This window comes from Gallinula chloropus, assembly GCF_964237585.1.
Source record: "Gallinula chloropus genome assembly, chromosome: 15".
Taxonomy (NCBI): domain Eukaryota; kingdom Metazoa; phylum Chordata; class Aves; order Gruiformes; family Rallidae; genus Gallinula; species Gallinula chloropus.
The window spans coordinates 2,581,453-2,723,996 of record NC_140100.1 but is presented as its reverse complement, the minus strand read 5'-3'; the positions used below and the strand labels follow the sequence as shown (position 1 = coordinate 2,723,996).

The 142,544-nt window shown below is 52.3% G+C and overlaps 1 protein-coding gene across 1 annotated transcript; it reads left to right on the top strand.

The window, feature by feature from the left end:
- Positions 1–37,560: 37,560 nt before the first annotated feature.
- HS3ST4 (heparan sulfate-glucosamine 3-sulfotransferase 4) lies at positions 37,561–97,575 on the top strand (the record flags this gene model as incomplete). Its single annotated transcript, XM_084271305.1, has 2 exons — positions 37,561–38,246; positions 96,939–97,575. The coding sequence occupies 2 exons, from the start codon at positions 37,561–37,563 to the stop codon at positions 97,573–97,575; spliced, it is 1,323 nt and encodes a 440-aa protein (XP_084127431.1).
- Positions 97,576–142,544: the final 44,969 nt, after the last annotated feature.

Genomic DNA, 142,544 nt, shown 5'->3' with positions numbered 1-142,544 from the left:
TCAAGCTAATCTAACTCCCAGCAGAGCCCCCTGTGCATTAAAACACGATGGAATCAAAATGATGATGTTTTAATTGCCAGTCAGGATGGGCACGCCTATTTTTAGCCATTATCTTCGTAGCTGCCGAGATAAAAGCTTCAGAAAATTGTTAGGTTTTGCTCAGGTATTTGCTTAATTACACCAAGGTTATTGTGCTGGTCGATGGTGTGTAGGTGAGGGAGGGAGTGGAGGGGGTGGGAAGGGCAGCAGGGGGTCCCCTCCTGCAGCAGGGCTCCTGAAGGCAGAGCATGCCCCATGTCCGCATCCCGGGTTGGCCCAGCTCCTCTCAGGTCCTGCAATATCCAGTCTCCTCTAGTGTCATCCAGCTGCCGTTCCCCAGGGTCTGGCAGAGATGGAAACTGCAACACTCTGGAAACCAGGGCAGCTCGGGTCCACTGGCTCACACTTGGTGAGCCCAGGCTTGGGGACATCACACTGCAGAGCTGCTCTGCCACCCTCCAACCTGCCCCGCTCCAGCCTGAGGAGGAATCAAGACTCTCTGCAGTCCCACCAACCTCACTGGAGACTCTGCTGTCACCCTGTCAGCTGGCCTTGTGGGCACCCAGGGTGCTCCCAGTGCCAGGGAGTACAGAGGGCATCGCTCCTGCAGCCCCAGAGCAGGAGCTCGACTGCCCTGCTTGTGCAGAGCCTCTGCAGACAATTGTCTTCTGGTGCGGGCCCAGGACATGGGACGGTGGCTGGTGGCAGGCTGATCTCAGAGATGAGGACACATCACTGAACACCACCCCCAGAGCTGTCCCTAGTCTCTGGAAAGGACTTTAAATATCATTAATGTTTGTATTCAGATACGCTCTCGCTGCCCCTTCTCCCATACAGCAGGAGAGGTGATTTAAAATTTATCAGCAAGTGTCAAGATAACCTATGCAATTCAGAATCAAAGTGCAAAAACCAGCACAGAATGACAGCTGCAGCATCCATGGAGTCACATGTTTTATCCCAGTACGTACATGAAAATTGCAATGTGCTTTTCTGCTATTCAGGCTGAAGGGCGCCTTTAACACAGACCATCTCCTGATATCAAAGTGAATGATTTCTTTCATTATTCCTGGTTATGAAGCCTATTTTCATGTTATTTGTCATTTGTGAGGCAATTTGGTTTAAAGATGGCTCAAAGCTTTTGTACTGAGCAATCAGGGAGAAAGTTAGGGAAGGAATAACTAACGGGAGGATTGGGATTCTTCATCTGCTCCTGCATAACCAAATGCAGAAGCTGCCCCCTTGCAGGGCAGGGGTCCATTCCCTGGCAATTGGATTATGTGAGCGCTCCGAGGTGCAGATGATTTCCAGGCAGGTGGGTGTGCAGGAGAGGGGTCTGGCTCTGTGGTTTCAGCTTCCCGAGAACTAACAGCACCTCTGGGACGCGTGGGAATTTAAGTGACTTTAGAGCCAAGCGACTTTCTGCTACTCACAAATTTGGACTTAAGAGCCAATCAATTGTGCAGTTGGTTTTGCACTCTAGAAATGGAGTATGGATCTGCTGGAGGAATTTTAGAGGGACTTTTTATCCTCCCATCTGCAGCTGGGCTGCTATTCCTCATGCTGAAAAGCCTGCCATAAGAGCATCCTGAAACCCAAACCTGGCGCTGCTGCAGGGCTGATATATTGCTCACCAAGGAGTAATACTGTGGCACCAGCTAGGAGGGAAACAAGGGGCAGAATCAATTCTCCAGCAAGTGTTGTTTGATTTTGTCATAAAACCCTAATATTCTATATTTAAAAACGTAGCTGCTCAGCCTTGAGATGAAAAGCTGTGGCATTAAAATGCCACGGAGGGCAGCTGCAGCCAGCGAGCACCAGTTGATTTCCACCCCAGGAGATGGGCACGTGTCCCTGCTGGGCTGATCCAGCCCCAAGCCCTGCTCACGCCGTGACCCACACCCTGGCTGTGGGGCTGCTTCATATCTCCATCCCCACAGTGTCCTCGTCCCCCCACTGCTCCTGCAGCTAGAGCTGGCCCCGTGCTGCACCATGAGTCAGAGTGGCCCCCCCATGCAACATGTCCCTGGTCACCCATGAGGGTCTGGGGACACCAGAAACCCCAAGGGGAGCAGGATCCACAGGCCGTGGGGCTGAGCAGCCTTTATGGAGGTGCCACAGCCCCCCCCTCCCCAGTCTCAGGGGCTGGTTCTGCGGCTGCAGAAGATGCTGCTGGCCCTGAGAAGCTGAAGGCACTTTGTGCTCAAGACAAGCAGCTTTGATCTAAGTACAGAGGTAAGAATCCTTGCACTTCCAGGAGGATATTTTTATTGGCTGCTCGCACAGAAGTGTCATCACAAGTCTGAAATAGCTACTGATGTAAAAGCGAATATAGGGAATGTGCCTGCAGAGGCCCCTCCTGATGGAAACAGATTCCATCTGCTCCAGCACCAAGCGCATTTCCAAAGGGGTTTAGTCCAGTTTCAGGGACTTTGTTCTCTCTCTCTGTACTCTGTATTTTAAGACTGAAGTGAGATAGGGTGATGTGAGTGGGGGTTTATCACGCCCACAGCAAAGCCCCTCTCATGAGTAGAGCCTGGCACAGGGGAGCCCAGGGCAGCCACAGTCAGGGCATCCATAGCAAGTCCCTCTGAAGACAGAGACCTTCTGGGGCTTTCTGCCCTTGGGGGCTCTTACTGGAGATAGAAGTTGCAAGGGCTATAACAGAACAGACCCAGAATGGAAGAATCCTGTCCTGCTGTGGGAGCTCCCACTGTGGGGCAGAGGCAGGGTGGCAGGGCTGCAGGCAGGGTGACAGGAGTGCTGCTGCACCCATGTGCCCTGGATCCAGTAATGCAGGGAGCAGCTTCCTCACCCAGCAGACTCACCCCTGCCCGTAAAGCACCAGGCAGATGATTCTCTCTGACCCAGCAGCAGAAGCAGCGTCAGCAGGGTGTTCACCCCGGGGCGAGAGGCAGCAGTGTGGGCAGCTGATCCCCACCTTTCCAAAGCCATCCCACAGACAAAACAGGCAGGATCTGTTCTGAGCCGAGGATTCACTGTGAAGCTGGGAACAGTAATCCTGGCTGGCAGGAGGTGGATGGCTTCAGCTGAGCCGGTTCCCACAGTGGGGACCAGCAGTTGCCATGGTGTTCATGAGGAAAGGGCTGGCTGGCGATGGCAGGATGGGACTTTGGTGCCTGCTGGCTTTGGGCAGCCGATGTGGCCGTGCTGCTGGCTCCAGCGCTGCTGGCACAGGGGTGCACGTAGTGCCAGGCATCAGGCAACAGCTCTGAGGGTGGTTTGGGTAGTGTGGGCAAATGTCTTTTAACAGAAATTTCACCAATTTGGTAAAGATGCCTGTTTTATTTAGTGAAAGGTTAATCTGCTTTCAAAAGAACTATAAGAAGTAGTTGCTCTTAAGCAAGACCCACATGTTTTTACTTTAACTAAGTATTGCACTTTTCAAGGATATTTTTTTAAATGCACAACTTGTTTCCCCCACTGAACACCCCCTGCCCCCAGAATGCCATCCCCAGTCAGAGCAGCTCTGTGGTTTCCCTCACAGCAGAGTCAGGGTACTGAGATGGTGCCCAGGCTGGCACACCTTGGTGCTGGCCCTGTGGGGACAGGGGTGCAGAGGAGCCGGGGGGAGCCTGGAGAGGTAGACCCAGCTCCTCTCCCCTTCCCTGCCTGCACCCCCAGGCAGAAGGAGGCAGGTACAACCCAGGGGATCCCTTTGCTCCCCATCCTTTATCTCCCTTGAACATCCTTGTCCCTTTGCATCTCTCCTGGTCCCCACATGAAATGTTTGCTGAGAGAAACATAAATACTACAGTCCCCTTAAAAATGTGCTTTATCAAACTCCTGTTTCTCCCACCAAACCTGCAATTAATTCTGTACTGATTAGAAGTCGCCACTAATGAAGGAAGCTGGTGGAGGTGGGCTGGGATGCAGCATGTAATAACTGCACTGGAGCACTTCAGAATTAATTGTAAAGGCAGCAGAAAGGTAGAAAAGCTGCAGTAAGCCTAACAAGTCAGCAAAGCAAAGTGCCAGCTCCCTTATGCTGCCCTTCTTGCTGCATTACAGTTCTCTGAGCTTGCTGGGACTCACCAGTGGGTGCTGAGGACCCCAGACAAGGGGGATTCATGTTATGCCCAGTCCAGCAAAGAGCATCTCTGCCATCCCAGGGCTGCAGCCGGACTGGGATCTGAGAGGTGGTCTGCATGCAGGGGGACCCTGGGAGCCTTCTCCTGTCTGAGGCTGTGAGGGAACACTCAGACCTTACAGCTTCTCCTGCAAGACACACAAGTGTGGTGGCTCTTAAAATTACAACAGCTTAGAGACGAAAAGCAAGCCACTTCTGTGACTGAAAATTAAAGATACTGCTTCCTAATCATCATAAAATTTACTTCTAAAATAAGATACTTAATTAAATGTATCCATTCTTCTGATACTACTCAAAAGACTTAAGTCCAGAAATGATGCAGAGATACTGTGGGATAATGTATTCATGTGGATGGTTATCTTCCTCATAAAGGCATTATGAAAGTAGCAAAAGTAATTGCATTATATTTATGTCAATTCTCTTATTTAACTTGGCTGCAAATGAAGTATTCTGTATTGAACTGCAACCCATTTTAATTTACAAAACCAGCTCTGCTTTGCTCAGTAGTATTGCAACTAATGAAAAATGACTCAAAGGAACAGATCTTTTCCATATGAATGCTTGTATAGACCCTGAACAGACAGACTCGATAGATGGAGCAGCTGCCAGGGCTGAGGCAAGCTGTGGGCTGAAGGAAAAAATAAACCAAGTTTTAGCTTGCTCTGGAACTTGCAGGCACAGAGGGCTTTTCTCCCTGCCAGGCCCCTCTCCTGGGGGATGAGGCCAGAGGAGCCCTTCACCTCTCCTCAGGGCACCGCTGTCCCCTTGGGATCTGTTGCAAAGCTTCCTCCAACCTCATCCCACAGGGAGTGAGTCTCAGCTGTGGCTGGCTCTGCTCTCCTGGGCTGGGAAGTGCTGCCTCTCTCTCCCAGAATGCCAGCACTGCTCCCCACCACTCTCCCCTCTGCCAGCAGCTCCCTACAAACGAAGCCCATCAAGGCTGCCAGCACCGTCCCAGCACTGGCTGATGGGGTCTGGTCCTGGCTGGCCCAAAATGCACGTCCCTGCTGACAGCCAGCTGGGTGCTCAGCACAACCTGAGCAGATCAGAGGATCTTGGTGCAGCAGTCGGATGCAGAGCCCATCATGGGGCCAAAGGACCACCCCAGGGACAGGGGCTGTGGAGCCGCATTGCTCAGACAGGAGTTGTGCAGCCCTGTGCAGCGCCTTTCCACGCCTGCTGGCCTCAGTTTGTGTCTCAGACACGTTTAGGAGGAGCAGGGCCATCCCACGCTGGCCCATCGCGTGACAGTGACATCTCAGCCACGGCAGAGCTGCCCCAGCACCAGGACGTGCCCTTGGCTGCAGGCGGAGAGGAGGCGGTGCGCACCCCTCCTGTCCCCGTGTCAGGGCTGTGCGCTAATCCAGCCTGATGTTTCTGCACACAGAGGCATTCTTGAGTGTGTTCAAACATGGTAATTTATTATTATTTATTTACAAGCGACAGAATGTCTTCTGACCTTTCCGTCCTGCCGGGCCAGCTCTGCAGACGTGGCTTTACTAGTGTCTTACACATCCAAAGAACGCCAAAAGCGATGCCGTCCCGGGCTGCATCTGGATGGCAAGAGGGGCTGCTGTGACTGGGGGGCTGCTTTGCTCCAGCTGGAAAGAGCACTCAGAGCCGGCAGTGTCAGCGTGGGGGGCTTGGGCAGGTGGCTGACCACTGTGGTGGGCAGGGGGTCTCCCCGGGCCAGGCAGCCTCTGCTCTCTGCCATCCTCCTGAGTGTTTTATCTCATCTCTGCGTCCTCCAGGCCTGTGCTTGGTCACATCCATCAGCAGGTCCCTGCAAGCCCCGATCAACCTCCCAGCCAGGCACTTTGCATTATGTCTGTGCCTGCAGTGCCAGGTCCTCCCATACTAGCCCCACGAAAGGATTCCCTCCCACCCAGGGAGTGCCTCAGCACTGCATCCATCAGACCAGCCCTCTCCTTCCCTGGAGGCTGGAGACACGTGTGCTCATCCCCATTGGCTTTCGGCAGGCATCGCACCACATCCTCCTCCTCCTGCCTTCACCTGCTCCTCTGATCCCTGATATTCCTGGGATGCTCTGCCCTGCTCTGGTCCCTGACATCCCTGGGATGCTCTGCCCTGCTCCATGCTTTAGCCCAGCAAAAGCCTACAGGTGCTGTGGGTTGGGCTGGGAGCACCAGGCAGCACACAGAGCTGGGGCACCACGCAACAGGGCAGAAGGCTCTCTGCTTTCTCAAATATGTCAGTAAAGGTTTTGCTCACCCTCCCAGCCCCTGGGAGCACTGGATGAGCACTGCCTGGTGCACTTCCTAAACCCAGCCATAGCCCCAAGGTGGGGGCTTTCCCCCCTGCCAAACCCTAGCCCTGGCATGCTGGCACACTGCTGCCTGGCAAACGGCACCGTGGCCCCAGCCAGCCAGCTCCATGTCTCCCTCACCGCCCTCTGCTGTGGGTGCTTATTAAGCACATCTGAAGGCCACCGCTCACAGGCAGACGTGGAGATACAGAGATGCTCCCTGTCAGTGACAATATTAATGGTGCATGATTTACAATCTCCTGCACGCCTGCTCTTCTGGCAGCAAAGCATCTGCTTCAGGCCCGTTTGGGTGGTTTAGGTCCGTCCTTGAGGATGTAGCAGAGTTATTGAGAGGGCACAAACATTGATTGATTCATATTGACTTGCTTGGCAGACAGTTTCACATGGTTTTATGGGAGGGAAGGTTTGGGACAGGGACCCGATGGGTGATTGCCATGCACCCTGCAGCCAGCCCTTGTTTCCCTGGATGTCCCTGATGCTGGTGTTTGGTTCCTGTCTCTGAGCAGCAGCAAAGCCCAGCCTGGCACTGCCCCATGGGATGCTCTGGCCCCACACACTGTGGGGAAGGGCTGGAGCTTATGTCACTGAGCCCTCCACCTTGGGGAGCTGACCTCCTTTGCTTCTCCTTACAGGCAGCTGGTCCCACAGGCTAGTCCTGTCCCAGCAGCACTGATGGCCACTCAGTGCTGGGTCCCCACGTGGGACCTGCTTGGTGCCATCAGAGCTCACCGAGCCCCATGGCAGCCACATGTGCCAGCTCCAGCCAACCCGTCACTGTGCCTGGGTGACTGCAGGGAGAATCTCCTCAAACTGCTCCTAAAACAAGGTGACAAATCCTATTTGCGCCATTCCTGGTGCAAAATGCTCCCTGTGGAGGGGCTGCCTGGAAACAGCTCTGGAAATGACATGCTGGGGTGAGCACACTTAAACCCTGTGGAAAGGACGAACAACTCTTCACTTCCCTCATGCCAGCCCTGGCTTGATGTCCCCTGGTTTTGTGCTCTTGCAGCTTGTGTGCTCTGGAGACACTTGGATGAATAGAGATGAGGAGAGGAAAGAGATGTCCATAAAAATTCACCCTGTTCAATAAGCTGGAGCAGAGAGACACTGAAATCCATCATCCTGCAAAGCCATCTCTATTTTAAAGCTTGCAGTGTTTTCAAGTAGCCAGAGCCCCTGGGTCTGTGGAAGCTGGGAAGCAAGGGTGATGGTTTACAAGAAGGAAAAATTTATGCAGATCCAGGTAGCTGGAAGGCAATGGGCAGTGGTCATCCTGCAGCCCAGGGCTGGGTTCCAGGGTGGCTGGGCAGCACAGGCAGCCCAGGAGAACCTGTTTGGGGGGCACCACAGCCCCCAGAGCATGCCAGGACAGGATGGCATCCCCACCACCCTGCAGCACGGCCAGCGAGGACCTAGGGACCTTGCTTTAAAAAGTGCTCCTGCAATATCAGTGGGGAAGCACCCTCAGGACAGAGGTGGATTTTGCCTGATCCCAAGCACACAGACCACGTGCCTGCACAGCACCCATGTGAGCGTTTGGGGGGAACCCCCACCAAGCTGGCAGCAGGTGTGGGTGCAGAGGGCAGACCTCCTCTGGCATGCCAAAAAGGGATGGCAGGTGACAACCTCAGGGCTCACTGTGACCAAAGGGGATATAGCTCTGCAGCCTGGGGCTATATGGGCTGCTGGCCAGCACTGTCCCCTACCACAGAGCCCCCTCCTGCCCCTGCAGCCCCCCAGCACTTCCTTGGGGCTGCTCCAGCTCATCCACTCTCCCTCCACAAATGCTCTGTCACATAAACTGCTCCCTGATTTCTGAGAGGTTTGAGTCAGGATTCTGACATCCTGGAGGCTGCCTCTAGCCAGGGCATCTGAGGGGAGATGAACGTGGATGCCGGCAGTCGATCCATCCCCGTTTGGGTGACATGTATCCCTCGTCCCAGCCAGCCAGCCAAGGCAATTACGGAGACGCTGCTGGTGTGCGGGCTGGAAGGGGCAGTGCTGGAGGAGAGGGGAAGTTGTGAACATATTTTCTGCCAGCACAACTGACTGAATGACTAATGCCCTGCACATCCCTGGCTCCCACCGCACAGCTAATAACCAGACGGATGCAAAGATGTGGCCGCTACCGGCAGTGCTGGGGTGGTGTGATGGGGGCCAGAGGGTGGGAGCTGGGGGACCAGCTGGCCCAGAGTGGCAGGAGGACACAGCAAGACAAATGTCTCCCTGGTATTTATAGGTACAGGGTACCGGTATAGGCTGGGTCCCAGCAGACCATCACCTGTTCCTGCCCCCAGCAGAGAGGGCGAGGGGCAGGCTGAGTTTGGGGCATCCTGCCCACTGCTGCCCAGGGCCCCAGGCCCTGTGCCTCTGCATTGCCCTGGCTGTGGCACGAGGGGACTGGGAGCACTGCCAGCATCTGAGGGACCAGCCTGCTCAGGAGACAGACCCCCGACCACAGAGGGAAGCCCCCCAGGCTGGCAGGTCGGCTGCGCCACGCACCGCTGGCACTCCGGGCGAGCAGCACGCACTGCGGCAGCTCCTGCTGAGCGGCACCCCCAGACATAATTGAATTCACACTCTTGGATTTAACTCGTTATCCTGTCAAGATTTTGGCATTTCAAATGATTCGCAATTGCTTCAATTATAAAAATGGGGGTGTTTAGACAATTCTACCCACCCTGCCTTCCGCCCTCCCCGTGCCTGGCATTCCAGGCTGTCAGGCACATAACCCATCCCTGTTCCACACCCCCACTCAGAGGAGGGTCTCCTCTGGGGGCTCAGCTCTTCCCACCGCTCCCCTCTCCTTCCTGGGCACACTTAGACTGTTGGCAAGGTCCCTCATGGATGCGGTGGGGTGCAGAGCAGCGCTGAGGACCCCATCCCCGTGCAGTGCATCTCCCCTTCCCTCCTGAAAAGGGTAACGTTTACTTAAGGCAGCATCAGTCCTGGAAGCACCCTGCAGACTCACAAGGAAATTAATAGCTCTGTTTCCTGCTTTTGTGGTGCAGAATTGTAATTCTTCACGGCGCTGTAAAGAGCTGCGCACAGCGGTGCAGGGAGGGACAAACAGGAGCAAGCTCCGCAGAGGGACAATTAGACCTGACCTGGGGACAACATTTGTTTATCACGGTGGGACTGGCTGGAATAAAGAGCAGCTATCTGGAGGCAGGTGCACAGGAGGGGACAGGCAGGAGATGAAACTGCGCAGACAGTCCTGTGTGGTGCTGGGAGGTGCCCCCAGAGCCGTTCCTTCTTTTCCACATTGGTCCTGTGCTGCAAAAATATCAACCAGCGTTGCAACACTTAAACCCTACTCTGAAAGTCATCAGTCAAAATCACGTGAACTATGTATTTGTAACAGGAACACAAAATTCATCATCTTGCACACATTAAATATTTCCTATTTGGAGTTCCATGACAAAGTGCATCTCAAGGCACATTATGTAAAATGGACAAGTTAAATCCAATTGGCTCGGAGTTAACATCAGGATTAGAAACTTAACTTTTGCATTTCCAAGCTTTTTTGAAATTTCTGGTCCGTAATTTCACCATTGAGGTAGGGTTGAAGAGATTGTTTTTGATAGCTGTGGTCCCCACGCTTCACACGGGTACTTTTAATGCATTGCCTAAAACACGTGGCAGGTGAGTACCCAGTGCCCTCAAACAGCTGTTGGGCAGCACTCGCCAGTATTCAGCATGGAATATATTCATTAGACACCTGCAGAAGTTAGCTGGAGCTTCAGACAGCCCAAGCCCTTCATAAGGAACACAAAACAAGTAATACAAATGATGGTGTTTACTTACAGCCGTGTGACACCAGCAAGGGGCTGTCTGTGGGTCTGCTCAACAGCCGGGGTGCTGCCTGGCTCCAGCGATGGGATGGAGGGGACAGACCCACCTGGGGCTGGGGGGAGCCTGTCCCAGCCCTGCTCAGCCCCTTTTCAGCAGAGGCACTGTGTCTTTGCTTCCCACTAACTTCATTCCTCTACCAGGCAAAGTCCTGGGAGGCTGTGCTAGGGTGCTGGGGGAGCCGGGCTGCGGGACGGTGCCACTGCTCCAGCTGCCACCCCGGACATGGAACAGTCCTCGCAGGGAGCTGACCCTGCAGCGTGCCAGCCAGCCCACAGCAGCACTGGGGACTGGTGTTGAGATCCACCAGCCAGGTAACCCCAGAAAGTGCCTGAGCCTTGGGCACTGGGGACAGGCGTGCCCAGCACAGGGGCAGCGCGTGGCACTGCTGGCGAGGATCTGCTTGGAGCCTGCGTGGCCTGGTGGCTTTTGTGTAATAGGAGAATCTCTGACATCCTTATCAATATTTCACTTGCTCCCTCGTTCCCAGCCCCTTCCCCACAGCAAGCCAGCATTAACTCTGCTCGCTGCCTGGCCTGCTCCAGCCCAGAGGGGCTCATCTCTGACACAGTGGGAGGGTGCCCTGGCTGGGCACTGGGGCACAGGGCAACCTCCGCCATGCACACAGCCTCCTACCCCCAGCCTCTCCACGGCCTCCCAGGGCTTTGCCTGTGCTGCATTCAGAGGATCCCTGTCCCTGTCCCTGTCCCTCCCTGCTCAGCTCACCCCATCCTGGCTTCCCATAAACCCAGCATCCTGCCAGCCTCCTCTCAGAGTGGTTTCAAAGAATGTTTATCAATATGGTGATAGGTACTTTATATATATATATAAAATAAAAATATAAGGAATACATATATTCCATATATATTTATATAGAATATATTTTAAATATATATTCTATGCTTTATATATATAAATAAAAAGTATAAATAAATGTAACTTATAATAACATATATAACAACATATAATAATAGATAATATGTACATAAAACATTTATAATAAAAATATAAATTAAAAAAGCTGGTCTGGGGCACGACTCAGGCCCCTGTCCCCAGGATCTCCTCCTGCAGCCCTGCACCCATGGGCACAGCTACTCCTGTCTGTAGCCCTTGTTGGTACCCAGCAGAAATTAATTTATACCCATGTCTATTCCTCCCTGTTCTGGTGACCAGGCTGCTGTTATCCCAGTGGGTTTCTGAATGCCAGTCTGCTGAGGACACTTACACACATACGCTCAACTGAAGGTTAATAATTTGCAGATCTTTTTAAACAGTACCTAATTTTTTCCCCCAGCCCCAATCAGGAGTGAGGTGCCTGCAACACGCTCAATGCAGAAGCACTGAAGCCCACAGCCTGTCGTGGATGGGAGGGTTGAGGGGCACGACTTACCATTCCCAGTGCCAGTGCCAGGTAGGGCTGGGGCAGCGAGAGGGCAGCGCTGCAACAGCATCAGCATCGCTGCGCTGGGCTGAACCACAGCAGCTGGGATTTCTCACATGTGAAGCACCTTGCCTGCGGCTTTGGACTTTGCTCTGTGTCTGATTTCTCCATTAACCTGATGTGCTGGATGCACTCTGAATCTAGTCTGCGGGATTCGGATGTGGTGGCTGCTTAGCTAATCAGAAATCACACATCTCCCTTATGCTGGCACGCCTGGGGGGTGTGCTGTCTGGATGAGGTCCTGGCAACTGGCAGCACCAGGCAGGCCCTGGGAGAAGCCCTGCCAGGAGGGAGCAGGGGATGGAGGAGGGACTGTCGCAGATGCTGGAGAGCTTTGGGTGAGTGTTCGTGCAGATCACCCCCTGACCTTCCCCAGCCGTCAGCACAGGCACATTGCACTGGAGGAAGGGGAAGGTCGATGGCGACGATTTGTGGTTCCTGTGCCTGGCTTTCCTGATCACAGGCTATTCCTGCAGCCCCATCGTATCCAAGGAGAGGGCTGACCTTCCATCCTCACTCCCAGGAGCAGCAGGCTGCACCCTGAAACCTGCTGCACAAATCCTCACCGTGAGCTTAGGCAGCCGCCCCTGGCCTGCGGCCGCACTGCTGCAGCCCCACGACGCCTGCCCAGGGCCTTTTGTGTTCTTCAACTGCCCCAGCATCGCTGATGGGCTTGGCCTTGGCCAGCGTTGGGTCTATGATGGAGCTGGCTGGCTTTGGCTCTGTCAGACACGGGGCAAGTTTCTAGAACCCTCTCACAGAAGCACCCCCCCCCCCCCCCCCATAGCCCTCTCCCAATCCTTGCCACACAAACCCAATACAACCGATTTCACTGGAAACACCAAGGAACAACTAATCCCCTGGGAAGAAGAGCAGAAGGTGGCCAAGGAAGAGCCCCTTGGCGTGCCAGGCAGCAGCCTTCCCAGGGCAGGGGCTGGGGTGGTCCCCTGCCCCCTTGGAGGGGCAGCAGCTCCAGACTGGCTCTGTCCCTGGCCAGAAGACCCCAGCACAGTGGTGTTCAGCCCCTCCAGGAGCCCAGGGCAGAGGGCTGGGGCTCTGCTTTTTGTCCCTGGCTGTTTCAGGCCCTGTTTGTGCTGGTGAGAGCCCTGGCAGGGGGGATGCTCTCTCACCTCACGCTAGCGGTGGAGCGGAGGTGGGTGCAGCGTGTCCTGCTTTGCGAGGGAATAACAGCGTTTCAGAAACCACTTTCTCCAGTCACAAAGGAAAGCCTTCACCTGGAGAATATTAGCTCAGACCCCCTGATGTAAGTGTGGTTGTTGAAATCCATCTCAACTCTTTAATAGAAAAGGCAGAAATTCCTCTGCTATTCATCTCTGATATTTATATAACTAACCACAGAGCTAAGGCGCACTCTGAGCACCGATCTCAAACAAATACTTATTCAAGACTAGAGATTTAATCATTACTTTTGAAAACATAGTTGTTATTTTTCTTATTATATTTTAGAGAGATGAGGGAGAGGCAGAGCAGCTTTTTCAGACCACACTTGGGCTTGCTGCAGGTATACTCCAGTGCTGCGCAGTCTATGTCTGGCCATGGCCCAAGGGGTGCACTGGCATACCCCTCCTCGGTCTTTGCAGCACCCAGGTCAGGCCTCAGTGTGCAGAGTCATTTCTCACTGCACAGGTCAGTCCTTGCCCAAGCTTGGGAAAAGCTCCAAGAAAAACATCCCCTGATGGGAACCTTTGCTCCTGCTGCTGATTTCAGAGCAGAGGTTGGGATGAGGCATGGGCTGGGACTTGCTCTAAACTAGAGAGGCTTCAGTGTGAATCACAGACTGGTCTGGGTTGGAAGGGACCCCAAGGATCACAAAACTCCAACCCCCCTGCCACAGGCAGTGCCACCAACCTCCAGGCCTGGATCTGCACAAGGTTGCCCAGGGCCCCATCCAACCTGGCCTTGAACACCCCCAGGGATGGGGCATCCACCACCTCTCTGGGCAGCCTGTTCCAGCCCCTGACAGTTCTCTCTGTAAAAAACTTCCCCCTAATATCTAATCTAAATGTTCCCTCCTTTAGCTTTAATCCATTCCCCCTTGTCCTGCCATTATCTACCCTTTTAAGAAATTGATTCCCCTCCTGTGTCTCTGCTCCCTTCAGGCACTGGAAGGCTGCAGTGAGGTCCCCCCACAGCCTTCTCTTCTCCAGGCTGAACAACCCCAGCTCCCTCAGCCTCTCTTTGCAGGGGAGCTGCTCCAGCCCTCTGATCATCTCCGTGGCCTCCTCTGAACCCTCTCCAACAGTCCTACATCTTTCTTGTATTTGGCCCCCCAGATCTGGACACAGGACTCCAGATGGGGCCTCACGAGGGCAGAGCAGAGAGGGACAATCCCCTCCCTGTCCATGCTGCCACCCCTCTGCTGATGGAGCCCAGGATACTATTGGCCTTCTGAGCTGCAAGAGCCACTGCTGGCTCATGTTAAGGATGCTCACACTCCTGATGGAAAGGAAATTTTGGAAGAATCTTCTGAACTGGAGCTGGTCTCAGATCTCCCAGCTGCTGGCAGATGCAGAGTGGCAAATGAGGGATGCTCCTGCTGATGTCCCGGGCTCAGCTTCAAAATAACCACATGAAGAAGCACTTGTGGAGATCAGTGTGGCTCATTGGGAGTGCTCACAGCCCTGCAATGCTGGTAATGGGGCAACAACAGGTTCCCTACAAGCATCCCTGTGTGCTTGCCCAGCCCAGCTTGCGGTGCTGTCCCCACCATGCAGCTGGGCCAGTGGGCTCTGATGCAGCTGCCTGGCACTGACACCAGCACCCTCCCTCCACACACCCTCTCAAAGCAACAGGGCAGTGTAGCAGCTTATATTAATTAAGCCTTAAATTGTACCACAGCACAGACAGGAGTGCAGTTTGTTTGTTTTTAAACAGGGCACATGTCACAGTAAATGCCAGCAGTCCCAGTGCTTGGAATAATAAATGTGCAAATAGCAATTAACAGTTGCATCTTCTGCTCACATGCAAAGGACATAATTAGCTAGTTCCATCTGTTAATTATACCTGCCACGGTTCAGATATTCATATTCCAGCCAGAACTTTAAGGGGAAAGGTGGGCTTATGCAAGGAGAACTCTTGTCATCCAAGCATTAGACCCAGCCAGCTTCTCTCCCCTCTTGCTTGGCTGCTCCTTAAAGGCAGCAAGTGCCTGCAGGGTGCAAGGGTGCAGCGGCTGCCCTTCCTCCCACTGCTCCAGTCCCCTCCCCAGCTCTCTTCCCAGTACCCTCCTGCTGGCATTTCACTGGTTTGGGAAGCCGCAGCAATAACTACTCACTGGAAACCCCTGCAGCTGCAGAGCTTGTGGTAGGTGGTTTCCAGAGGTGACTTCCCCCAGAGCCCTTTGAGGATGGGTTTGGGCTGACCTGTGTGGGAGTCAGAGCACGAGTCCAGCATGGTGGGAGGTTCAGGCCAGGCCTGGGGCTGGGACGTGGTGACTGGGGAAGCTGAACCTGGCACAGACTGAGCAGGGACTTTAACACAGCACTCTGGCAGCAGGCTTGGTGCTTGCACACACCCCCCTGCCATGTGGATTTTTACCTCTGAGGAGATAAAGGCTGAACGTGCCTGTCTCACCACACACCAGCCATGGGGAAGGGTGGAGATGACACATGATGCTGGGGATGGAGTTCAGGACGGTGCTGAGGAGCACCAGAGATGCTGCCAGGTCAGGTGCATCAGTCCGACTCCTGCCCCTGCTAGCTCTGCTGCCATTCACCCAGAGCACTCACCCCTAACCCTGAGCAGCCCCCCAGCACCCAGTCCTGCCCCTGCCCAGCCCTGCAGTGGGATACAGCCCTGCAGCCCCTGATCCTGCCGTGTCCAGCCTCTCGCTTTCCCCTCCTGGCTCACTGCTGCCCCTTTCACTCACCCTGTGCAAACAAGGGTGTTCCCTCCACCCCTGCCTGAACCCAAACACAGCCCTGGCACGGGACCAGGAGGGAGAAGGGCAGCTCATGGTGCCGGAGCCAGGAGCAGCTGCTTGACCATTAAGAAGTAACTCCAAATTCCAGAGCAGAGAGCAAGGACCGAGTCCTGGCTTGCCAGGTGCGTTCCTGTATGCTAATTTCAAACAGACTTTCAGGATGTGCTCTCCTGGATCTAAGCAAGCAACAGAATCTTAACTATCAGAGCTCCTCACTGGCTGATAAAATATGGATAAAGGAGCCATCACTTTAGAACAGCAGGAAGAAAAATAATTGCCAAGGTTGGCTCTCATTTGAATATTGTTTCAAACCCTTGTAGCAGGGAGATGCCTGTTGCAGTTTCATTCTGCTCCAGTGAAAAATTTTGCTAGACAAGATTTCTACTCGGCACAGCCAGAGCAGAGGTAACGAAGGGCAGCTGCTAATTGCCCCATCAGACCCAAGTGATTTGCCTGTTCCAGCTGCATCCCCCCTGGATCCTCCCCACCCAGCACAGGGGAGACCCCGGGTCTCACGACTGCACGTGCCTGTGGGGTTGCAGCCACCTTTGCAGGGCCCAGGGAGGAGCAGCAGCAGCAAATAGCATGAGCCACAAAGGAACCAGCCCTGGAGAGAGGAGCCGAGTCCTGGCTGGATTTGCTTTGGTTTGAACAGGCTTTTTCTTGGGGTGTTTTTTGTTGGGTTTTTTTGTTGTTGCTGGTGCAGAGGCTGACAAGGACGGTAAAGTGACACTGACTAATTGAATTCTGAACTAGCAGGAGCAATGCAAATATCTGACAAATTGATTTAATTGCGTTCACGTACAATAAAGCTGAGATCTAAAAGGTCAGCTAGAAAATGGAAAGGGTCCCTGGAGTGCTAACAGGAGGAAGCTGACTTTAATACACATTCATCACATTTTATCATCTAATTAGTTCACACAATGCCAGACTGATAGACAGAGGCCTAAACAAAAGTATTGATTGATTATTAGCCACATATCTATCATATTGCCTCCAGCCAGCTGTCAGAGCTTGCCGGCAACTCCTGTCCAGTGTATCAGCAGAGGGGGGGGAGGACTTGATAAATAGTTTTTCTATAGCAGAATTTAGACTCTGGAAAGTGTTTTACACAGACACTGAATGATAAAGATCCTCACAAAAGCTCTCTAGCAAAACCACGATCAAACCCCAGCCAGCCTTGCCTGCATGGAGAATATTTATGAGCATACAGGCAGCCAGCTCTGCTCCAGCACCGGCTGCCCCAGCCCTGGCATCGCCTGGCACCCACTCTGCAGCCATGCTCACCAACCCCAGGGGATACTGCCCATGCACGGCATCCTGCTCTGCTCCCTGGCACATGTACTGTCCCTTCTGAGCCATTCATCAGGCAGTTTTGCTTGATTTTCCCTAAGCATGATGATTTTAAGCAGGCAGGAGGACTCTGCGACTCCACAGTGTGTCCTGTGTATTGCACAGCTGAGCTGGGGCTCCTCTGAGGAATAAAATGGGGCCCTCCTGCCTCTGTGCATGGGACGTTCCAACCCCAGGCTGAGCAGCCATGTGAAGCCTGGCAGAAGCTTCCTCCTGCTCGCAGCACCTGGAGCCAGGGCCTGGCAAGTTGCTAGCGTGATGCACTGGGCTCTGTCAGGGCGACGATGACTTCGGTTGCTGAGAGGCTGGGTGCTCCCACTGCTTCCCTCACCAGCCCTCCTCCAGTTCCCAGCACACTGGGGAAGGCTGCTCAGCCCTGACAGCTCTGCACTGCCTGCTGAGAGCACTTGGGAGCACCCCCAGAAATGGAGGTCAAAACCAGCAGCCTTCCCAGAACACGGTGGCTGCTTTGCACGACATCCAGCTCCTGCTTTCAGACTCGTCTCTGCCATGAAGGAAGCTTGTTGATGCTCCTCCCTGCGTGCAGGGCTGGCACAGGGGTGTAGGACCTGCGAGATGCACAGCAGTGCCAAGGAGGGACTGGAGAAGTATCTGTCGTAGGCACAGAGAACCACCAGTCTGTGGGAGACAATGGCTGCCAGGCCCATGCAGTTTGTACGTCCCCTTTGCAAGCAGGGATTGTCCAGCCTCCCCTGGGCTACCTGTAGCAGCCACACACATCAACTCTTCTGCACACATGGATGTAGCCAGCACGCTGGGCTGGCAGCTCCTGTCCCCCCTCATTCCCCACAGTGCCAATGAGCTCCTGAGGGCCTTGAGCTCCTCAGCTAGTTCAGAGCAAGTGCTTCACCTGCCCTGGGCTGGAAGCCTCCCTGAAGAGCCCCACATGAGGAAAGGTCCGGACACAGCTCAGCATCCCCAGGTGCTGTGCGGCTGAGCCTGGCTCACTTCAGCCATGCCCGTGGCAGAGAGCCCGCTCCGCTACCCCAGCCCCAGCAAGCACATTAGCCGCGCTCCTTGGGAAGGCTCAGCATGTATTTACTATTGATTTGTAAGACAGCACATTTTATGAGCTGTAATTTCATTAAGCAGGAAGCGGCCGTGGCTCCCCACGACCCAGCTGCAGGGTGTGGGGCAGCCAGGATTGATCCCATCATCAGCCGGGCAGGGAGCGATGGCAGCGCCAGCAGCCACCAGCCCTATTAATAACTGCAGCAGGGGCTCCTAGCAGAGTGGAGAGACTAATTAACGACAACCAGCTCCATGAAACTTCACTCAATTCGCCACTTTGCGGCTTGTACTGGAACCAGCCCAGAGCAGGCACCACCGGAAGGGATCTCTGTTAGAGGGGGCAAGGGGAGCGCTCCCAAAAGCAGTGCTCTGAGCACAGGCAAAGCAGCGATTTGAGCCCAGTGCCGTAAGGTTACACACTGGCCTTCTGCATCATCTACATCTGCATCTTTTTTGCATGATTTTGTGTCAGAACATATGGGATGGGACCTCACTGAAGTGGCTTGTTTTTCCTTTTCCTTAGGCTTGATTCATTTGTATTCTGGATTATCTCATCATTCGGGCTTTAAGTATCCATAGAGTTAGAAAACAGAGATTTGACGATGGCCTAATTCAGAAGAATTAGCTTCTGCTAAGACTGACACATTCGACAGCTGCCAAAATACCATCAGCCTTAAAGAGAAAATATCTTCACTTCTTTAATGGTTAAAGAGTGCGTAGCGTTGATAACTGGAATGGAAGCTTTTAATTGGCGTGCTGAGTGCTGAGTCTGTTAATTAGGCTGCAAATCAGGCCTTAGAAGCAGCGCGGTTCTCAGCCTAAATATTCAGCTCAGGGACCCGCTGGGAGCCTTGGCTCGCCCCAGCTCACCTGCAGCCCACAGCTCTCCCCCACACCAGTCCTCTCACAGGGAAAATCTTCCTGCAGAGACCTCCTCTGCCTTCTTGAACCGGGCGGTGATGGAGGGCTGGGCAGGGGCATCCTGCCATGGTTTCAGCTCTGCACAGCCCTCCTGCCCCCCCCCCTTGCCTGCACACCCCCACAACACTCCCCTGCCCACCTGCAGCTGCGGGCAAGGACTGTCCTTTTCTTGTACCACGCTTGGCAAGATGAGCCCACGCCTGGCAAGCCCTGCCAGGCTTCGGAGGCAGCGGTGCACACCAGCCTGCGGCAGCTCCATCTCCCACCGGCATTTCTTCATTATCCTCAAATGCTGGAGGAGGGGAGGAGGAAGGAAGGTCCTGAATGCGGTGGGATGTGCAGACTCAACGCACAGGGCTGGGGCTTCAGCCTGGCTTGGCCTCAGTTAAGTCTCTGACCTAGAGGAAGGCTTCTCACGTTGTGGTGTTTAGCCTGGCTCTGATTATCTCTCCGAGCAGACTAGCACAGCTAATTTATTTTGAACAAAGCTAGAAATAAAAGGATAATCAGGTTATCCCACATGACAGCTGCAACATCTGTATTTTCTGGTACACTGGGCACATTTGATGTACAGAATATTGTAATGAGGCTGAAAAACTTGTCAATGATATTTCTTTTGTCCCTTTCTCAAAGGAGCAATGGTTAGATCTCCAAAAGAATATTAATTGATGCAAAATATGGGAAACAGCATTTTTCTGCAACAGTATTTGTTGTTTGCTCCTGACTTTCTGCAGAGAAACCTCTCCCTGCAGCAGTGAGCGCACACGTCCCCATGCTGTCCTGCCTTTGGGAACCCTCACAGCCTCCTGATGAGTTTTGTTTCCAGCTCAGACCCCTTTCTGAGCAGCTCCCAGCCCCCAGGGCAGGAGCTCTGCACATCCCCCCCCCCCCCCCAATGATGCCTCTTGGGTCTCATGTCAAGGCCCAGGCAGAGCAGCTGGTGTCCATGTGCAGCCAACCCAGGGTCCCTCTGGCTCTAGCATGAGGCAGACCACAAATCATCAAGCTTGTTCATTTGATTGCAAAATTATTAAGGCTGTTCATTTGATTGCAGGGACACTGGGGTTCTGTGTAACCCAGGGCAAGGCACTGGGATGTTTCCAGCAGCAGCCCATTGTGAGGGGGAACCCAGCAGCTCCAGGTAAAGGCAGACATGGTCCAGCCCAGCCTGGAGAGCAGCAGACAGCTGCTGTACAGGACTCACACTGCTGGCTCTGCCAGCCCTGTGTCTCATCACAAGTGGGGACCCACTTCCAGGCATCCCCTGTCCCAGTCTGCCAGACTCATCCCCCCGCCCCAGAACCTGGGGGTCTGTGCACGGGAGGGGACTCGCTCCCAGTCAGGATGTCCTCTGCAGGCACTTCTCACCAGGGTCTCAGCACAGCTTCAAGACAGCAAAGCTTGGTGAACAATTACAGATTTTCTGTGTACTCAGTTTTGCTCTCAGCTTTTTAGCTCTGCTTATTCTGCAGGGGGATTATATGCTACTCCCCACCAGGCTATTGCCTCAGTATTTTAATTTCTTTTTTAGCTATAAACCCATTTTCCACTCTCTTTCAAGGAAAGCAGCAGCCACCCCAGATTGCTGCTGGCAGGCTCAGACTGTGGGCACGGCAGTTCCCCCACATGTCCGGCAGCAGAAGGTGCTGGGTGCCCCTCACACCAGGAGGTGCTGGCTTTTTGCAGTCTGCCAAGGTGGAGACTGTTCTTTAAACCCTGATAAAACTCAGGACAGCGCTCCCTGTGAAGTTACAGCTTTTCTGATTCCCAGAATTGTTGTTCACATCAAGAATTTTAGCACAGTCTTAACTGAACTTCCTATTAAGGCTGAAACTACCACAAGAGGAAATCTATACATAGGGTTAGTTAGAACAACAAAAAGCAGAAGCTGTTTTCTTAATAGACCCCCCCATATGCAATAAAACCACTAATTCAAGCAATACAAGATGCTCAAGGGAAGATCCTGGCACAGTGCAACCTTTCTCCCTTCTCTCATCCCACACATGAGAGCAGGCAGCTATGGCTCTCTTTCTTTTACCCTAATAGTTATTGGTATCCCTGTGTGCCCAGCTGCTGCTTCTTACCCTTAGCCTAGTCTAAAAGCTGCTGGGGAGCAGGGACTCCCTCCCTGTGCAGTGTGCCCTACTTGGGGTACAGCTTTTCCCATGAGGAAGGCTGCTGCACAGCGTTACGTTTTCTAGCTACTAAAAAGACTGTGTGTGCTCCTCTCAGCCTGCTGCAGTCAGGCAACTGGCAGGGATCTGAGCTAGGGAGGCTCTCATCCTTCCTGCCTTCACCTCACTCCTTGCAACCACCCTCCCCTCCCACCACCCCGTTATCCCTGAGGGGCTGCACGGATGCAGGCACAGCTGCCCCATCGCCCATCGCGTCCCACTCTGGGTACGGGGACTCCTGCATCTGGGTTGGCAGGGGGGAGTCAGGGTCACCATGCCTGGGCAGATGTGTAGTGCTGCAGGTGGGGGTCCCCCTGCATGGGAGGGCTGTGGGACCCCCCTGGGTGGCTGTGGAGAGGTCGGAGGGGACACAAGGCTCACTGAGGGATGTGCCAGAGGGACACACCATGGGTAGTGGCTGGCCATCTTCTGCACTTGGATGAATTCTATTTGGCTGCCAGCTTGCCACTCATCTCCTGCTTTCTATCACCTGCACCCCCAACAAAAGCAACTGGAGCCACCCTGGGATGGTGCCACTGGTGTGGGTCGCTCGCTGTGCCACTGGCAATACTACCAGTTCATGGGCACTGGCTCGGGTGGTGTCTGTAATTGGCTGGTTTTCATTTAAATGGAGCTTTGTGCTGCTTTGATGAGGGAACATATTAAAGCCAGCGTGGCTGGTGTTTTTTAAATAAATTCCAAGATGAATTCCAGGCATATCCTGCATTAATGTGGAAGGTGGAGATAGAGGCCGGGGTGAGCTGAAGCAGAAAGTATACTGTAAATTGAAGCTTGGCATTGAATATAAATGGCAAAGGTTGCTGACTGCCAATAACAGTAAATCAGGCTCAAACAGCACAAGGCGATAAGGCTGCGAGATGGATTGTCTTTTGGCTGGAGCTGCCTGGTTGGGGGGGATGACTTGGGTCCTGTCTGGCAAGGGGGACAGCTGCTCACCTCAACCAGTGACATCTGTTGGGTGAGAAGCCTGTGATGGCAGAGCAGTGGGCACACAGGCTCTGCCAGCCCCGTGCAGGGGACATGGTGGTGCCCAATCTGCAGTCGCTGCCTGCCAGAGGGACTGGCAGGGAGCAGCTCCTCCTGCCCTGCAGCACATGGGGAGGTGAGACCCAGCCCTGCTTGCACAGCCCCAGCTGCCCTGGTTGGAGCTCGGGGGCTCGAGGTTATTTATGTTATGCAGTGGTTAATTTGCTTGGGAGGTAATAGAGATGATGAATATTTCCTTTATGCCTGAGCCATAAGTTTGCTGTCGTGGGGATTCCTGCAAAGCTGCAGGGGAAGGACCAGGGAATTTTCTCCCAGAGGAGGTAGTGGACACCTGCAGGGAGTGGGGGCTTTGCAGAATTCTGCCCTAGGGCATCACCCCTCCTGTTCCCCTGGAGCAAACAAAAATTACATCCAAAGTGCCTGCTTGCCCACCCTCAGGGTGAGCCAGCACAGCCTCGTCAGGCTCCAGCCTCCTTAGGGCAGAGACTTCCCTTTACCGAAGGCAGTTCCAGCCCCCTCCACTGGACAGAGTGACGGTACTGGAGTTACAAACCGCACTGTCCATCCTGCAGGCATACGACACCAGGGTGTCCATCTGTCTGTCCCATGTCCCCAGCTTCTTTCCCCTGTCCCTGCTCGGGTGGCACGAGGCTTCCATTGGGGAGCCAGGAGGGTTCATCTCAGTGTGTGAGTGTGGGGACAAGTTCCTCTGCTGCAGGGGGAGAGAAATCACTCTGATGAGCTAGTTCTGCCTCCTTGGACTCTGCAGAGCGGTGGGAATCACTTGGTAATAACAGCTGATTGCCATGTGTGCCACACAGCTCCGGTGGTTCCGGCACCTTCCTCAGCCCGGCGTGTGCCGCAGTTCCCTTGGGACCAGCGACTTGGTTGGCAGCTCAAGTAATTGCAGCTGGGGGGCCCGGAGGAAACTCGATGAGTGTGGGACTCCCAGGCTGGCCAGAGCACTGAAGTGGGGTTGCACAGACACTCTCCTTCCTGGGAGCACATCAAAAGCGCGAGGAGACTTCAAAGCCCCGCAGCTGGCCTTTGTGAGGGCAGAAACCCGGCACTGTGAGGAGGAGAAGGCTCAGAGCCTGCTGGGTACAGGAGAACACAGCCGAAAGGCTCTGCGGGCACCTTGCCTGCCCGGAGGTTGGTTGTGCAGGAAGCCAAGGGGCAGAACTGGTGCCGGGAGAGGCCAGCCGGCGCGGCCGGGAAGCTGGGAGCTGGCTCTCCTGTGCCACACAGACACAGCCCAGGGGTGTTCCGGCTGCTGCCGGCTCTGGGCCGGCTACAGGCACTTGGGGCATGCAGGGGGGATGCTGCTTTGCAGCACATGCAGCCTCTTGCCGTGGCAGGAATTTGAAGGATCCCTCCTGAGGACACGTGTGCAGGGAGGAGCAGAGAGTCCCTCTGCCAAGGGAAGATCGGGGAGTTAAGGAGTTTGAGGCTATTGCTCTCCTGACCAGCCTGTGTAGGGATGGGTGATTTGTATCAAGCAGCATGAGGGGAGAGGGGAGAGAAGGGGAATGACCACGGAGAGAGTGTGAGGAATGAGAAGACAGAGCAGAATGTTTTTATAATGAAGAAGGAACCTGTGCAAAATTGTTTTCGATTCATCTGCAGCTAACTGAGCTCATTACATTGAAATTATTTCATACAGGCTCACGAGCCTGTGTAAATCTGTGTTAGAGGACAGCTTCAGGGTTCAAATTTGGCCTCAAGCCCATGTGAGCAGGGGACACGGGTGGGACATCAGCTGCCTGGCCCTTGCTCAGCCCACTGTCCTCAGCAGGGCTGCAGGGGGAGGACCGGCACCCCTGGAGCAGGGTGAAAGCTTTGGAGCAAAGGGAGAGACTTGGAGCTCTGGGAGAGCCTTGTGATAAGTGACCTGGGGTGGGGTCACTTATCAAAACCTCCTGCCCACCTGTCCTCACAGCCACTGCCGTGCTGCTGGGGGCCCTGCGCTACCAACCCCCTGGCACTGGGCTCCTCTGGGTTTTGGTAGGAGAGAGCACTCTGTAAGCAAAGCCCACTGCTCTGGCAGGCAGCACAGTTCCCAGTCAGCCAGTGCTCGGAAAGCACTGGGGCCAGCTGGGCTGGCTGGTGTGTGAGGGAAGCAGGGTGACCTGGTAACTGCCCAGTGCCACAGGGTGACTCCGAAAGCAGAGGGAGAATATGGGCCTTAGTTTAGCCCCTCTTTTGGCTTCTTGTTTCCACCCCCACCTCAGCTGGATGCAGCCTTTTTTGTAGGTTTTCCCAAGGCAGCTTGGGAAGAGGAGCAGCAGGAAAACCTTGGAGCTCCCCACACCTGCAGGAGAGCAGGCAGGAGGACTGCCCAGCTCAATGTCCCTGCTCCGTACCTGGCACAGTCACCACGGTTCTGGGCAGCTGCTGCTCAGCCCAGTCCCACAGGGACTCAGTCCTGGCTCAGCTCCACAGCCCTGGGTGCCCTCCGCCCGACGCCCAGGGGATGGCAGGTGTTAGCAGCAGGGTGGGGGTGTCTCTGTGCAAAGGAACAGAAGAAGCTGCAGATAATCTCTGCTCAGGAATCGCCCAGAGGGTTCTGCATCCCCAGGAAAGGGCTGTGATTGATGGGAGCTGAGGCAGGCTGACAGCTCTCGCTAACCCAACCTGCGGATCTGAACGGGCTCCAAGTTCCTGGTGGAAAACCAGCCAGATTGGGGTGCTGCATGCAACACTTGGCTGCAGAGCTCTCATCAAAGGCAAAGCAGCTTCAAGGTTACACAGACAGAGAGCTGCAAGGCTGAGCGTCAGGACAAATCCCACGTCAGCTGCTCAGGAGCAAGTCCCTCTTTTGTGGAAGTATCCCCCAGATCATCTCTCTCTGCACTCTCTTCCCAGCCTGGGTTTTGCCTCGATGGCAGCCTGATTCCTCTGACCTGGGGGATTATTCCAGATTTATGCTGGGATGTGAGAAAGCCGGGGACTGATCAGGCCTGGTGGGAACAACAGAAGGCAAATCCCAGCTGTCTTCCCAACGTGTCCTTAATAATTAAAACCTTTTAACATGATAATTTTGCAAATGGATTTATCTCAAATGGGTCTGACAGCCAGTCTGCTGGTGGAAATTAATCCTCCCAACCCCAGCCTGGAGGAATACACGATATGGGGGTCTTTTTATGATGGAGACTCCCAGCCCCCTTGGCTTGCCAGTGCCTCTCCCAACAAAGTGGTCAGAGGGATGCGCAGGGCAGCGATGGCCCCAGCCTCTCCTGGGTTTTGGGTAGGCAGCTCTCAGCCTGCAGAAGGTGTTTTTCTCTTCCAGGAAATAACAAGAATTAGCTGAAACTCCATGGAAGTGCCGTTGCCTCTGCTCCTTGAGGATCAATTTCCACTCTTATCACCACAGTAATGCTCTCTGCGAGGCAATATGATTTTCTTCTATGTAAACAGCAATAACTTCAGAATTACTCTGGAAAGACAGAGACCTCAAGAGATGTTTAAATTACTGGCTATCTCATTAATCAAACACAAATGCAAGACTAGCAAAGGCTCTAGTTGCTGAGCTGGAAAATGCTTAAATTCATTTATTGAGGCAGCAGGGAAAAGCAGATCCCTGCCAAGGTCTGGGAGGTCTGAGAGCCAGGAGGCGACCACGCTGATGTGCAGCTTTTGCTGTGGTTGTTTCCGGAGGCTCTGGAACCTCTACTGGCCCCAGCGCTGGGTTCCTGCACCAGGGTTTGCTCCTGCCTTGCCTGGGCTGGGCTGAGTCCTTCAGCCAGAGGGAAGTTGAGCCGGGTTCTGGGCACTGATCCCAGGAGCCAGGCCCAGCATTGCCCAGAGAGACACTCTATTTGGGATTTTTGCACCATCTGCCTAGACCAGCGGGAGCACCAGCACGCCGGCGCCGGGATGTGTCTCACAGCCATGAGAGCTGTAGCAGGGCTGTGCCATCTATCCTCCCGGGTTGCCATGCCAACAAAGAGGAGACAAGAACTGATTTAATTTGCAGAATCACCCTCTTGACACAAAATCCAAGAAGCTTGTGAGGAGTAAGGTGAGAGATGTCAAGGGAGCAGGGAGAGATTCTCCGTGCCTCTCTGCACCCAGTGTGTGGCTGTGTTTCATTTCCCAGAAAGGTCTTGGACATCTCTGCTGCAAAGCTGGAAATACAAGGTCACCTGGATAGGCTTTGGAAAGCAGCTGGGAACCCACTGGTACCTCAGCATCAAATACATCAGCATGCTGCTTTGATACAGCATGGCTGGGTCACAGGTAGGAAGTGCTGTCCCAAGACATGGGAATGCCTTTGCCTCAGATGCTCCCTCCCCACTGTAATGAGAAAGGGCAGAGAAATGGGCGAACCACAAAGCCATTTCTGCTCTTTACCCACGTACTTTTGTGCTTGAAACCTTCTGGGGCTGTGGATGATGAAGACAGCAGCATTCCTCTCTGACCAGCTTCTGCCTGCACTATCGACTGAAAGAGGCTCTTTCCCTGGAGACATGTCCAAAAATAAGGGCCAGAAACAACTGCTTCTGCTGTGTGTCTGTCTTCATAGCTGATAGTGTGCATGTAGCACAATACACCATGCCTGTCCATGCCTGGAGCCCTCCAGGTCTGCCTTCCTGACCGTGTATCATATTTGCATCATGCAAAATGACACTGGAGACAGCAAGAGCTCCTGCCAGCAGCAGGGCATGCCCCACGTTGCTCCAGTGTCAGAAGGACCTGTGTGGTGGGGACCAGAGCACGGGGCTTCCCGTGCCACGTTTCCTTCTGCCCAGCTGTGTGTGACCACACAGAGCGAGGTCATAGTTGTAAAAAAGAAGAGTTATTATTTCCTCAACTGTCCCGTGGTGATGCTCCATCTTCCTCTGCAGCAGCCTCTGCCCCAACTTTCCTCTCCATCTCTGTGCATTGGCCCTCCTGTGCACCCTGCTGCAACCCCAGTTAAAAGCCCATTAGTGACCCCATCACCATATGTGTTCCCAGTGTGCCCAGCAAGGGGCTGGGCTCCTGCCTGTGGTCCTTCCACAGCAGTGGGATGGATGTGCTAAAGAAGGGTAACGGTGGGCTCAGCATCCTTAACAGCAGAACAACATTTAATTCTGTGTTCCTGCTTCATCCTCTGGTGTGAAACCTGGAGAAATACAGATTCCTCCTGGAAGGGGTTCTGGAATTTTCATGGTTGTCTGGAGCACCCGGGATCACAGGATCTGGCCAGGTTATCTCAGCATTGGACTGCCATCATCACCAATCAATATCCCAAATTACCTCTTCATACTGAAGGTGCTTTGCTAATTTTCATGGATCCCCTGTGTTTCATGCCCTTGGTGTCCTGTCATGCACTGATAGTTTTAGTCCACAAGCTAGAGTGCAATATGCTTATGAGTAATAGCATCTTATTGGAGTGTAAAGATCTTCCTATTTCACTGATTTATCCTGCACTTAAACTAATTCAAAATTCACTTACTTCAAAAGTACTGGAAGCAAAATGCTCTCTGTAAATAGCCTAGCTTTTTCTAAACTGATATCTCTGAAAGGGGAGATGGAATAACTTGCACTATCTATTTTCTCTGGGAGGGAGCGTCACTGTATTATTTTGACTGTTTTCCATAACGAGGGCCATAGTTGATTCTTCTCTGTAAAGAGGTTCATGGGCTGGCAAGGACTGTTTGACCTTTATCTCTGAGTCTTTAGAAACTCTGCTCAGATGAACCTGGAGTTTATTTCAGCAGCTAGTTAGGCAGCAGCTTTGTTTTCAGTGCAGTGAGCGGTGGATTTCTGAACCACAAACCCCAGATATCCCCAACCTGTCCCCTTGCTTTGCGGGGTCTTTTTGCTTTTCCTTTCCTCAGACATTTCAGATAGACTTTCAAGTTTATGAGCTGTCACTTCTCACACTGCAGAAGAAAAACTGGACCCAGCCAGGACTGGTTGCGTGGCTCAGCTGCGACAGAAAGCTGCACAGCGGGGAATGGGGAATGAGGCAGGGGGTGTGACAGCAGGCACGGGTCACCAGCACAGCTCCTGCCATCCGTGGGATGGGGAATGAGGCAGGGGGTGTGACAGCAGGCACGGGTCACCAGCACAGCTCCTGACATCCGTGGGATGGGGATGAGGAGAGTGAGGGTGGGAAAAGGCCAGAGGGGGGTGATGAGGGCTGCTCCTGATGCTGTGCTCCTGGAGGTACCCAGGGATCGCTGGCTTCTGGTGGGGTCAAGCCCTGGTGTTCCAAGCTGGTGGGTGCCAAGGGAGAAGAAGGCACAGGGAAGTGTGTGGCCAAAGTTCAGCAGCCCAGGATGTGTGAGCACAGCCCTGCCAGGGTTCCCAACAGCATCGGGGAGAGGCAGTCTGGGAGGTATGAGCTGTTTCCCTGTGGACCTGAGCTACAGATGATGCCCTGACCTGACATGCAGTGACACAGCCCTGTGGAAGTCAGTCACTCAGCACACTGCAGGGGTTTTCTGCTCCCAAATGAAGCCAAATGTTTTACATGAGTAAGTTCTACCTAGAAATCGCACTTACAGATGGACTGAATTACAGGCTGACTATATTTCCTGACTCTAGCACTGCAGAGGACAAGCTCAGGTTGCAAAATTTATCAGAGAGGGTTACATACAAGCTGGTGAATGGCTAGCAAACACACAGTTTGTTTCCTGGTCTTTTTCTTAATCCCTTCATGTTCTGTACTCCAGAGCAGGGCTGATCCATCACTTGCAGCCATGGGATGGGAATTGTCATCTCCAGGGTATGCTTTCAGAGGCAGAAGCCTCTGAGCAGTAAGGTTTTCATTCGAAGTAAACCACCCCAAAACCTTTGGCTTCCTCTCTCCTCTGTTGCCTCTACCAAAGGCTCAGGGGCAGACACCCCCCATGAGGAGGCACAGCGATTGCCTCTCCCTTCCACCTCTGGGGGATGTTTATGTAGGGGTGAGGATTGCGTCCCACCACCAGTTTTGGCAAGCACTGGCAGAGTCACCTTGCTCTTCCATGCAGGCAGCAGCCTGCCCTGGCTTGCAGGTGGTGCAGGGGGGGTAGGAACTGGCTCTGCATTGCAGCAGGCTCACGGGAGGGCTGGGGCTGGGGCTGTGTTGCTGCTGACCAGACGAGACTGATCCCACCCCAGCAGCTAGCTGGGAGCCACATGAGGATGAAACAACAGGCAGGTTTGTAAAATTTAACATCTCAACAGTATTTCTAACATGAGAGAACAAGAACTTCTCCTTTTTGATAGAGAAGAAATGACTTCAGACTTCGCTAAATGTCATCCCAGGCTACATTAACTGCTGTCTTGTTCAGAGCCTGCTGTCTAGTTGGTCGTATAAGGCATGGAGCATAGTTCATTTCACCACTTGAAATTCAGGTATTATTTGCATCACAGCAGTTAGGGATACATCAGCAGAGGTTTCTTCTGCCAGGCTGCAGAAGATACCAGAACCAAGGAAGGCAGTCGTGGCATGAAAATCGAGTAAATGAACAGTCACGATGACTTATTAATCCTATTTCAATCCCAAGTAAAATAATTCAAAATCCTAAAAGAAAGAGTCCCTCAGCAGCCAAGAGAGCAGAGCCCCGCAGAGTAGGTGGCATGGGTGTTTCTGAAGAATAAATCTTAGTGGGAACACGCTGGGTACCTTGTTACCAGGCAGAGAGTGATAAATTAGGCAGCTCACAGAAGAGCTACAGAAATGATGAGGGAGGTGGAGGATCCATCTAATGAGTGGAGATTAAATTACTGAAATTGGCAGGGCTTGGCTGAGTGGCAACTGAGTAGGGGAGGAGGAACTGCACAGGGAGACGAAAGGATGAGTAAGAATGGGATGATTTAGAGACACTCACCCTGGGCTTTGCTCCTGCCCGTGAAGGGTAGGAGATCATGGGCAGGTCCTGGGAAGCCTCATTGCTGGGTCTCTGTAAAGCCTGATGCTGGTTTGGGCCGGGGGGGGAGGGCAGCTATGTACCATGGGTGGAAGGTCTCCTGGCTGAGCACCCACTGCCCACAGTGCTGGAGCATGTGGCAGTGCACAGCAGGTGAGCAGCTGGTCTCTGTGGCTGTCCCACACGGGATCAGAGGTGTCAGGTGGCCAGGAGAACGCTGGGGAATTGCAGCTTATGATGTGGAATTAGATTCTGGTGCTGGGACAGGTTTGTCAGCTCTCATTTAGCAGTTTGAACTGGCAGCATGGCTGGCTACTGGAAGGTCTTCTGTAGAAAAGGAATGAAGTGAGCAAGATGACAGTGTGTTTACTCCATGGCCCAAGCATCAGTGTGTGGTGGAGAGGGACAGCATCTCTGCTAGTAGGGCTCTGCGATGGGGCTCAGGGGAAGATGCACCCTCTTGGACACATGTCTGAGGAGGGTAGGATGGCAGTTCCCTCTCCAGGCAGCCTATCCGATTGCTATGGTAACACATGAGGAGCACCCCAGAGCACAGCATGAGCCAGCTACCCGAGGTAGAGCAGGGAGGCTGGCACAACTGTGCTGATTCAATGGCATCTTGCCATAGACAGCCATCCCTGGCCCCAGGCGAGCACAGGAGATGTCCTGCATCAGGGGGGTGATGCTGTGCAAGGCTGCAGCCCAGCACGCTCCTCGGGCATCACTGCATTCTGCTCCTGGAGTGGACCATGCAGCTGGTGAAGGGCATTTTAGAAGCACAGTGTACATTGGCACAACACTTCTAATCTGGCCTCCTGGTGCAAAGCTGGCAGCAGGCTGTGCTGTGCATGACCTGTATCCAAGGCCCTGGTACGTCCTGCTCCTTCCCAGTTCAGGATTTGCACCAGGGCTGTAGAGACTCTTCCAGCACCAAGTGGGCAGGGCACCAGCAACGTCAGTGAGAGGACTCAGGTGGTGAGGTGGAAGTGGCCTCCTGGCTGTTCTGCTAATCTCTCATCTTTGTCTGGCTGTTTGCATGACATCCTGATGGCTCAGAATGAGCTCACTGCAGCCAGCAGTGTGGCAGTCCACGTCAGCAGCAGGACATGTCTGCTCTGTGGTCGCAGCTGCCCTGTCTGTGGAGCCTCAGCACTGGCAGCCAGGACCAGGTCTCTGCATGATGTCCTGCCAGCCTCTGGCCCTGAGCACCCAGAAAGCAGGGCTGTGCTGGGATGCAAACAGTGTCCCTTCCGAGCCTGGGACCAAAGCCACTCTGTCACCACAGGCAAATCTCTTCCTCCCTCCCTGCCTTGGTTTATCCTCCTGTAGCCAAGGGATGATGTACTCCAGCACCTTGCAAAGATGAGACTGCTTCCGTGTGACTGCTGCCTTCCCCTTTCCTACCATCCTCACTCCTTTAGCAGGGGATGGAGACAGCTGGCTGACGTTTTGCCATGTCATCCTGTCGTGTGATCAGCCAAGGGATTCCTTTGCAAGCCCTGGTCCTCATCCTGCAAGAGCCAAGATTAAAATAGGAGATTATCTCCTGATAATGTGCAGATAGAGCCACTCACCCACTTACACTGAGTAAGTACCTGACAGACGGGATAGGTCCTGCAATACCCTTTCTATAGGAAGCTCTGTGCTTATTGGAGAGACTGATGGCAACAGAGAGGGGAACTGGAGGCTTTGGTCCTGAGCAGTGACTGGGCTTGCAGAGTGGGAGCCAGTTGCTCAGGAGTGGCAGGGCTCTGAGCCTCAGGCCGTGGCAGGGCATGACCAAGATGTGTAGCCCCTGGAGTGGGACACTTGTAGGTCTCTCTAGGAGCATCAGCAGCCCCAGGCTGGGCTTGCTGTGAGTGTGGTGGCCTCCCATGTTGCTCCATCTACACGTCCCATGGACAGGCTCCTCCCTGAGGAGAGCAGGGCTGGCTCTCCCCACAGTGCCCTGGTCCAGGTTGGCAGCAGGCTGTTTGCAGGAAAAGCTGGGGTGAGGAGGGAGAGTCCCAGCACTGCAAGCAGGGGGAGGACTGGAGGGAGCAGATACATAATTCAGGTGTTCAGTGATGGAAGGAAGATGCCTGGCTTCAGCCTTTTCACAGCTTATCAAAACAGTGACAGCAGAAACTAAAAGAGCCCAGAAGTCCCTGTTTGCCCCAGCATTTGCCACAACTCCTCCAGTTGCTTATAGGGGCCTTTACAATCTCTGGCCATGCTGAGTGTAGAAAAACAGACTTTAAGGGCCTGTGGGACCTTGAGGGACCATCTTGTCTGCTCGTATGCCTGTGTCACCTGTCACTGCCCCTTGTCTAACCTCCTCTATTGCCTCTGCCAACACGCACCTGGCAGACTGAATGGCTTTCCCTCTGGCTATGTTTGCAGGATTATTCACTGTATAAATCATGTGCCACAACATATTTGTTCCACACACACTTTTCCAAGTCTAAGAGCTGTTCCCTTTTTAATAGCAACTGCGAACAATGCATCAGTGAAACAGGGTGTTTGGTTTCTGAGCAGCTTGCCCAGAGATGCTCGTCTTCCACCTTTTGTTAATTTTAGGCAAGGGAGATGGATGGAGGTTCCTAGGCTGTACAGTTTAGATCACAGGAGCTGCTGCTAAAAGCCATCAGAACACTTATTCTAAACCTGAAGCTTTTCCCATGAATGGGAAAATGCTTTGACAGTGTGGAATGCCACTGCAAAACATCTTGAGTGCTTTCTTGGACTAGAGTTTAAATGTCATTGCATTTTTACTGTTTGTTTTCTATTCAGTATATGTTTACAAACTTCATTCATTCCCTGGGGGAGGTAGAGCACCATGTGAATCAATCTACCTCTTTTCAAGGTGTTCCAGTGCTTCTGATGACAAGTAAAAAATGAGGAGGAATTATGGGAGGTTAACTTCTGAAGTTTTCAGAATAAATATACTTCTAGTGCTATGTGAGACTCAGGAAATAAATGTGATAATCTCTGGAAGCTTACTTCTGAGCAGAAGCAATAATTGGGATAGCAAGTCACAGGCCAGAGACTTCCCTGCAGGGACTGCAGCCCCAGCTTACAGCTTCGCCTGGTAGGACCATCTCTTTCCAAAGTCTTCCAACCTCAGTGTAAAGCCTCCCAAGAGAACCTGCCTCTTCCTTCACAAATTATTACAAGAGGAAATTACTGTCCTTGTTAAAACACACACTTTTGATTTCGCTCAAATGTGCCTTATTCTGGTTTCCCATCAATGGGTCTTGTTAAGCCTTTGATAGATTAACGAGCCCTTTCCTGTCAGAGGGGTTTTTTCTCAGATTGGTGCTTGTGAATCACAACAGGACCGTGGAACTGGAAGGGACAGCTTGGGCCATCAAATCCCATTTCCCTGCAATTGCTGGCAACCATGTTATAAAGTCCATTTCAAACTCAATCTCAAAACTAATTGCGTGCCTTGCCCCCAATACTCCTCTCAGGAATCTGTTCCAGAAAAACATTTCTCCCACAGTTAGAAACCATCTGATTTCCAGCCAAAAGGTATTTGTGCCAATTCATACCTCTTTGTTTTTGTGCCAGCACTGCCTGTTATCTGAGGCCATTTTCCTCCTTCCTTGGTGCTCGCCTGCTGGTGTGTTTAGAGAGAAGGAGTACACTCCCCAGGTAATATGGACTAAATATGCCCAGGTCCCCTCAGGCAGGCTCTTCAGTCCAGAGGCTGTCCTTGGAGTCTGGCTCTGCCCCTACCACCGGCCTTTGCACAGCACAACAGGGGGTGAGAGACCCTTCTGCTGCTGGGAGGTGCAGGAATGTCTCAGAAGGGGCTTTACAGTCTCCCATGTGGGAAAAATGGCTCTGAGTCTTGCCTTTAGGATGTGCAGAGCCAAGCCCTACCAGCTCATGCAGGGAAGGGCTCCCTGCTGCCTGCTGTGACTTACTGCCACACCTCCCCATAACCAGGAGTCTGGTGTGAATCTCAGTGCTGCTGTGCTTTTGGAGATGAGACCCTCACAGCAGCATGTCCCCCAGGCTGGGACAGCCACCAGTCACACTAGATGATGGGGACTTAGAAGAAACTGCACCTGAAGGGAGTTCATGCTCCATGGCTTCCCACTACCGAGTTCCTCCACCTTTCTCCAAAGCAACTGGTCTTGATCCCTGCAAGGATGTGGGTCATGACCTAGATGATCCACCAGACTGACCTACCCTGGCAGTTCCCACTCGGGGCTACCAGCACCAGTTGCCCTCGCTCACCTGGACACTTACTGGCTGCTTGGGAAGCACCCTTGTTGCTAATTAATGTGACTGGAACTGTGCAGGTATGTGGTGTAAATACACGGGGTTTTAAAAGCAGAACTGTCAAATAAAGTGTTACACTCCATCAGCTCCGATTGCATCCACTGGCTGAACACCACCAGATGCTTGGATAACGCTCAGATCTGCTCATGGATGCGTTTGACATCCATGCAGGAGAAATACACATTCTATGATTAATAAAAAGAGCCAGAGCCCAGGCAGCAGGCATTTAAGGCTAAACCATTTGTTTTAGAGGGCTTTACATTCTGGTTGTAAAATTTCCTCTGGGCTGGAAGCTGGTGCCCAAGAAGAAATAGTCTTTCCGTTCTGTATGATTTGCTTGCAAATCCTATTAGTCTTCTGTGCAGCACATCACAGGAGAGGAGACACAAGGATGTCAAAGCAGGGCATTTTGCTAAGCACTGTGGTTTAGTTGTGTGCTCAGAGTAGGGAAGACCAAAGGACTGCGACTCTTCATTAAATGGTGTCTATTTTGAGGTTTATCTTATATTTTTGGAACTTAAAAAAAAAAACATTTCTTTTTTTATGTGTGATATTGGGAAACTGGAGAGCGGGCTTGTTGATGCCAGCAGACTCTCTGTGGGTTCTCCAGTTGGGAATAAATATATCTCCATATATAAGGAGGATTAATCTCTCTCAAGACCAATCTATATGTATTATAACAGTTATGTGAAAGGACATATATATGAGCTAAGCAGAGCAGCAGAGTGAACCCACTCTGCGCAGGGCTGCCTGAGAATGTCTGTGTGTCCCCAGTCCTGCAGCGTGTGCTCCCCCCCCAACATGACCCATCCTGCACCTACTCAGGATTTTCATTTTGGGTTCAAGCCTGATTGCTAAATTTACAACCACTTTTCTGTGGGCTCAGCCTGTCCAGGCAGGAACCTTGTGCCTTCCCTGTGGGCTCTACAGAGCTCAGGGGACACCCCCAGGCTGAGCACCCTGCCTGGGTATGGGCTGTACACCTTCTCTTGGGCCCTGGGGCAGGAAGCTGCGGGTGAGGGATGTGAGCCTTTGCTTCTGTCAGTTCAAGTTAGTCCCTTAACATTCACATTACTGTAATGCAGTTGAAAAAGAATCCACGAGTTACAGGAAATGATTTACAGGACACAAGACACTGCATTTCAGAGGTCTCATGTGTACCATAAAAAATATATTATGAAGGAATAATCTCTATCAGAACTGGGGCTGCACAGAGAGAACACATGTCCAGCTGAGAGCAGCATTGAGCTTTTGTTCATTATGGGAAAAGTCTGTGCTCTTCCTCTTTTCTGATTAATATTTTCCTCAGCTCTGGGTATCTAGTTAATATTTGCACTTAATTTTATTTTTTTTCCCCCACATGTTGCTCTGGCCATGAGACCAAGCACAGCTGAGACTCCCATGGCACGTTGCTCTGAGATGTTCCCTGCTCAGCTTCATGCAGTAACAAGATTTGGAGCAATCCCCCGACTTTCCCTGGAAAACCTAGGCCATGGGTCATCAGCTGGGGGAGCATGAGGGAGCTCCCCCAGCTCTCTCCCACCCAGCCCATGCCCAGTGGAATGCGCATCTCTGCAGTTTCCCAGAGTGGAGGCTGGTGGAGAAGGGTCACTGCCTCCAAACACTCCTTCTCCTGCTTATAAGCAGAATGAGGTATCCAGTGTATGAGGCTGGAAACATACTTACTGTGGCCCCATTAGGTGCTAACATGCAGCTTCTCTGTGGCTTTTGTCACCTCGATCAGGTGCTGGCTTTTGGGGTGATCCCAGTGTTCAGCAGGTCAGGTACAAGAGGTTAGATTGCTGCTCATTCACCTGTGAGGTGAATGACTGCGTTCCTCAGTTCCTCTCTGTACCTTGGTGATGCCAGCACTGTTCTGCTGAGGGGGGCTATGGTGGCCAGCATGCCAGTAGCTGTGATATGCCCCAATGTCACAAGACAGCACCTATGAGAGAGAGACTCTTGGGAGACCTCAGAGTGAGGGATAGGGGGAAGCTGAGAGACATTAAAGCATTTCTTCCCCTCACAAAATCCTCGCTGAAGCCAAAGCTGAGAACTGGAGGTGGGAAGTGCCAAAATGTGGAGCTGGGAAGAGGTGGTGGCGGCTGCTCCAGAAAAACTGTGAGGAGAGAGGCTCTCAGCCCCACCAAGGCTGGCGACAGAGTTCCCGAAAGAGCAACGTGTGAGGGTGTAATTGGCCTCACCTACTATCGCAGCTCCTGGCACCTAAACTATGAACCCTGTGTGCTCCAAATTGCCCTTAGCTCCACTGTACTAGCATGTAAGCCACCGCCTGCCCCTGCCCACAGTCTGCCACCTCTCCTCAACCTCCCAGCAGGCAGCAGGTTGCCCTGTGAAACCTACCTACCCACTCTGCTCTGGAGCCAGGGGACATCAGCCCTGCTGCATGGGGCTGACCCAGAGGACCTATCTAGGCATTCCTTTTTAGGGAGCTGGACAGTTTGGGCAGGAGCCATGGGCTGGGGGCAGGAGGGTGGGAGATTGACCATATAGAATGTGCTTTGGGGGCATGGAGGGGGCAGGTCAAGACGAGGGGTCAGGGGACTGTGGCATGGCGATTTCTGCCGAGGGAAGGGAGAGAGCTTTTGGAGGATAGCTGGCACTGCCTCCTGCCCTTGGGCGCCCGCGCCTCCCCTGCGGCCGCGAGCGCTGGCAAAGGGTGGATGTGGCACAGCAGGTGGATCTGGGGGGCGGAGTGTGGGGTCGCTGGGCGCTGTCCCCATTGCACCGAGGGGGCAGCAGAGCCGCAACCACCCGGGACCTGCCCTGGCCGGCACCGTGACCGGGGGGAGCTCCGAGTTCTCCCCGGCGCCGCCCGAAGGCAGCTCCGGGGCCGCCCGCCGCTGTCCGCGGTGCTGATCGCCCGCGGTGCTGCCCCGCTCCGCCCGGCGCTGCCCTCGGCGCTGCCCCCGCCCGGCCCGGCGGTGCCGGCGCGCTCCCCGCACTGGCGGCGGCGGCGGCGGGGGCGGGCCCTCCCCGCACCGGGAGCGCGCTCCCGCCTCCCACCCGGCACAAAGTTTAGCAGCAGGAACTCGGGCGGCAACAGTGCGGAGCCGGCGGCACCGGGGCGGTAGCGGAGTGGAGCCGCGCTGAGCCCAGGCGCCCCGGTGCCCGGCGGGGGCCGGCGGCGACCGTGCCATGCGGGGCTCCCCCCCGGCGGCGGCGGGGCGGGAGGGCAGCGGCGCCCCATGCGGCTGGGGCGGCCGGGCGGCGGCTGACACCATGTGCGCCCGGTGCCCGGGGCGAGGAGCGGGGAGCAGCCATGCCCCCCCCCGCCCAGCCGGGGGTGCCGGGCGGGCGCGGCTCTAAGGTGTCCCCGGCGCGGAAGCTCCTCTGCATGTGCAGCCTCTCCCTCTGCCTCACCTACCTGTGCTACAGCCTCATGGGGGGCACCGGCCCGGGCGCTCTGCGCTCACCGGCCGCCCTACCAGGCACGGCGGCCCCGCGGTCTCTCGCCGCGCTCCCCGGCACGGCGGTCCCGGGAGCCCCGCGGTCTCTCGCCGCGTTCCCCGGCACGGCGGCTCCGGCGGCCCCGCGCTCCCCCGTCACCCCGCCGAACGGCTCCGGCGCCCCGGCTCCCTCCGCGGCTCCGACGCGGGCCTCCAACAGCAGCCGGGAAGGGGCGGCGGGCGCCTGGCTGCGGACGCCGCTGGCCCCCGGGGAGGTGATCACGGCGCAGAGCGGAGCCTTCGAGAGGGACCCTCAGGAGTCGAGCACCACGGACGAGGAGCTGAGCCGGGCCGGCAGCCCGGGGAGCCGCGGCGGCGGCGGCAGCACCACGCCGGACTACGGGGAAAAGCGGCTGCCGCAAGCCCTCATCATCGGGGTGAAGAAGGGGGGGACGCGGGCGCTGCTGGAGGCCATCCGCGCTCACCCCGACGTGCGAGCCGTGGGCACCGAGCCCCACTTCTTCGACAGGAACTACGAGAAAGGGCTGGAGTGGTACAGGTGAGAGGGTGCGGGGACGCCGGACGCGACCCACGGGGCCGCCCCGACCGCGAGGAGGGGGGGGTGAGGGTGGTGGGGATGTGTATCCGTGCGTGTCGGGGCAGGGGGTCCCGGAGAGCCGCGGGACGGAGGGTCCCCGCCCCCGGGGTGGCCCCGGTGGGTGGCTGGGCGGTGGGTTCCGGGGAGCCGGGAGCCCCGCGGAGGACCTGGGACGATGCCGGTGCGGGGGCCGCGGTGGGTCCCGGACCGCTGCGCGGGGCCGCGGCGGGTGCGGAGCGCAACAGGGAACGGCGCGGTCAGGGCAGGCCGGGCCATCGCGGGGGTGCCTCGCCTGACAGCTTCGCTGGTTTAAAATGCGGTGTTGTGATGGGAGAAGGCAGCGAAACGCGTAAAAGCATCCCTCTCCTGTAACTCCCGTGCACGGGGCGCTTGGGCAGGCTGTGGCAGTTCGGCTGCACTTGGCATAAAACCCGACTAAATAGGTCAGCAGTTAATAATTACTGAAATATTGCAAGTTGTTCCAGGTGATGCTACAGGCTTTGAAGTGAAAAAGGGTGCCTTCTTTCACACAAGCTGCAGGGGCCACGTCACAAATGAGATTTACTCTTTATTCAACAAGTTCCACGTCAGAAAGTTCTTTTCCAATTGACAATATCTGGTTTTATTCGTGAAGAAATCGCAAAATGCTGTTGCCCGGCTCGGCACAACATTTCAAGGGAATATTATGCTAAAAGCCCTGATTATTAGAAAATCCCGAATTGCAGTAATGAAGTGTTGTGTGCCTTGGTGGGTTTAGCAAATCAATGTGTTGCGATGGCTTAGGGTTTCTCTCAAAGCTGAAAGGAATGCAGCACATCGGTGGAATGTGCAAATTCCTAGTAGTGCTTTAGTTCACAGCTAAGAGCAGCCCAAGCTAGTTTCTTTATAAGAAATAGGCTGTGGCTAAACTGATAAATTTCTGTCTTGTTTTGGGTTGTACTTAGTATGGTAGGTGTTTAGCTGCTCTGAAAATGAAGTGAAAAATTAGATAGAGGCAGCAAGTTAGTTACTGTTTGGATTCTCTGCTCACTGTTTATTAAAACAGAGCATACAGTCTTCATGTCAATGGCATTTACATGTGAGGAACTCCAGGCAATTTTCTGTGGAAATCGTGGAAGCCAAATCTTCATAATACTCATTTGGTGTAGCATCCACTTGGCTTTGTTAAAATGCTGAGGGATTTTCTTGCGGGACTTCAATAAAGTGGAGATCAGCACCGGGAAGTGCATTTGTCTCTGAGAGTGTTTTCAGTATGCTGTACCAACATGGGGAAGGAATAAAGGCTTGATCACGGTTATTGTGTTTATATATATAATCTCAGGCATGGTATCTTATTTTACTGAATTTTCCTGCAGGAAAGACTTGCTTTGAAAAAGAAGTTTAGGAACTTGCTGGGGAAAAAAAAAAGACTAGAAAGTGGTATATAAAAAGGTTTGGTTTTTATTCAAAACAGGCAGAAGAAGATCAAGCACTGAGTATGGCAAGCAGATGCTTTTTTATCTTTAAAGTCATGCTACAAGAAAAGGGCTAGAGAGAGTGTAACTCCTCTCGTGGAGTAAAAGGCACACACAGGGTTTCATGGGCAGAATGCGTTTCGGGATTTCTCATCCCCACAGCAGCTGGATTGTGTAGCTGGCTCCTAGGACTGGTGCTACCCTGCAGGCTGGGAGCGAGGTGGCAGAAGAAAAGGTTGGGTCAGAGCTGATTTGTGAGGGTCCTCCCTGAACCCAGTAGCCTGAGGGATGAATTCTCAGGTCATGGGATTAATAAATTGCTGCTTAATTGCCATTGTGGCCTTGGGGATTTGCTCTGATTGTTTACCCTAAAGCCACTTCCACACCTGCTGAACCCACACAGCATCCCTCTCCTTTCTCCTTGCAAAAGTTTTTCAGCCTTACTGGGAGAGGGCACCAGGTCATGCAGCCTTGGTGATCTGTGCCCCACTGGGAGCCACAGGTTTCCCTGGTGCTGTACTGGTACTGACTGGGCTGTTGTCACAGGCTCAGAGGCTGGTGTGCATGGTGCTGTACAAATACTAAACAGAAATGGAACAGGGGGGAAGATTGCCATCCACACTAGCAGCTATTTCTTCCTGACCTTCTGTGAGATTACCTGATGGAGTGCACCAAAGGCTGGCTGCTTGCAGCTGCGTCCCAGGTAGAGTAACCAGGGATTTTTCCTATCCACAGAAACGTCAATTTACTCTTAAGTAAAGAAGCCACTGTTGAAGCGTTTATACCAGCATCTCCTTACGGTGACTTCTATCACTTGTTTATATTTTGCATGTAACACTTCTTTTTATGTATTATAAACTGTCAGGTTTTTAATACTGTCAAGTTTTTTCTTACATAGTGAAATAAGGAAACAGCAGACCTTGAGGATTCCTTGTTCTGCCACCCGGTGCTGAGGAAAGCTATATTTGCATGTACCTGCTAGTCCAACAGAGCTGTAGGGAAGAAAAGCCCAGGGTCTGGTCCAGAACCTGCCAGCACAGCTAAGGGCTTCTCTCCCAGCACTTCCCCCACCTTGGTTTCTCTGCCTGTAAAATGGAGACAGTGCCTAAACACTACCATCTCTTCCATGCGTGTGCCATGCTGCGTTACTCATGTCTTTGCTGCCTTGAGGTTAGTCAGCCATAAACACTGTGTCCAGGATCTATATTGGGACAGTCAGAGGCTGAAGTTAGTGCAAATATAGCTTTCTGCCTGCTGGCTGGCGCAGCGTGGCAAGCCTGTTACACCAGCTCCCGCAGCCTGTTCTGTTTTCCTGGTAACCTTTAGGGAAAGCTGTGCTGTCTGCCATTGCTTTAGCTCTGCAGTCAAAGTTTAGGTAGGAATTTCCAAACGGGGGGGGTGTCTTCCTACACATGTAGGGATGTGAAATGGGTCGGAGGCTCGTTGTGGTTGGTTAGTGTCGTGCTGTTGGAGTTGTTTGGGGGTTTGGAAGGCGTGATGCTGTACATCCTGACACTGGGCTGGCTGAAGGACGAGTTCAATGATACAGCTTTCCTTAAACTCAGTTACTACCCTCGTGTACATTAGCTGCTGATGATAAATTTCCTAGCTTGATATTTTATTTTTTTCTTAACCCAGAGTGTAACTTGACTGTTACTAACAGTGTGATGAAGCCTGAGCAGGAAGTGACTTCTGACCTTTCCTTTTGTTAACCCTGTGGCAGTACGACTCTCTGGCGTGTGTGTTACTCACCTATCTTCACCTCTTGCTCAAGTCTGGTCCCTGGCAGTAAATGTTACCTGTGGTGATGAACTTTGCTGAATTAATCCCTTACAATATGCCAGCACCCGGTCCCATGGTGGATGTAGCCTGTGTCAAGGAGCCAGTACCTGCTGCCCCTTCGGAAGTCACTGGCGGCAGGTTTTTTACCCCCTCCCACCTTCCAAACCACAGGATACACAGTAGGAACTGCCGCAGGGTTTCAGTCAGTGCTGAGTGTCCTTTTGCTCCCTCACACGCCTGGGGCAGCTCTTGCTGCCCACGTAGCCCAGGCACCCTGTGACATACCCCTGCACGACCCCATGACCAGGCTAGACCAGAGATGTTTGTACAGGCGCGATGCTCACGCCTCGGTCAGCATGGCCCATGCCATGAGCTCTGCCCCAAGCTATCCTGTGGTTGGAAATGAATTGTGAGAGCCTTTCTGAGGGTGCAGCAAAGACAGCAAAGTTATGGGGAGACTCTGGAGCCCCTGAACATTGAAGGAATGTAGCTTACATCTACAAATGCTCACTACCAGCACAAAGAGAGGCAGGATCTGGGATATGCCTGAGTTCTTTGCCTGGGTATGAAACCAGGGTGCATGAACATGAGAGGATTTTGTGGACAATGGGAATGCAAACTGCTTGCAGTGTCTGCCCCTTGGGCACATTTGGTGCTGGAGACCTCGGTTTGGTGTCTGCTGCACCAGCACTTCGAGAGGCTGTGTACTGGAGGGCTGGACGTGGGATCTGCAGTGGACCCCCCACTTCAGTGTGGTCCCAGGTGGCTTTATGTGACTGGTGGGGAAGGAGAGGTGATCCTGTTGGCATCGCACAGGATTGAGATGATTTCACTTGTGTGGATGCTGACACCTCCGGATGCTCAGATGCTGCTGGCGGTGTCTGGAGGTGTTGGAGGAGAATCGTTTTTGGGTGGTTGTGTGAAGAGAGCAGGGGCTTTTAGCACCAGGACAGATAGTGCTTTAGTTGGGCTGTTCTGCTTGTGTGAATGACCAGCCCAGTAGACCTCAGCACTTGAGCATCTCGGTAGCTCTCTGAGCTGAGTGGAGCAGCCCAGTGCTCTGAGCCACCGTTCCCAGCTGCCCACAGGCTCAGCATGGTGAGGTGCCCCAGTCTCGTCCGTGCACACTTTCAAGGTTGTCTCTTTAGCAGAGGAGTGAGGATTCAGAACAGTATTTTGAAAGCGAAATTGAAGTTTAAACAAAAATATGATCTCCACAATGCAAAGAGGGTATCTGGTGCTGGTGAACTTAAATTGTGGAGTTTTAAAGTTCACTGGTTTGAAGTTTATTCCAAATATGCAGGAGTTAAATTCTACGTCTACGTTGCTTCTCCTCTTTGCCTCCCTCTCAGTGGAGCATGCACAAAGCTGCAGCAGTGTCTCTGTAATTAGACCACGTTCCTCTCGCTCTGCCCTAGGCCTCCACGCGTTAAGCACTTACACAGGGGCGTAGCTTTATGCGTGGAGCGGCCCCACTGCAGCCACTGCAGGGAGCAGTCACCATGGCAGGCAGTGAGATGCCTTGCATGTCTAATGCTATTTTCACCGCCTGCCTGGGTCTGTTTGGTTTATTTTTTTTTCAGAGCGTTCTCCCCAACCATCAGACCCGTGTGTTATTCTGTGAGCTGCTACCCTCATACAAATAACGAGTAACACCATGACAGGGAGCTCTTCTCCCAGTAATAAACACGTGCTCTTCAGCCAGGGGTTCCCAAGGAGCAGCTGGCTGTGGCTGCGGAGCCAGCGCTCTCAGTTGTGTCCCTGTGGACATTAAACTCGCCTGTACTGGGGAAGCGGCTGTCATGCACTGTTATGGCTGTAGCAGGCTCTGGCCTGTGTGCCATCTCCCCTGCCCTCCTGCTGAGCTAATCTGGGGGTTGGTGCTGCGAGGGGCCGTCTCTGCATGCATCGGGCTTGATCCCACCTTGGAGCGCCCAGCTCTTGCCACCGTGATTGCTGGCAGAATCGGTGTTGGTTGTGTCTGAGGATGAGGGATGAGACCCCCCTGCAGCATCCCTTAACAGCTGTCGGACAGCAGTAGCTCAGGGCCATTTCAACTGCGGTCCCACACAGCGTGACCCTCACTGTGAGCTGTAATTGCGTTGCTGGGTAATGCCTGTGCCTCTCCAATCAGCTCGGGATATTCAGAAAATCAAACCACTTCCATCAGCGCTCTGAGCCTGTGCTGATGGGCACTACAGGAACACCTACAGTGGGTAGATAGATTGGGGTTTGCTGCTAATGACGGGCACTGCTGCAGATGGCTGGTAGCTGTTGTGTTTCTTGGTGAAAGGCCTTCCCTGCGTACGGTGCCCTCTGTACTTCTGTAACTTAGGAAAAGTGTATTGATTTTTTTGCCTTTTTTTCCCCTTTTTTTCATTCTGAGCCCTGCTGTGAGTTGGCTTTTGCTGAAATGTAGTGACTCAGCTGCCCTCTGTGATCCAATGCATCGGGATTAATCTGGGTTGAAGGCTGTATGAGTATTTCCATGTAACATGGCTCTTTCAGTACCTTGTCCCCTTCACCTTTCCTAAACCTTTAGGTATGGGTTAGATCCTACAAGTGTGCAGTTTTTTTCCTAGGCCAAGCCTTCCGTGCAGGGCCAGCACGCATGTGCAGCACTGACCTCCCACCGATGCTGGGGTCTGTCTCTCAGTAAAACTGGTGGAGGGTCTGGGCTGAGCTGGGTCGCAGGTTGGTGGCTGGGAGCAGGGGACCAGGCTCTCCACCATTCGGTCCCCATGTTTCCCACATCTGTGGGCTGGAGAAAGGCCACTGCAGCATCAGGAAAGGATTTTCTTCTGCACCCAGAGCTCCTGGAGTGAGCCCACCCCATGCTGGGAGTCTCCTGACCTCTGCCCCACGTGCAGGGCCAGGGGAGCCCACCCAGCATCCTTCTCCCTCCCTTTCCGCTCAGTTTCAGCTGGAGGGTTGGGATGCAGGAATGAACAGGGGCCTCTTCGCAGTATTTTATCACCTGATGATGGTTATCCACAGGCTATTCGATTGTAGCCATGGGAATGGCAGCTGCTTTCAGCACCCGCAGCCCTTCCACGCTGTGCTTGCTCTTCTCGCAAAGCGGGCGGGAGAAGTGTGAGGGAAAACATGCTGGCAGGGCAGTGCTCGGCAGCACCCGCTCCTGCAGAGACAGCACTGCCTCTGCTTCCAGGTAAAATGGGTTTGTTTGCAGGCGGCAGTGGGCACATAGTGCAGAGAGGAAATCAGGAACCAACCAAGCAAGGCGGAGATGCCTCTCCCGATAACTTTCGGAGCATCCCTTGGAGCACGCAGGGATCCGTCCCTCCTACCTCACCGGGCCTGAGATTATCTAACTGTTGCACTGCATTCTCAAGAGCACTCCTTCTCTGGGATTTTGCTCAGTAATCCGCTAAGTAAACACCACAGTGCTTTGCTGCTAAGGGTTTAAGTGTTACTTGTAGTGTCAAAGTGTTCGCCCTGGGCATGAATGTGGTGTGGCTCAAGCGTGTAGATGCTATAAAACCCCCCAAAATAGGCCTGGGGAAAAACAGCCCCCTTGGAAAAGAGAAAGGCGAAGAGTCAGTTGGCTGTGTTCATGGGTTTAAATGATGAGCCTGACCCCTGCTCAGTTTCTGATTTAGCGAGGCTTGTCCCTGCTCTGTTCGAAGCCCAGAGCAGTGAAGAAGGAACAACAGGTTCTCAAAGGAAGTTAGGGACAAAGGCTTTTGGTTTTCAAAGTGAAAATTCCAGCACAAATTGGTGACACCTTGTGTCGAGAGAGGTCGAAGTCTTTTGCTTTTCATGGATTTCTCTTACCTCTTGTTGTCATGGGGACTTCTTTTCCCTGAGTCATTATATCATCCACTTCAGGAGAAATTTTATTGCTTTGGGGGCTGGAGAGGCTCATGTGGGACATTTCTCACCGCTCACGGTGTAATACACGGAGGTAATTTCTTTCAAATGATTTTTGCTTGAAGTGGTTTCAATGAATAGAGAAGGGCAGGAGTATGAATGAAGGGCTGAAATGTTCGCACTGAGTTGGGGTGAGGAACGTGCACTATCAAACTTTCCAGAGCATTAAGTGTGGATATTATAATTTCACTGTGGTATATATGCGGGCAGCAGTCCATTTTATCCCTTTTAATTCACTTTTTTCAAAGTATTATTTGGGATTTGAAGTGGTTCAAATTGGTGTCCCCTCCCTTTTTTAAAAAAGGTTTAAGAGAAAAACTCTTAAGTCATGAGAGTCTTTTCAGCCACAGTGAGAAATTCTTGTTTGGATCAAAGGCTGGGGCAGCCCCAGCAAAGTACGGGCTGTGGGAGGTAGAGAGGCCTGGGCAGGATCAGTCCCTGTGACCCAGCTGAGCCACCCCAAAGCGGGGTGCAGCTCAGCCCTGTGCCAGCCTCACTGCTGACGGCGAGCGATGCGGCTGCAGGAGCTGTGCTTAGACCTCAGCCATACGCCAGCTGGGTGATGCTTTCTGCTTCCACTCTTTTGGGGATGTGGGGGGACGTGGGTGTACGGGAATGCATGGCCAGGGCACCCCTCCCCTGCCAGGGTCCTGGCTCCCCCGGGGAGCCCGGCGTGCCAGGTAGCTCCATCCCACGCAGGTCCCTGCCCAGCCGTCTGTTTGTTTATTTAGGTAGCTGCTGTTTCCAAGCTGCAGGAGAGTATTTAAAAGCCAACTGTTTGAAGGCTGCGGGAAGGATTCATATTTATGGGGAGAAAAAAAAAAAAAAGAGAAAGAAAGAAAGAAAAAACCCAACCTCAAACCCCTCCAACCTGTTTTTTCAAATCTCCCATTTCCATCCCCAGAGTCAACATACCAATTTAGTAAATGTTGCAAGGCGCACAATTTTCCCCCTTGTCATATTATACATCCGAGCATCAAGGATGGATCATAAACTTGCTCTTTATGGCTTTAACATTTCAATTGCTAGTCACATTTTATGTAAATGAAGGTATTTACCTTGACAAGCTCTCCTGTGAAGTACAGTGCTTCTTTAAAGAATTTATTTGGCAGTATAAACAGGCCAAATGCTGAGGGTGGATGCAAAATTCCCAATTGATTTTTATGGCTAAGTTATGTAGGATCCTCCCAAAATATACCCACAGTTGTCTGCCCCAATCTTGTCAGTGCCTTGGAGAAACTGAGGCAGGGGGAAGAGGAAATAGCGAAGAGTCATCAGTTATAGCCACGGACCTACTAAACAGAACTGGCTTTGGATAAAAATAACTCCATCTGCCAGACTTTATTTGGTATTACAGAGATTGCTGTAACACATTTCAAGCCAAAATCTGATTTCCATTCCCTCCAGAGCCAGGACGGAGTGGACTTGGCCCTCTCCTTGATTAGCAGGTAATCATTTTGGATCCGAACGGTGCAACGTTGCTCTGGTAGCCCAGATTTGCAGCTCCCCTTTGTTTTAGAGTGTCTTCCCTTTCATCTTGCACTGAGATGGGTCCAGTAATACAATATACTTTCTATTAGCGCTCATTCAGATCTGCAAATAACTTTATTTCAGCCTCAGCTCTGCCCTTTCTGTATTTGCTCTTGACGGACATTCATATAATTAAGGCGAGCGGCGAGCACGCTAACGTCAGCGCCAGGAGTGTGCGTTAAGTGCCCATTTGGATTCAGTGGCTGACAGCACGAGCTCCCATCACCTCAGCAAGGAAAAGACAAAACCACCCGACCCATGTAACGCCCGGCTGCAAGAGGCACCAGCTCCAGAAACCCTGGGGCTCTTCTGGATGTCCCCCCCAGGGGTGCTCAGCTGCCACCCCCACATTCAGGGCCCCCCTCCGAGCTCCCAAACGTGGAGGGGGGAGGAATCACCTCCTGGCTCACCTGTGGGTGGAAGGGGCTGCAGCACTTGGGCAGGTTATTAATTGTGAATTAACGCTGCTCCGACCACACTTGTGGAAGAACAAACTGACCCTTTTGCATCCAAAGCGCTGACTCATGAAATGCTGATGACAGACCATGGATCCTGAAGTTCGTTGCTGCTGGAGGTCTTTAATTGGCCTGTGGTTCATCCTCACTTGGTCTGTCCCCTGGGGAGCACCAGCATCGATCCCACTGCCGTTCGCCTGCACCGTCAGCAGTCGCCCCTCTGAGCTAATTTCTGGGCTGCTCATTTGAATCGTGTTAATCCCAAATCACCAACCGCTGCCTCTGCTCCGCAGCGCTGGGGACCCGCAGCCCCAGGGGATACACAGAGGGGACAGAGGTACCCCAGCACAAGACTCTGCCTTCTTTTACCTAAGCCATATAAAATAACCCCATGCAGAAAGAAAAACAGCTGCAATTGACAGTGAGGCATCACCTCGGGAGCTAGGCAGCATGGTGGGGAAGGTGGTGTAGCTGGTGTGATCGCAGATGTAAGCCTGGTGCTGGGTGCTGACCTGTTCCGTGGGCAGGAGGGGACTGAGCCTAGCCAGAGCCCAACAGTGAAAGGGAGATGCTTGGCACCATCCTGGCTCACCCATCTGCCTCAATGGCTGCCCAAGGGAAATTAAACGTCTGGCCAAACCAGAGCTAGCCAGGCACTGTATGTAACCGCTGTTCTAAGTGTGTGTGCATTCCCCTGGGAGCTGGGACCCAGGGTCACTCCAGCTCATCAGGTGCACAGGACAGAGACCCTGTGGGGGCTTTGCAGCCCCAACCCCAGATTGGGGGGTCTGAGCCTTTCCTGCAGCCGCTCCTCGGGATGCTCTTCCACCTGCTGCCACCCGGCCAGCGCTGCCTGCACATTGGTGAGGGAGGAGGGGCTGCTGGGGCTGCTGCACACGCCTGGATCAGGAACGATAAAGGTTCCTTACTCAGCTCAAAATCCTCTAGAAACCCCGAAAAAAAATCAAAGCACTGTGGAAAAAATGCCCGAGGCAATAACTTCACTGGTAAACTGACGCATCTCGCTGCGAATTTCTAAGATCCAGCAAATTGTAATGCAATTTCCTATGCAAAAAGGGTTTATCTCTATCTAAATATTATTCTGCATCGTTACTCATCGTAGGGAAGCTATTGCTCTCCTAGGTTAACTGATTGAACTTTGGAAATAAAGCTGCAAGCTTATCACACAGACGGGAGCTTGACTTTTATTGCTCCTAAATTGTAGTGATATTGTTAGATGTGAGTAACTGTATACTCCATTAGAAAATATTAAAGTTTTATAGTACTTTAGAATTAAAAAGATTAAAAGAGGCATTTCTTCGGTCTAGCCCACCATGAAATTACAGTCTATTTGGTATGTAAAACGTGTAATACAAATAGCCTAACAATTAAAGACAAAGGAAGAGCCGAGATGGATTTAAGGCTCAAACTACCCTGGATTTCTCCAGGCTGGAGTGGCGGCAGGGGAAATGTGTTATTAGATCACCACAGGCTTTTCTGCTGGAACCACTGCTGGTAAAGTTACATCAAGGTGTTTTATTATTACCCTGTTCCCACATAATATTCTGAAACACTTTTGTCTTGGGATGCGGTCGCCTCTGTGGGAGACCATCCAAGTCTCTGCCACAACTGCTTCATTTGGAAAGCCTGAGCAGAAATTCTTCAGCCATTTTTTGCGGTCGGCGATGGTGAGAAAGTGCTTTCCCACTGCCAGAGTTTGTAAGGAGCTCGTTTGTTAATGTTTAAGTTCAAAACTGCTGACTGAGGCTGGGGTAATGTATTCAGGAGTGGGGATTCCTGCTGGCCAAGGTCCCCGCAGGGCACCATAGTGGATGTGAGTCTTCTGCTGCCTGGTTCGAGGTCCTTCCCTGGGGTAACCCGGAGAGACGCTTCCCAGCGTGGCTCTGCCAGTGCCCCCTATTAACTTTTGCTAATGCTTAGAGCGTATCGCAGGTGGAGGAGAGTGCAAAGTTCTCTGCTGTGCCCAGGGGTGAGGGTTTGGGATGCTGGCGTAGGGAGGGACTGCCTGAGCTTCACAGAGAGGTGGATGTTGTTCTGTAGCTCTGTCCTCTGAGAAACCTGGGGATGCTCAGCACTCGGTTACCACCGGTGCTGGGTGCACGGTGTTCTGCAGCAGCTTGGGTAGGGGGAAAGCCCCCTCCTCCTGCAGCGTCTGTGCTGCAGACCTTCCCCTCCTGCCTGGGGGTGTTGGGTCCAGGAGGACCCCACTGGCAAACCCATGCAGCCTGGTTGTTTTTTCTAGAGAGGGGAAAATAGATTGAGGTACAACAGGCCGTTTGCCTTTGGGATGCAGATCCGGGGCCCGCAATTACAGTGGTGCTGAAGAAAAGTTGTGTGGCCCTTCAGAGGGTTAATTACATTTATAATCCATTTTTTTCTCCCAGAGCACCCCCTTGCACTTCATGCAACAGTTGTTTCGTACGTAGGGGCCCCTGTGCTTAACCGTACAGTGCTGAACATGTAGCTCCTTCATTAATGGGATTTATATCCTTGGTGTTTCTTGCTGGATGACTTCATATTGTAATGAAGAACATGAATGCTGCCTTAATTAAAATGCAACCCCCTACATTAATATATACGTTGCCAATGGAAATTAAGGTTGACTGAAAACAGTGCATTTAAAAGCTCGTGGCAGGTTTAACTGGTAGCATGGGGATGGGGAGGTGATTTGGGATGCAGTGCCCAGCCGAGTGGGACTGCGCTCAGCCCTGGGCAGGGATGGTGGATCCCAGCTGCCTTCACAGCCCCAAAACCTGGCAGGCAGCTGCCTGCTCACCTGCCTGTCCCTGACAGGCAGCAAATCCATCCCGAGGGTGCCTGCTGCCTGGGAATGTGGCACTGTGAGCATTGGTGGAGCTTCTCCGTGCGATGGTGTCTGCCTGCGGGTAGGACGCAGGGATCATGGGCCCAGCGGGTCGCTGCCACTGGGAATCTGTGCTGGCTGTGGTGCTTGCTCCCAGGCTGTTTTGTTTTACCAGGGAGGTGCAAAGCAGCTTAATGAACCAGAGAATTTGTTCCATAATATTACTTTAAAAAAATATATTGTAAATGCAAACATCCCCGACTGCCTCTCTCCGAGCACTGTGCGTACATGGCCATTGGCAGTATTATCAGTTATGAAGATATTTTGCATTCAAGGATTTGCAGTTGCCAGGCCCATGAATATTCAGGCTCCAGTTCGCCCTCTCTGGCTGTGCACCACACCCTTCCTTCCCTTCCTTCCTTTTTCTTTTTTCTTTTTTCTATTTTTTTCCATCGGATTCAATTAGTTCTATTTGCTGCTTTAGCAATAAAACAATTCCCTCTGTGGCATTAAAATGACTTTCTTTCATTATTTCATTTGGCTTCTTGTTAGACAGCGAAGGAAAGGGGGGGGGGGGGCTCTGCTTATTGTCTGTCCCGCTTCGCAGGGGCAGGCTGCCAAGCCGGGGAGGACACTGGATGTACTTGGGGCAGCATTAAGAATTAATGAAGGGCACTTACTAGCGCAGAGGCACAGGATCCTCCCTGACGGAGCTGCGCTCGGAGTCACGGGTAAAATTTGACCGATCCCAGAGACTTTCAATCGGACTTCAGCACCTGAGTCACTGAGCTAGGTTGGACCGTGCTGGGCTTCTGAACACATCCACACTGTTGTGTCCTATCGGTACCCAGGCACGCGGAGCCTTTGCGTGTGCTGCTGGTGATGAAATGCAGAGACTGAGCCTGTAGTTGTTTTAGCCAAGTTAATCTGAGCTGAAACGTCAATTTAAACCCGGCAGATGAGTTCATGGGAGTGGTGAGGGCAGGGGTTGGTGCGTGGCATTGGTGGGGGCTGGATTGGGTCAAGGGTCCAGGTCCTATTTTCTCCAATAGCAAAGCCCGGTGGGGTGTAAGGAAAGCCCAGTGGCATGGGGAGAGCCAGAATAACAGTGATTACGTGGGCAGGGGACACAAATAATTACATGTAATGCCAGAACTCTCTCGTCAATCTGCTCTTGGAGTGCCCTTTCGGGGCACTGAGATGGCGTTAGGTAGCTGTGCAGTGCTAGCAGACCCATAAATCATTCTTGTTTCACACTGTGCTAAACACAAATCATATTAGTTACAACACTGAAGAGCATCTAAGTAGAGAAAAGAGAAAGGCAAGGTAGAAAGAGGAAACTAGATTTAAATCTAATTGCTTTTCTGCGTGTGTTTCGCCTCTGCTTGGCTGGGACACGGTGGCACAGTGCGGAGAGGGAGCTCCTCCTGCGCTCCCCCCGGACAGGGAGCAGCTGACAGAGGTGTTAGAGGAGACCTGCCTTCCTGTATTCAATTGAAGAAATAAAAATAAAAAATTACTTTTCCTCCTCTTTCTGTGACCAGGGAAGGTTAAAACAGTCGCACTGGTTCCAATTCCTTTTTCATTACAAGATTATATCTAGAACCAAATGAGAATTTCCAGGCTGGCAGAGTGGTTGTGACCCCCCTGGATCTGAAAAGCACCCAGCTTCTTGGAGAAAGAGGTTTGTGCTTTTCCTCTCCTTGCAGAAAGGCCTGAGCCCCTCTGCAGAGGGAAGCGGGGGGCACCCGTGGTGCCTGCTGCCTCCAGAAACAGCTGGAGCATCTGGGATGGGATGGGTGGCTACTGGGCAGGACTGGGGGAAGCCTCAGATGGAGGATTTGCCGGTAGGATTGGTTATTAACAGCGAGCTTCAGTGGGACAAAGTAAAGGAGCTTAAAAAGGAAATATGTCTGTTTGGGATGGAAAAGTGTTTTAAATGGAAGAAAAATTAGAGCATACAGCAGGGCAAGCAGGACTGCAAAGTTAAGTAATTAATCACACTGGTTGTAAGTTGGAAAGGAATAAATGTGATAAAAGGATTTGTCGGAACAGATTACAGGCAAATTAGAAAAAAAAAAGGAGGGGTCATCACGGACTTGGGAATTGTGCTCTTCAGAAACCTTCAATCATCCTCACAATCAATTCTGCATTTCCTTAATAGCAGTGTGAAACATGGCTCGCCCTGTGTTGTCTTAGATTAACCGCTAACTGCAAACCATACATTAAATGAAGTATTGAATATTTGTCTCTCAACAATACGCTTGGAAATTGTTTATTTCCCTACTAGGCCTTCTGCAATGCATTTAGATACTGTAACCTAAATTGTAAAATACAGACTTGCAATTCCTGTGCTCCATCCCTGCCAGCGCCCGCCCCGATGGCGGCTGCGCCCAGGACCCACAATTACAAGGAGTGGGTTGGTTGTTTTTTTTCCCCCTCATAAACTGATTGTTTGTTTCTGGAGACAATTACACTGACTTTATTACACAACGTATGTTTCTCTGCAACAAACAATCTGCTTTATGGGTTTTCTTAGTAAAATACCAAGTCGCTGTGCTCACTAATATGATTCAATTGCATTGTGTTATCTGACCTTTAAGGAACTTGCAATCTATAACAACATGGTTCTACAGCAGCTCCGCTGGTAAAAAGCCTCTGCTTCTGGGAAATTCAGCCTGCAAATAAGTGGAGCCCAGGTATGAAAGGAATAACAAGGCGCTTTAACCCCTTGGCTGCTGGGCTGCTTTGGGACGGGGGGTGTGGGTTTGACCCCTGCGCTGCACGAGGAGGCTGGATGTGGGAGCACAGCTTGGTTGTGTCCCGTCCCAGGGCAGTGGGAGCTGGCACCTCTTGTCTGTCTCTCCCCAGAGGTGTGGGGGTGCAGAGGGGCTGTGCAGGCTGGCTGTGCAGGCTGGCTGTGCCGAGCAAGAAGCTTTTTGCAGAGCTGGCTGCCCGTGCCTTCGTCCAGGGTGCAAAGCGCTTGGCAGGCTGTGCGCTGCTGCTGCGTTTTGTGAACGGTGGCACGGAAATGATTAACGCTGGTATCATCCCCGCCTGCCCACCCACTCCCGTCTGTTCACTTCGTTTCGGGCACCCTGCCATGTGCGGAGGCACCAGCGAGCTCTGCTGGGGACAGGGGAGCCCATGCGCACCCCCTCACCCTGCCGGCAGCACGGGGGTCCTGTTGTCACTGTTGGTGCCCTCTTGATCTGGCACAGTCCAATGTCCAGCCCTCCCTGCTCCCCTTCTCATCTGTGGAGGGGCACGGTCCTGCAGCCAGGTGACCCCACAGCACGGTGGAAGCTCTGGAGTCACGCCACCAGGTGCCCACATTGTCCTTTAGCCTATGCTGTTCTTCCCCTGCCTGGAATGTTCCCACAAGGTGCTTAGAAGAGGTGGGTCTTGGTCTCCACCAAGGCTGGAGTGACCCTGGGCCCCATAGCTCAGATGCCCAATCTCCTCGGGAAGGGATCTGCCATCCACCAGCTCATGCCGCTGGGCCCTCTCTGCGTCTCTCCTGGTGTGACCAGGAGGACTGGAGGAGGAGGCATTGGCGTGCCCCAGCGTGACAGGCTGTCCACTCCCTCAGGGCTGGAGGAGTCCCCGGGTAGTGCCGCCGCATCGTCTCGGCCCGGCAGACAGCCATGGGGTCTCCATCCCTGCTCTGTTTCCAGCCCACTAATCACTCTCTAATCATTCTGATTGCTTCTGTCTGACCTCTCCCGCGGCTGTAATGCTTCTCCTAAGAGGCATTTAAGTGATTTTATTTGGCTAAGTGAATGATGGGGGATAGTTGGGAATCTGTTAGACCCAGGGAATTGGCAAGAGCCTGGGAACTTGAGCAGAGAAAGAAACGCTTCAGAAGTTTTTAATGATTGCTTTCTCAGAAGCTGGAGGACAACCTGTGCCTAGCTCTAGGTGTTGCGTTTTTAAGAAAGTTTTCTCAGCCCACTGGGTGAACTTTTGGCAGAGATCTTTGTGAAACAACTTTTCCACCGAGGAGCAGGAGATCAGAGAGCTGTTCCCTTTAACGCTGGAGTGTGCATGAACTTGCAGGGATATCGTTTGAGGCTCTGCTAACCTTGTTAAAGGTCACCTTTTGATCCCCTCAAATACCCTCTTTACCTGGAGATAAGATTTAAAAATGAAAGACGAAAGAGAAAGAGCTTAAGAAAGAAGGAGAACCTGGAAGCTCACTGAGCACACCCACGCCTGGCTTGCGGCAGGGGGAAAGATTAAAGCGAGAGCTGGCACAGCTGGGAATGGCCACGTGGGGTGGGAACAGAGGGGGAATGGTGTGGCTGGGGCATCCCCAGGGCCATCGGGCATCTGGGCATGGCCGGTGCCCCCCTGCCTGCCGCCCTGCTAGAGCTCCTGCCCGTTGTCACCATCACCTCAGTGAGAAGGCGCTGGGGAAGGAAACTGCGCCGGGCCAAGGTCGCGGCTGAGGTCAATAAATAATACATGACAATTAATCTTAGAAACCTGCGACTCGGGGGAGAAAGGCGAGGACACTGCGGATCCTGGGCTGGGCTGTCAGGCGGATGCTTTGGCTCCATGTCAGCCCAGGCAAGTCAATGAAAAATAAGCCTCTGCTGGGATGCCGTGAGTCGATGGTGAGTCACTCGGTACGGCTGCCATACTCCCTGTGCCGGCGGGAGCCGGGTGCTGCCGGTGCCCTCCTTGGTGTTCAGTGGCATGGGCTGGGGTGGGGAGGTCTTACACCCCCACGGGTGCCCAACCATGGGAGCCACGCAGCCTTCACACACACGAGCTAGCGGTGAGCCTGCTGTGCTGGGGGATTTCAGTGACTGTTTGCCTTTTACAATCAATTCCCATTTGAGATGTTTTAAAATGTGTAACTGTCTCCTTGAGACTACGGCATTCAGCAGGTGGTAACACTCAAAGCTTTTTTTTAATCTGTAGTAAGGATTTACAAAGGAAACCGTGACTTTTAGATTGATTTTTAAATAAGCATATATTTAGCTGTTAGTGCTTGAAGTACATATTGGATTATATTCTTCTGCAAACAGAATATTCTAATTGATCTTGCTAATAAATAATGAAAGCCAGCCCTGCTACATATAATTCAAGGTTACGCTGCATTTGTACCAGCAGCGCTGGGGAGTTTTTTAATGCTTAAAAGATTATTTCTTTAAAAAAGAAAAAAAAAAACCCCTCTGTGTGTGTGGAGGAAGACTAAATGCTGAGCTCTTTCTCTGGAATTTCCTTTTGTTATTTCCTAAAATGTAATTAACAAGTGTCACCCTACGAGACCCTCATATACATACAGAACTGAACTTGAAAGCTTTTCATCGTCCCCCGTGGCTGCCCTCTCAGGGGTGGCTGCAGGCAGGGGGGCACGGCTCAGCCTGGCGTCCTGCGTATCGGCTGCCAGGGCTGCTGGGGGAGGGTGATGGGGCCAGACCCCTCCTGTTCACGTGCCATGTCATTGGGTGCAAGTAATGACGGCGAGTCTGCAGACGCCATCGGGAGGAGGGCAACGCTCGCTGCCGGAACGTGAGGCCGGCTGGAGAATCAATTTTAATGTTCAGCCTCGTATCGATCGGTGCCACGATGGGTCGCTTGGCTGTGGCATGAGCAGCTTCAAGGAGCCTCTGCTCTGGGACAGGCGTGAGTGCCTGTATACCCAGGGTGTGAAGCTGCGGGGTGAGGTTTGGCACTGCAACGGGGAGGAGGGTCTGTGCAGAGCTCTCTGCTCTAGCCCATGGGACAAGCCAGGGCTCTGGGGGGCATGGGGAGTGGGGCTGTCCCCCCACACTCCTACATCTTGCTGCAGACCCTGGGCAGGCTGATGGTGCTGTGCAAAGCATATGGCTGGTGTGGCTCAGCTAGGCTGCTCCAGAACACAGCGGCCAGGGGTAACTTTTTGGGCGACTCAAACATGGCCACGAGTGTTGATGCTGGTGCGGAGCAGCCTTTCTCTGTCAGCTTGTGTCCTGCTGCAGACACTTTCTGGCAAGCCCAGAGACCACCCTTTGTATCGGCTCACCAGCGCCCAGCAAATGACCAGTGACAGAAAGGCTGTGTGGAGCTGGGTGACTCCGGGGAGCTGGGTTATTACAGTTTGCAAATGTTGTGCAGATTCTCTGCTTGTAGAGCAGGCATTAATCACTCAGTGACATTGCAATTACCATACAGGATAGGGCATTTATTTGGCATTTAACATGTAATTAGGGGAAATAACTATTTCTTCCCCGTGCTAGGAAAGCGCACATTGTAAATGGCCGGATTCGACCTGGAGAGGTTATGCAGCTCAGCCGCATTGGCTTTGCCACAGGGCAAAGAGGGTTTTTTGTCCTACTAAGGTGAAGTCCGCTATTAAAGCTGACATTCGTAGCAGTCATCCCTGCTCTGCACAAAAGCCTCTCACCTCCTGGAGTGGCAGCATTGACCGGGGCAGTGGGGAGGGCATGACGCCTTGTCTGTGGTCGTTGTGGGGCAGGTCCCCGTACACAGTGTCCTGCCTTTCGGCGTGGACCACAGGTGGATGCCCAGGGATGCAGACAGGGCATCCCTGTATGTATGTAAGGTATTTGTATGTGTTTTTTATATATATATATGTAGGGTATTCTCCTGAATAACTGTGATGTCCTCAGCTCCCAGACTAGGACAGAGGCCAGCTAGGCAGCCAGTGTAGGGCTCTGTGCAGTTGTGCGGCTTTATCCTTTGCTTCCTGCTGGCTGCTGGAGGAAGGGAGAGATCTCCAGGGACGGGGCAGCCATCCCAGCCTGCCAGCTGGGCAGGGCTGGAGGGATGGTGTGACTCAGAAGGCTACACCCAGTTCTGCCCCTCTGAGACCAGCAAAGCTCTCCATTTCTGAGCAAAATCCTCTGTACGCTGCGGCTGGGACCTGCCGCTCGCTCCACTCGCTGTTGGGGATGGGGCAGCAATCTGTGGCTGCACCCGCATGCTGCTGGTGCTCCAGGACGAGCCAGCATGGGGCTTCCAGACAAGCGGAGACGTTGCTGTCTTCCTGTTCCCGGAGGCAGCTGGCAGCCACTCTCCCCACCAGCTGGAGCGATGACACGACCAGCCAGCAAAGGCAGCATAATATTCAAGAGCTACTGACACCTCATGGGAAACTCACTTAAAGATACTTTATTTACATGTGTGTCCATGAAATTTTTCTGCTTCTCTCCCCCTTGCTCCATACCGCAGAGAACACCCCCCAGGACTGCAGGCACCTTGCTGGGCAGAGTCCTGTGGCTCTTGGTAGGGAGAGGAGAGGGATGGAGAGGCAAGTGCACAGAGTATCCAGAGCCCTTGTGCTCCCTCCTACCTTTGGACGGCTGCCTGCACACACTGGGTGCTGGGAGCAGTCTGGTGTGGAGCAGCAAGGGCCCATGGGCTGCTCTGGGTGGGTGTGCTGGGCAGGAGCCGAGGAATGGGCACAGTGGGAGAGTCAGGTGAAAAGAACAGATGGACTCTGCTGGACCTGGGCAGGACAGAGGGCTGCAGCTGGTGGATGTTTATTAGCAAAACTACTCCTCATGGTTTTGTCTCATATTTGTTCTAAGAAGTCATGCTGAATATGGATAGGAGTGTGCAGGGAGCTGGGATAGATAATGAGAGTGGAGTCCTGGGAGTGGGAACTCCCTGGAGAGGGAGCTAGTCCTGGGGGTGCTGTGAGATCTCCTGGGTTGTGCGTGCTGCCTCTGTGCTGCCATGCCGTGGGACACAGGGCTACTGACTTCCCCTCTCCATGGATCTAATTGTAGCTGCTTCACAGGCGTGTTGTATGAGTCTGAGTTAATTAACGCTCATAAAGCCACTCTGCATCCTTGGAGAAGAGCAAAGTATCATAGCTGCTGTTATGATTTTCTAGGCAATGCAATTAGTTTCATTTCAGAAAGTCCTCAGCCAGCCAGCCCTTTCCCCAGCCACCGCACTGTCCCCGTCTGCGTGCTGCCATGTCCACAGAGAGCCAGATCTCGCTGTCTGCCAGGGAGGAGACAGCAGCACCCTGTGTCTGCACCCTGTGACCACCTCTTCCCCCCACCAGCCCCTTCCCTGGTTCTTGAATCATCCCTAGTTGTCACCCTTTTGTCCCATTAACAGCCTGATGTCATCGTGACCTGTGCCTCTGGTCACGGCATCCACCAGTGATGTCATGAGCAAGCGGAGAAGAAAACTCATCCCATTTATCTTCATCTGTTTACCTTGATGTGAGCTCTGGGGATGCCAGTGTCTCTTCTCCAGCTGCAGAGAGGTCTGGATTACACCCTGGTACTACAGCCTGAACTAGTGCAAGCCCTGAGGAAGGGTGTGAATCCAAACTAGCCTCTGCCCTGGTGACATCTCCTTTTTCCATGCTGCCTCTGTGCAGCCGATGTGTGGGACAAACTACCTCAGGCTACCTCTGTATGGCTGAAATACTCCTGTGTCCCAAAGGTGGACGAAAATCAGGGTGTACTGCGTGACAGAGGGAGATGTCCCTCCTTGCAGCCACTCCGGCATCACCCAGAGCTGCAGGAGATGGGTCACTATTTTTGGCAGGAGACCTAAACTGGGTAAGGGCTGCGAACCAGAGCGTTGTGGGCTGCACGCCTGCTGTAAGGGCAGGGAGTGTTTCAACCTCTCTGGCACAGAGAAGGAATGAGGGGTGCACATGGCCGGGGAGCGATGCAGCTCCCAGAGCCGGTTTGCAGCCGTTCAGCCCAGCCACACGTGTTTGCAGGATGAGGGGGGTGCCCCTCACTGTGTGCAGCCCCTCAGCCCCCTCAGGCCCTTCCAGCTAGACCTGAAATAATTAGATTTCTTGCTTCTCTCCAGGCTGCCCAGGGAAGAATGATGCCTTTCCTGTTGCGCCCATCTCTGCACAAACCCATCCTTTGTTACCAGCTCTTTTTTTCCTCCCAAGACATGAAAACTGAGGCCTGTCGTCTTTCCCTCTACCTTTGCAACAGATGAAGATGTCAGGGAGCTTGACTAGCTGTTTAAGAGATCTGCCATTACCTTTTTCCTCCTCCAATTCTTGAAATCATTTCACAGGGATCCAATTTTCTCTTTCATATTCACTCCTGCAAACAGATTTGAAAAACTCTTTGTTAGTTGAAATAGTCTCTGACATGTGCTGCTGTATTTCTTTTTGCTATTCTAATTAGCCTTTTAACTCAGTGCTGCTTGTATTTATAGATGGCTAATCCTCCCTCTTCAGTCCTCCTCCTCCTCCATAGCAGAACGTTTCCACTGTTTAAAAGCCGTTTGCTCTTTCCTGTTTTCTGTTTCCCGGTTCCTTTGCTATTGCTGTTTAAACACTCCAGCTCTTGACTGAGCTTCCTGATCAGACGCAGGGTCTCCTTTGCTGCGGCACCTTTCCCTGAGTGAGATTCAGCTCCAGGCTGGCACAAGCCTTTGAGCAGCTGCCTCACTTCTCTCCTTCAAGATTATTTCAAGACCGCCTATTTTAGGTCTTCGGCTCCTACCATCCGCTCCTGAAAAAATGGGCAACCCAGGGTGGGCATGGGCATGGACCTGGTTCCCCCACGCCTTTCTGGCTGTGCTAATGAGGGCAGGAGCCTCTCGTGTGGTTTTGGTAGCCAAGGTCTCACATCCTGCTGTGCTCTGTGGCTGTGCAAGCCACGACCATCCAGAGCAACATCTTGTTCTGAACATCTCGGATTCCTCCGCTCAGAACAGCTCCTGCATCTGTGCAAAGGAAGAAACATAACCAGATTCGTGTCCCCATCCATCATCCTAATTAATCACTGTAGTTTAAAATACATTTTTACTTTTGGATGCTTTTATGTACTTAGAAGCTTGGGCGGATGGGTTTGCTGTTTTTCACTAAGCCCTTCAGCTTATCATGGTGAGCGCGTTGCGGTTTCCCCAGGATGGGGGGGTGTAAGCATGCACTTATCCCCCCAAAGCCAACAGGAGAGTACCCCATAAGAACCCTTTTTGCTGTGCGCCTCTAACCCTTGACTTAGGAACAATTCCCCCACTAAAGCTTTATCTCTGCATTTGTGAAGCTTAAGATAACTCGCAGCTCTTCTGGAGCAGCGCCAAATGGTAGCATAAAATATCAAAACGTCTTGTATGGTGCAAAGCTTTATCTGTAGGCTGGAGATGTAGGGCTTTCCCTTTATGTGGCCCTCCTGCCGGAGCTTTTCATAGCATGGCTTCAAAGAGCAAATATGCAGGAGATCTGCTGGCTTAGCGCAATTCCTAAATGCAGATAAGGCTTAGGGCCCTCGCGCCAGGTAGGAAGATTCCAGTGACAGTTAAATGTGCTCGATTGTGCAAATCTCTGGCTGTGGCAAGGAGAGATGGGGAGCACAGACAGATGGTCTGGCACAGAAAGCACGCTGGGAGCCTGCTAACACACGCTTTCTAAAAGGCGCTCTGATTGCCTGGTGGCAGAGTCCTTTAAAGACATGAAGGTGAGCATCACAGGGGCCCTAACTCCCCAGTCACGCTGTGTGCTGGGCCCTTCCATCACAGGTCACTTTTCACAAGTCCCTCAGCACATCTTCTTTCTCTGGGGCAGACTCAACGAGTCTTAATGTAGGGGAACCACAGGAGCATAAATAACTAACACTGCTGAGCTGAAGAGCATCCCCCGTGTGTAAGGAAATGCCTCAGTGGCAGGGAGTGGTGGGCACAGCACGGTATCAGGTGTGATGGGGCGACCTGGGCACTCCTGCACCTGAAGTCTGCCTGCAGGGTTGTGTCTGTGGTTGGGAGAAGGCGTTCCTCTGCACCGGAGAGCTGGAGCATCCATCCCGGCTCTGGCTCCAGTGGGGAGGGGAGAGCTGCTGGGGAAGGAGAAAGGCAGGGAAGAGGAGAATGTTTGAATACAAGGCAATGCTGAGTGTGAGGTGAGGAGTGTGTATTTGTCAGGGGCTGATGAGGAGGGGAAACCAGGACTTTCTTCCTAATACCACATTTTTAAATGTGCTTATCTGTTACTACTGAGTTATTTGCTCCACATAAAATATTAGTCCTTGTCAAGATATATCTCTCCTGTGCATAAACTGCATATTTTGATGCCTTGTTTCTTTATTCAATCTCTCTGCTCCCAAAAATCCATCTCCATTTTATCATTTTCTCAATTCTCTGTGTGTTTGTATGGCATTTGTGAGATAGCTACAGCATTAATCCTCTGCTTTGGGAATCTCACAAAGCCCCAGCTGAGGAGAGGGGCTTGCAGTGTTGCCAGTCACTAGTCTCCTCACCAGCATAAGGGTCCCCACAGCAGGATCTAGTACCAGTAGATACGGCACAGAGAAGCAGATGTGGGTGGGCGGCAGCTTCCCAGGGACTCTGGGGTTTGGTCCAGGAGTGGTGCTGAGAGGCTCAAACATGGTCCTGGCTGGAGGCACAGAGACCAGCTCGCTCCATCTCACCGGTGCACTGGGGCATGGTGATGTACCATCACCGTCCTCCTCTCTCCAAGGACGAAGCACCAGAAGAGTGAGCCTGAAGGAGCACACAAAGCACAGACTCTGCTGGCATCTCTCTTACTGCTGCTTCAAGGAAACCTTGGCAGACACTGATGACAGCCCTGAGTTTCACAGATGTTTGCTAAGCAGCCAAGTGCTTTCCAAAGGACAGCACTGCAGGATTCACCGTGCAAGAGGTCTGGGGAGCCCACCCTGCTCAGAGCCCATGCTTCCTGCAGACACAGCCCCTGCCCTAGGGATCTCTGCAGCTCATGCTGTGAAGGCCCTCTCCCCTGACTTTGCTGAATGCAACCTCTCTAGTAATTCTCCACTCCCAGAGGGAAAGAGTGTCCAGAGATCTCAGAGGTTTCAGGATGAAAAATAACTTTGTTCCGTTCAAAACTGGGTCATAGCACAGGAAAAAGTTTAAAAAGATAAAGCAAGGAAGCCCACTAAGATCCTATTTAACTACCAGGATTAGCCTTGGCTGCTTCAGTGTCTCAGCTATCACAGGACTCTCCAACTTCACCGCCTCAGCATGGATGTGATACCCTGACCCCTCCTCACCCAGCCCCTATCAGAACTGCCATCTCAGCACCTTGTGTCTGGCTTTGGGGTATCACACGGATGTGGAGGAGGCAGGATAAACCTTCCCTGACTCTCTTCTCTGGGCTCATGCTGCTCCCAGCCCTTCCCCAACCTCCCCAGATCTGCCTTTCAATCCTTCCCCCAGATTGCCATTCCTTCAGCGGTGTTCCCTGCTCACAGCCTCCTTAAAACCTCGCAGTAAAACTTTACACATCATTTATCATGAGATGTATTAACGGTACAAACAATCTCTTAGCTTCCTTTTATCTCAGCATGCCCACCATGTGGTCTACTCATGACTATTAGCAGCACAGATGACAGACTAGGCAGCAAGAGGATGTTTTCTAATTCGCTTTCCTCACCCCATTATATTGGGGGGGGGGATGGTGTGTGCTGCTACCACCAGTCTAATCTGAGAACAGACTGGGAAGAAGTTATAGCACGCAAGGGGTTAAAGTTTTGTGTGTCCTTATGCACAGACCAAGAAGATTTCTGTCCGTTTCCCAGTCCAGTCTGTATTTTTTAAGCATCATAAATCTGTCTCCTTGCAGCTAAAGCCAGCAAGAAATCACGCCTCACCCTGTCAGTCTCCAGTCAGTCTCTTGTCCTGATTTAAGCAAAACCATGCAACTGGTTGCTACTGTACACGAATGCAAAAGCAAATGCCTCATCTGCTATGCTGCTGGTGGTTCTGCAATCATTAATCTAATGAAACTGATAATAACTCTTGGGGATGTGGTTCTGGGTGAAATCTCGACTCAACCAGAGACATGCTGTGCAGCCCGTACATTCAGGGAGTGATTTGTCATCTGCAGGATGGAGGTACCTGTAATGAGCAAGGAGACTCCTGGAGAAAACTCGATGCTGTTTCTTGGTGGGGAGCAAACTGGGAAATGTTTGCTGAAGGAGCTGTGCACATAGCTCTGAACCTGCAGATCCCGGGTGATCCCTGGGATGGGGACTGTCAAGCATAAGTCTATAATTATCTTAAGCAGGGGATGCAGGGGGAATCAGTCAGCCCCTTTTCAGTGGTCTGTGGGGACAGGACAAAGGGCAATGGCTGCAAGTTGGAGCACAGGGAGTTCCACACCAACATGCAGAAGAACTTTTACACAGTGAGGGTGACAGAGCCCTGGGACAGGCTGCCCAGGGAGGTGGTGGAGTCTCCTTCTCTGGAGATATTCAAGACTCGTCTTGATGCCTATCTGAGTGATATGTCCTAGGGAGCTGCTTTGGCAGGGGGGTTGGAGCCGATGATCTCTTGAGGTCCCTTCCAACCCCTACAATTCTATGATTCTATGATTCTATGACATCTGCAGAAGAACCTGAAGAGCCTGGAGTCTCACTGTCAAAACTGACCAGGCACCTTGGAGCCCAGGTCAGGCTGAGTCCAGGCACCCAGTGTGCCAGCACCCTGTCCCAGCAGTGAGAGATGCCTGTTTTTTGGGGGTTTCACCATCAGAGGCCAAGGGAAAATCACAGAATCACAGAATTGTAGGGGTTGGAAGGGACCTCGAGAGATCATCGGGTCCAACCCCCCGCCACTGCTCATCTTCATTCTTGCTCTCAATGAAGAATCGAGAGCAGCCAGCAGAGACATGAGGTTTCTGTGCTCAGGGAAAGGGTTTTCATTATTTTGCTCAGATGGAAAGATCTACCTGCTGTGTGGGGACAGTGCACCCAGATTTCCATGGTGGCATCTTCCTACTGATCAGCCAGAGATGTACTTCCACACAGGGGGTGCTCGAGGATGATGGGGCCAGCAATGGCCCAAGATGCCAGTGTGCAACCCCAAGGACACAGAACCATAGCCAAGGGACCGTGCTCTGTTAAACATTACACCATTTTGTCTTCTTTACGGCTGGAGGCTTTTACAAGAACATGCAGTTTTTGTCTGCACTCCAGCAAGAGGAAGAAGGATGCTTATGATCCAGTGCTGGAGAAATTGGCTGACGATCAGAGATCTGTGCCAGCCCCCTTTGCTCTCCCAGAATCTGCAGCAGAGATGCCTGGGAGCATTTCTTAACCGTTCTTTTTGCCACGAAAAAAAGAAGCTGCTAAGTCAAAACCTAAACAGTTTGCAAACTAAAGTTGATTTTGATGAACCTTCAGATTTTAAAGTGTTTGGGGGAAAAGTTCCGTTGTTGACAGAACACCTTCTTTCAGCTGCTCTAGTGAACAGGTTTGAAAATGAGTCAGAATTTGGCGGCTTAATTAAATCAGCCCTAGGATGGGGAAAAAAAAAAGGACAAAGCTAATAGGGCTGAAATCTGGGAAGGCTGCATTTCTGTAGTCCCCAAATAATTCACTGAAAGATCATGACATTTTCCAAGATGTGGATCTTTCATCCATATGGAAAGAGGTTTGGATGGTTCAGAGTCTCTTCAGGAGAAAAGAACCGCTCTTGACTGGTCTGTAAACCAGGACTTCCTTCCAGACAGCCCCAAGAGGTGTCTGTACGAGCCAGGCAGGCACTGAGATAGAGCAGGAGCTCATTTCAAGCCATCCAGCCCTTTGTGTCCAGAAGACCCACGCTTCCCAGCACATGCCCACCCATGAGCCTTGCAGACCTTCCCAGGAGGCTGTTGCCACTGTGGATAGGGCCCTTAATGTATGGAAATTCAGGCTCACTTGCTTCGTGCTTGACCTCCCTTCTCTGCTCAGGGGGTGAGTGATGTGTGCCAGTTTCTGGGAGCTCCCCCCAAGAACTACCTAGTTGCTGCTGCCCCACTTTAGCTGCTGCCTCTGCAGAGAGACCTCCTGGGATGATGCTGGTTATCCTGCAGGTTTTATGCACTTCCAAGGGGGCAGAGGGAGGGAAGTTTATGGCTGCATTTATGAGGAGCATGAGATTATCTGCATACGCTGGAAAAAATCACAGAGGCTATATAAAGAAGGGAAAGTACCATCCATCGGCAAATGGAGTGAATTGGTATTAGCCTGCAGTCAAAGAGGATCTTAAATTATTGTTGTCTTTTTTTTTTGTATTGCTGTACAGTAGTTTAAAGATAAAAGCCATCTGTGAAGAGTTCAGATACGTTGTGGGGGGAGCCAGGCAAGCTTAGATACACTGCTTGCAAGGTGCTGGAATGAACCCGCTCCCTGCAAGCGTTTCTGCTTTGCCTCCCTGGGTTCGGGCTGGTAAAGCTGAGATACCCCAGGGTGGGGTAAGTCCTGCCCAGGTGCTGCAGCCTTTTTCCCCCTGGTCTGTCTCCTGTCCCAGCATCTGCCTTTGCAAAGCAGCACTGCCTCTGCAAATCTGCTGACTGCAGCTGCCTGTTGGAAACACCTGCTCATTAAGCAGCACTGGCTATAAATTCACTTTCTTTCCTTAGAGTGTATTATCATTGCACTTTCCCCAAAATAGGAGCTGCAAGTCCTGATCAGAGGGCTGCAGGCTCATCTCTGTCTCCCTGTTGACTGGGATGCCTTCTCCACCGCAGGCACAGACTAGATGAGGTGTGTGCTCATGGTCTCCCAGCGCTGGGACACACCATTGGGCATGGAGTCAGCCCCTTCAGGCTGTCCCCAGGCCCAGAGAGGTGGCCGAGATGCTCAGGTGTGAAAGCCCACCTGGTAGAGGAAGGAGGGCTGCGGAACCCCCTCCCACCCGATCACAGGGGTGCAGTTAAGGAGCTTTGCCCAGCCCAGAGCTGACTGCAGTAAGGCTAATGGAGTGAAAAGCCCTCAAATCAGCTGTCCCCTGCCTGGTTCTGTAACTTAAACGTGGGTTTATTAGAAGTAATGAATCTAGCCTGCAGCAGCACGGCTGTTTGTGCAGGAGCTGGTGTGTGATGGCAGGGGAGCTGGCAGCGCTGCCTGCCAAGGAGCCCAGGGGAGCAGGACCTCCGGCTGCTGCCCAGCCCCGTGGAGCCCAGGGCTCAGCCCTGCAGGGATGGTCCGGGAGCATCCCTCCCTCCAGCATCCCTCCCTCCAGCTATGGCACTGACTCCTCTCAGGCGGTGCTGGGTGTGTGTCCAGTGTTGAGCCCTGAGGAGCAGTGAGCTCTGCAGGGCAGGTATGATGGGCAGCACTCTGCCCAGCACAGTCCTGTCTCCATGGGCATGTGTGGGGAGGGGGTCAGGCAGCATTGCTGGTCTTGGTGCCCCCAGCCATGGTCGTTGCCCGAAGGTGTAAGTGTCATATTTGGACCTTTCCTGGGAGAAGGTTTCTGGCAGCTGCTTCCCCGGCAGTTTTACACCAGTCCAGTGGGCATTAGCAGACAGGTTTGGCCCCATGAGGACCACAGCAGTTTTACTCTGCAGCACCAGGCACGATCTCTGCCTGCAGCGAGGGGCAAGCAGGCACCAAAGGCTCCTCTGCTGGGGCACAAATCCCAAATGAAAGCAGTGACGGCTGCAGAGCCCTGGCAGTGCTTTGTGGCCAGGGCCATGAGGGCACTAGTAGCACTGATACTGTGGAGTGCTCATTAAAGCCAGCAGCCCGCAGCACTCCTCCTTCAAGACCTTTCCAAAAGGGAGAATCCCCCAGGACCAGCCCTGCGGTGAGGCACTGGGGTCACAGCTCCACACAGGGCTGCTGCAGTGCCCTGTGGGGCTGGGGGCTGGCAATCGGTCCTCCCAGCAAGGCTTCAAGCTGCAAGGCATTACTGTAATCTAGTCTGCAGGAGATAAAAGCCAGAACAAGCTTTGCCGAGTCAGACACGGATAAGCACTGACAAAGCCTGGAATGTTTTTTCAAATGATAATGGCTCTCCTTAATAAAACGCTAAATGCAACACCCTGGCAGGGCTGAAAGCGGTGGAGAGCAGAGGCTGCGCACCCATCCCAGCCTGGGAGTGCTGCCCAGGCAGGCCAGCCACAGCCCGCCTGACTGCAGGGGCTTGTGGGTGGTCATGGCATTGACCCGGCAATGCAGAGGCTCACCCCAGCTTTGGCTCAGCTGGCACGCACCCTGGAGCCCACTGCCTCCAGCAAGGAGCCAGCTCTTGCCGCACAGTGCCTGTGGCAGGTATCCCCTTCTCCAAGAAGCACACGGGCTTCTCCTGGCCCTGCGTGGGAAATTCTGCCACAGACCTGCGCTGGCCTTGCTGGGACTAAATCCACCGCCTGGGGACTGGCAGTGCTGGAACACAGGCTTAAATCAGGCAGGACAGGCACGGGGCGAGCGAGTCTTTGAGAAGCTGTATTACTGATTCCCTGATGGCTTCAAAATCTGTCTTTGTGTAGCGCTGCGTTTTGCGTTGCTTGCGTTCACACAGCAGCTTGAGGGGAGTGATAAGGCTCATGAATATGTAAATTCTTCTCAGAGGGTGGGAAGGGGTTTGCTGGGACCTGGGGAGTTTTCCTGAAACGCTCCTGTCCTGGCTTTCTTTGAGCACCACATACAGAAGTGATGGGTGATTTGGGTCTGAAACCATCCCCAGTGTAAGCACCTGCACTGGACGTGCCCAGCCCTCTCTGGGTCTGGGGAGCCAGTGCAGTGCTGGAGCAGGGACTGAGAAGGACTAGGCTGGTTCCTTCTCAAGAGAAGAGCAGGGACCCAAGGAAAGACCTGAGGGTGATGGGACATTGCCTGTGCAAAGGCACCCAGTGTTCTACCAGTCACTGTGGGGCCAGGATGCACCACACAGTCTTCAGGAACAGGCGCCTTTTGCTCAGCGTGCATCATCCCCACCAGCAGCACTGACCAGCATCACACTGTTTGCCCAACACAAATGAAGTGGTTTTCCAGTATCTTAGCGTTGAACACTCCTCTTCCTGCTTATCTGCCTGCCAGATTGAAGCTGAACTTCCCCTTGCTCCTCCAGATGTCTGCATGCCCACAGCCTGCCCAGGAAGCGGGCAGAGTCTGCAGCTCACCATGGCTCTGTAGGAACCCTAGTGCAGCTGGGGCTCGGTGTCCCCCCATTCCAGCTGGACTTGGTGTGCCCTGGGAACCCCCACCGCTGCTGGCCCAGCTTAATGCTGCCCAGGTTTCCTGATGGCCCCCGAGCTCAGTGCCAGTCCCAATCCCCAAGCCCTGCAGTGCTGTGGAGCCCCCAGTCCCCAGCCACTGGGGACTATCACCACCATCACCAGGCACTGTGCTCAGCACGGGTGTTTGTGGCGCTGGGAGGTGCTGCTGATTTCCACTCCAGACTGCTCTGCATACATCCACTGGTTATTGATCGCTGTAAAAATCTTTAAAGATTAACTTCTGGGAACAAATATAACATCTTTATGGAGCGCTGGGAACAAACTGCTTTAGCATTCGGGTGGCTGCTCTGTTGCACGGAGACATCTGTTTGCAACAGGACGCAGGGAGCAAATGATCTGTCAGCCTGCAAGGGGACGCGTCCTACAAGCGGCTGCCTCCCCTGTGATGGCAGGTAAAGGTAACCTTGCCATCCACTGCAGCTGCACGAGTCGCTCTCCAAGACTGTGTTAGTGACACTTGTTACTACACTGAGTTCCTGGCATGTGCTGTAAAATCAGCTGGTGTCTTCTCTGTTTTCGACCTCCAGCATCATGACAGGTAGGGCACAGCCTTCTGGAGGTGTTGAGGGGGCAGCTAAGTATGTCCCAACCTTTGGATGAATTTCTTTGCCACAGCTAGGGAGAACTTTTTGGTTTCCATGATTGCAGAGCACATCTGGAAATGGGGCGTCTGGCTCTCCCACGTACAGGCACCGCAGTGCAGGACAGCAGAGTCTCTGTGGTTAAAGGAGGGGTGGGAGGAACACTGAGCACATTTTGTCACCTTGAGAAATGCACAGAGCACATGGTGGTGTGTAGCAAGCGGCTTTGCACAGCCCGGTCAGAGCTGTGCGGGTGATGTGAGCAGAGAAGAGGTGGGGTACCATGAACAGTGGATTTCAACCTCAGCTGAGGTCTGTGAGTTCAGCTGTGGGGTTCACTGTGTCTCCAGGGATCTCCTAGGGGAACATCAGTGCAGGTACAGGGAGGACGTCACCGTGGGTGCAGGGAGGATGTCACTGTGGGTACAGAAGTGCTCTTGCACTCGCCACAATGTGCCCAAATTTCTGGAAAAGTTGCTGTAAAAATAGAATTTATCACTTGGGGTTATTTTATTCCTTCAGCTTGGAGTTTTTGCTCTTTCAAAGGTTGGCTAGAGCCCAGTGTTCCTGCTCCCAGCTGCCATGCAGGAGCGGGTCTCTGATGCAGAGCTGCGGGATGCTCTGGGTAGCTGTCAGGCAGACACGCAGTCTGCCAGGAACCAGTGCTGTCCTGATGCACTTTCTGAGCAAGCATCCACTCCCAGGCCAGGCTGCAGGTCTAACTCCTCCACAGACTGCAGTTACCCCTGATTCTGCCCCAAAATATTAACATATGTGCAAAGAGCATTCCAAACTATTCAGCTGCTTTTATTCAGTGGGACTGGCAATTCCTAGGAGTCAGTACAGAGTGGCAGTGCTGTCCCAGGCAGCTCCCTGTGCTGCACCCCACAGTGTCTGTGTGCCCAGGCAGGGGCTGCAGCGGGTGCAAGCCCAGCCTGGGAGCAGCCAGCCCACCAGAAACCAGAGCTGGCAGCTCCTTACTCCTCTTGGGTTCAGCAAACAGCAGCCAACATGCTCCAGGCTGCTCCTGTGCACTGGGAAGTCCACAGGTTGACAGTATGCGTGCACGGGCTGTGTCCTGCAAAGGGATAACCAGCTGCTGCAAAGGGATAACCAGCTGCAAAGGGATAACCTGCTGCAAAGGGATAACCTGCTGCAAAGGGATAACCTGCTGCAAAGCCCAACCTGTGGCAGGGCAGCAGAATGAGCAGGGATACCTGTGTAGTAAATGCTCTCACCTGGGGTGAAGCCCTCAGCGAGCATGTTGCTGCCTTGCCAGGCAAGCAGTGAATGAGCCTTTACCCAGAGTAGCGAATCATCATTAGAAATCACTCGGTGATTGATATTAGGAAAAGCAAGTCAGTCATTGAGTTATCCTGTCCATCTCATGAGCCAGCATTCGTGCTTTCCCTCTGGGGTATTTGCCAGGTTCTCTGACCTGTATCATGCCGTGGAGTTTCCCCTTTTCCCTGGGATGACAATTCTCTGATTAACATGGTTTGCTGCCAGAAAACTTTCTCCAATATTCAGCCTGTGTTTTCTTTATGTTAATTTCTTGCCATTACAGCACCCTGATTAATTACTCTGTTTATGCCTCTAGAATATTTGCAGGCTGTTGCCATTGATGCAGGAACGCTTTATAGAAGACAAATGTCTGTAGATCTGTAATTGCTTAATGAAGTGCTGATAGACAGGAATCAAGAACATTTACTGTTATCTTGGGTTTCGTAGGACCAATGAATGTCTTTGTGGTCTGCAAAAGATCTGGCAGTGCCTCAATTTATGATCACCCCATAGCCAGACTGGGCTGGCTCAAGCCTTCTGCTCCCTTCTGCAGGCTCTTCCATAGCCAGTTGACTTTCCTGCCATTGCTTGGGCAGAGGGATATCCGTATGGGCTCGGGGCATGGACTCCTTGTCCTGGGGGACACTCTTTGAAAAATGCAACCCCAAAATGGAACAGGGCTTCTGTGTGACTTCATTGACTTGCAAATGAGGGTAAAAAAGTGACTGGGGAGATATCTAGAGGTGACTGCACGTGGGTCCAGATTCCTTGATGCATGCACTTTGCACTTCCTACCTGCCAGATGAACCTGTCAGTTCTGTGTCTGTTCCCCCAGCTCTGGCTGTGGGTTTTGCTCCCTGGCACTCGTCAGTACCTCCTCCACAGACACGTAACACTGTGCATCCCCAAGCAGGGCCTGAAATCCATCCTGCTCCTCATTTCCCAGATTGCCCTGTTTTTCCTTGTGGCATCACTGAGCCCCAGGTCCCTGCACACCCCCGGTCAGCAGGTGTGTGATGCTGGCACCTGGTTGCTGTGAGATCAGTGGCATTTTGTGCATCCGTCTGGGCATCTGCTGGTCAGAGGGAGCTCTTGGGGGCAGACACCAGCTCAGCTGAGACTTCTGCAGCCTCAAAGTAAAAAGATGCTCAGAAAGGTCTTCTGACTCCCCCTGCAAGGCTCCCCTAGCTTCTCAAGAGAGAAGAAAAGGATCTATTAATGTTTCGCTTAATTTCTGTTTATCAAAGAAAAGAAAGCTTTTGTCAAGCATCAAAGCCAGGATTTAGGACACAAAGAAAACTGCTTTGCTGTGGACTTCTGAGAAACCAGAGGAAGAAAAACAGTTGTTTGAAATTCCCAACTAAACTGGTGGATCCAAAACCCGCAGTTTGTGTTTAGCCAAGCAGAAGAGGCTTAAGAAATTACCTGCCTGCTGCAAGCCTCTCTCAAGCCTGGAGCTCCATCCAGCTCTGAAATCCAGCAGCACCGAGGGGACAGAGTCTGCACCGAGTGCACAGTGTGGGCTGGGAGCAGGCTGTCAGGGCCATGGCTGGTGTGGGTCTGCAGCTGGAGCCAGGCCCTGCTCTCTGCTGTGGCTGGCAGCCTCTGGAAGCCTCAGAAAGCCTGGAACAGGGTGAAGCAACTGCGAGGGGAATGTAAAATAAACATGTGGCCTGAAGTCCGGATGTGCAGTTTGTTTTAAAACCTAATAACTCCAGATAATTGATAGTGGAGTGCAGTATTTTCAACGTGTTGGATTACGAGCGTCTGTCGCTCACAAGAAGCTGTAACCTTGAGCTATGAGACATTATTGGCAGTATTTAACAGAAATCTGTTTTCCATCATTGTCAAATCCCACTTCAATATGCACCACATGAAGAATACTAAATTGATTTCTTTAATGGGAAGTGTTCTTCAGGAGATACCAACCTGTGTGGAGATGCATTAATAGGATTACAATGGAACCTTTTTATTTTGCTTTATTTTTTATGGAGATTTATTTTTTTAATGGAGATTTCTTATCCTGACATGCCTGCGATACGCTGCTTGGCTGCACATATTGCAAGGCAAACTGCCATGAGGAGAGCATCTTCCTCTGGAGCTTGTGAACTTGGGATGGTTTCCGTGGGAGGGTCTGCCAAGCCGTCGCTACAGGAAACAGCTGTACCTGGGAAACAGTGGTGTTTGCCAAACACCAAAGAAATGATCACCAGGCACTGCCAACCAGGACAAGGTGCTGCATCCCACCGGGATCTGGGAGCACCTTGTGTATCCCTCCCTCTCCTCACCCAGAGCTGAAGAAGCTGCAGGCTAGGAGACAGGAGTCCTTTGGGACAGTGTGGGGAGGTGTCTGTAAAAGCTGGAGAGAAGCGAGCACAGGCACAGAGCAGAGTGGGGCACAGGAGCAGGAGGCCCAGCACAGTCTGCACCCAAGCCTGCCCCAGGCTTGCTTGAGCCCCCCTTGCCAGCTGCTGGCAGGGTTTGAGCTGCTGCCATGGTGGGCAGTTACTCTGCAGTTCCCATTTTCACTCCTTTCCCAACTGTTGCAAGTGCTCAGAGCCTGATCTGCGGGGAACAGCAGAGGTGGGCGAGCTGGAGCTCTGCCCGGGGCACCCCAGGGAGGGGGGCACCCGAATCAGGGGCACTGGCCGTGGCTGCTGCAGGCAGCGGGGCAGCAAGGTTGGAGATAAGTGCGGGGATGGTTTGTGCCAGGCGGGGAGGAGGAGTGTTTGCCTTCTCTGGGAGTGCAGGAGTACTGTAAGTGATAAGGTAATTACCTTCTTCAGTGTAAGCTAATTGACAGAGAGCTAATTGACTTTTTAAAAGTTGCTATTTCCCTTCCCTGGGCAGGGTGAAAGCCCCTGGAGCTTCTCCCGGCTGCTCCTGCTGACGTGGTTTGAGCTCCCCCAAGGAGCAAAGGGCAGATCTGAGGCTTGGCTGGGAGTCCTGAGCTGGGGAGGGAGGGGATTGCCACCCCCAGCCGCGCTGGGGGGTCCGGCAGGCAGGGAACAGGGGGGTCTATGTGGCAATAGCTTCAGCACACAAATGGTGCCACATTAAAGTGGCTATGTCAGACTCGTGGGCTGCTGTAAAGTGGTTCACCGGCCTGGCTGGCAAAGCTGAACCTTTACAGCGCTCTGCCAAGGATTTATGTCTGTAAATAGAGGGGAGGTGTGTAGGAGGCGTAACTGGTAACTGGACTGTGAAAGGTGGATCCTTCGCAGGCTGCAGGCTTGCTCCTCGCAGAGGCTGTGCATCCGCCACGGGTCACTGCTGCCCATCGCTTCATGGAGCTGTGGCTGGGAGCTTCCCAGGGCTGCACTGAAGGACAGTGTCAAGGCAGGGAAGAGCCACTGGCCTCCAGTCGCCCCTCAGCCCTGCAGAGCCCAGGGACCCCCAGCTCCAGCGCGGACCCAGGCCAGCAGGTCAGCTGCCCTCCAGAAAACCATTGGAGCCAGCTGGGTTAATTGGGAAGGTAAAAGCAGCCTGGTGCACAAAAGGTTTGCAGGGCCACCCCTTGCAGCACCAGCAGAGGAGGCAGTGGGAGGCTGTGGTTCTGTACCTGCCAAGCCAGCAGTGAGGGAGGGAAGGGGGGCATAGGGAGAGGCTCCTCCTGAAGCTGGATATGTCCACTTTGGGGACACGCTCACTGAATGCATCTTTGAGCAACTGCCACTGCCGGACTGTTTGCTCTCTCATTAGAGACATACAAACAAACACATGAACATTTTCCCCCAGAGTAAAATGAGGATTCTAAGCCTTCAGCCCAATACCAAAACTGTTTACTGCTCCTTGGTGGTGACACATCTTCCCACGTGTATCTTTTGGAGACTGACAGCCTGTTTGGAATCCCCAGACCCCACAGCAATCCCGGGATCCAGGCTCAGCTTCTCAGACCTTGCCTAGCATGCACCATTTCCCAGCCTCAAGATTACAGTTTAACCCCTCAGGAGATCCGATGGAGATAGTGAGCAGAGACACTGTCAGCAGATGAGCAGCTCCCCCACCCCCCCTTGCCTGCTTTGGCCTCAGCTGACCCCTGTGATGGTACCTGCCTGCATCCTTCACTGCATCCTGGCAACTCCACCCTGCCCTGGCATACCTTTCCAGGCTGTTGAGCGTGACAGTCAGTGATGCTGTTGCCGTGACAACTCCCCAAATCTGCTCTCCCTCTCTCAGAAGCCAACCAGGCCTCCCTCTGCCCTAGGGGTGCTCTGTCCCTGCACTGCACCCCCCCCCCCCGGGGTAGCAGGGGCTTTGGTCAGTAGGACTCATCCTGCTGGTCCTGACTGTCCGACTGTGGTGATGGGGAGCAGAGGACACCCATCAGGTCTGGAAATACCAGAGTGCACAGCAAATACCTGGAGTCTGGAAAAGTGACAGGAGATGGTGGGAAGAGCTGCTTGGCCTCTGCTGCTCCCTTGGGGCACAGGGCATGCATGGGCCACGTAGCACTGAGCTGGGGTCTGACAGGGCTGCCCTTCACTGGGGACCAGGGCTGCTGCTGGGACCAGCAGCTTGGCAGCTAGTCAGCAGCAGGGTCATCGTGAGTGCCTGGGGTTTGGTGGCTTTTGGGAAGGGTGTCCCTTCCCTGCTGCGTCTCTGGTGGCCCACCAAGCCATCATGTATGCTCAGCCTGACCGCGGCTCCCAGCCCTCTCCATGCTCCCCAGCTCACAGCTGGCTGGGATGCTGTGTGAGTGCCTGCCCACAGGCAGTGGGGACCTGATGGAACCTGCGCATCGCTTGCTGGAGCCAGCAGAGCCGCCTCTTCCCTACAGCAAGGTATTCATGAGGGGTCAGATAACACAAGCAACATCTAACGGGATTACCTGCCTTGCCCGAGGTGTTAAACATGCAGGTGGCTTTGTCCCGTGCTAAGCGCAGCAAGCGAAAGGGCAGAGCTGCCAAGAGTCCTCTGCAGCAAAGCCTCTCAGAGGGCAGGGAGTCAAACGGAAATAATGGCCTTTCCAGGAGAGCTGGGACAGTGTTGGGGTTTATCGTTCCCAGCAATGTGAACAAGTTCCCTTGGGAGGCTGGTGCCTTCCCAGCAGAAGCTGCGCAGGCAGAGCGGTGCAGATAAGTGGTGTCAGCAGGGCAGCACGGAGCCACGCCAGCCCCGCTGTGCTGGAGACGTCCTTCCCCGCAGCATGCAGGGGACATTCAGCTGTGGAAAGACACCTGCCTCGCTGGACAGGTGAGTTCTCCAGGGCACATGTCATGCTGCATTCCCTGCTCAAGGCTTGAGGCCCCATGGCCCTGGGAGCAGACTGGCTGGGAGTGCATCGCCCATCAAACAGCGCCGATCCAGGCTCTGCCTTACCTGAAACAGCCCCGATGGGGTGCAAGGGAGACACTTCACAAGCACAATTAGGGTGGCACAGCTGTGACTCCCTGGCAGGGAAGGAGCTTAGCCAGGGTGATTCATTCCTTTGCACCACTGTGCGCTGCAGCGGGGATGCACGTCTGCCTCCGGCACGGGATGGGCTGACCACAGCTCTGCTTCATGGTAACCCCAATTTGCTGGAAACATTTGGGAAACTTTCAGTTAGAGAAGGAGAAATGTTTACTCTTGGAAAGTTGGTGGTAATGCAGTGTCAGCTTTCAGGACCAGACCTGTGGACTTCATCCCTGGCAGAGGGTAACCGGGGCAGGCAGAAGCACGGGCAAGCCCTGGGATGGCAGCAGAAGAGCCGCAGTGGGACGTGGTACACTGGGACAGCTGCCTCAGGCAGGACAGGGCAGAGGCAGGTGCAGCACTGCCCGTTGGAATGAGGCCGCCCATGGGACAGAACCTGTTTGCTGCTGAAGCTGTGGCCATTTTCCTTCCATGCAGCTTGGGGCTTCTCCCATTCCTTCCCAGCCGTGCTCCCCCCACGGCTGCCGGCCCAGCCTCTGCACAGGCAGCACCGCGCTCACGCTCCCAGTGCTGGGGCCCCCGCTCTTGGCAAGCGCTGGAGATTTTATTGGCTGTTTGCTAACGGAGTTGGGAATTAACATGATTATTTTGCATAGTAATTGGCAGCATGTGTGGCGAGGAGATCAAAATGCAGAGAAACTCGAAGTGAAGAGGTTTAGTGGAGCAGAGCGTTTGGGGAAGTGAAATGGTGTGTTTAAATGCCTTCAAACAATGGGCTCCAGCCACCACGTGTGTGACACATGCTCCCTGTGCTGCCCTGGCTGGGGGGGAGGTGGCAATGGGGCACCTTGGTGATGGCTGAGCAGCCGGCACTATTCAGGGGCACGGACCCAGGCGGCTGCCAGCCCGCTGCCGATGGCAGGCGCCCAGCGTGCCGTTTGGTATCCGCTGCAGACAATGGCAGGCGGAAGCTTTCCCTCCCACGGCGCCATACGGGAAGGCTTCTGTCACTGTGCCACCACGGGGAGAGGAATTTAAATGTGACAAGGCAGGTTCCTCTGAACCGCATCCAAATACCCACCTAGGAATAGTCTCTCCCTCCCGAAGGGCAGCTGGTTCCAGCCCCAGCTCCACACACTTGCAGCACCCCCGTTCCCCCTCCTGCCTCCCGCAAACCTGTGGCTTGTAACCAGCTGCCCATGGTCGGTGTGTGCAGGGCCATGGTGTCATTTAGGAGTCACACTGAGAGCGTGGTTCTTCTCCTTCAACCTAAATCTGCACGAAAGCACAAGCTGTGGGTTTATTCACCATCCCCTTCCCCTGCTAATAGCAGGCCCTCTGCTCTGCCTGTAATGTCTGGGTGTAGCAGCTTTTAGCAGGTGATAAACGTGGCTCGGTGAAGCCAGACTTTGTGTCAAACACCCTGTAATATTCTTGAAACACAGCCCCAGCAGTGTGCATCCTAACAGCAGACGTGCAGCGCTCGGGATTAGGCGGCAGAGCCCCTGATGTCCTGTCAGTCAGGATATGGCAAATCCTGTACGTGCGGCATGGGGAGGGGGGAGCTCTGTTCAAGCAGCAGAGCGGTGGGATCCTTCCTCCCTGTTTGCTTTCCATTGCAGACGTTTACCTTTGGACCAATGAGCTGGGAAGGTTTTCTTACTGATTATAAGCCCAGCATTAGTATGCAGATGAAAATGCAAATCGGCCTAGATGAGACTTCCTGGACTGCGGTGGAAGTCAAGGATTTAATCTAGCCTGATCTTGGAAATAGTTTAAGCTCCTCAAAACATGAACACATAACCTGATGCAAAGATTTCATCTCAATAAACCTCCCTGTCAACAAGCTCCAGGAGCCTTTGTTTGCCTTAGCAAAGATGTTCAGGCAGAGGTGAAGTGCTTGGCATCAGTCCCCGTTGCCGAGAGCATCTCTGCTGTGCTGCCTCAGCAGCACCCAGCCCCTGCCTCTGTCCTCGTGTCCCTCCATACTCCTGAGTTGTGCTGCTTCACCCCCAGCACCCCAGCCTCCTTCAAAACACACTGACTTGAGCCTTCTGCCAGCTCCCCCAGGCCATCAGTGACTCAGCCGGAGCTTCTCTCACAGCTGTGGTTGCAAGCATGCGACCTTGGGCAGCATCTTCCTCTCTGTGCTGTCCATCTCACGTGGCTCGTGGGAAAGCCCATTTCGTGCTCTCCAGGTCCCTTTCCAGGAACCCACCCAACCTCTGGCTGCAGATCAGGATGTTTACTCTGAGCGGTGCTGGAGTCCTGACTTGGGTGAGTGAACCGCATCCCTCTGAGCTGTGGTATTTCATCATAAGAAACTAATTGTCATCACTGTGCCAGGTTCTGGGATTTCTTCTGCCAAACCCTGCCCGCTTCCCTTCAGCATAGAGGCCACAGCTGTGCAGGAGCCAACCAAGCCTCAGATTTTGATCAGAGCTCGCAGTGCCTCAGGTTGCCAGCTATGAGTCTCTGAATCCAAACAGAATTCACAGGCTGCAAAGTCCATGCACTGCACTTGGGGCAGGTCCAGTGGTGACCCTGAGTCTGGGGTTTGCAGGGGTCGACAGCTCGGCACTTCCCATGTGCAGGGTGCAGCTTGCACCCGGCAGCGTGGCAGAGCCAAAGGCAGACATGGGGCAGGGAAAGGGTCTCTTCCTCACTGCCCACGACTCAAAGAGCTCTTTTTCCAGGCTGTGGGAAAGTGGACAGGGAGGGGGGCAGGGGAGGACACAGGCCATGCTACCGTCTATGTCCCCAGGGAACTGCAGAGGAGGCACATGGGCATCTCCTGTGCCCCAGCTTTCAGACCCTGAGTGCAGTCAGGCTGCAGTTCTCCGGGCAGCAGGAGAAGGGCAGGCTGAGAGGGAAAGGTTCAGGCACACAGGAAGAGCAGACCAACCTACTTGATAAGTGAGCACTTAATTAGCTCTATGTTAAAGGCCCAGTCCCCAGGAACTGTGCGTAAGAGCTGCAGGGACAGGAGAACTTAGGCAAGAACAAGCTGGGAGACTGTGGGCTTCCCAGACCGTCCTTCCAGAGCTGGAAAGCCTTCGCACCAGTACCACGAGCCAAGAAATGCTGGCAGTGCCAGGCAGCTGAGCGCAGCCCTCACTGCTCCATCCTTGCGCATAAATTACCTCAGGCTCTGAGCTAAACAAAGGGCCCTGAAATAATTCTGCATTTTAATAAAGTCAGCGTCCATGCCACTGGCATCCTCACAGAAAGGGAATCTGCATTTTTTTCTGCCAGCCCTGCCCCTGCACTCCCCACCAAGGACTGACTTAGGGTTTGTGGCTTAACCACTGTTGCACCAGAAATACAGGGCAGGGCAGCTCCAACCCCCAGGCTAGAGAGCACCCCAACATCTCAAAAGCCCTCCAGTGTGCAAGTTTGTCTAAAAAAGCTCTCTGAAACACTTCTGCCAGTGATCAGACATCTCCCCAGCCTCCCCCCGGCTGCTCTCCCTCAGTGCCCTGCAGCCAGGCTCACACTTGATTTACCCAGGAGCCCAGGGAGGAAGAGCTGGCACTTGCAGTTCTGGCTTGTGTTTCCATAAAATCTGGAGCTGCAGTTTCTTGCTCCCAAGGGAAAGGCATCCCCTGGGCTTAGAGCCTGCTGCTGCTGCAGACAGCACGTGGTGAGCACCCAAGGGTGCCTCCCCTGCCTGGGACCCTTTGCAGTGCAGAGCACAGCCGATGCACTCACTGCCCTGTGACCATCCCTTCACCCCTCACGTCTCTCTTCTGAGCCCCCTGTACTGGACACACATCGGGGGATTTGTCCAGTCTGGAGGTCACTGCCTGTCCCCATGGGACCTGAGACTGGGGCTAAAGCCCCAGTGTGGACTGCCAGGGAGTCCGGGGCTGCAGCAGGTGAGGTGCACCTGCCTGCTCCTGGGGTGTCCCCCTTGTTTTGTCACGGCCCAGTGACTGTCCCCCAGCCCACAGAGCCCTTTTCCTTCAGCACAGGGCTGCTATGAGCTGAGCAGAGCTCAAGCTGCCTGAGCAGCCTTGCTCCCCAGGCAGGGTGGGTGTGGGGACTGGCAGTGCCTCCTGCCAGACCCCTCTCCTGACTCCCAGCTCTGTCCTCCACTGCAGTGGCTGCACTGGGGTCTCCTGCTGCAGGGGAATGCCGTGATCGTAGCTTTCAGCATGTCCAATTACTGTCAGTTAATGATGATTAATTTACAATTAAGGGCCTCTAAAGGGTAGTGTGTGTGTGTGTTAAATAAATATTGATCTTTCATTTGTGGCCACAGATATATTACCCCAGTTATGGTAAACATGGCAGTGGCCTGAGCTGTGCTGCTGGTGGATCCCAGCCCCAGCGTGGGGAGAGCTGCACCACGGCCCCCCGAGCTCCTGGGGTCTGTTAGAGGAAACCAGGGATGCCAAGTGCAGGAGGGCTCAGCTCAGCCCCATCCCAGCAGGCAGCTCAGGCTGCACAGGGCTGGATGAGGGTGGCTTTGCCCAGGGTGTTCCGTATCTCCTGCAATTGCTTGGTGCTGTTTCCACTTGCAGAAAGCGTGTGAGAGCAGGGGGCTGCCGGGAGCTGGCGGTTTTCCTCTTGCACAGCCCCTAATTGGCCTTGTAAAATAAACAAACTGTCCATTCCCTGTTACGGTTTCATTAGCAGCTGGACAACTTAACAAACTCGTCCCTGAATACACAATGTGCTTTTCAACCTGGTTTTGGCTGTGCTCTGGGTCCTTCCTAGCTGCCACGGTCACGCCACGGCCCACGCACGCGTGTGCCGGCGGGAGGGCAGGTGCCCTCAGCAGCCTCCACAAAGACACTGTCAGGAGACATGACCTGGCACCTCTCGGGGTCTCTGGTGGGGTTTGGCGAAGGTGGCTGCAGCAGCCCCATCTCTGCAAAGATGCTCATTAGAGGCACCAGGAGGGGATGAGCAGTGCAGACTCAGGGCTCCAGCTTCTCTGCTGCCCTGGGCTTCGGCTGTGCCCTGCGTGAGCCCTTGCCCTCGCTCGGCAGAACTGGCTCCTTGACAAGAGTTGCCACCAGTCCCCAGGACTGTCATTTTCTCATCCTGTCAGGCATGTTTATAAAGTTTTCTTTATGCCAGCATGTTTCCTGACATCTGTCTGACTTTTCTGTCTGTAACGAGCACACTCTCCAAGATGTACTTTTCTGAAAATCTTCTATCAGGGAGTTGTTTCTCTACAGCTTTCCAATTGCATCACCGATTTTCACTTGCTTTGCTGGGCTAGCAGTGGATATCTGTGCATTATCAATTTTCACACCAAGATCCAGACTAAGCTTCTGGAGAGTCCTTCGTGCAACGTACCACCGGCCCTTCCCAGACCACCACCAGTGAAAGCACATCTGGAAACCATGGATAAGGCCCCGATCTGAGGAACGTGTCCAAGTTGTCCTGCCTTCAGAGTTCGTGGTGCTGTGACCCAGGAATCACCAAGGTGTGTTACACTGGTGGAGGAAAACAGCACAGGCAGAGGTAGAGCATAAAGGCAAGGGACCAGCAGCAGTGGGAAACATCATCAGCCAATAAAGTCAACTCCTTTGTGTTACTTTTCTCCAGAGACACAAAGTTAGTGCAGCCGCTGCTTCCTGCACAATGGATACAGCTGTCCATGCCAAGGCTTTTACATCCACCCAAAGCCATGTGGAAGGACATTCAGAGGTTCTGTGCATCCTCCCACACATCAGTAGGTGCTGTCCACAGAACTGAGATATTTTTTTTATTTAACTTCCTCCTGATTTCCCAGTCCCTGGTACTGGGAGTCCAGAAAAACCACCCAGACGCAGCGCAGTGATTCCCAAATAAATGAAGGTCATTTCAACAGGCACCAACTGCAACCAGCAGGTCCTGAATGCTGGAGCTCAGTGAGCATTTCTGCATCACCACAGCACTCTTCTCCCATCTTGGATTCTTTTCCACTCGTGGATGATTCAGGAGGCGGGAACACCATCCCAACCCGCCTCCAGCCATGGCCCCGGCTGCTTCTGGGTGATGTCTGTTCCTTTTCCCCAGCACATTCCCAGCACCATCCCTTGCCAGGAGCCAGTCTGCCTTCCCCTCTACAGTGCCTTTCTTGGAAGCAGGCTCGTAAGAAGAATATTGTCTCCCGCTTTCTGTTTCATTTGAAGCGTGGATTTAAAATGATGCTTTTGTTCCAAATGAATGAATTGATTCATTCAGAAGTGCAGTTTCTGTTTTTGAATCAGTGGAGCTGTTTATGCACATAGTGTCCATAAAACTGTTATTTTAGTCCTGACACTGATGCTTATGAATAAAATTTAGATCTCATTCAGAAGTACATTAGCTGTAGCTATTTGGCTTCTTGTTAAAGCATTAATTTTTATTGAGAAGTCTACATCGCCAAGCAGCTCCTTCTGCATCTCACAGCAAAACCAAGTACCTCAAAGTACAGACTTTGGTAAAACCACGTTGCAGCACGTGCCCCTTCCCCCTGTACCCTTGGGTCCAAACATTCAGTGTGCAGCTGGTTCTCTTCTGCTGTCAGATCACGGTGGGGATGTCCCAGTTACCCTGGGTGAGCAGGGGAGACTGGAACAGATGCACCATTGCTCAGGAGGAGGCATTTGGGGTCTGCTGGAGCCATCAGTAAGCTGGCACTGCATTGCTTATTCATGATGGACTGGATGTTGGGTGTACTGGAGCCAATTAGCTCTCCCATGTATTTATTGCACTTTTTTGCTTGAAGCAAGCTGTTAAATGTCAAAAATACTTTAGCATTTTAGCAGAAAGATAATTTTTTAATAGATTCCACCTACAAAAAGGAGCTGACTGGCAGAATATTAAACTCAGGGAGATTTATTTTTAATCCGTGCCTCCAAACAGCTTGAGATAACCATTTTTGCATTGCTCCTGGCTGATTAATACTGTTGTCCCTTGCCTGTCCTCCTTACTTGGTACTGTGGCAGCTGTGGCCTCTCACATCCCATTAACCTTGTCTGCAGAAGGGACACCTGGCCAAACCAAAGAATTAGCTCTTGTAATTAGGAATGTAAACATCACGCTCTGCCTGCTAACAGCCACATGTCCCATCGCAGCCTTTTCCCAGTGCTCCTTAGGGCAGGATACCTCCAGCCAGGCTCTTCCCAGAATCAACTTCACACACACCAGTTTCCAATAGTTTCCAAATTAAGGGCCCTATAAAACAGAAATCAAATCACATGCAGCTTTCCCTCTTTAAGGGCCAGGGCTGGTGTTCTGGCAGTGCTGGTTGCACCAGTTGTACACTAGAAAAAGGCAGCAGCAGTCAGTGTTTGCCAGGACTGTGTGGTAAGTCTTCTGCTCTTCCTTAGTGGAGATAATTGACACCAGCAGAGCAATTGTGAACCTAATGATGGCCAGGTTTCTCTCCTGGCTCTGTAAGCTGACTGCACAACACCAGCCCCAAGTGCTGGGTGTTTCCCCAGTGAAGCTGCCTGGGGTGGCACAGAGATGCCCTCTTGCTACCTCTGCCTGTGGTTCTTCTTGGTTTAATTTTTAAGCTAAGTAATATCAGTCTGTTAGCATCAGTAGTAACTCACTGGTGCTGGATGGAGCAATTGAGTCATTGCTCATGATACAGTAGGTTCTGAAAATTAAGGTGACTTTATTTGTTTCTCAGTAATATAATGAGCTATTTTGAGTGATGCTAGATTTAATGGCTAAATCAATATGTGTATTTAGTGTTAGGCTTTATTTTAGCACCAAGTGACATGAGATAAGCAGACTTAGAGAGTGTTAATTGGTTTGTGTTTAGCATTTACACTAATCAGAGTGTGCAGTGCTGCCCAGGGCTCTTCAGCACTAGTAATTCTGTTTATCCAAACCAGGAATTGTTTACTCTATTGACTGGAGTGGAATCAGTCTGTTTTTTTTACTTACTCGAATGTTGTGCTGCATGTGTGAATTTAACAGAGAGTCCTGGCTAAATCTAAGCTGTGCTGCTCATCCTGTGTATGTGTATGGGGAGAGAGTGGCTAAACAAACCCTGAAGAAAACAAAACATTAACAGGCACCTGTACTGACAAGTTGCTATGTGGGAACTCCAGTACTGCACACAAACAGCACTTATTTTCCCTTCATGGCCAGCATATTTTTCTGCCTTGGTTTCAAGGCTGTGGGTGAGGGAAGCAGAGCCCATCTTCCCCTTCCCAGCTCGCTGCCTGCTGCAATCAAGACAGAGCTCCCATCACCCTGTTTATTGGATGAATCCAGGGACCCTGCCAAACCCTCACCACCAGGGTTGCAGTGCTCTGTCTTCATGAACCAGACACAGGAGGCTGGGTTTACTGGCTGAGATTCAAGAGACTGGCTCCACTGCCCTGCCTAAGGAGTGATCCTGCCCGGGTCTGCTGGGTGGTGGGGACATAGCCTGTGGGTCTGTCCTGGGCACAGCAGCATATGATGTGGCAGAAGCTTCCTTGGCAGTCATTGCTGAGCTGCCTGGCCTGGGTTCACGTCTGTCTCGCACTGGTGGGAGCAGATGTCTGGGGAAGAGCCCACTGGAGCATCCTGAGAGCCAACACCAGCAGCAGCACAGCCAGCCTGTATGTGTGGCATGACTGCCTTCAAAACAGCTTGGAAACAGCCTCACCACTGCCATGTTCCCATCACCTGGCTCTTCTTTAATAGAGCTGCTTTTGGCTCATTTAACTTTTATCTAAACATTTGCTTCCCAGCTGAGGTCTTGGGGAATGGAGCTCACTCTTCCTGGGCCAGTGCTAAGCCCTGGAAATAGAGAGATCTGTTGGAAGTGCTGACAACCCTTTCTGCCACTGGAAGCTGCCTCCTGAGCCATTCCCAGGCTCCATCCTTGCTGCAGACCCAGCACTTGCTCCGCTCCCCAGCCCCTCGCAGCGGGGTGCGTGTGACTTGGGGACACCGGCAGCATGTGCAGAACCCGCAGCGTGCTTCCCCCGGCAAGGATGCTCTGCGGAGCAAAGGTCAGAGGCACCGCGGGCTGCTCCCGCTGGCTGCTCTAAGCTGTACTGAGAGGCAGAACCAGATGAAATCCCCCGTTTGTTTTGCAAAGTGCTGTTTCATTGACTTCTAACTGGGTGGCAGTGCCCCTCCAGTGCCACTGCCCGGGAGGGGAGCGCCCCGCTGTGTGCAGCAGGGGAGGGGGGAAGCCTGGAGTAGCTGTTATCTGGAGCTGCAGCAGTGTTTTGACAGCTCCTGAGATGGACGTTAAATCACTTCGGCGAGGGAGAGTGAAGGGATGTCACTCGGGCTCAGGGAGGAAGCTCTGCTGTACCAATTGCACTGACTGTGTGATCCGAGTCAGAATGAGAATCATAAATCTTGATTATTCTCTGTCTCAGCTGATTTGAACCAAATGCCTTGGACAGGGATATAGTTCACATCTCACTGAAAACTGCAAAAAAACTGATTAAATGTACAAACTGATATAAATAGCACTCTATCTGTGTTAATGCCCAAACTGTCACTGCTTGGGGAGAGGATCCTGCGTGGATGGGGCTCTGCCCCAGCCCAGAGCAGCTTCCTGGGTCTCTTTCAGAGGCGGCTTTCTCCCCGTTGTCATTTATTTTGGTACTTTGTTCCTGCAATGCTGGCTGTTATTATGATGCTGTCAATTACAGATTGCATCTCTGATTCTGATTGCACTTTGCTTACAATTAAGCACCCTATAGAAAAATGGAAATGCTGGGTCATTAACATAAAGTAATAATAAGGTAAACCATTCAATTATGGAGGGAAAAAACATTTTGAATAATAAGGATATTGTATGCCTAAAAGACATTCAGATGCCAGTGTATTACCATTTTTGCATACATAATAAATGAACTTAAACCCCAAAATAATCGACTGAAGCAAATAATAAATAACTGTGCCCTCAGCAACAGCCTGGCTGGTGTCATTCCCTCCTGGGGCAGAGGAGCAGCCCCTGGATGGGAATGGAGGAGTCTCAGATCAGTGCAGTCCTTGGCAGTGACTCTGAGGGATGCCTTGACCACCACAGGCTCACCTTATGCTGGGACTGAGGTGGTGGTGTGTCACCTGTCTGTGCTTCAAGGATGCCCTGAGGACTTGAGCTCATGCAGCCAGCTTGCCTCAGCTTGCTGAGCCGGAGAGAGTGGGAGCTTGGGGACGAGGCAGTAAGGGGATACAGGGTGGTAGTGTTCCCTGCTGCCTGGTAATGGCGAGGGAAGGCAGTGAGGCTCTGCCCAGGCTGTGGGCTGGGCTGCAGGGGCTGGATACAGGCATTGCCCCACTGTACGGGTTAAACTGGCACAGTATGTTTTGGACAGCTGAGTTGTTACTGCAGTTGGGAAGGTTTGGACACCCAATGTCTATGTGGAAGTACTTAGGACTGGCTTTGCAACCTCCAGGGTCTTCTGTCCTCTGAGAGCCTGGAGCCTCCTGTCCTCAGCCCCATCCTCTTCCCCACCTCCCTCTGCATTTGGCCTCTGTGTGTGCTGACCTGCCTTGGCTACAGCTAGGAATCAAGCTGTGGCCGCCTTTACTGGTGGTTTTGTGTCCGTCCTTTCTGTGCTGATGGGGTGAGAGTCCTTCTCCCTTCCCCTGGGTGCCAGCAGTGCAAGAGCTCAGCAGTGGGGTGTGTACAGCTACTTTTGTTATTCAACCTGTTCTGCAGATATCACTCCTCTGTTGTCCCTCCATAACAATCCCCAGCCTTTTAGTGGTTGATGGCTCGCCTATTACTCTGGCAGTGTGTTAGGATAACATCCAGATTCCTCTGAAGAGTGGAATTTATTTACTGTTTTTCCCTGAAAAGCTTTTAGCATGATACAGCAGCAGTGCTTTTACTTAGACAGCCATTATTGTCGAGGGTTTTTTTTTCCTGATAGAAGTAAATTTTCTAGAAGATGATAAAGAGCTCCTCACAATGTATAGCTCTATACTCCTATATTGTAATATTATATTTTCATGGCCTTTCTTATCGGGAAAGGCAATCTTTGGGAAACAGGGATGGTTTAAACTGCCCAGTTGAGTCAAGTCCATATTTAAAGTGAACTGGGCTGTGTGTATAGCACTCTCTTCCTCAGCTTATCTCTTCCATATCAAACTGGCTTTTCCAGGAGCTGTATCTCGTAGTACCAATAGTGTGTATTGTTAACAGTCTCAGAACTTCCACAGATATTTCTTAATAATTGGGAAAGCAAAGCTGGCTGTAAACACCTCTGCATGGGTGCTGGTGCAGTCCCACACAGACACCTGCCAGCTGTGCGGCTGCGCTGGGGCTCATCCTGCTGCATGTCCGAGGTGAGTCCCCACCTCTGGAATAGCTCTTCCCCAGTGAGTGGGAAGGGAAGGTCTGTGATGGGCTGTTGCTGACAAGCTGCACTGTATCTCGTGTTTCGGGGAGATGTCTGTTGTAGAATCACAGGCGTTGGAAGGGACCTGGAAAGATCCAGACCAACCCGCCTGCCAGAGCAGGGTCATCTAGATCAGATCACAGAGGAAGGCATCCAGGGGGGGTTTGAATGTCCCTGTGCCTCCTGTATTGGCATTATGTGTAGTCTGTGCCCATCATATCTGCAGGTGTGCTGGGGACTGGCACACAGGCAGGCACGGCTGCGGTCCTGCAGCTGATGGGTGGAAGGGAATAGCCAAGGGTGTGTGTGTCTTTGCCTGTATGTGCCTCAGCCTAGCTGGCCTCTTGCTGCTGCTCAGGTACCAGTGTGGGAGGGGAAGGTGGAGGGAGCCCCATGCCCCTGTCTCATCCCAGGTACTGACCCCCATCAGGGGCCGCTCCTGCCGGAGCTGGGGGAACAGGGACCACAAACAGCTTTCCAGGATGGTCTGGGTGGTGACAGCTCTACAGTGCACAGGGGTTTTGGCTGGTCCCAAATATCAATAGTGAGGTTTGACTGTTTGGATCTGGGATTTTTCTCCCTGCCAGGCTTTCATCCTGCTACAGCTGGATGGGTACTTTCCAGCAGGCATAGGGAAGGCACACTGCGCCACTCCCCTGCCTGTGTCTGCAGTCAGCCCTGTGTTGGCACAGCTGAATGTTGGCACATGTGTGTCCAGAGCCTGTAGGTGCAGGTGACGCTTCTGGTGTGACCACATCTTCTGAGTGGGTGGCTAAGAGGAGGGAGGAGAAATAGGAGCATCCGTGTTCTCCAGGGGACCTACATTGCAGAGCAAGCTGCCCACAAATGAGACACGGGTACTGGGACACACCAAGTTTTTCATGGCTAGTTTGCATTTATTTGCTTGTTATATAGCTGCTCTTTTCCCTTGGGGGTTGTCCCCAAAAGTGTCTGAATCCCCTCTGCAAGCCCAAGCACCCCTTGAGTGTGATGCTGGGCATGGTGTGTGCAGTCCTCGGGGTGGCCGTGCTGCTTTCTGGGTTGGCTGCTTGCTTCCTCAGCCCTAGGATTTACACCAAGTCATGGATGTCCACATCTTTTTCCCTTCATCCTGTGACAGCAGAAAATGTATGAGCTAGCACTCCAGAGACTTGTACTCGTACGTTGAAGGGAAACCTGGACTCAGAACAGACTACCTCGACTTGAACATCCTCAAAGGAGGCAGGACTTGCCTCTCCCTCTGCCAGCCAGTCCCTGTTCCAGCACGTGTGCGAGGAGCGGGGTGCTCAGACTAGTGCTGCTTTGCTATAACTGTGATTAATACAGTAATTAAATCTGGTAGACAACACTGAGATATTCCCAGTGAATAGCATCGCTGTGCTTCTGTGCAGCATGGTAGTGAGGCTTAGTCAAAACAATTTTGACTGCAGTGGGGTTAGAAAGATGCATTTCCAGCTTTCTTCACAACCTGCTTCATGGCTGAGCGCTGACCAACAATAAATCTTACACTGAAACTGGAGAGATCAGCCCACATTTATCCCTGATAAAACAATGTCATGCTGAACACGCATCTCCATCCTTGGGACTGAGATTGCTTTGCACAGTCAATGCTGAGCTGTGCTGAGGGCCCTGTTTGTGAGCTGCCCAAGATGGTGTGTGCAGGGATGGATGTGCCGAGCGCTTCCAGAGCACCCAGAGCTTGCAGAGCTCTGGTGGGTGGCTCTAGGTGAGCTGCTGGACCAGGCCAGGCAGCTGGGGAGCTACACATCCCTGTGCATGTGCCGTGGCTGCTGGTGAGGAAGCCCGTGATTAAGGGCACCCATTGGGAAGGCAGGGAAATCACAGCAGCCCTATTTTTGAGACTGTCCATTTTGGGAGCTGCGCAGTCAGATGGGCGAGGGATTCTGGCAAAAGGCAACAGCTGTATCCCAGAGGAGATTCACTTGAGGAAAGAAGAGAAGAAAGCAAGATTTAGCATTAAGATCATAATTTCAGATTGCATTGTGCAAGCATCAACAATCTATATGCATGAGGGTCTTTGGGGAGCACAATGCTGTAATAACTATCCAAGCCAGCCTGAACAGCGAGGGTTATTTTTAATTGCAGCTGAATGGATCTAACCTTGTGATGTCTGTTCACAAAGCGTTGCTGGATTAATACAGGTTCCATAGTTGCTTCTGCTAAAAGACTTTAATGGATCAGCTTAGTTCTCTGCTCCATGATTATAGCATTCTTACCCGCCTATCATGCATGAGCCAGATGGTCCCAGTGAAATCAGAGCATATTTATATTTTTGTCTGCTACTCAGCCAGCTGCCCACTGATTTTTGTTGTGTAGTGGTAGGAGGAGAGGAGCCTTCCTGGGTGAAATTCACTCACCTCTTTCCCCAGCCCTGGTGTCTTCCCTCCACCTCCTAAAACGTGTCAGAGGACCCACGGAAGGGTTGTCTCCGCAGGGCTGCCTGGGAGCAGCCGCACTCCCACGGCAGCGGCACGGCACTGTCTCCTGGCACCGATTCAGCCGCTTCCCAGTGTGCAGGGAGATGTTTTCAGTTCTCTTGGCGATGAGAGCCATTAAGAAGGTACAAGTACTAAAGAGATCCTGAGCGATGCCTATAAAACCTCTGAATCCCTGACAGAATCAATAGTGGGCTCTCAGGAGTAACTTCTTATCCAGGCCAACTTAAGCACATGCCAATGAGCTGTTAAAGATTTTGCATTTTGTGGAGACACAGAATCCCTTTCATCGCAATTGTTGGACTCCAGGCTGGGTGAGACGATGAAATATCACGTTAGAAATGTGCTGTACTCCAAAGGCATTTTCCTCAGCCTCTGGGAGAGCAGCTGGAATCATGCTCACGGGTGGCATTTTTTCCTCCAGATGCGATCCCAGCCAGTGCCAGGGTGCCCTGCGAGCCTGGGCTGCCTGCACTGTTTCCAGAGGGGAGCCCTGTCCTTTGGGGGTCTGTTGCCACGAGAGGCACAGACCCCTCTGGCCATGCCTGCAAGGAAAGCAAAGACTGAGGAGCTGGAGAAGGAAGGAGGGAGCAGGGGAGCTGTGCCCCAGGAAATGGAGGTCCTGGGGGCCGGCTGAGTCCCTGCAGTGTCCTGAGCTGCTCCATCAACCTGTGAGAGGAGCTCCAGGCGTCCTGGGCAGGCAGCTGCCTGCATCGGCTCCCTAGCAGCCTCTGGCCAGGCCCAGGCCTGGTGCCCCGCTGTGCAGGCTTGCCTCCTCTTGGATAACTTTGCTATTGACACAATTTCCAATTTGGCATTTTGGTTACCGTGGCAACTCGATGCTGCCATTCTCTGATCAGATCAGCTCGCAGTTAGTCAACACCGTGTTAGCACCTGCGTTGGTATGGCAACACAGGGCCACGCGCCATTCCCGGCTGGTACTGCTGTGGGAGGGGTTGCTCGGGCAGCCCGCAGGGGTGTAGAGGGTGCAGGGGGGCACGGCTGGCCCTGTTGTGGGGCAGCAGGATGCTCCCAACACCCACCTGCTCCTTACTGCACTGGCTACCCCCTGCTCTGGCTGTAGGGTCCTGGGCTCCTGAGCCCAGAAGCTGGGCAGGGAGGTGGCTGGCATGGAGCAAGGAAGTGTCCTTGCAATCTTGAACTGCCCCTCACAAGTGTTATGCGTGGACACCGAATGGCTTTGCAAAATTGGGACAAAGGAAAGCTGCTCGTCTTGGAGAGGGAAATCAGTGGTCCCAGGCAGCCCTTATTTTGGGCATTAAGTCCTGCAAGAGCAGAGCTTGAGTCACAGAGAAGGATGGTTGGTTCTCCTCTCCCACAGCTGGAAGAGTCACATCAGCTTCCAAACCGTGAAACAGCTTCAGTGAGTCCCCCAGGGGAGACTTGTTTTGCTTTAGCCCCAGTCTGAACTGGCACCCGCTTTTCTGGAAGTGCTCTACAATTTGCCTTTAATGTTTTTTAACAGACATGTGCAAGCCATTTGAATTAGAGCAGTATGAATCTATTAGGCAGCGACAGATGCAAGTTTTGTGTCTCTTATTAGGAGGGATTGGATTCTGAGGTTTAGTGATGTGCAAAGGATTGGACTTTGGAGAGATTAAAATTATTTTCAGCGTTAAGCACAATATTTCTAAGCTAATGCACTCAGTCTTGAATATAGATTCACAGACCAAAAAGATTATAAAACATTAAACCTATGTAAATTCAGCTGTAAATTTATGTTTGAACAAATTCAACAAGAGATTTGACTTGGGGGCTTACAGCAAATAGGTTCTGCCTTTAATGCGTATTGCGATGCCGTTCTCCCCTTGAAAGTCCCACGCCTGCTGAATTACTGGCAGGTCACAGTTGACAGCTCAAGCAATTATACCAGAATGTGTTAATAATAAAAAGGAAAATGACTTGATGTTTGTCTTTTCAGAAGACAAAAGCAGATGTTTGCTCCATACTGAGGAGCAGCAGAGATGAGCCCCACGGGCAGGTGACACTGTTGCAGCACCTGGCCATCGCCTCTTTGGGATAGCAATCGTGCAAATCCATGTCCTTCTCTCTGGTTCTCCAAGCCCTGGGAGTTGCTACGAACTTTTTTTCTCTAGCTGAGAACATGAAAATGCAGTTAACAAAGACTCCTTTTGAGTGGGATTGCAGGAAACCTGCAACATCATGAGCAAGCTGCCTACACAGAGATAAATGACAGCTGTGACTGAAGGAATAAACAAGATAATCTGGATTTAAATAAACCACGAGGGGATTTTGGCAACATGCAAATTCGCAAATTTATAAAATGTACCTTTTGAAAATAAAGAGCTTGTCTGAAGCTGGCAGTTAAGAACAATTACTACAGCACATTTTCCCAATGAGGGCTTAGAGCTGGCCTTTGCCACGCACCGGAGGAGAGCGGGAGCCAGATGTCCTGCCCATCGCCGCGCTGCGACTGGGCAGCCACAGGGCAGAACCACTCACAGTGACGGCAGCGAGTCCCCCCGCCAGACTGGGGAGCTGCGGGAGTGCCGGGGGGAGGCACAGAGCCACCTGGACCTCCTTAGCCTCCCAGCCACAGAACCGGGCAGTGAGTAGGGAAAAGAGAGATATCAGAAGCCCAAGGAAGCACCCCACAATATGTATTTGATTGTCCCCTGGGAGGACAATTCCCAGATCCAAGGCCAGTTATGGCACTAAGTTTCACTGGGGCATCACACGGTGCAGGGATGCCACAACCAACAAGTGTAACTGAGTGAAGGATTAGTAATGGCCCAGGGTGGAGAAGCTCCTTTTTTTCAGGTGGGTGGCAGTGGAGGCAGAGGAGAGGCAGGAGCTGAGCACGGACCAGTGGCAGACCCAAGGGTAGGTGTGTCCCAGTCCAGCATTTCATCTCCTGGGCTGCTCTGTGGAGGTGGTCTGCTGACAGCTGTGACTCTTCACCATCCAGCCTGGCACTGAAAGGGGAACAAACACCGCAAGAAAAGCCAAAGCATGCTCAAGAGGCTCGGCAGTCTAGCCCAGCACAGCTAAGAACTCTGCAGCAGCTACTGGAGGAGAGCAGTCTGGAGCATCGCGTCCTGCCTGGGCATGCGGAGCTGGTTAGCATTCTGTCAGCAGGCATGCAATTAGGGCAGAACACATGGCAGCACCTCAGTGAAGGTTAACTGCTCTGAGGAGTATTCCTGCCATGCTGGAGGCTTGGCTGCTCCAGGTTTACCACCCTTGTTATTCTCAGCAACAGGAGCCTACGGTGCTGTGTATTGTTCTCTGCTGCGTACTTGGCAACAGCGATTGCGGGCAGCAGGACGGCTGCAGGACGTGCTGGCTGCTGGGGATGACGGGCTCAGGCCTCCTTCACAGCTGCCTTTGGCGGTCTGCATGCCTGCCCAGGAAAGGCAGCACTGGGAAACAGCTCTGAAACAGGGCAGGGGTTGGGAAAAAGCATTTCTGTGCGTGCATCCCAGAGCTGCAGGAGTTCTGGTGCTCTGCGGGGCCAGGGGTGTCTTGAGGACGCGCTGCAGCTCCCAGTGTTATCCTTAAAACTGTACAGCAAAAGCTGAATCTGCTTTTCTTCCTCTTTCCCTTGATCGCTACTTCCCTGCTGTCTCTCCTCAGTGCCTATCTACCCATTTGTCTTTATTGTGCATGGAATTAAACACAGTCCTTAAATGTGGCAACACTTTCAGATTATTAGCTCTGCAATTTCTTGGCTCCTGTTTATTGTGATAACATCATCTGAAGGGGCTGGTGTAATTAATAGTTTGTTCGTGCTTCTTTTATAAACCCCTGGAGTGTTTGTTTTATACTTGAACATCAGCCACTACAACTTGCTTCCATGGTAGTGTCTGAAGCATCACCACCACAGAGAAAAGGCTTAGTGGTTTGGGGGTTGGGTTTTTGGGAGTTTTTGTTTGTTTGGGTTTGGTTTTTTTTCCCCAACAGCTTATTGAACCATAATTCCAAGTAAAAACTAAGTAAATATATTGTCAAAGGCAAGACAATCATCTTGCCCTGACCCTACAGTAGAGGGGACCAAATTCCTTGTTTACAAAACGGTCCATGAAGAGGCAGTGTCCATGGCCTGGAAGGAGAGGGAACCCACTCCTGGCTGTCACCCAGCCCCTGCCAGCAGTGGGACGGGCACAGGCGGCAGCGAGCAGCAATACTTCCTCTGAATTCGGATTCATTTTCATCTCCTAAAGCACTGTCAGCTAAACCCCCACAAATTACAGACAGAGGCATTAACACAAAGCAAATGAAGGTTCATGAGAGCTTGCAGTGCCAGGGAGATGCTGGCTGGTAAGGGGGGGAGCAGGAGCAAATGCAGCACAAGTGCTGCCAGTTACACCCTCTGGTCTGATTGCTCAGCTGGAGCATCAGCGTGAGGCACAGGGGCTCAGCCGGCCCCCATTTGCTCTGAGCTTTTACTTTGAGAGTCCACAAGACACCACTTTGCAGAACAGCATCTTGTCAGCTAGGCAAGAGACCAGATACAAAGATGTAGTACAAGAGAACCGTAAGCTAGTGGCTGCACTAGACCAATTCACACTGTGGCTGAGGCGCTAAGCAGCAGTGAGTGGCGTTAACTAAACCCAGGAGCCCCCCCCAGGGCTGCCCGCCCCCCCCCCCCTCACTACCCAGATCCCTTTGCTGCAGAGCAGATGAGGTGGTGGAGGCAGCAGCCCGGGTCACCCTGGGCAGGTCTGTGCTGCGCCATGCAGAGGGTCAGAGCAGACAGCAATGGTCCCCTCGAGCCCTACTGTCTGCCAGTCCATGGCTGGTAGTCCAGCCGAGGTTTTAGCATCTCATAATCACCACATTTTGACATTTGACAGCCTGCTGCATGCTGCCAGGGTGTCTGACTCAGAGGAGCACGCACCAGCCAATTCTGCCTATGCTGGTCCCTCCTTCTGTTCAGACAATTGCACAGGAAAACAGCTTATCCTGTCTGAGGCGGCACAAACAAGTGTGCAGTGGGGGTGTCAGGGCAACACCACCACGGGGCAGTGGTGCTTGGTGCTTGCCTGGCACCATTTGCCAGGTAGAAGGACTTTTACATGCTACTGCTCCTGTTATCCAGACGCTGCTGTCTCACCTGATGTCCTCTTCACTCCAAAACCAGAGCTGCCTTTTCCTGCTACCTGCAGTAACACAGGCCACGTGCCACAGTCCGGTTGGTCCTGTTTGACCCCCCTCCATGTCTCAACACACTGATCCAAGCTCCCAGCAGCAGGAGCAGTAATGACAGCCCCAGGTCAGCATCCCCAGAGCATCACCCCTGTTACCAGCTCAGCATCAAGACCTTGTTGCTGCTTGATGCCTTGAGCACAGAATTTAGGGAGGCACAGGAGGGGCTGGGCACTTCTGTACACATTAACGATATAGTTGCCACTGACTAACATAAAAACTTTCTGCTTCAGGAGTTCATTAAATGCCCAGTGACAGGAATCCTGAGGAGAGGAGCACGGGCAGAGTAATGCCATAGCTGGTTGAGAGATTCTTGCTGCTTCCCCTGGGGGGCTCCTATTACCCATTAGGTTCCAAGATGGGTGATCAGGCAGGAAAACTCCCAGCCACCACCCAGGCTGCTGTACCTGTCCCTCTGTCCTCAGGGGCTGGCAGCTCTGGAGGTGCTCTGGATGTTAGCAGAGAGCAGCAAGCAGCAGGGTAAAGCGTGGTCTGCAGCTAGCTTACGATAGAATCCATTAAAGGGGAACTACATACAAATTACTAGCTATAACTGAGGATAAAATAACTATTTTGAGGACCAAGTAACAGAAGAGTAATACATTGATTTTTGGTAATTAATGGTTCAGTAGAAACCTTTTCTGGGAGCGACTTGGGCACAGCCACTGGATTGGAAGCACCTTTATTCCCCGGACTCAGTTCTTTGCCTCGCTGCTCTGCATGTTCTCTGAGGCCAATTGCACAGCCCCAAGGACAGCCACAGGCACTGCTGGCTCCTGCAGCTCTGCTGCTGCTCTTCCTCACAGGCTTCCACTCTTCTGGAAGCCCTTTTTGGGCAGATATTATGCCTAGGGCAGCATGCAGTGGTCATCCCAACAGGGCTGGGAACAGCCTCCAGGCACCCTGGCAAGGGATTTGCCCCATCAGGATGGGTCACACCTGCAATAAACACGCAAATTGTGGGGAGCTTTAAAGCAAGCCAGTGCATTCAGCAGTCACAAATATGAGGCAAGACTGACAGGCTGGGCCTCTCCTGACAGCCACTTCTGCTTGCAGACCTCATTGTGTGATTCCTGAAATGGCTGTTTCCTGGGGCTCGGCGGTTTGACGTCAGCAGCACTGCAGTCGCCGGTGCCCAAGGTGCTCTTACAGAACCATTTCCAGCCTATTCACATTGTTTCCTCACCATATGTTTGTACTAAAAATAGTTGCAACGTGAAGGGATAATCCTGCAAGACCCTGAGCATCACCGTCCTCTGCGGCTACTGCAGGAGACTTGGGCAGCGCCACAGGTGCTTCCCAGGAGCAGTGACACTGCTCCTCCCCATGCCTCCCAGGCAGCGGTGCCATCAGACACGGCATCTTCAGGGCAAAGGAGCCAGCAGGTTAAACAAATCCCTCTTTACGTGGGTGTGCAGAGGCTTAAGATAAAAACAGTGTTAAAACATGCTTAGGAAGCAGTCTGTGCTGTGCCTGTAAAACCTCTGAGCAGGCAAGGAACCTTGCACAGGAGCACTCCTGTGGCTCCATGGCCTCCTGCGCTGTCTCACCTCACCTAGCCTGCCCAGAGGGCATTGGGAGCGCTCCCTCCGTGCTTCACAGGGTGCCTGCTGGCAGCTTTCAGGGCATTTCACAGCTTCAGGACCCAGCCAGCTTCCCCACTGGGCACCTGGATGGTGGATGCACGTAGCAGGTGCCTGAGCAGAGCCCGTTGGGGCAGCGGGCACAGCAGCCGGGCTGGGGCTGCCCACGGCATCTGGCTCCCGGCACTGCCTGCCGGCCTCTCCGGCACCTGGCAGCTGAGGAGCTGTGAGAGAGGCTGTAATGCTCTTGCAGGGGACACCATTTAATGCCTTCTGGCTTGCTATGATAATCTTTAACTGGGGGCAGCTGGGACAAGCATTTACCTCTTCATTTTCTTAGATATAAATGCTATCTTGCTGCAGTTTCACTCTACAGTATGGTAATACGCTATCCAGGAAAGTCTTGCTACATGCTAATTTATCCAGTAGGCAAATTCCTTTTGGCTAATAAAAGTGCTTGCACAGGAAGCTCAAAACCCAGCAGCAATTAATTATTGACAGAGCATGTGAATTAGAGATAAAAGAAAAGTCATTCTTTCTCACACACAAGATAGTAAATAAATTTAATTATTGTACTAGAAGCAAGGGATCTTATTCTGTATTAAGTTTTATTAGCTGAGACATTTAAAAGCATGTCATCATAACAAAAAGGTCTTGTGTAATCCTAACTGCACCACTCTGGTACAAGGCTCTGAAGTGAATAGGCTTAATTGAGCAAATGGAAGCAGATGGCTTGCTGAACAGACAGGTATTGTACAGGTTTATTGTCAATTAACTTTTGTCTACACATGCCTATGGCGAATTGACTGTATAATGTGTTACCAAGGCTGATTTAACACTTCGGGTGCCCATTGTGTCCAGGGTCCAAGAAGAAACCAACTGGGAAGTGCCTTGGTCCACAGGGCCCCCAGGTGTGGCAGCATCCCTCCTCCTGAATGTCCTGATGATATCTGCGTGGGGCAGGAGGGACACCGAGGTGTCCACTCGTGCCTGGCCCATTGCTAACCATCCCTCCTCTGCTTCTGTACAGGAACGTGATGCCCAAGACTCTGGATGGCCAGATCACCATGGAGAAGACCCCCAGCTACTTCGTGACCAACGAGGCCCCCAGGCGCATTCACTCCATGGCCAAGGACACGAAGCTGATCGTGGTGGTGAGGAACCCGGTCACTCGGGCCATCTCGGACTACACACAGACGCTCTCCAAGAAGCCGGAGATCCCCACCTTTGAGGTGCTGGCCTTCAAGAACCGGACCCTGGGGCTGATCGATGCCTCCTGGAGCGCGATCCGCATCGGGATCTATGCCCTGCACTTGGAGAACTGGCTCCAGTACTTTCCCCTCTCCCAGATCCTTTTTGTCAGTGGTGAGAGGCTCATCACTGACCCAGCTGGGGAAATGGCCAAGGTCCAGGATTTCTTAGGCCTCAAGAGGATTGTGACAGAGAAACATTTTTATTTTAATAAAACCAAGGGGTTCCCCTGTCTAAAGAAGCCAGAGGACAGCAGTGCTCCTCGGTGCTTGGGCAAGTCCAAGGGTCGAACTCACCCCAAAATAGACCCAGATGTCATCCACAGACTGCGGAAGTTTTACAAACCCTTCAATGTTATGTTTTACCAAATGACAGGGCAAGATTTCCAGTGGGAGCAGGAAGAAAGTGATAAGTAGAACCACAGAGTCAGGAAAAAAGCCCTTTCTTTTGAGATGTGAATCATTGTTAAGAGACTGAAAACTCACTCGGGGCTAGAGGCTCAGCCTTGCAAGCGCAAGACTCTTGCGCTGTCAGGGTTGCAGCCAGAGCCATCCCATGTTTCCAGCTCTAAAACCTTAGTGGCACATCACCTTGAGTTGCACTTAGGATCCCCCCACCCCATGATGCTGAGGGGTCAGGGGCAGGTGGGAGGAGGAGGAGACAGGGGGAGCAGGGCTCCGTGGGGTGATCGAATGCTTCACGTAGACATTTTGCTGCTGGTGACCCTCTCACAGCCAGGGAGGCAGGACCAGCACCTCCTGCCACGGCTGGCTGAGCAGGAGGGTGGCTCACAAAACCCAGCAGCATTGAGACAAACCAACAGATTTGATTTGTCCTGCCCTGGCCTTTAGTTTTGCCCAAACAGCAGCATCAGCTCTGGTACATTCAGGACGCGTGCATCCACATGCACGCTGGTGTCTGTGTGTGGAAGACATAAAGCCAGTTATGCTGCAAAGGAACTATGTACAGAAACGTCATTTGCACCAGACATTTCAATTACTTGTTGCACTAAAACTAGTATTTACCAAGTGCCACCAAACACCTCGGCCCATTCTCCTCCGACTGATGGGTGTAACTCCAGCGTTGGAAGAGAGTTGCTCCTGCTTTGCTGGGATGCTCAGTGAGATCAGGGCCTCCCCTGGCTCCCTATTCCTCCTGGAAGCTGTACTGAAGACCATTCCCAGGCTCCTGCTCGGAGCAAGCTGTGGTCTCATGGCCCAGCCATGTGATTTCAGAGCTGCGTGTGCCCGTGTGGCACCCCCTGGCAAAGCCACACCGTGCCAAGCTCCATGGCTTGGGACCGGGCGTTCCTGGTGGGAGCTGAGGGGGTACCTGCAGGGCAGCAGCGTAGGGACAGCCCCAGCCTAGGGTTTGGGCAGGGCTCACCATCGGGGCCCTGGCACTGCCCTTCATCTGCACCTTGAAAACAAGAGCTCTGCTGCTTGCTGTTGGTAGACGAGTTTGCAAGATAGGGAAGCAGGCTTCGTCTTCACAATTACAAACAAAGCAATTAATTCCCAGGGTGAGCATTGCTCTGCGCGGCATCGGCGTGCTTTCGAGTGGAAATGACCAAGCCGAGCGCTCAACCAAATTTGCAAATCCTGATAAAAACTGTGGAATAAATCCATATCCCAGCTGGATTCTCCAGCAATGTGATGGCAGCTGCACGCTGGAGCCAGTGGAGAGCCAGACAGCAGCGTGTTTATACAGCTGCACTGTTTCCATCTCCGTTACCCAGAGAAAAGCACTAAGAGAGGGAATAAAAGGAAGAAGGCAGAGCTACCATTGCTGAAATGTTCCCTTCACACGAGTGATTTCTAAGGGCACTTGAATATTGCTGGCTGCTTTCTTCATTTTAATGAGGGGTAAGGATGTGTCCCGGGTGGACTGTAGCTGCGTGTGTGTCCCCCGTGCCCTGTCGGGTATCGGGTCCCTGGCTGTTGGAAAGCAGCAGAGATGCAGTGTGGGATCGCTGTGGGAGGACCAAGACTCAGTTTTGATTAAGGTGGCAAGAAATCCCTACTGATCCAACTAACTGAAATTGCTGTTACGCCGGGTAACAAGCTGAACCTGCTTTGGGTTTCATGGCCTGTCGTGTGGTTCGTTACACCACGAAGTGGTGCCGGTGCCTTGGAGTGGATGAAAAAGGAGCTAAAGTCATTTGGAAAATCTACACCGTGGGCCACGCTGGAGGGGTACCGCAAGGTCCCTGCTAATGTCATGTCAGCTCCCATTAGCCTGATTAGATTTAAAAACAGCTCCTGACAGAACGCATTTTTTCACAGACCCACAAATCCCAAAATTATTACATGAAAATTGGAAGTATGTAATAGGCATAATTTTACAGTTTTTTTCCCATGTTATTAAATGTCAGACCGAGTCCTAAGTGAAAACTCTTGTTCCACACTTTGGTGCAAGCTGCTGGATGGATTCATGTGGAGGACAAAAGGCTCCAGTGTCCAGGCTCCTCGTCAGAGGGATGTCCAGAAATTTTCGCCTGTTCCCAGTGTGCTGCAGCCCCGACACCATAGTGGGCTGGTCCTGACAGTCCTGAGCAAAGCCAGTGGAGATGGCGGGACCAACGACCTTGGCTGCCTTCCAGAGGGGCTTGGGTCTGGGGGCATGGTGTCCCAGCTTGTGGTGTGGCCAGGACCTGGCAGATTGGTGGCTGTGTGTGACCGAGGCTGTTGCAGCCATCAGCGTGGCACTGAGCACCTCCTCCACCGCCAAAGCTTGGACTGTCTCAGCTCCCACCACAGCTTTACCAGGAGCAAGGTCTCCCTGAGCTTGAAAGAGCTCCTGAGAACCCCCATCCCCACCCAGCAGGTCTCCTCACACCCCCCAGCCTTGGGCTGGGCTGCTCCGAGTGCTGCCCTGTGTCTTCCTGGGCAGCTCAGGCTTCCTGTGGGAGTAACTTCTGGTCTCCGATTGCCATCAAGCCACTGCCACTCTCCTCATCCTGCGCACTGCTGGAGGGACAGGAGGTCCAAAACTGCACCTTTGCCTGAGAATTGCAACCCAATGAAGCTCCCTGCTAGGGAAGTCACAGTGTGTGGCTGGGCAGGGTGGGAGCAGCTGTCCTGCCCAGGGCTGAAGCACAGGGGCTCAGTCCAACAGCTGGAACAAGTCGCTGGAGCGGGGATCCATCCGGAGCAGGGGTCCCAGCACAGGGCTCCAGGGCTGGGCACAGCCAGGCCTGCTCCCCCACTGCCCCTCCAGGAGCAGCCACCAATGGTTTACAGAAGCAGGGGAGCCAGGGGGGTACTGGGCCTGCCCACCAGCTCCCAGCTCCCCTCCCATTCTTTCTGCCATATATCCAGAGGTTTATTTTTTATATCAGCTGCAATCTGCAGCTCTTGAGGAGCCACTGAGTGCCCGACGGGACTGTCTGCCCCCAGCACACCGACCCACCCCAGCATGGTGGGACAGGACCCCCGTGCACTGCCACAGTGCCACCAGCCCCATCGCAGTGCTGGAAGGAAGCAGGGACATGACAGCCACCCTGAGCAAGCAGGGACATGCTGGGGGTTATTCTGGCTTCTGAAAGGCACCCTGGGTCCCCTGCCTATGTGTGGCTGCGGGTGTCTGCCAGACTAATGCAGGGGTTTGACAGGGGAGTTATTTTCTATCTGGCTGGAGAGTGGCCTGCCAAATGAGAGAGAGTCAGGTTAATAACACTTTTTTTTTAAAAGTATTCAAATGTCAGCATTAGAATACACAGGAAATTGAATTTTGTATTTGATTTCAATTAGCAAAGCATAAATTATATTTAATTTTATACACAGACTGGGTGATTCATTGTTCTGGAGAAGATGGTACTTCATGGTTCAGAGACTGGAAATGGAGAGTTAGTCTTTACTGAAACCAAACCGCTGTGCTGTCACCTCCCAACCGCGTCTCTGTCGGTGTCACTCTGTACCTGAACAGTATGAAAATCCTGAACTGAACACTTGAACCCACAGCACTAAACAATAAAATGCTGTAGCAGCTGCATTTCTCTGCGCCAGCTCGCCTGTGGCTCTCCCCCTCCATCAGCACCAACACCCTGCAGGCAGCAGACCCACAGCGGGCACCAGCTGGTACCACTGTCACCCAGCCCAGCCCTGAGTGGCTGCCCCAAGCCACTCGGCAGGACACAGCCCTGCTGGGTGCAACAAAGGCTGGGGAAAGCATGTACTGCAGTCAGGAGCAGGAGCAGGACCCAGCCCGCAGCGCCCCAGGCATGGCAGGGTTTCCAGCCAGGCAGCATCCCTGGAGATGCCCTGCATGGGATCACATCAGGGACCCAAGGAAAGCACAAACTTGCCTTTCCTCTGCAGGCAGGGACCTGCTACCAGCCCTCCACACCCACCATTGGGAACAGCAGGATTGTCTCTCCGGTGGGGGACCACTTGCTTCCCTGGGCTCACAGCTTGGGGTGCATCTCCCAAAGTCACAAAAAACAAATCCCCCAAGCAATGGCTGTCAAGTTTCACTTGCTGCTGATTAAGGGTAAATCAGTGGGTAATAAAAAGAGAGAGAGAGTCTGCTGCCAGGCCAAGAAATCAGAGGGAAATTTTTTATCTTATTTTGTGTGCACAATTTCCTGCTAGTTTGCAAAAAGCTATTTCACAGCTCGGCCCTATTGTGTTGCCTGATAAAACCACTGAAAAACTTTTATCAACAGAATTAGGAAGTAGTGAACTATAAAATTGCTAATTATTTTCTAGTAAATTTACTTTTAAATAACTTTAGACACCAATTACAGGCACCATTAAGCACCATTAACACTGGGTATATTTACCAAACAAGGATGGAATACTTATTATTTAAATCAAGATCATTTTGGTGTAGATTTTGCTGTTTAGAAAGCTGTCCCCTCTTACCAGATGTATAAAAAGTCATCAGAAGATCAACTACACCTCCAGTGCAGCCAGATTTCTAATATCTGGATCGTGGCATGATATAATTCACCCCTTGAAACAAGCAGGTGTATGAGCAGGGACCGTAATTCCGAGGAGGCAGTGCCTACACCGAGGCACGGGGCCAGCGTGCTCCTCTCTTGCAAGCTCCAAGAAAGTCCCACATTCAGCTGATCCAACTGCCTCTTGGCTGTCTCCTTGCCCTGTTCTGGGCTTCCCCACCCTTTGCACAGCCCTTCACGCTGGGACCGTGAGCGCTGCTCCTGGCAGTCCGCTGCCGGGTTTGTCTCCCGGCACCGTAGCCGGATGCCTTTTGCTTCCTCCAGGAATTTGCTCCCCAGAAGACCCCGTGCAACTCCACAAAGTGTTCTGCCTGCTCCCTCCACCTTTGGGAGCGTGTGCTGCACACACAGTGCTGCGGGCTGCCCTGGTGCCAGCATCACCATCGCCCCGGTCTCGGTGCCGGCCACGTTCCACGTTGGGCTGAGCGCCGGTGTGCGCCTCTTAATTGGACGTTGCCAGGTGGCTGTCAGAAAGCTGGCTGCAAAGCTGTTACCTGCTCCCACTTTCCTGCTGTTATCTTTGACATCCTCATTATTTATTAACTGCCCTGTACCCAACAGGCTGCCACCGATGTGGAGCTGCTCTTATTATGCAGGTTCGATACTCTGCCTGCCTTCCAAGGTCACATCCTCCAGGATGTCTTGCAAACTAGATTGAAGAGGTACCAGCAAAGATGCAACATGTTCTGTATGTGCCGATGCCAGGTTTCAAACAGAGCCCTTTGAATAAGGATGACATACTAGATGGTGAAATAAGACCCTGTTGCTTACGGCCTTTCCCTATCCCCTGTGCAGCGCTGAGCTTTCCACACCTACATCAACACACAGAGGAAAGCAGAGCATCAGGCAACAGCTCCAGCCATCAGCTTCCACATATGGGAACAAATTGTTTTTCTCTGACACCAGAGCCTGGGAGAGCGACATGGGGATCATCTAGCTGGCCAGGTTGCAAACCCTCAGTGACCTGTTAGCTTTGTCAGCAGGAATAAACTCCTTTTTCCAGCCCCTGCCCTCTGCTGCTGCCTCCTTGTCACAGTGCCAGGTGCCTGTGACCCCCACAAGCTGCAGTGTGGTGGCTTCTGTGCCCTGTGCCAACAGGCTGCAATGTCCCAGTTGTTCCAGGAAGAAACATCAAAACAAACCAATGCTCTCACCTCCCCAGCTTTCATGGTGCCTTTTGCTCAGGTTTTTTTAGGGTTTTTTTTTTTTTCAGAACCCATCCCTCTATGAGTCATTTGCTGGAAAACAAAAATCTGATTAGATGATGCTTGTTAGGGCTCTTCCAACCGGTTAAAAGACTTGAAACCAGAAGAAATAATTTGAGGGTCAGTTCACTATTACTTTATACCAACAACAGAGATATTTTGGAAAAATTAAGGTGCCCTGCAAGGTCTATTAGCCCAATAGATATGAGCACTTGACCATACGCACCCCATGCAAGGATAGAGGCTGCCAGATCAGAAGGTTTCTCCATGGAAGGATCTACCCACAAGTTAACAGGAATTTCTGTTCCAACCTAGTGATGCTCTAGGATGTAAGAGGAGAGATATTGGGGCTTTGCAGAATAATGCAGAGAACTTCCCATGCCACCAGCGCCCAGCCCCACAGCTTCTCTGGGTGGGGTAGGACGTGACCCACCTGTGTTAGCAGACCCACCAGACACCCCAGTGAAGGACCTCTATGGGATCCAGCACCACCAGAGGACCACGGCTGGGGCTTTGCCTTGTGCCAGGCTGGCAGAGGGGGCTGTACACAGCTAAGTGACCTCCCATCACTTAGAAGACATCTATTTGCTGCTAAGGCATCATGCTGCAGGATGTGCTGCTCAGCTGCTGCTTGACTCCTGTGCTGGCAGCAGAAGGCTGGTTTGCTGGCTCATGGTTAAGGTCAGCATCAACTCAGCACAGCTCCTTGGATGGAGGTGGGCATCCCCCAGCCACTGTGTGGGGAAGGAAAGGGTCTGCAGCCACTGGATGCCCTCATGTCACCCCAACCTCAGAGGTGTGATTGAGGGCCCTCCTGCAGACCCCTCCTGTGCTTTGCCCTGGGGTCAGCTGCCTGGGAGGTGGGCTGCCCTGCTGCCCCCCCACGCTGTGCCTGGGCATGGGCAAAGAGGGACAGAGCACCATGCTTGCAGCATCCAAGGAAATCAGAATTGAGAGGAACTGGGATTATTTCAACAATACATTTTGTGACTAAAGTCATTATGTGCAGAGAGATGTACGGGTAGCTGAAGGACAGAATTAATATAGTAAGTAATCCTCTCCCTTTAGCGATATCTTTCTGCATGAAATAATGATTTAATGTCTAACTTTTCCTAGCATACACATTTCCTCATAACAAACACTTATAGGATATGCAGCTATTTATGTTTCAAGGCAAAAAGCGTGGAGTGTAATGGACTCTACTCTGACTATCTGTCCGTGAAGAAATTTCACTGTATCATGGGAAATGAGGAAAAACATTTTATTTTGAGGCCAATTTCTTTCTATTTAAGCCATTCTTATCTTTCTCCCTTGTTCAGTATGGGAAAGGATATCTGCATGCCTCTGAGTTGCCTCTCCTGCACGTGGGGCATCCATTCTCTGGACAGGCTGCCCAGTGGGGAGCCCCTTTCTGCTCCTGAGCACAGCTGGCCAACAGCCCCATCCAGCAGTTTTCCTGATGCCTCCAAAACAGGGGTGGGATGGCATGTGGGATCCACTCCAGGGATCTGTTACAGAAGCTCCTGCATTGAGGTCGTTTGCTGTTTGGACCTTACAGCTGTCAAGAAAAGTGATCCTGTAACCTGAAGTAGCAGCAGGCACTAAAATCTGTGCTTGAGCAGAGGACACAGCCCCAGGGTGGTCCCTGACACTGGTGGCAGAGCTCATTGCAGCCCCAGGAAGGCAGCAGCTCTCTGGCCAGCTGACCCCAGCCACACCAGTGCCAGCTGCTGGCCCCAGCTCAGTGCTGGCTGCTCCATCACTCCTCCCCATGCTGGGCTGCATTGGTCAGGAGTCAGCTGGGCCCCACAGCACGGAGCCAGCCCACAGCAGTGCCCAGTGAGCTGGCCCCAGGGGCAGGGTGCTGCTTTCCAGGGCTGTGGTACCCAGCTCTGGCAGCCTCGTGGCTCTGGACCCTGCTTGGCAGCTCTCAGCCCTGCTACTCCCTTCTCCTTCCACGAGACTAACACCCAGAGCAGCAGAGGACAGAGATCTGTCCCGCTTGGAGACTTGCCTCCAGGGTGTTGCTCTCCTTACTCTGGAAGGCAGATCCCACAAACACCAGCACCGAGCAGAAGAAATGAGCTCTTCCCTGGTAGTGACACACTGCTTAAAAGCACTGATCCAGATAGCAGGGGAGATGTCTGTGTAATGAAGGCAAACGACACATCTGGCAATTTTCCACCCAACTGACAGAGATAAACAGTTATAAATATACCCCATTAATAGTTTAAGCATGCTTCAAAGCTTGTCTTGAGTCTGTGGGGCCAGAATGCAGCAAGCAGGCTGGTGCTTGGGCTGGGCCCCTCGTTAGCAGAGGCAAAACAAAGCACGGCAGTGGCAGAGGAAGACACTTCCCAGGAGGAGACAACAGAATGAAACCCTAAGTGTGCTGGGCAGTCCTGCCAGGGCAGCTTGCATCACCCTGCCAGGTGCTTCCCCTGGGTGCTGCAGTCCCACCAGCCCAGCCCCTGGCAGGTCGGCCCATGCTCTGGTGTCACCTTCTTGGGGACTCACATCCTTCCCCCTCCCCAGGGTCCTGAAGCAGCCCTCAGGCTTGCTGGGCTCAGCTGGGGTTCAGCCCCAGTTTAACAAGGGAGAGCTAATGGATGATTTTTTGCCTTTATCTGCACAAGCTACCCACAGAATAAGCTGCAGGTAATGAAAGGAGTGAGGAATACTAAGGTCACCAAGGGTGGCCACACTCACCTCTTGTCTGAGCAGAATAAGCAGCTGAGAGCAAGCCCTCTGACAAATACAGCTTTTTTCAGGGAATCTTTCCATTCACGTGACAATTCCCTGGACATTGGTCCTTCTGAGAAATATTTTTAAGGTTTTTGCTGTGTCTGTGACCTGTGGCTTCTAGTATCACTGGCCAGAGCCCAGCTGTGCTTCCCATCTTATGGGAATCTCCTGCTTGTGGAAGTGATGCTCGTGGCCTTGGCTCTGGTGGTAACAGTCAGTTCTGAGGCTCTACTGCACACTGACACTCTTGCTTGCTCCAATTCTGCTGTGGCCCAACCCCAGTGCATGTCTAGGATGCTGAGGGCACAGTAAGCCTGGGCTCCCTGCAGCACCTTGCTCCATCTGGGAGCAGGGAGCTGCTCAGCCCCCTCTGTCTGCAGCCGAGTGGGGGGGTTCTAGGGTCCTGGGTAGGGCCAGGCACATGGGCCAGGGGTAACTCTGGCCTGAGATCCCGCACGGTGGTGAGAGCCTGGGTATGATCATGAGACAAAGCAGCCATTGCCTTCCTTACCCAGGACACACTGCCATCATCTTCCTCCCTGGTGATGAAGGAAAGGGAGGATGCTCCATGACCATGCAGCACATGGTCATGCTATGGGAGATGGTGAGCGGGTTCCCACCTCCTCATGAGAGCTCACCACAGCAGCTGCAGGGCTCCTGGGTCCCACCATGTCCTGGGGCAGCAGAGCCCATGTCCCCAGTGGCCTGCATGGCTGGGCAGGTCTGGCACTAGATGGCACCCCGATACGTCCTTCTCTGAGGAGAAGCAGGGCACCCAGCCCCCCAGTGAAGAGCAGGGAGGGAAAGGGGAGGTCAGCATCTTCCCTGTGCTCAGCCCCCAAACCCAAGGCAGCCCATCTCACCTGCTGACCAAAGGGGCTCTGTGCCCTGCCTCAGCAGTGGAGCAGGGCTGCTGCAGCCAGACCCTGCACAGGGAGGGTCTGCAGGACAGCAGAGGCAGAAGCTGAGAAAGCTCCAGAGGCTGTGCTGCCTCCAGCTCTCCTAGCTCAGCAGGCTGCGAACCAGGGAAGGAAGCCCAGGATGGGGATCAGCCTTCAGCCTGGCTCCAAGCTGGAGGGCTGGCTGATGTTCCCACATAGGAAATCTCTCCCCTGCTCCAGCACCACAGTAGAGGATGGAGAAGTTCTCCATTTCCTCAGTGTTCCCACTTTACCTGGAAAGAAGTGTCTCATCACAGTTAATTCCTGCTAATTTAATCTAATTTCTCTGCACTGTCCCATGGCTTCAAAAACACTTGTGGGCAACGTGCTGCTGAAGTAGCACTGCTACAAGGCTTGGCAGATGGAGATGACCCAGCCTCAGCAGATGAGCTCCTTGAGGGAGGTCAAGCAATTTACAGTGTTTTGCCCAAGCACCAGTGACTCTGGCTGGCCTCTGCAGGCCACCCTGTTCACCTAGCAAAGGTTTACTGGCCAGAAGTTTACTTTGTCTTAAAAACCCACTGAGCCAACCGTGGCCATTTCTTAATCCTGACACTGGCACCACAAGAGCCTCCACCCAGTGTGACACCAGTCTGCAAAGACAGTTCATTAGTGACTATGCAAAAAGGCTCTCTTTATCTGGGCTGCAATTTGGCCACTTTCCAGTTCACACAATCTGTTAGAGTTCATAGGAGAGGAGGTCCTGCTGAGAGGGGCTTTGCAGTTTCTGAAGAGCTACAGCTCCTGAGTGCACACACGACAGCAAATACTCAGCTCATCTGTTTGGTCAGGGGCCATCTCTACAGGCTAAGATAGAAAAATAGTTTAACTAACATTTTCTTCTAGCAAGATTTAATAATAAAATCGTAAGGCTGGTGTTTTCCTTCCAGGTATGACAACTTAGGTGGCAAAGTAGATTTGTTAGATTTACAATATGAGAATTACTCTCAGAAAGGGAAAAAAAGAAAAAGAACCCAACCCCAAGCCTGTGTTCCCAGAGACATCCATCAGAAATACTTTAACGCCCTAAGAACTGTGAGTTTTATCCCCATTCTATTAGGGAAAATGTCTTTTCATGCAACTCAGAGAGGGAATAGCATATGCCACCGGCTTGTCCATCTGTCTCGCTCTGTTTCCAGCAGCAGAGCTCTCCAACCAGAAAGTCAGCCTTTGGTCCTGTCAAAAACTGCAGCATCCACTTTGTTATTTTAAACACAGAAAACAAGAGCTACACAGCAACAGCAGCTGGAGTCACGACCATAGCACGCAGCGGGCAGGGTCCCCGACGGGGCTGGGCACGACCCAGCACAGGCTCCGTGTTGACATGAACCCTGCAGCAGAGGAGACTCTTCTCCTGTGATGTGAACAAGCTGACCTGCACCTCCTTGGAGGGAGTTACACACAGAGATGCAGCTGTACCATTAGAGCCTGTGTCTTGCAAGAACCTGGGGTGGGGGGGTTTAGGAGGGTCCTGTGTGCCCATGCGCCTCATACACTGCATGGGCAGCTTGGGAGCCGCAGCTCTCCATCGCCGCTCTGTGCAGAGCTGCACACTGGCATCAGTTGGGTGGAACTCCCCTTTCAGGTGGCAAAGGGGTTTGTGTGTTTTGAATATATAAGCAAAAAGCTAAATAGCAGCCTCACAGGCCTCTGCTCGTGCTGGCCCAGTGATCTCTGCAGGAGCACAGGGCTTCTGCGGATTCAAGCGTGTGTGCTTGTGCAGAGGGTATCTTAGGAGCTGTGCACTCCCTGCACTCTACCCAACTGCCTCTGTCTTTCCTTTGCTCCTTCAGTCCCCAGCCTGATTGCAGCTGTCAAGTCTTTCCTGCTAAAGCCTTTTTCTCCCTGCCTGTGAAGCAGTCCCTTCATCCACCCTCCCCAGCTGTGTCTGGGTGATAGCAAACGCTCCTGCTGCAGGGGTTTAGGCATCGTGTTCTGGAGAGCACCCACAGCCCCACCACTCATTTGGGTAGTGCTCTCAGGTGATACTGGCAGTTCCCTTTGGATTCCCTTGGCAACCACTGGCCGGTCTGGGTCCAGAGACCTGTGTGCACTGAAGGTGTCAGCCTGCATCCCAGGAGAAACAGAGCAACAGAAGGAGCTGTGTAGCTGGAAGGCAGCAGAGAGGAGCGGTGCCTGGGGATGGTGCTTGCATTTGAGTGCAGTCCTGCTATTAACAGAGACACACAATGTCATCTCCTCTCCTGCATTAAGGGTGGCTTTAATTCTGCTAAATCACAGAGCAACCTGAACAGACATGAGTCAAGGTGGGTTTCAGTTTAGGTGTGAGCGTACTTTACACAAGAGAAGCAGTTTGCCAACTCACTTTTAAAGCTTCCTGGAGAACAGCTCTGTCACCCCTGGGAGCACACTGATGGTGCTGTGCATGTGGCTGCCACACCAGTGAAGAAAGGAGTTGATGGAGGTGGTCCTTGCAGCCTGAAGTGCCTGTCCATGCTGCTTTCTGGGCCACTTACACTATGGTTCCACATAAAATGCTGTTGGCACATGTCAGCATCACTAGGCTCATCTGCTGCTGGAGCCTTCCCAGTGCCACCAAGGAATCCTGCATTCTCTGTGGGTACAGCTGCTTGGATTCAGCTCCCACAGCACCTGCAGCTTCCCTGGTATTCACCTTCTTGTTAAGCATTTAATAAGTTTGTGTAACTTTTTGTTAAGCAGCAAGGAAATGTTTTCCAGGGGAAGCTAATTCCAGCACATCCTCCTTGTGTAGGTTTGATGTTATGGAACAGTGAGTCTGTTGAATTAATTAGCATACAGCACTTCACTTACTCAGCTGATCTGCATATTTCTCTCAGAGAATGAGGGAAACCTCCAGGTGCTGGTAGGATGCTCACGCGGTCGCAGCTCCATTCCCCTGGCAAGCTGGGCACGTGCAGAGAGAGCGCTGCCAGCTACCCCATGCCATGAGCTTGCCAGTGGCATGGGGGTACCTGCCTGACACTGTTCCCCAGCCAAATTGTGGTAAGCAGGACCTGCATAAGGCAGCCACTAACTCTTGCCAGAACCTGCATTCTCCCCACCCTGTGCCCAAAGCTGGCACTGCCCCAGCAAGCACACCATGCCAGCCCATGCCCCCTCCACCCCAGTCCCCCATGGGGGAGGACCATCAGAGCTGCCCTGCAGCTCCTGCCAAGAGTGTGCTCACAGAAAGACACACACACACTTCTGGGATCCAGGCATTTTTTCATCTTGGCACAAAATTCTTCCAGAGATGATTATTTGAAAGATGAGTCACCAAATACAATAGCAAAGACACATCCTTGACTTACTGGCAGAGAAGAGAGATGTGACCAGCATTAAGTCTCCATGCAATGTCTCCATCACACAGTGTCTGGCGCTTATTCTAAACAGCTCTCAGTCTTGAGCAGAGTTGTTTTTCACATCAGAAATCTAGCTACTTTTCTATAAGAAATGTTCCTTAATGAAAGGAAAGACAGGCTGTGTGCACCAGTGTAAAAATCATTACTGCAGAGCTCCGTGCTCTGTACAGCTGCTGCCTGTTAAAGCTGCTTTGTATGAACACACAAGCACACGTGGAGATGCACATTAGCTCCTCTGCATTGAGGTTATGCTCTGAGATGGGGCATAAACTCCTGCTGCTTTCGAGGAGCAGGAGGGTCACTCTGTACATTGCTTGCATTTTCTCTCTCATTCTACCTATTTTTCTGCACAGGGTTTTACAGAAGCGTTACTCGTGGGCCCTGTGCCTCCCCCGTGGCTGTGGCTGTGCTGAGGGTGTGCAGGATGGGTTGGCCCAAGCAAGGGCAACCCAAGCAGAGAAACCTCCCTGCTGGAATGGCTGGTGGGAACAGGGCAGGCACAGCATCGGGACAGAGGGAGGGAGGCCTGGAGCAGACATCTGACTGTGCCCCTGGATGCCCAAGGGACGCTGCCTCGAGGACAGTCAGTCTGCCCATTCCCCTTGCACCTCATCCAGAGGGGACTCGACCCTGAGGGTGCAAAGTGAGGCATTCCCCACCTGAACCCCACAGGTCCCAGGGCAGAACCCCTCTGCCTCACTGCTGGGAGCAGAGAGGGGCAAGGACAGGCACTCACAGGGCTGGTCTCTGCACTGCCCTTGTGCCACGAAGTGGGATGCTGCCTTGTAGCCTATTCCAATTCAACAGTGTGCTCTGACCTTGATGATGTTGGTTTAACTAGGATATGAAATGCAAATATAGCCTAAGCTCGGCAATTCTGGCACCCAGCAGAGAGATTGAAGGGTGGAACGCTTCCCAGAAGGGTCAGCAAGAGCAGGAAAAATTATATAGAGCAAATAAACAGAATAAAAGGCTTCTCTATTATCCTGGTGCACAGGGCTGCAGCTCCAGGGGACTGCGGGAGATTGTGCTGCTCTGAGGCTTATCCTCAGGGACAAGCTGCTGATCAGGAAACAGAGAAAGGGCTAAGGGCAAGGAGGCAAGTTGTTTTTAAATAACTATAAACCAGGAGGGAGTCACCCTCGCTCTGCTCCTTGGCCAATGCTGCATCATCCATCACCCCACCCCACAGCCAGGGCAGTGGCCCCAGTAATTTCCATGGGATGCGGGGCCAGACGTTAGGAGGAGGTTTAATGTGCTACCAGGCTGGGGAAGGGGAATGTTTCCTGACCCGTAGCCAAACCGATGCCCCGCAGGGGAGGGCAGCCACCATCAAGCCAACCTCCCAGCGCTGTGGAGGAGCTGCTGTCACCTGCCTTGTAGGAAGCTGAATATGCACAAGCTGAGAGCTTTGGATGCCACCAGACACTGGAAAACTTTGGATTTAACAGTTCCAAACGCCCGTTTTCAAAGCCAGGTTGGGTTTGCACGCTGACAGTGATTTTTAGCTAACCCATCCAGAATGCTAATCATTGCTCTGCACCTCCCAAGCAGAGCAGCTGGCTCCCTGGCTGGGAGGGTCAAAGCCCTGCTTGTTTCAGCTCCACAGGGACAGAGGGACCTTGTGCTACCGGCTCCGAGCCACGGGACGGTGGAAGCTGGCTTCACCCGCAGGCTGGCAGGGAGCCCAGTGACAGCACTGGGGAGGGCGATGTCAGCCGGGGTGAGGCTGTCTCCCTTCTCCTTGTGCTGTTAAGGAGCTGATAGCCTTGTCTGCACTGGAAGCAACTTGTAGATCAGTTTCAGCTCAGAGTCCAACAAGCTTCCCACCTCAGGAGACTGCAGGGGCTTCTCCAAAGGCATCCAGATCGCTACAGGAGAATCACATCACCCGCTCTGCCACGTGGCACACTTACGTGTGCAACGCTGGAAGGTGCTGCAAGCAGCTGTGCCAGCTCCTGGAGCAACCCAGGGTGTGCACAGGTGTGATGCTGAGACACACCCTGCACGGGGTGACAGTGGGGGCTGGAGAAGGGGCTGTGTGCGTGCAAGGAGCAGCTGGCACAGCTGCCTTCCGTGGTGTCTGGGGGTTGCCACAGAGCCCTTGATGTCTCACCAGCACACACCTCGAAGAGCCACAGGACACAGCCCTGCAGCATTGGCACACCCACCCGACCCACTGCACCCAACCCTGTGACTCCTCACAGGGGAAGCCCAGACGGATGTGTTTGGATTCAGACACGACTGAGCTGTGAGATCCCCTCTGAGGGATATGCCAACGGGTACCATGGGTGGGGGGGAGCAGAGCCAGAGGTCAGGGATGATGCTGCGCAGAGGCAAAGCTGTGGGGGGGTGGTGTGCCCAGATACCACAGGGCAGCCCCACAATGCACCGGCCAGGGGAACCCCAGGAGAGGTTCGAGTTGAGAGGAGCACCCTCATTTAGGCATCTGCAGTGCCATCATGACTTTATTAAAAATTTAAAACACGAATTACAACATTCACTAGGGAAGAATCGCTTTCCTACCAATTACAGTTAATAGGGTAAAATTAATGTACCAATTAATATGGCTGCTTCTAAAACTCAGTCTAATATGTTAAATACTGTTCCTGCCTCTGTAAATGCAGCAAAATAAAGTGATGATCAGGATGGGAGCTAATAAAGTTTTGCTTCTCTGTACTTAAACTATTTGGCATCACTGACTTAAGGCACAGGAAAAAGGAGATTATTTAACATTTTAAGGTTTGTAAGACCCATAAATCATTTCATACATGCCATATTTGTTGAAAAGGATAGAATACATTCAATTTTACAGTATATTAAACTTCATCTAATTTGAACGTAAGAACAGACCAGCAAAATAAATGACCAATTTCTGAAGCAGAAATTACCATTTGGCTGCTGCCATTATGAAGCTGCTGGTATTTTATCATGTTCTTAACATAATATTGCTTGTCTATTGATGCATAGTTATAGTGCTAGTCCAAATTGGAAGGCGGTGAAAGAGGACAGTGCAGAGTTTTTTTTTAATAGGCATCATTTGTCAGATGTTATTTCAGAGGTCTTTGCACTGATGATAATATGCAGATTAAAGCAGAAGTAAATAGGAAAAGGAAAAAAAAAAAAAGGGAAGAGAAAGAAAGGCAGAAAGGGAATGAGAATTTCAGCACATTCTGGCTGCAGCAGACAGGCAGGTGGACGGGGCCCCAGTGGGTCCAGATAACAGTAATTAATCTGGGTTGAAGGGTTTCTTCTGAAACCCCGCGGTGTTTGACAAAAGGAGGCATCCTCCTCTGAATCTCAATGCTGCCTGGGACCCGCGGGACAAAGAGCAGGAGTGCTCAGCCCCTGTGGCAGGACCCAGGGATGGAGCACCGGTCCCTGCCCCTCGACGTCCCCCCATCTCCGCCCCATCACTCCCCCCTGCAGCAGCTACAAATCCAAGCACAAATAAAAATTATGTTTCGTTTGCAAAACAGGAGGAAGGTATCTCCATCCTCCAGAGTTCATTGTTCTGCTAGACTTGGTATTATAGTGGCAATATATTACAGAGAAGAAAAATCAGCTGGCTGCGTTGCCTCCAGAATGACAATGGGAAGCCACAAAACACGGCGGAGGGGCTGGCTGGAGGAGATCTCTGCCGGGGCGCTGGGAAGCAGCTGGGAAGGGTGTTCACAGGGAAGGAGTCCCACAGAGCACAGCCCACGGCCCCCTGGCAAACAGAGGTGGTCTGACAGGGCACTGCTCTGGAGCAGGGCATCCCCCAGGGGCAGGACATCCCCACCAGCACAAGGATCAGCTGTGCCAGCACAGCTCTGACCCCTGCATCCGCTCCAGCGATGCCCAGTGGGCACAGCAGCAGAGTGAAAATACCTTCCTACCAAAAAACCCCTCACCAGAAATGCCAGAGTGCTGCATCCACATGAAGGAGAATCATCCTGCCCCCCCAAATCCCTGCATTTCCCTTGATGAAGGGTTTCTGCTGCCAGCGGATGGGATGCACACGGGCAGCAGCCCCACTGCCGCTGCGCAACCCGCACGGGTGCCCCGCAACGATGCTTAACAAGAGCATCCAGCGCCTGGATCTGCTTAAACCAAATGAATTGCTCAGATATTCGAGCCGAAATCGTGTTCCACGACTGCAAATCTGCGCAGGGATATATTGTGCTGTAACACAGATTTCAATTACTTCCCAAGCTTCAGCGTGATGATGCCACATTCCGCTCCGCTGTCAGAGTTTGCCAGCACGCTCCTACTTTTATTTCTCCTGTTAAATACGGTCTTTGTTGCGCTTCATTGATCTCTGAGCATATTCTGCTGTTTACAACTTTGATAATCTTTGTGTAATCTTCAGGGGTAATTGAATTCTGACAAACATAGCTGAATTTTAAACACCACGCAGATTTAAGTACACTGAAAAGCCATGATATGAAAGTCAAACCTGGAGACAGGGAGCAGCACTTGCTCTCAGCTCCTTTTTCTGAAAATCCGGAGCTGAGCCAGGCCCAGACCCTGGGGATGTCATCAGCAAGTTCGGAGACACCGCAGTGGGTGGGACCAGACCTATGCCAGAGTTTAATTCCAAGTAGCAGATATCATGACATGCAGCGATTGTTGAATATTCAATAGGCAAACCCAAAACGGTTCTGCATTTGCACAGAGTCCCAGGGAATCCCACTGGGCCTCACTCTCTGCTAGGACAGGATACAGTCAGCAGCTATCAATCTCTGCTTAAATACCTAGAGAATTGCCCTTGTACAGACAAATTATTGTTTTTATGGGCATATTTTGTGAATTAGACAAGGGGGAAAATGTTCCGGTTGGATTTTGATGTAAAAGTTTTTTTGCAGAGCCCCAGGGGCACATGCACAGCGCTTTCATAATCATTACCATTATTTATTATTTGCTGGCACCAGGAATGTGCCCAGCACAGCACACAGCACAACACAGCTCCCCAACTGGCACCACGCTCCCAGCACCAACAGACCACGGCACAGCCCCTCGCTGGGATGCGGGTGCTGCATCCCCTTCCACCCTGAGCCCAGGCACCCTGCTTGTCCCTTCTCTCTGCTGACCCCAGAGCTGCTGCAGTTGGTTGCAGCCTCCCTTTTGGTGGCTGGAAAAACAGATGTCTTGCTTGAGGACATCTGATTTCTGATGCATTTCCTACAAACTTTAATTTCCCAAACCATCCTCGCTCAGGATGTAGGGGGATTGCTCAAGTATGCTATAAAAATTAGTATGCTAGCAGAGCTGCTCCTGGAAGGGGGATAAACTCAGCCAGACAAGAAGGAGCCTCCAGAAATCTCAGTGCTGGAAGGGAAAACTTGCTGGTCTCCCACTCTTTGTGCTGGATCTCAGTGTTTATTGCAGTGGCAGCACGTGGCAGCCTCCACACAGCAAAGATTTCCTGCCGAAGGGTCTGAGAGGCACGGGAGGGTCCCCACACAATCGAAAGAAAAGGAATTAAAGGGTTGTCTGGCTAGAGAAAAGGGATATTGAATCTAATCCAAGCTGGTGTAATTTGGAAATCCAATTGCATTTGTCCATCTGCAAAGAGAGCAACTGGTGAGAGGAGCCAGGAGGCTGCAAGCAGCCTGAGCCCCCAGGACCAGGGGAAGGGGGGGATGCTGAGCCCCACAGGGCAGGAGGAACCCTGGGGTTGTCCAAAGCCTCTTACACACAGCTACAGTACACAGCCCTTTTCCCAGAAGGGAAAGAGATGCAGGGATGGAAATGACGGCTACCCCCAAACCCCTCCTCCCCATGGGGTCTGCTGGGGCCCTGCACTGAAACCCTGTCCCCCAGAGAAAAGCACAGCTTTCCCCACACCTCCTTCCTTGGAGGATTTCCAGGAGAGACCAAACACCAATTACAACTGAGTTCACTGCTTCTGCTTGGATTTTTAACTCGGGCTCAGATACCTCCTCATACTTCACTTGCCCCGAGTCATCACACTCACAGAAGCCAGAGAGTTTTTCCAGGTGCCTGATGGACTCCAGTGACCTGACTCCAGCTCAGCCCTTTGCAAAAGGCTCCCCCAAAATAGCTTCCTCTTGTTTCCCTCAAGGAAGAAGAACCCAGAGGGCCCATCAGTATTTCAGATGCCAAACGTAAGGCACTCCACACCCAGGCTCCAGTAGCAATGAGCTAACCCAAGTTTGATTGCAAAGCCCCCAGTGTGGGATGTGCTCTGTGCCTGGGGAGCAGGTTACAAGGCCACTCATCAAGGAAGGTGCCACCTCAGCAGCTTTGCCTCCTGCAGCCCTCAGGGAAGTGCAAGGTGAGTGAGTGGGAAGGACACGCATGAACCTGCATCTGGCTCACAGAGCAGCCTGGCCTGAAGTGCTCAGCAAGCCTCTGATCCCTCCACAGGCAAGGAAATAAGGGCAAGGAAGCCAAGGACCAGACTCTTGGGCTCAGGCATGTCTCCTTGCAGGACTGGGGGACCCCAAAAGGCCCCAGGGCTGGCCCTGTCCTGATGGAGAGGTGGGGAGTGGGCTCCAGTGGCTCTGGAGGTCCTCCTGGAAGCATGGTGCTGAGCATCCCACCAACAGGAGAGCTGGAACAGAGCCACACACAACCATTACCCCCCCCCCATGTTTTATTTCCTGAATTAAAGAGCAGAATTATAATGAGACTTGACGTTAAATTCCATAAAAAGTCAAGCTAATCAGTGACCAAACCTGTAATTGATTCTTTTGCTAGTTCAATACTTAATGCTACATGTTAAGCAATAGGATTTTACAATTTGCTGGCACTTCACTTGCAGAGAATTAAGCAATAAAAATCCATTCTGAGCACAAACAGCAGGAAGGGAGCCACGTCTGCTAATAAGTGAACGAGCCAATAAAGTGGCTCAACACTTGCATCAATATCTTGTTTCTCAAAACACCTGTCCCCATAGGGCACCCCAAGCCTCTTTCACACGTGCAGAGGCAGTTTGAAAACCCCTCCTCTGCAGGAGGTAATGCTGAGGTGGGGAATGCCCCAGACCAGACCTGGGGGGGCTGGAGAGACACAGCAAAGGCAGCACCCCGCTCCCCCCACAGCATCAGGACCCATAGAAACCCCTGGGGGTGCTCAGCCCCCCAGAGCTCATGTAGACACAGAGCTGCGCCCCAGGGTGTGGATGGGAAGGGGCAGAGGGAGCAGGACCCACATCCAGCCATCAAAGGGAGCAGAGCTCCTGCTGGCCACCACAGCCTCAGATCACCCCTGTGATTCTGTGATCCCGGCCACCCCAGCACTGGAGGGGACACATGTTTAAGAATCTCTGCTTTTTAGAGCAGGTTGGTCGTTTTTAAGCTTCTTGCAGTATTTGCTTCATTTTATTCCAGGCAAAATCCAAACCAGGGAAGCAGCTTCCACAGCCATTTTCCACACACAGATACCAGAACTCAGGTTAAACAGTTTGGGTTTTTTAAATGCAAGATTGCTGGGTTGGTTGTTTGGGTTTTTTGTTGGGTTTTTTAAGCCCACTGCTCTCCAAGAGGCTTTCCTCCCTTCATCTTTTATTGCTTTTCAGAGCAAGTCAAATCTTTGTCTCAGAGCAGCAAGGTGCTTCTGCTGAATGATTAACCTGCAGCAGCAACAGGAAAGCCAGCGGCAGCAGGTCTCACCTATCCCCAGGAAAGGAACACAGTCCATTCATCCCCCAATTCATGTGCTGACCCCCAGCAAAAAAACAAAAAGCCCTTTTGAGCTGTGCCTTGCTGCTTCCAGGGCATCAGTACCCATGTAGGGAGAGACAGCACGCAGCAGCCTCACCATCCACTCTTCACAAAATGACAGCATTACACAGAGCTCTGAAGGCTATTTCTCCTCCAGGAGGGATGGTGGTTAGCAAGGTTCTTCTGCTTGATGGGGGGCAGAAGTCTGGTGCAGAGGTGTTGTCCTCACCCGTGCCAATGCAGCCCGGTTTGCTCCCTGGGGGCACTGAGCCCTTCAGCTCCAGCAGGCAGTCAGGGGAGGGGGTGCCAGGCAGGGACCCCTCTGCACACACAGCTCCTGCCCTCTATGTCACCCCATCACCATGCACAGTCCCACCCAGGGACACAGGCAGCTGCTGTGGGACAAAGCATCATCCTCCAGCAGCTCCAGTCCCCCCCATGCCTTGGCAGCACTCTGACAGGTTTTACTTTGCCCGGGGTCTCTGCTGGGCCCTGTGCAGCGTGGCAGGAGAGACGCTTCTGAAACACAGTTGTTATTGCCAGGGGAGTGCCCGTGCTGCCAGCCCCAGGGCTCAGCACCCTGCTGCGATGATGCAGGGAATCTGTGGCAGCACGTTTTAGGGCTTCCACTCCATTGCTGCATTAGGTGAATACCTCAATGACTGTCAAGCCAGCCAGGTGCTGTCAGAGCTGCTTTACATCGCCCAGACCAGAGGCAGCAGACACTCAAATAGCAGTCATTTCCTCGGCTGCTTCCAGCACAAACCCTGCGCTGCCCCTACATCCCGCCCGGAGCCTCCAGCAGCGATGCTGCACACCCAGATCCATCTTCCTGGGCTCTTTGGGGGCACTTGTCAAACAGCTGCAGAGATGCTGCGAAGGTGCCTCCTGAGCCACATTAGAAACAGCCAGCAGTGGAACGCTGACCCTTTCTGACAGGCTACCAGGCCAGCCCGTGTGTCACACGCAAAGCAGCTCTTCAAGGAACAAAATGCCAAGCAAAGAGAGCCTGGTTATTCCCAAATCCAGCCCAAGCCCTGGGTGAATGGTACTGCAAAGTCTTCCCACAGCAGCCCCAAGCCAGAGATGCTGTGCTGTCGGACTGGAGTGCTGAAACACAGCAAGGAAGCAGCAGATCTATAGCCCTAGAAAAAGCTTCTGAATTAAAACCATAAGTAGTAGTAAATCTCAGTTTTAATAATGCAGATTAACGCCGCCGAGAGATGTGGCAGAGCAAATCAAATTTTGCTGAGCTGGAGGAGAAAGAGAAATAAAACCCTATCACAAGGCAACAGCACAGGGCTGGGGGGGCTGCGGGCGCCCGCAGGCGGGCACGGGGCGACGGCACCGCTGCCGGCAGCGTCCCGAGGAGTCACTGTGGCTGCTATCAGAGACCACAGGCAGCACTGCTGGGTCCTGGAGATTATATCTTCAAAATATACCTGGCTAATGAATTTGTGCCTGACAGCTTCAAGTGTCAGACAATTTGTACAGTACGAGAATGTGTCTGAGTGCTTGTCAGTGGAGATGTGTGAAGGAGTCACCAGGCACCAGGCGCGCCCCACACCCAGCACGCCCCACGGGATGAGAGCAGCTGAAGCGTGCGAGTGATGTGATGCTGCCAGCACGCTGAGGGCACCTGGCCCTGATGCCCCATGTGCACCCCTTCACCCTCCACAACCCCAGCCCAGCTGGCTGGTGGGTGGCTGGAGAGGCAGAACATGACAGCTGTGGTTACAGAGCTTGTGCCACCTCCCAGGGAGGCAGCTGGAAGTGAGGTGCCCACGCAGATGGAAGGCAGTAGGTGTCTGTGTAAGGTCAGGAGCCCTTGGAAGGGGACACAAGTTACAGGACATGCTCTGACAGGGTTGAGAGAGAGGATTAGAGTCTTTTGGTGATAAAAATTCCAACAGCAGCCGATCCTATTTCTAGGGGAACAGCCAAGACACCAATCTGTGTGTGCCTTTTCCACATACATTCAGCAGGTACTCGAGTTCTGCACTTGGAGCCCTTGTGCCTGTTTGTCACACACAGGTAAGTGCTTTCAATCAGTGACTAGCTGAGGACATCACAACAGTGACTATAATAATTCTCAGTGTCCCAGGCCTGAGAAATTCATGTCCTCAACACCCAGGAAGCAGGAGGAGGAAAAAGTATCCATCCCATTCTCATTTCTGTCCAGGCTGGAAGCTGAAGGAATTGCAGTGCTCTGGGGAACTACAGGGGAAAAGTGAGGAGCTTGATGCTTAGAAAGGCTGAAGACAAGATCTGCCCAGAGGAGAGCTATAGACAGTCTGCTGAGGAATGACTGCAGCCCCAAGGAAAAACAGGACAGCTCGTGGAGGGACCCATAAAGATTTAAGAGATGGGGATAAGTCCAGCTGGCAGGGAGCAACGGAAAGGCCTTGTCAAGCAATCCCCTCCTCCTCCTCCAAGGAGATTACAAGTTGGGCTGATTAAGGCAATTACACTGATGTACTTCTGTGAGGTGTTTGGCACTGTATCACATGCCATTCCAAGTGAAATATCATGCTGCACAACACAGCCCGTGCTAAATGGATTAAGCACCAGCTGAAGCATCTGTCAATGAGGAATCCCCATCAAGGAGGCATCTCCAGGAAACAAGCACTGCTCAGTATCTGTCACTGACACAGATACACCAGGCAGCCCTGACACATGGGACCTGGGCAGGTCCATTCAGGCGGGCATCTGGAGGTTCAGAACTGCTTCAGCACCATCCTTTCCTGCCCAGGCCAGCAGCAAGAGCAGAACTCCCTGGGAGCTGGGTTCAGGAGAGGCAGTAAGAACATGGAGACCTGAGTGCCTCCCAGGAGCATTTCTCCAGATAGGATCTTTGGAGTAGCAGCAGGTCTGGCCCCACCACTCAGGACACACTCCCAGGTGTTTGGGGCTGAGCCTCTGCCCTAAAACATTCAGTGCTGCACCAGTGACATTTCCCCTTCAACAACCAACACCTTATCAGTAAGGTTTCTGCTTCAGCCCAGAGTCTTCAACCATGAAATTATATGGCTCTACCTTGACCTCAGGTTTCTGCAGTTAATATCTCCTGCAGAACACACACCGCAGCTCGGGGCGCTTCTCTGATGCAACAAACAAGGAATACAGCCTCAAAATGAAGATCTCTGCTCATGCCCTGGGATGCCTTTCCCCCCTTCAGAGAGCCTCAACACCAAGACCAGAATCTTGCCTGCTTACAGTGAGGACTCCAACCAGGGTCCTCTCCTGCCCCCAACCCCAGGGTCCGTTCCCGTGCCTGTGTGGCTGACACTTTCCCTTGTCCCCATTCATAAGCTGGGATTGTCCCTGCCAGCCCACCCAGGCACTGATGCTCCATCAAAGTCTACTCCTGCCTTGGAGAGACACTGTACTGTGAGAGCAGGAAGATCAGGCCAGTGGAGTCTGGCTCCTCTCAGAGACCCCCTGGAAGTCGCGCCACGAGCCGCAGGCGGTACAGACACCGCGCTCCTCACCCGCTCAGCCTCAGAAAGCTCCAGTGAAGGCTGATCCCAAGGAACATTGTGGGACCAGCTCCTCCCTGGAGTGCTCATTTCCAGCCTAAGCAGAGCACGCTGCAGCCCCAGGATGGCTTCTAAAGCCATGCCCTGGCCTCCTGGGGAAAGGGAGAAACCTTGCTCCTCCTGCTACTCTTCAGATGGCTCCAGCAATCGAGCAGCATCTGATCTTCCAGGAGACTGATAGAGAGAGGATGCTGGTGTCATTATCAAGTTAATTAGAAAAACTCAAATGGAGCTTTAAACATTTTTATAATACATTTGGGCCTTTTTGGCAGGATTATTGCATCTTTTGGGTTTCTATTTCCCATTAAAGCGTTCTCAGTAGTGCATATATAAAAGCCATGTGATCTTGGCTCCTTGCTGCTTTTTTTTTTCCCCCTTTTTTTTTTAAGACATCTTTTTTCTGGTAAGATTTATTAAATATTGTAATCAGTTAAATTCTGGCAGCTTAAACATTTTCTTTAATAGCCTTGTTAAATGTGGATTAGATTCAAAATCCCTGCCTCTGAACTCTTGAGCAGCAGTATTTATATGCAACGTTAAAAAAATTAAAAGCTTTACAAAGTGGTAATTACTCCTCTGCTGCAGGAGGAAAGAAGCTGACTTTCCATGTTATTTTAAGGCAAGTTTTCCAGCCTCACCCTTCTTGGGTGATACTACATAAGCACACTCAGGCACATGTTCTGACTTGGCTGGCCCTGTGTGGAGCCAAGAGCTGGACTTGATGATCCCTCCCAACTCAAGTTATTGCATGATTCTTGAAGTATCCTCAGGTCAGGGTTTGGGAAGCATCCCCTGCAGAGCTCACACCACCTAAAGCACTATCAGCTTTGGAACAAGGCAAGCAAGTGTCCCTGCAACAGCAGGACCAGCCAGGAGCCCTTACAGGACACAGCTCCTGCTGAGCCCCAGCAAGTGTGACTCCTTCCCCCCACACCAAGAGACTGCACAGACAGCACCCTACCTGGTGAGTGCATCCCCAACGTCACCAATCCCCAGAGCGAGCAGAGCAGAGACCACCAGCAGCGTCAGCTGGGGAGGCCACACTCCCCCTTTTATAAACTGAGCCCAGCAGCCACCGGTGCAGCCCATCACCTGCTCTGAGATGTGATGGGCAGCACCTGTAGCCCCTCTGTGAGGTAGTTTTTTTACTCCTTCAGCGTTGCATTGCTGCTCTGCCTGCTCTCCACCCCTCACCAGCCTTCAAAAAGCCAAGCAGAAACTGGGGACAGCAGGCTGGACACTTAGATCATGCAGTTAATGACATTTCTAAGACTTTGCTGTATCTGATACATGCCCTCATGGTTATTACAATTTCTTTGCCATGCTGGCAGGGAATGCTGTATAAAGACCTTCAATGTGCCAGAAAACATCCAGGTGCCATTAAAAGCAGCTAAAGCAGAGGGGAAATTCCCTTTTTGTAGTTCCTCCTTCCTTTGCTCCACGCAGCAGCTCCATGTTGCCCTGAGACAGGCTGTGTGTGGACGTGCAGGAGCTCCCTGACACTGGCCTGGGGCTGCCCTGGCTCCATCCTGCCACAGTGCTGTCCCCCATGGCTCCCCCCCTTCATGCCAAAAGTCCTCTCTGCTGCCTGGGCAGCCGCCCCACAGCCAGGCACGAGCTGTCACAGCACAAAGCTGGGTGCCAGAGGGGTGCAGAGGGGTGAGCAGGGGTTTATGAAATGCACCAGTGACACAAATTTAGGTGAGCAGGGGCAGAGCAGCACCCCCAGGGCAGCTGCACCAGCTACAGGATGGGGTGCACCCAGGCACCACCAGTGCAGAGCCACGAACAGGGAGGGAGAGACCCTGCTGAGGTCTGAGGGACCTGCCCTGGCTCCCAGTGGTGCTCAGTGCTCCCCAAGCTCCGTGGGGACCTGCACCCCCACGCAGAGCAGCATGGGGTGCATCCCAGCCCCGCTGCACCCCAGCATGCAGAGCCTCTCTGGCCAGGAGGCAGGATTGCCAACCCCCCAGCAGATGGTCTGGAAGTCAGGCAGAGGGTCAGGGGAACTCCCAGAGGGTACCCCCAAGTAAAGTTGCCAGGCTTGTACGCAGCACCCACAACTCTGGGGAAGCAAAATTGCCACCGTGTGAGTTACAGAGGGTGGGTGCCCGAGCAGAGGACCCCACACACTGTCACAGCCTTGCCTGGGTGGCACCGAAACTTCTCGGCTCGTGTTGTTGGAAGTATGAGTTTTGCTGAGTGTTTCTGAGGAACAGAAGGCACCTTTGGGAACCCTAACTGGGTTTTAATGAAGCTTTTTGCCATTGAATGTAAGTCAATTTTCTTGGAGTGATTATCCTATCTCTAGAGAGTATTGTAGGAATAGATGAGAACTAGAGAGGGACAAGAATAATATCAAGGACTGGAAAAATTCTCGAATAAGGAGAGACAGAAAAACAAGGTAGAAACAGAATGAATAAATAATAAATGGTCTTGAAGAGACAGTCTGGGAGCTCCTCTCATCCCACTCTCATAACAGAGGAAGAGAAAACACAATGTGGAATTAAAAGGGGGACTAAAGGGGAATACCTCTCTCATGTGAGCTGTAACCAGCGCGTGAGTCCCAGCGCCACACAAACCCGGGTGCATTCCCTGGGGACCAAGGTGCTCTGCTCTGCCTGACGCATGCAAAGTGCTTCAACCCCAAAGCTGCAGAGGGAGAGCCTGGGAACCTCATGTGGCTTTTGTCCAGGCTGCAATCTGACCCATTTATGACCTGCAGGAGTCTTCACCCAGCTGGAGAGAAACTCAGATTTGGGTTTTTAGAGCTGAGGACTCCGCAGCTGGCTGCACAGAAGGATGCTCTGCTGATGGCCCGACATGGAAAAGCTGTGCTCCCACTTCCAGGCACCAGTTTTCCACCCTCTGGGTCTGCACCTGCAGGGACTGTCACCCAGCTACAGGTAAAACACAGGAATAAATAGATACAAAATGTGCTAAGGCAGAAGGAGGTCCGTGAGCAGACTGTTCTCATCTCGCAGTCAGTCCTGTGAAGCTGGCTACTGGGGATGAGACTTCAGGGATAAAGAAACCCTCTCTGGTTCTGCACTAGAGAATGAAGACTTCCCTTTTAAAATTCATAAACCAACACAAGTGTAAGTTAAAAAATAAGGATCCCCTATTTACATATATCACTGCAACAACCACGGTGCTCGTTATGAATTATTTAGCATAATGCACTCTCACATCGTCCCTGCTCGCTCAGTGGCCTCCTCTCAATTAGGCATTTATGGCAGAGGGGTCAGTAATAGCAGGTCAGTTAAAATGTAAATAAAAGTGACACTGGGAGATATGCTGGAGCATTTATTTATACTGTTGTATTACTGTAAAAATGTGTTTATGAAGACCAATTCCTAGCATGTGTACTTGTGATACGAAAAATGTGTTTAGCAAAATGCACATTAAAGATGATTTACCCAGAGCTGAAGCACTGGAACAGACTGCCCAGGGAGGCTGTGGAGTCTCCTTCCCTGGAGACGTTCAAACCCCAACTGGACCTGGTTCTTGTGTGACCTAATCTGGGTGATCCTGCTCTGGCAGGGGTGTTGGACTAGATGATCTTTCGAGGTCCCTTCCAACCCCTAACATTCCCTGATTCTGTGATCCTGTGAACTAGTGGCTTTGGCAGTCAGAGCCCTGCTGCCAGCTGCCATCAGCCCCTGTCACAGCACTCTGCCCAGGTCAGGGGTCTCCCGTCCTCACCTCCCTTTCCACCTCCACTGCCTCTCTCTTGGCAGCGGTGATGGGAGTTGCAGCAGAGTTTGGAGGGGTGCGAGGGCAACACACGAGGAGGTGATTGCACTGCCTGCCAGGATGCATGTGGCCCTTGCAGCATCACCCAGACCTGGGGCAGTGCAGTCCCCAGCAAGCTCTGAGTAGATGGATCCACACAGGCACAAGAAAACAGCCAGGAGAAGTTCTTCAAACGAAGTGGTTTGTGGCAAAGAAACCAATTTTATGACACTGAAACTTCTCACAGATTGACTTTGGTTTTGCCTATTTCTTTGGCTTTCAAAAGGACAGCATTTTCAGCAGAAGTTTTGAGTCTTTTCCACTTAATGTTCTTAAAAAGTACAAATTCAGTAGGTTCTTCATTTTGGACCGAATTAAGTGCTTTGGAAGTACATGGAAAGGTTAGCCTTTGTTTCATGTTTTACAGGGCTTTCTGCTCTGCTGAAGTTTTTGAGAAGTTGTTTAATGTCAAGCCAATGTTTCTGGGCTTTTTGAGCTGCTAGCAAACGGAAAAATCAGCTTTTTATACCACTCCCCTGGACAATCTCCCAGCTGGCAGCTTTTCCTCTCCTTTCTGTATGGCAGCCTCCATCCCCAGTCGATCGATCTCCACTAGTGCAGCTCCCCAGCACTGCGTCCACTGCGGCTCCGGCTCCAGCTCTGCTCCCCTCCTGCTGCCTGACTCCAGCAGGGCTCCCAGGGGACCCCACTGCTGCATCCTTCAGCCGGGCAGGGATCCCACCTGAGTCTGCAATTGCCGCAACTGAGAGACGGGACACCGCTTAATGTAAGCAAGTGATCGGTTTATTGCACACATACAGCAGCTTATATATTTTCTAAGTGCGTCAAGCTTAGCGAGCTTTAAATTGATTGGATAATATAAAACCGTCAGAAGGCTTTTTACAGGTTACTGATGTCTTCAGGGTTAAAGGTTATCTTCACACCGCAGCTGCAGTTACACCGTCAACACAATGGAATGCTCCTCGCTTCATGATGTTTTGAGACGCCCCGTTCTTCGGGTCTCCCACAGCCTTCACAGCCTTCGTCCGACCAAGGCTATCAGGCCTCCCACAACTTTCATCCGACCAAGGCTATCAGATCTTGGTCGCTTGCTCCACTGTGCAATTTCGCAGCTGCAGAATCATCGTCTGCTTTTCCCACATCTCCCCCGTTCTGTTGAACAATAAGAACCTTGTGAATAGCATTAGATATCATTGTCTGTACACACTGTAAAAAGCAGGGCAAAAGTATTAAAAACAACAAAATAACAAGTACTACATATAGCATTGTTTTGATTAAGCTTCTTATCCACCCTGTAAAGCCCCAGCTAGAAAATAGCTGGTCTAGCCAGTCCCATCTATCATCTTCTCGGAGTTTCATAACTCCGTTCTTAAGTTGTTGTATGCTGGCGTGGATTGATTCCGAGTGGTCTGAAAGATTCATACAACACATGCCTTCAAAATACTCACAGCCATGTCCTTGAGCTAAAAGCAAAAAATCTATAGCAGCACGATTTTGCAAAGTTGCATGTCGTACACTATCTACATCAAGCAAAAGACCAGAAAGCGCTTTACTAGTAGCATTGGTCTGCTTTGTTAGCCAGCATCCCAATTTGTCCAAGGTGCCGAGTGCTTTTGCAGACACGACACCAGGGGCAAGGAATGAGGCCGTAAAGCGTTGTCCAATTATCAAGTGGCAATCCTACCAGACAGGTAGAAAAGGGATTTTCTGGGGAGGCAGTAGCCAGACAAAGAGTATCTTGACCTGGTAGGTTGGCCAGTGTAACCCATATGTTAACCTTAGGGAAAAATGGGGGAAAAGGATTAGCTTTCACTGCGGCTCCAAACAAAAGCAAAAGGAGTATCATGATAGTAGTTTTCAAGTAGGCAGTGAAACGTCCGCGTCCAGTTCTTCGGCTGGGGTCGTCATCAGTGGTTCTCTAAAGGGCTTAACGTTCCTCGCCGGGATCCACCGCGGACCACGTTCTGTGGAAACACAAGCATAACCCCTTCCCCAAGTGACAAGCGGATAAGGGCCTAAAATTTTTCCTGTTTCTAGGTCTCTTATTAAAACTGGTGCCTTTTTTGATTCTGTAAATTCTTGGCTCATATTAAAGTGTCGAACAATAGGAGGATTTTGATCCATCAAGGAACAATTTAAAAAATTAAAAACATATAATGCTTTCTGTAATCTTTCTCCTGGGGTTGCCTGCTTCATTCCCCCTTTCTGTTTTTGTAAAATATTTTTTAAAGATTGGTGGGAGCGCTCAATGAGAGATTGACCGGTAGGGGAATGAGGTATTCCTGTAATATGTGTAATGCCCCAGGTATTGAAAAAGTTTTGTATAGTAGCAGAAATATATGCAGGTCCATTGTCTGTTTTTATTTTTTGGGGTATGCCTAAAGTGGCAAAGGCTTGTAAAAAGTGGCGTTTAGCATCGCGAGCTTTCTCTCCCATATGACAGGATGCATACAAGGCTCCCGAAAAGGTGTCTATTGAAACATGTATATATTTTTGTTTTCCAAATTCTGGATAGTGTGTGACATCAGTTTGCCATAACTGTAAGGCTTGCAGTCCTCGGGGGTTAATTCCACCCGCGACTGATGGGAAAGACACTCGTTGGCAATCAGGACATGTAGCAATAATTTCTGTTGCCTGTTGTGTAGTGAGGTTGAAGGAGCGTTTTAATGCTCCAGCATTCTGGTGGAAAAAAGAATGGCTAAGCCTTGCTTGAGCAAAGAGATCTGGGAGAATTTGTGCAGTAAGGGTTAATAAGTCAGCTTGTCTATTTCCTTCTGCAATATAGCCTGGTAAGGTGGTATGTGAGCGGACATGCATAATAAAGTAAGGAGTTAATCTAGAGTCCAACAAGGCAATAAGTTCCTGTAACAGATTAAATAAGAGAGAGTTAGAAACATCTTTCAAAACAGCGGCTTCTGCACGTTGAACTATTCCTGTAACATAGGCAGAATCAGTAATTATGTTAAGTGGTTCTGACCATTTACGGAAAACACGTACAACTGCTGCAAGTTCTACAATTTGAGGCGAGCCCGGTACTAGAGAAATGTCTGAGTTCCAGTTTTGGGTTTGTTGGTCCCACCAGATAATGACAGACTTATGAGTTTTCCCGGACCCATCCGTAAATACTGTGAAAGCTTCCAGAGGTGTCTCACTTCGCTTTGGTTTCTGTGACAGTTGAAAGTCAAGGTGTAAGAGTTTATGAGCTGGTAGGTGAGAAGAGATTTGTCCAGAGTAGTCTGCAAGGGCCATGGCAAAGACGTCTGACCGGTGGTATAGCCACGAAAGGTAAGCCTTGACCACTGGTAGGTATATATGTACAAAGTCAATTCCTGCTAAGGCTAGTAATCGTTGACGCGCTTTAAGAATCAGAGAGGCAAACATCTCATGTTGCGTAAGTATAGTTTTTGAGGGTTGGTGTGATAAAAATATCCATTCAATGATTATCAATGGGTCTTTTTGTGTAATATCCCATTGGAAAATGAGGGCGTATGGCTGTCGTGCAGGATTTAAAATTGCTAAATAAAAAGGAAGGTTTAAGTCACAACGGTGTGCCTGTCTAGACTCAATAGCCTCAGTCACCTTTGCAATAGCCATCTGAGATAGTTTGTCTAATGTTCTCGGAGCACAAATGTTAGTGTCTCCTTTCAGGAGTTTAAAAAGAGGATCAAGATCAGAGTTTGTGATTCCCAATAGTGGACGAACCCAGTTTATGGTTCCCAGGAGTTTTTGCACATCATTCAGATTGGTAATTTTTGTGTTTAGGGTAAGTGGCTGAGGTGCTATGGTTTTTGATCGTATTAGCCAGCCCAAATATTTCCATGGGGATATTGATTGAACCTTTTCAGAGGCAATACAGAATCCAGCTGCATTTACAGCTTTAATGACAAGGGCTACGGCCTTCTGCATGTCTTCTTCATGAAGGGCGGCTACAAGGATGTCGTCCATATAATGGTATATTAAAATAGTAGACATGGACTTCCTTATTGGGCTTAAAATTTTTGCTATGTACCATTGGCAAATTGTTGGACTGTTTTTCATTCCTTGTGGCAGCACTACCCAATGGAATCGGCGTAAAGGCTCTTGTACATTGACGCTTGGAATTGAAAAGGCAAATTTGGGTGCATCCTGAGGGTGCAAAGGTATGTTAAAGAAACAATCTTTTAAATCAATCACTGTAAGATGCCAATCTCGAGGTAACATGGTTGGTGAGGGGAGCCCCGGTTGGAGGGGTCCCATATCTTCCATAGCGTCATTAATTTTTCTAAGATCATGCAGTAGGCGCCACTTGCCATTTGGTTTTTTGATAACAAAGCCAGGAGAATTCCAGGGACTGACCGAGGGTAACACATGTCCCTTTTGTAATTGTTCCTCTACTAGGTCATTTAGAGCACGCAATTTCTCAATAGGAAGGGTCTCATAGCTGCAAAGGCGGCAACCATAGTCTCAAATTTATGATCCATTGTCCCTATGCGATTGCATGCCTCAATCATTTCAATTAGAGTAGGATTCCTGTTTGGTAAAGCCTGTAAGACTCGCTTACAGTCCACATTAGCATTCTCTACAGCCAGTTTTAAAAGTAGTATTTCTCTCGCTTCTGTATTGTCAATCTGTTTCTCTAACGCCATGCTCAGTCTATCTATAAATTGCATACAAGACTCGCGAGGTTCCTGTATTATAGCAGTAAAGGCTTTTTGTGGTTTTTGAGTATCGGGGGTCTTTAAAAGTGCCTTTTTTGCTTCCTCGCGTACAGCTCTCAGAGCTTCCCTTGGGACCTCTCTGGCTTGGGTTATGGGGTCGGCGTACTGCCCCGTCCCCGTTAAATGCTCCAAAGTTAATGCAGCCATATTAGGATCATTATGTCCTACATAGCTAGTCAGGAGGGTTTGTAACCCCTGTCTCCATTGAGATTCCCACAAGGTGTATTGCGTGGGTGTACACAGTAATTGTGCGAGAGCTTTGAGATCATGGGGTGTCATAGTATAAGTATCCAAAACTGACGATAGCATAGTAACAAAGTAGGGAGAAGATAAACCGTGCTCCGTAGCCGTGCGACGCAATTCCTTAATCACAGAAAAAGACAGAGGTTCACACTGAGCCCTGCGCCCGAGCCCTTGATACATGACCGGTGCTACGATTTTTTGTGCCATTTCCAAGTCCCCTTCCCGTAACGCTTGCCGTTTGATTTTGGTCCATACGTTGTGCGGGTCAGGGGGGAACAAATCAGGCTCATCCTCCGGGTCCGAAGGACCAGGATCAAAGGGGTCGTCTTCAGGAGGGTAATTTACTAATCCCCCTTTATTTGAGGATGGCTTTGGCACAAATGAAGGGTCGGTTTCGGGGGAGGGAGGGAGTTCCGGTGGGGCTGAAGGAGCGACAGGGGAATCGTCCCCGTCAGAGTCTTTTCCAGGCGATTGATTCGCTCTATTAGAGCGCTCTTGCTCTTTTAAAGTTTCAAATATAATTCTCCACCAAGGGAGCAGTTTTTGCGCCTGGGGGTCACCCTTTGTGGCTCCGTCCCAAAGTTTAACACCCACGGAGTCCCATATATCCGTTGTAAAAATATTTGATGCAGTGACAGTGGGGATTTTAACCTGGACCCATTTCAAAGTGCATTTAAGATCGTGACCCGAAATAGTCTTATCATGTTTAGCTAATAAAGCTTTCATAAGTTCATATACGTCTCTTTCTACGGGAGTCGAAACTTGCCCTCCCATCTGGATTACCCGCAGCTCACCTCTCTTCCCCGAGGGATTGTTTGCCGGCTCCTGCTTCCTTTCAGCAGCGTACTCTGTAGTTCTGCGGGAGTTGCGACCGGCTGCCAGATAGGCAGTTCTCCAGTTCCTTGGAGTGCCGAGTCGTCCGGTCCGCTTCGGATCGAATCACGTCCTCCGGTCCGCTTAGGATCGAATCACGTCCTCCGGTCCGTTTTGGATCGAATCACGTCGGGGTCACCATTTGCCGCAACTGAGAGACGGGACACCACTTAATGTAAGCAAGTGATCGGTTTATTGCACACATACAGCAGCTTATATATTTTCTAAGTGCGTCAAGCTTAGCGAGCTTTAAATTGATTGGATAATATAAAACCGTCAGAAGGCTTTTTACAGGTTACTGATGTCTTCAGGGTTAAAGGTTATCTTCACACCGCAGCTGCAGTTACACCGTCAACACAATGGAATGCTCCTCGCTTCATGATGTTTTGAGACGCCCCGTTCTTCGGGTCTCCCACAGCCTTCACAGCCTTCGTCCGACCAAGGCTATCAGGCCTCCCACAACTTTCATCCGACCAAGGCTATCAGATCTTGGTCGCTTGCTCCACTGTGCAATTTCGCAGCTGCAGAATCATCGTCTGCTTTTCCCACATGCAATGGTCCACAAAGTCATCTGCCATGAGGGGGATTGCCACGCATCGGAAATCAAATTGCTGTCTAACGAGGCTACTCATTAGCGGGCAATGACCTGCTGGGGCTGTCCACAGCGCAATGGGAAAGAGTGGAGAGCAGGATGAAGGTTCCCACTGCCCAGCACACCCCTGTACGAATGTGCCCCTGGTCCCTTTGTCCCTGGGAGGATGCAGCTAGCCCGGCCTTGGGTTTCCCTTTGCAGAAGGAGGCTCAAAATTAAAAATCCCACAGGGAGGGAAAGCACCAGCAGCTGTTTCTGAGACATCTCTTCCCCCCAAAAACCAGCATGTCCCTAGGGCCCAAGCAGGGGCTGGCTGCTGCTGCCATTGGGCTGGGCATCCAGCCTCTCCCTGCCTCCTGCCAGCTCCAGAGTAGGGCTGGGGGCTCCCCACCACTGCGGGACAGGGATGGGGGTTCCACACGCCCCGACAGCCAGTGCCTTTCCTGGGCTCAGGTGCAGTTTTTCTCATGAACAGTTATTAGCCCTGTATGGGAGGTGATAATAACAAGCCATTAATGGGAATCTGTTTGAGTGCCACTGTGTGGCAAGATCGTAAATTAATGGCCGTTTCATTTATTGTCATTTTATCCATAACAAGATGCTGATTTTCCCCCCGGGATAATGAAATTGGTCTGTAAGAACCATAAATCCTCACGGTGGTGCGAGGCTGGAGCAAGGTGTTGGATTAACGGGCTAATGACAGAGATGTGAACGCTCATGAATCGCGCGGCTGCGGGGAGAGCAGCTGGCCACGCCGGGGGGAGCCCACGCCGATGCCTGTGTCAGAGCTTTTCTAAGGCTAACGGTGGGTTAGTTCAGATGTCAGACCAGAAAGATCCATATAGCCCTCCTGGCATGCCCTTGGTGGCTTGCATTTTCTGCCCACGGAAAATCAGTTTTTAAGGCAAAGCTGTCAGACCGAAAGGGCCCAGGGTGTTCACTGACCTTCACCCCCCGTCAGGGCTGTCCCAGACAGATACTGCCTGCCCTGCCCATGGCATGAGCAGTTCAGGGTCAGCCAGGAGGGAGAATTGACGATTTCTGCTCCCTTCACCTAAAGCATAAAACAAAAACCACATGCTCGAAATTGATGGGGTCTGTCAAGCTGAAATCCTGCCTTTTCTACGTGTTCCCTGCCATTCCCAGGACCATCAGCCAAGGACCTCTAATCTGTGGACAGGTATGACTTCAGAATAATGACTGCCTGGAAATAAAAATTAAAAAGTAAAAGTTTATCACAATTAAGGTTTTAAATAGGGGGGAAAAAAAAAAAGAGAGCTGTTAGGATGATGTTGATCCTCTCCATCCCACTGCAGATGTACCAGCCACAGCTGGAAAGACTGACACCTCTCCTCCTACCTGCAGTGAGCAGGCGGCGGTGGTGCAGGGTTACCTTGACAGCGATCTGGGCAGTGAAGAAGACTCCAGGCAGTCACTGATGTGAACACTTGCTGACCTGGTCACGCTGGTGTGGCACCACCTTCTTGCACCCCTCGAGAGCTTTAACAACCTGACTGGTGTCTGCCAGAGCACTCGTTCCTTCCCTGACTTTCTGTTCTCATCCCTCTCTCCTGTTCACAGAACGATCAGGCCACGCTGCGTGAGCTTCACCCAGCACAAGGTGGCAATCTCAGTTGGCTGGGCAGAAGAGCTTCACCTGCCCAGGACCACCCTGATGCAGAGGAGGGTGATGAGGAGATCCCCAAGACCCCTTCGAGCTCCCTGCAAATCCACCCCTCTGGCAGCTAAGCATGGGGAAGGGCTCACAGCTTGCTTTTTTTCTTTCCCTTTCATAATTCAGCAGAGATAGCGGTTTAAACATTGCTATTTTTCTCACTCATATGCGAGAAATATTAACTGGCCAAACTTTGCTGTGGCTGTCACCATCCTTTTAGCAGCGTGATTGCCAGTGGGGGATTTATAGTCCTCCCCGCACCTGGGTTATTTGAGTTTTGCTTTGCTGCAGGGCCAGGGCAACAATAAATTTCCTTCTCCTCTGGAACATGCTCTAACCTTTCATTTTCTAATAAAGCGTTAAACCTTGGAGCAACCCACACTGGCCTCGGTGCTCAGGAGGAGAGGAGCTTCAGCTGAGCCGATGAGCCGCTTGCCGCAGGCTGGAGGGCACCCTGTGGGCCAGCATGGTGCTTCCCGGGGCGACTCTGATCAGGGTTCTGGCTTCCCTTCCCAAGGAGAGCCCCCTCCCCAGGCAGGGACACCCCCTGCCCCTCCCCAGGCAGAGGCTGCATCTTGCTGGTCCTCAGCAGCACTGCACCTCAGCTGGGCTGCCAGGGGTGCCAAGGGTGGTGAGTTGGGGAAAAGGAGGGCATGCTCTGCTGTGCTGCTCCAGCCAGCCTGCCCTGCTCAGCAAGGGGCTGGGGGTGACCCACTCCTCTGGGCAGGGATGGTATAAACAGTCCCAGTAAAAGTGAGAGGTGCTGCTGGGCAGGAGGCATCGCAGGATGCTGTTCAGAAACAGGCCACCTGCCAGCTGGAGGAATGCTTGAAGGCATCAGGGAAGAAGTGCAGGAGAAGCCCCCAGATCTGCCCAGTGAGACCTGACCAGGACAGAGCAACAAGCAGGCAGCAGCCTGGGAGCTCCCCAACCCCACAGACCATCCTCAGCACAGCCCTACCACCTGCTCCACATCCTGCAGTGCACAGTGGGCTCGACCTAAGCCAGCCAGAGGCAGAAGGACAGCGAGACTGCGCCAGCAGCGCGACGCCCATCAACAAAACAGATTCATTAAGTTAAAAAGGTCCTACCCGGCACCCTGCAACCACTCGTGCCACCCACAGCCCCTCCCTGCTCCGTACGGTGCCTTCAGGGAGCCTGACGGGCATGAAGGATGGATGGGCGTGTGGATGGTGCATCTACTGCTGGTCTCATTACAGTACCGGAGACGTCGGCGTCAGGCGTTTACCAGCTGAGCTGGCCGGTGAGTTACGGCAGGTTCTGCATTGTGGTAATATGATTTTTTCAATATATTCTGTTTGGATTGGCAGGTTGGTCTCACTCTTTCTCAACTGACTGATAAAGCACTAGACAGGGGATTAGTCCTCTTGGAAGCTAAAGAAAGAGGTAATTTGGGTTGTTTATAGCCTGCGGGGGTAGAATCAGAATGTACAATACTGAGAGAGTCCAACTTTCACAGCGTAGGGCACAGCTATAACTCAGAGCAAGTATCAAACGCTGCAGTCCCGTGGAATGCATTCCCGTGACAAAAGGATGGAAAGGCAGAAAGGAGGAGAGGAATTAATCTGTCTTTGGGATGAACGCTGTAATGAAGACAGGAAATGCCAAGAAAATTAACTCCTGCCTGGTCCGGTTTGAGCATCAGTCTGTTTGGCCCAGAAGTCTCACCCCTGCACTCCGGGCAGTGTCAGGAACGACCCAGACACAAGAGATGCCGCTGCTGGTTGGTTACATGTAGGGGTGGCCCTGATCCAACCTTGGCTTCTCTGTATTAAAAGAATAACAGCTTTCCCTCAACTGGGTTTTGCTGGGTTTTCATAGCTATTAAATCTAATTGCTGAGATAGAGTTATAAAATTATAATTTTAACCATGCAATTTAGATGGAGTAACCGGTCGTCTATTTCTGTGATTATCCCTGATTATTAAATGAACAGCTGCCTCCAAATATGTTTGCAACAAACTAATTCAATGAGTGCATGTGCCTGAATATTCATGGCCCTGATTTGCAGCACAGACTTTTTAAGACTTTTTTCACTGTGTCTTTAAAAGTTAATTTATCCTGGCAATTTAAATAAATACACTTCCATCAGCTCTGCTTAGTGCTCCAGACTTTAACACTAAGTTTGGCAGCCAGTGAAGGTGTCCCAGCCCCTGCTTCGACGTCCGCTCGCAGCAGAGCACTTTCAGTGGAGACAGACATCCGTGTTGGTGTCAATTCCAGGCTTCTCCCCTGTCTTGTTTGTGGGTTTGACAACCCTTCTCTGCGTAGTGCTAACAAAATGTGACACTCTGCAGTCTGTTTGTTTTAGCTTTTCCACTAAATTTTGCATCCACGCCAAGTAGCTGGGAAATAACCTGCCCTCCCCAAGAGCTGAAATATGGATAAGGCTGGCCAGCACGACAGCCAGCCAGCAGCTCCCCCGGCCTGCCTGGCTGTTGCTGAGCCCAGGAATGGTGCACAGACGGCTCTGCAGTCGTCGCTCCATCAGGAATTTCATTTTCCTCCCTGCGAAGGAGGTGCCCCCCATCATCCCCACCAGCTAGGGCAACGGGTAGGAGAGCCGGGAGCATCCCTGAGGCAGCAGGCACAGTTTCCAGCCCTAATCCCCTGTCTACAGAGCAGACACTTAGCAGTGAGTTACCACCAGGCTGGGAGTCAGGCAGACGCAGCACCAGTGCCCTTCACACAGTGACTGCTCAGCCCAGCTGCCCCTCGCGTGTGCCCCCGGGGCAGTGGCAGAGAGCAGGGGCTGGGGCTAAGCCTGCCCAGGCTGTCTCTGCAGGTCACTCTCCCCAGCGTGGCCCACAAGAACATTCATTGTGCTTCTTGTGCTGAAACTCCTTCCTACTCCTCAGAGGAAGCCGCACTCGTATGGAGTAGTAGAACATTTTAATACTATTCACAGCATGGCAGAGGCCATCATTACCCCCAAACACAAGCAGGTGCCCAGGAACAGTCATTTCACCTGCCACTGATGCACTGGAATTTACCCTGGGGTGTCCCAGCCCTGTGGCAGCTGCAGCCTCCGGAGCCTGACCGAAACCTCCTGCACTTGGGAATGTGCTGGGATTGACATACTTACTGGAGAGAAACAGCAGGTGCTCAGCAGAGGTACCACTCCTGGGTGTATTTCTGAGGCAAATGCCCACAGCTGCAGTGCCTGGGGTCTCCAGGCAATCCGTCCTGCCTCCTTCCACGGAAACATGGGCAGCTGGTCAGCTGGAAGAGGCAAGCTCCAGCCTGGAAAGTCAAACCTTGTTTGGGGCAGTGACTTGTGCAACCTCTGCCTTCTTCACATCCTCACAGACACGTCCCTTGGCAAGCTGTCACCATTAAAAATAAGTCTTTAAAAGCTTTTATTAAAGATCCAAGAAAAAAAAAAAAAGAAGATAAAATTGTGTTAAAGTATTTAAAATGTACAGTAGGGCTTTCATTTTAACAGCATCCCTGATGCCTTTTGTCTCTGTCTGTATAGAGGTTTCACAAGAACATACACAGTTTGACAGACTTTCAGATGATATTAAAGACAGCAACATCTGATTGTGGGGGAAAAGAAATGGTTTGATTGAGCCAGGCTAGAGCTGTTGGAACCCGACCTGCCGCTTTGCAGAGCCAGCCAGACAAATGCCAATGGGAAGATGAAGAGGGTACTGGTACTGTATGGCAGCTGCAACATCTGCTAGAGAGAGTGGACCCCATTGTGCACACACAGCCTTACCTGCTCCCCAAGCCTGAGCCCTCAGGTCGGTGCTGGCTTTGGGGTGCCTCTGGCCTGCAGCCTGGCAGGTCTGCAGAAAGGTGTCCTGGCTCACCTGAGACAGGGAGAAGGGGATGCATCTCAGGAGAGATTGCAGGCGGGACAGCAGGACCCAGCAGCATTTCTCCCAGCCCCAGCTCAGCATCCAGGACCACTGCCAATCCCTCAGCACCACAGGGCTGCGGTCTGCTGGTGCCAGATAGGGAATATGAACACACGAGGTTGCACACGGGTTGTGCTGCTCTGCCAGCAACGTGTGCGTGAGGAGAGAGGGAGCAGTGAGCAGAAACCTGTCGCCAGCCCAATGTGTGCCACCCTCCCAGAAATGGCCTGTGGCCACGTTCAGGCCTGGGCATGGCTGTGCTACCCAATGGGCACTAACCAGAGCATCTGTCCCCAAACCTGCAGTTCCCCATGGGGCAGGACCACGGAAAATAGACAGCAAGGATGCAAGCAGACCAGCCCTGGCTGGTGCTGATGGAGCAGGGAGGACAAACCTCCCATGAGCTGTGCCAGGGACGCCTGTGCTGGGGCTCAGGCAGCCACTTCCACAGAGCCAGAGCCTGGGGCTTGTGCTGGAGCCAGGAGTGACCAGAGGAACCAGCACAGCACATGTTTAACTAAAGCACCAGCCATGGAACAGCCCTGGCAGGTGGGGAGCTGGACTCTCCTTGCGCTGACAGATGACAGCACTGCCACAAGACTGTCCCCATCTGCCACGCTCTCTGATGGCTTCAATTTGACCACACACTGGGTGCTGAGGCTACATCGTCTGAGAGGTGGTTTGTGATGGGCTGGGTGCAGGGACCAGTACCTGCTTCCAGAGATTGCCCCCTCGCTGGGCTCTGCTTTTCCCAGGTGTCATCTAAGGGAGGTCACGAAGTTCCACATGGAAACTTGTTCTTGTCTGCCTGTCACCTTGGGAGAATCCAGAGCTCCTCCATGCGTGTCTGCCACCTCCCAGCCACTGTGTGGGGTGGGAAGGGAAGGGCACTCTGGCAAGGGATGGATGACTGCTGAGACAAGTGCTGGCCCACCTCCCTGCTCCGCAGCACTGCCAGGGAACGGCAGCTGGAGCCGATCTGACACCCAAAGCTGGCACAAGCTGCCCATGCTGCATCCTACCGTTGCCTGTGCCCTGCTAAAAGCCAGTGGCATGGCAGCTACTCCTGGTCAGCCTGGGGCCTCCTCTCCTTGCTCCATCTTCACCACCATCACGGCTGGCCTGGTGCACAGCAGCTTCCCGGGCAAACCTCGTCTGGAGGTTCCGTGCTGCCACTCACAGAGGATGAGCATCACACGGCTGGGTGGTGGGTATCTGAGGGTCCTTGCTGAGCTGGAGCTTCTCCCAACCCTGTAGCCCCCAGACTGGTGTAGCCCTCCGCTGCCCATAGCAGCCCACTGGCTCCACGGGGTCATCCCAGCTGGGCAGGGCAGGAGTGGGCTCTGTCACCCGTGAGCAGGGGCTCCTGCAGGGAAGCTGCTCTCTTGGAGCCAGGGGGACAGAAACAGGCACCAAAAATGCTCCTGCTTTTCTAACAAGAAGCAAAAGATTAAAAAGCTAGTTAAAAATTCATCTAAGAGAGGCAGAGTTTCCCAAGCATATCAGAGTTAATATTTATAAAGGGGATTGTTGCTCATTCTCAATTATCCTAAAAGCTTGGTACAATTGATGCATTGGAGAAACCACGAACACAGGCATGTCAAGGGAAAACCATTCCCTGTGACCGCTAACAAAATGCAATCAGATCTGCAACATGTGGAGCCAATTGATTTTCAACAAGTTATACAATGTAAACAAATGATTGATTCTTGGGCTCCTTTTATTTCTGAGCAAGCATTAGAAATCTCTCCAGCTACTCTGAGCAGGTAAGGCTGGTGGTAAACAAGGGCTGCAGAGGGGCAGCATGCAGTCCTTTCATCAACTTGCAAACAGCAGGAGCTTTGATTATTTTTTTTCTTTTCCCCCAGCCCCTTAAGCAGCCACTAAATAAACAACAATTCCTGAAGTAAGCAACCCCCTGATCATGCGAAATCTTTCTGTTGCCAGTGGTCATGTTGGACCAGCTCCTGCCTTCAACGAGAGTCAGGAGGTTGGTTTTTTTCTTGCTCTTGCATTCTGCCTCCTCTGATGTTTCCAGCCTTCCTCTGATTTACCCGAGACAGATGAGACAGGAATATCTCCAAGAGCTTTATCACTTCTCTCTGTCAGCGGCGGCTGCTAAGTCAACAGTGCGGTGGTGTGTGTCTGGACCGGCGGTACAGAGGTTGCTCGAATCGTTCTCCGCTCCCGGTGAAACCAATAAGCTACACTCCACTGCATCGACTGGATCCCGAACCGTGGCCCCTGGTGATGGCAAGTTAAATCTCAGCCCATCACTGGCAGATTGCCGATACCAGCGCACATCCTTGGGCACCCTCTGGGGCAGTGTGGGTACCCCGGGACCTGGGGCAGCAGCATCCAGCATCCCTGCTGATAGCTGGGAGCCGCAGGGAGCTGCAAGTCACCAGGGTGCTGGCCACCTGCGCATCTTGTCCCAGCCACCTCAGTGGGCACCCATGCAGGGACCCAACAAGCACCGTCTGTCACTCGGGGAGCTGTGCTCACAGGCTCTGGTGCAGGTGAAGCGGGGTCTCCACACACCTCCTGGTGACTGCACACCTCTGCACCACCCGGCCCCACCTGCCACGCATTGCGATGCAAAACCTGCTCTCGGCGTGAGCCTGTCTGGGAACAGCCCAAACACTGTGCCCACCACATCCTTTAGAATCCCAGTGTCTCACCCTGCTCTGCACCACACTCCTCCTTGGCTTTGCCAAAGAGCCTCATCTCTGCACTGGTACCAAAACCTGTGAGCAACATCTGTCCCATCCTCCCCAGCTAGACTGCACACCTCGAGCAACCTTCCCTGCTCCCACCGCCTGCTCCTGCTGTACCTTGTGTGTTACTTACCCATCAGTCTACTTCTCCTTCTTCCCCCTCTGGCTCCTGGTCACATCCTCCTCAGCTCTGCAGCAGTGAGGGCTGTTTCAGTAACATAGAGGCACCAGCACTGGGCAGGGTGTACAGCTCACCTCGTCCTTGCTCTCCCACCCTTCTGAGCCTTGCAGCATCACTGGGGTGCTGTTGAGATTACTGATTGAATGTCTGAGGAGAGAAGAGTCACATTTCCATGAACTGCAATAATTATTGCAACAAAAGCAGTAAAAATGCATTTCCAGAGCTCCACCACCTGCTTGTTGACGCCCTGTTTGCAGAATGGTGCAGCTGGGTGTTTCTGTAGCCTGGTGTCCTGAGGGGTCCAGGGGTGAGGGAGCCACCAGCCCACGTCCCAAATCCTTGGAAAAAAACTAGCCTGGAGCAGATTTACCAGCCCCCTGCAAGCGTGAAGATTTCTGCAGGAGAGTGAAAAGGGCTGGCAGTGGGCAGAGGGGGGCAGCTCCCTTGTGATAAAAGGTGAGGGGAGACTAGACTGTCATGGCCAGGTTTGGCAAAGAGCATTCTGTGAGTGAAGCTACAGCCTGGCTGGGTAAGAGGGTTGCACTGGGAAGCAGGAGAGGGGTTGGGACAGGACTGGAGGAGAAGTGCGCTCCAGCTGTAGGGAAGCCAAGGGAGCTCCCCACCCAGCCGAGGTACAGAGCAGGCATGGATGCTGCGTGTGTCCAGCATGAGCTGCAGTGACATTCTTCCTGGCTCGCAGTGCTCCATGTTAGCTGCATCTCTGCTTTACAGACTGCTCTGCCAGAACCAGCTCTCCTCTCCCCTCTGTGTTTTTCCAGGGCTCAAGGTGAGGTTTTGAGAGCACACTGCCCTCCCAGGGGTGCCAGCAACCTGAGCAGCTCCAGCAGCATGGCACAGCCCCTTTGCACACCCCAGGCACAGCACGGGGGCTGCCTCCTGTGACATCCAGCTCACTGGGATGCAGCTGCCCTCCCCACCACCACAAACCACATCCAGGAACACGCTTCTCTTTCCAGGTGCCTCTTGGGGTTGAGCACTGGTGGAACCCCCCCTCCCCAACACTGGGTATCCCCAGAGGCAGCAGAGCCCGGGGGCTCCCCACACAAGCAGCTCGCTGCAGCCGGTGCCCCGCCTGCCGCCACCCCCGGCGGTGTTTGCGGTGGCACATATGCTGTGCGGTGGGTTTGTGGTGCCTGCGGCGTGTCGCGCGGTTCTCAGGCACCATGCCCGCTCCTGGTGCCAAAGTCTGGCATGATTCCCCGCAAGTGGGCACAAATTCATCCTAAAACACAAACAAAGGAGGAGGCAGCAGAGTCGTTGCTTGCGTGGGCACTGAGAGATTTCAGCGCAGGGAGGGACTTCGCCGGGGCCAGGAGTCTTTCTGTTTAGAATTGAAATGGTCTTTTTAAAGCAGATTAAAACCCGTTCTGAAGGCAAGAGTGAACATCTGTGATCTCACAGCAAAGACTTCCCTGGCTCTTTCAGAAATCACCCCGCTCCCATTATAATATCAGCGTAACTCTGTCTCTTGATTTCGAGCTTGCGAGGTACCTGTATTTCACATAATTTTCACAGAGTTCAATTGTGAATTGCAAGCTGGTTTCTCTGTGTATCAAGTGTGTGTGTGTGTGTCCAGTAGTAAGCCTTATTGCCATGTAATTTGTACAACGTAATTAACCATGTAGAAACCATAATACATTGCGTTTGGAAGAGTTACATCCAGTTAATCTAATTGACTAATAACATGTTTTCATTTAGCAGCACGTACTGTATTTCCAGTGATTGAATTAATGTCATGTTAACGGCTGCTTTTTGCAACAACATTTGGCATAAATTGCATTAAAAATTGATGTTCGTACAAATGTATTTTGAATACAGCTCAGCATGTGGTCTGGGAAAACACTCCTGTTGTTTATTAAATCAACTCTGGTTCGCGAGCGCGCTCAGAGGAGCGGCACCGCCAGCCCCGTGCACGACTGCTGGCAGGACCAGGGTGGCATCACCGTCCCCCCTCTGGCCCTGACCCAGGTCAAAGTGTCTTCTAGCTCAGGACAGACCCTTCTCGCTCCCTCAGGCTTGCAGTGCTTGGGGTTACAGCCTCCTGGGTTTTAAAAGGAATCTCTGCAGATGGAGAGCTTTCCTGTGGTTGGAAAGCTCTGGGCACCTGCTGGGGCAGAGACAGACCTGGAGACGCAATTATCCGTGTCCCTCGGTAAACTCCCCACCGCTGTGCCTGTCTAGCCTGCCCGCCTTTCTCCCACGGCGGCCACGAGCGCAGAATGAAAACAGGCTCGGCAGCTGCCTCCTGCCCTCCCGCCTGTATTTGCACATGGGCCCGGGGGAGGCGGATCGATGCTCCGGCGGCCGGGAGACTTAACACTCGCTTTGACCTGCGGT